Source organism: Lontra canadensis, unplaced genomic scaffold, assembly GCF_010015895.1.
Source record: "Lontra canadensis isolate GAN:19392208 unplaced genomic scaffold, GSC_riverotter_1.0 scaffold20, whole genome shotgun sequence".
NCBI classification, from domain to species: domain Eukaryota; kingdom Metazoa; phylum Chordata; class Mammalia; order Carnivora; family Mustelidae; genus Lontra; species Lontra canadensis.
Window position 1 is genome coordinate 2,945,586 of NW_022631014.1, and position 144,179 is coordinate 3,089,764.

General features: G+C 38.9%; 4 protein-coding genes across 12 annotated transcripts in view; 2 read left to right on the top strand and 2 right to left on the bottom strand.

The window, feature by feature from the left end:
• Positions 1–12,151: 12,151 nt before the first annotated feature.
• EFHB (EF-hand domain family member B) lies at positions 12,152–68,994 on the bottom strand. Of its 2 annotated transcripts, none has more exons than XM_032860935.1 (13): positions 68,964–68,994; positions 43,958–44,020; positions 43,350–43,493; positions 42,474–42,654; positions 40,108–40,218; positions 36,456–36,585; positions 30,939–31,022; positions 30,295–30,362; positions 26,614–26,768; positions 20,246–20,453; positions 17,210–17,419; positions 15,371–15,552; positions 12,152–12,472 (listed from the first exon to the last, which is right to left on the bottom strand). In XM_032860935.1, the coding sequence occupies exons 4-13, from the start codon at positions 42,535–42,537 to the stop codon at positions 12,299–12,301; spliced, it is 1,386 nt and encodes a 461-aa protein (XP_032716826.1). In that variant the 5' UTR covers positions 42,538–42,654; positions 43,350–43,493; positions 43,958–44,020; positions 68,964–68,994; the 3' UTR covers positions 12,152–12,298. The 2 variants fall into 2 exon arrangements, with proteins under 2 accessions (XP_032716826.1, XP_032716825.1); XM_032860934.1 differs by lacking the exon at positions 68,964–68,994 and adding an exon at positions 63,112–64,079.
• Positions 68,995–69,191: 197 nt separating this feature from the next.
• RAB5A (RAB5A, member RAS oncogene family) lies at positions 69,192–99,223 on the top strand. The gene is made up of 6 exons (XM_032860936.1): positions 69,192–69,559; positions 72,767–73,022; positions 91,864–92,015; positions 92,318–92,440; positions 95,143–95,236; positions 97,780–99,223. The coding sequence occupies exons 2-6, from the start codon at positions 72,860–72,862 to the stop codon at positions 97,893–97,895; spliced, it is 648 nt and encodes a 215-aa protein (XP_032716827.1). The 5' UTR covers positions 69,192–69,559; positions 72,767–72,859; the 3' UTR covers positions 97,896–99,223.
• Positions 99,224–99,300: 77 nt separating this feature from the next.
• On the bottom strand, positions 99,301–118,921 carry PP2D1 (protein phosphatase 2C like domain containing 1). Of its 2 annotated transcripts, XM_032860938.1 has the most exons (3): positions 118,813–118,921; positions 112,122–113,185; positions 99,301–100,231 (listed from the first exon to the last, which is right to left on the bottom strand). In XM_032860938.1, the coding sequence occupies exons 1-3, from the start codon at positions 118,839–118,841 to the stop codon at positions 99,435–99,437; spliced, it is 1,890 nt and encodes a 629-aa protein (XP_032716829.1). In that variant the 5' UTR covers positions 118,842–118,921; the 3' UTR covers positions 99,301–99,434. The 2 variants fall into 2 exon arrangements, with proteins under 2 accessions (XP_032716829.1, XP_032716828.1); XM_032860937.1 differs by lacking the exon at positions 118,813–118,921 and having other exon boundaries at positions 112,122–113,229.
• Positions 118,922–136,732: 17,811 nt separating this feature from the next.
• KAT2B (lysine acetyltransferase 2B) overlaps positions 136,733–144,179 on the top strand; it is a 101,915-nt gene continuing 94,468 nt past the window's right edge. For 3 of the 7 annotated variants that reach the window (XR_004383082.1, XM_032860941.1, XM_032860942.1), the window contains exon 1: positions 136,734–137,113. Coding sequence is in view for 6 of the 7 variants with exons in the window: in XM_032860941.1 (XP_032716832.1) it covers positions 136,811–137,113 (303 nt within the window). In the remaining variant the exon portion in view is untranslated. Of the gene's footprint in view, positions 137,114–144,179 lie in introns of all 7 variants that reach the window. The other 4 variants (XM_032860945.1, XM_032860943.1, XM_032860939.1 and 1 more) reach the window with 4 other exon arrangements.

Below are 144,179 nucleotides of genomic sequence, written 5' to 3' on the forward strand. Positions count from 1 at the left end.
GTGGCTTCAGGTCTCACATTTAGGTCTGATCCTTTTTGAGTTTGTTTTTGTGTATGGTGTAAGAAAGTGCCCAGTTTCACTCTTTTCCATGTATCTTTCCAGTTTTTTCAATACCATTTGTCTTCTTCCTACTGTATATTCTTGCCTCCTTTGTCATAGATTAATTGACCACAAAAGCATGTGTTTATTTCTGGACTCTTTATTCTGTTCTATTATCTATGTGCCTATTTTTTTGCCAGTACCATACTGTTATGATTACTACAGTTTGGTAGTATATCTTGAAATCTAAGATTGTGATACCTCCAGCTTTGTCCATTTTTTTTTTCCCAGATTACTACTTTGGCTATCCAGGGTCTTTTGTGGTTCCATATGCATTTTAGGATTATTTGTTCTAGTTTTGTGAAAAATGTGGGTATTTTGATAGGGACTGTGTTAAATATGTAGATTGGTTTGGGTAGTATAGACATTTTAACAATATTTTCTTCTTCCAATCCATGAGCACAGAGCTATCCATTTGTTATTTCTTAAATATCTTTCAGCAATCTTTAACAGTTTACAAAGTACAGATCTTTCACTTCCTTGGCTAAGTTTATCCCTGGGTATTTTATTATTTTGTGGTACAATTGTAAGTGGGATTATTTTCTTAATTTTTCTTTCTGCTAATTCATTATTAGTGTATACAAATGCAACAGATTGCTGTACATTAATTTTATATCCTGTGACTCCACTGAATTCATTTATCAGTTCTAGTACTTTTTTGGTGGAGTCTTTAGGGTTTTCTATATATAATATCATGTTATCTGCAAATAGTCAAAGTTTTACTTCTTCCTTACCAATTTAGATATCTTTTATTTCCTTTTCTTATCTGATTGCTGTGGCTAGGACTTCCAGTACTATGTTGAATAAAAGTGGTGAGAATGGACATCCTTGTCTTATTCCTGATCTTAGAGGAAAATTTCTCAGTTTTTCACCATTATGATGTTAGCTCTATGTTTTTCATATATGACATTTATTACATTGAAGTATATAAACATAACCTATTCTGTTGAGAATTTTTATCATGAATGGATGTTGTACTTTGTCAAATGCTTTTTCTGCATATACTGTAATGATACCATTTTTATCCTTTCCCTTGTGCATGTGATGTGTCACATTGCTTGATTCACAAATATTGAACCACCCTTGCATCTCTGGAATAAATCTTACTTGATTGTAGTGAATAGTTGTTTTTTTTTAATGTATTGTTGGATTTGGTTTGCCAATTTTTTTAAATATTTTATTTATTTATTTAACAGAGAGCGAGAGAGAGAGAGAGAGAGAGAGATCACAAGCAGGCAGAGAGAAAGGCAGAGAGAGAGGGAAAAGCAGGCTCCCCGCTGAGCAGAGACACCCCCCCCCAATGTGGGGCTGGATCCCAGGACCCTGAGATCATGACCTGAGCCGAAGGCAGAGGTTTAACCCACTGAGCCACCCAGGTGTCCCAGTTTGCCAATACTTTGTTGAGGATTTTTGCATCTGTGTTCATCAGAGATATTGGCCTGTAATTCTCTTTTTTTGTAGTGTCTTTATCTGGTTTTGGCATCAGGGTAATGCTGGCCTCTTGGAATGAATTTGGAAACTTTTCTCCCTCCTCTATTTTTTGGAATAGTTTAAGAATAGGTATTAATTCTTCTTTAAATGCTTGGCAGAATTTGCCTATGAAGCCATCTGGTCCTAGACTTTTATTTTGGGGGAATATTTTTATTACTGATTCAATTTCAATGTTAATAATTGGCCTACTCAAATTTTCAGTGTCTTCCTGATTCATTTTTGAGTTATATGTTTCCAGGAATTTATCCATTTATCCTAGGTTGTCTAATTATTGGCATACAATTTTTCATAATATTCTCTTATGAGCCTTTGTATTTCTGTGGTGTCAGTTGTTATTTCTCCTCTTTCATTTCTATTTTATTTGAATCCTCTCTTCTTTTTCTGATGAGTCTGGCTAAAGGCTTATCAATTTTGTTGATCTTTTAAAGAACCACCTCCTAATTTCATTGATTTTTCTATTGTTTTCTTTAGTCCGTATGTCATTATTTCTGCTCTAACCTTTATTATTTCCTTCCCTCTACTGGCTTTAGGCTTTGCTTGTTGTTCTTTTTCTAGCTTCTTTAGGTATAAGGTTAGGTTATTTGAGATGTTTCTTACTTCTTGAGGTAGGCCTGTATTGCTGTGTACTTCTCTCTTAGAACTGCTTTTGGTGCATCTCAAAGATTTTGGATTGTTGTGTTCTTATTTTCATTTGTCTACATTTATTTTTTTATTTCCTCTTTGATTTCATGGTTGACCCATTCATGGTTTAGAAGCATGTTATTTAACCTCCATATATTTGTGTTCTTTCCAGATTTTTTAAAAAATATTTTATTTATTTATTTGACAGAGAGAGATAAGGAGAGAGGGAAAATAAGCACAGAGGAGCTGGAGAGGAAGAAGCAGGTTCCTCACTGAGCAGGGAGCCTGATGTGGGGCTCTATCCCAGGATGCCAGGATCATGACCCAAGCCAAAGACAGACACGCAATGACTGAGCCAACCAGGTGCCCCTTTTTCCACATTTTTTATTGTGGTCAATTTCTGGTTTCATATCATTGTGTTTGGAAAAGATGCATAACACAATTTCAATATTTTTCAATTTGTTGAGGTTTGTTTTGTGGCCTAACATGTGATCCATTCTAGAGAATGTTCCAAGTGCATTAAAAAAAAAAATGTGTATTCTGCTGTTTTGGGATATATATATAAGGTCCATCTGGCCCAATATGTCATTCAAAGCCAGTATTTCCTTGTTGACTTTTCTGTCTGGATGAACTGTCCATTGATGTAAGTGAGGTGTTAAAGACCCCTACTATTATTGTTTTACTGTCAATTTGTTCCTTTTTGTCTGTTAACAGTGGCCCTATGTATTTAAGTAATCCCATATTAGGTATATAAATATTTACAATTGTTATATCCCCTTCCTGGATTGTTCTCTTTATCATTACCCTTCTTTGTCTCTTGTTACAGGCTTTGGGTTTGTTGTTTTTTTAATTTTTATTTAAATTCCAGTTAATTAACATACAGTGTAACATTAGTTTTGGGTGTACAATTAAGTGATTCAACACTTACATACAACACCCAGTGCCCATCATCACAAGTGCACACCTTAATCCCCATCATCCATTTAACACATACTCACATACTCTCACCCACCTCCCCTCTGGTAACCATCAGTTTGTTCTCTATAGTCAAGAGTCTGTTGTCTGTTTCTCAGTTTGCCTCTCCCTTTTTCTTTCCCTATGATCCTTTGTTTTGTTTCTTAAATCCACGTATAGTGAAATCATATGGTATTGTCTTTCTCTGGCTGACTTATTTCACTTAGCATAGTATGCCCTAGCTCCATCTATGTTGTTCCAAATGAGACGATGTCACTCATTTTTATGGCCGAGTAATTTACTTCTTCTTTATTGATTCATGAATCAGTAGACACATGGGGTCTCTCCATAATTTGACTATTGTTGATAATCCTGCTATAAACTTTGGGGTGCATTCATCCCTTCAAATTAGTATTTTTGTATTCTTTGGGTAAGTACCTAGTAGTGCAATAGCTGAATTGTAGGGTAGTTCTATTTTTAACTTTTTGAGGAACATACATACTGTTTGCCCGAGTGCCTGCACCAGTTTGCATTGCCACCAACAGTGTAAGAGGAACCCCTTTCTCCACATCCTCGCCAACACCTACTGTTTCTTGTGTTGTTGATTTTCTAACATTCTGACAAGTATGAGGTAATATTTAATTTTAGTTTGGATGTGTATTTCCCTGATGATGAGTGATGTTGAACATCTTTTCATGTGTCTTGTCGGCTGTCTATATACCTTCTTTAGAAAAACATCTATTCGTGTCTTCTGCCCATTTTTTAATTGGATTATTAATTTTCTGGGTGTTGAGTTTTATAAGTTCTTTATATGTTTTGGATACTAACACTTTTTCAAATATGTCTTTGTAAATACCTCCTCCCTTTCCATAGGTTGCATTTTTGTTTTGTTGATTGTTTCCTTCACTGTGCAGAAGCTTTTTTCTTGAAAAAGTCACAATACTTTGTTTTTGCTTTCATTTCCCTTGCCCCTTGTGACATGTCTCATAAGAAGTTGCTACAACTGAGGTCAAAGAGTTTATCACCTGTGTTCTCCTCTAAAATATTGATAGTTAGGATGCCTGGGTGGCTCAGTGGATTAAGCCTCTGCCTTTGGCTCATGTCGTCATCTCAGGGTTCTGGGATCCAGCCCTGCATTGGACTCTCTGCTAAGCAGGGAGAATGCTCCGCCCTCCTCGCCTGCATCTCTGCCAACTTGTGATCTCTGTCATATAAATAAATAAACTCTAATAAATAAATAAATAAATAAATAAATAAAAGTTTGATGGTTTCTTGTCTCACTTTTAGGTTTTTAGTTCATTTTGAATTTATTTTTGTATACAGTGTAAGAAAATGGTCCAGTTTCATTCTTTTGCATGTTGCTGTCCAGTTTTCACAACATGTAAGCTTTGTTTTTAAGTCTGTTTTGTCTGATAGGAGTATTATTAGCCCAGCTTTCTTTTCACTTCCATTTATATGGCAAATGTTTTTCCATCTCTACACTTTCAATCTGCATGTGTCTTTAGGTCGGAAATGAATCATCATACAGATGGGTCTTGCTTTTTAATCCATGCAGTCACCCTATGTCTTTTGATTTGGGCAGTTAGTCAACTACATTTAGAGTAATTATTCCTAAGTATATACTTATTGTCATTTTGTTACTTGTTTTACAGTTGTTTTGTAGTCCTTTCTTCTTTCCTCTTCCCTTCTGGTTTGATGGCTTTAGTGATATGCTTGGATTCTTTCTTTTTATTTTTTGCACATCTATTACATGTTTTTGATTTGTGGTTATCATTAGGGTCATATATAACATTTTATACATATAGCAGTCTGTATTGATTGTCATTTAAGTTTCAACCCACTAAAAGCGCTAAATTTTTACCCCCAGCACCATGTTTTATGTATATGATATCATATTTTATAACCTTTTATTTCTGTGAACCCCTTGACTGATTTATGTATAATTGACTTTACTATTTTTGTGCTATAAAACACTGGTTTTATAAGTGATTAATCTACTTTTATTATGTTTGTATTCATCTGTAAAATTTTTTCCATTCATAATTGCTTGCTTCTGATTATAGCCCTTTCTTTCTATTCAAAAAAAATTCCTTTAACATTTCTTGTAAGACTGATGTATTGGTCATGAATTCCTTTAACTTTCATCTGGAAAACTCTTTATCTCTTCTTCTATTCTGAATGATCAACTCGCTGGGTGAAGTGTTCTTGGTTGGAGGTTTTTTTTCTTTCAGCACTTTGAATATATCATAGTACTCTCTTCTGTCGTGCAAAGTTTCTGCTGAAAATCAGCTGATATTCTTCTTGGGGTTCCCCTGTATTTAAACATTTTCTCTTGCTGCTCTTAAAATTCTCTTTATTACTACTTTTTCCCCTTTTACTATGTGTCTTGGTGTAGACCTCCTTGGGTTGATTTTGCTGGGGGCTTTCTCTGCCTCCTGGATCTGGATTTCTGTTTCCTTCCCCAGATTCAGGAAGTTGTCAGTTGTTGTTTCTCTAAATAAATTTTCTACCACGTATTCTCTCTTTTCTCTTCTGATATCCTTATAATGTGAATGTTATTACACTTGACTGTGTTGCTGAGTTCCCTTAACCTATTCTCATTTTTTATAATTATTCTTTTTCTTCTTGCTATTCAGCTTGGTTGCCTTCCATTATCCTGTCTTCCAGCGAGCTGGTCCATCCTTCCGCCTTCTCTAAACAACTATTGATTTCCTCCAGTGTATTTTTAATTTCAGTTACTAAGTTCTTCAGCTCTGACTGATTCTTTTTAATATTTTCTCTTTGTTGAAGGTCCTACTGAGGTCCTCCACTCTTTTCTCAATCACAGGATCTTTATGACCATTGCTTTAAATCCTTTATGGGGCATATTATCCTCCCCTCACTTAGCTCTTTTAATATGCTTTTGTTCTGTTCTTCCATTTGGGACACATTCCTGTATCTCATTTTGTCTAACTTCCTGTGTTTTTATGTATTAGTAATGTCAGTTATGTCCTCTAATCTTGAAACTAGTGACCTTATGAGGAAGATGTCCCATGATATTCTATACATAACAATGTTCCCTGTTCAACAGAACCAGGAGCTGCAGGGGTGTGTCCTATGTGGGTTGTATGTGCCCTACAATTGTGTCTAAACTACATTTGCCTTCAGTACAGTCAGTTGCAATGGCCCACTTTGCCTGTTGGGGGCAAGGTTCAGTTCCTATGCTGTTAAGAGACTAGTTTGGGCTTGTCATGGACTTATAGTTGGATGGTGTCCTCAGTCAAATCAGATGGGCTGCTTTCAGCCCATTTGCTGGGGCCGTAGTCACAATGAACTGCAGGGCACTCTGTGTTGTTCCTGGAGCAGCTTTCAATGGTGGGCAGGACATGCAGACAAATCAGATGCCTTCCCGCAGTCCATCTGTTGGGGCTGCAGTAGCACCACCCAGCAGGATGCTATTCCTGCCTGTCCCCTGAGAAGCCTTTGTTGGTGGGTGGTGTCAGCATCCAGGGTATATGCCTGCCCCCAGTCCATCTGCCTGGGCTGCAGTGACCCCAAACTGCAGAGCATCTCCCTGTGCTGCTCCCTGAGATGTTTTTATTGGTGGGTGAGGCCTGCAGTCAGACCACATGTCTGCCCCTAAACCATCTACTGGGGCTGCAGACCTGCGGATCGGCAGGGCACTCTCTGCACTGCTAGGTATAAAGCTCAGCTGCTGTGGTTGCAGTTGAACTGGTGTCTGTGCTTATCATCCCCTCTCCCCAGGGCAGGAGTCGCTTTGCAGTGGTGATGGTCCCTGCTTGCAAGATTATGTCCCAAGCCACTTTGGAGGGACTCCTGATGAGTAGGGCAGGTTGGATGGTGTGGATCCACAGGAGAACACAGGGGTGCACAGTGTTACCAAGATAGGTAGTGTTTGCCAGCTTCCCACATGTATTCAACTCTCTAGGCTGAGGAGTGGGGAAGGAAATAGCATCCACCAGCTCTTCTGTTAATGGAGAAGTCTCCCAAAGATCCCTGACCCTCCAGCACATATTTTGAGATTAGCATATAAATCCTCTTAACAAACAAACAAACAAAAACTTCTACCTACATCCAGGTGCTTTTCAAACTGTGCTTCTATTCTTATCTCACTGTGTGTGTAGGCAGGGAAGGAGGTGGTGTTTGTTTTGCAGTCTCTTAAGGGTGAGGACTGTTTCTTATTGCCTTTTGGCTCTCCCAGAGGCAAGCCTGCTGATTTTTAAAATACCTGGAGTTAAGCCCCACTGGTTTTCAAAACCAAATATGGGGATTAGTCTTCTCAGTGAAGGTCCCTCATGTCATGTGCCTATTTTGCCTGGTATGGGGTATTGGGGTCTCTTCTTTCTCTGTGCTTGTGATATCCCTCCCATTTGCGGTTAGTCTCCCTGGGAGTTTGGTTGCCAACTGTCTCTGCCCCTCCTACCCTGTTTGATATGGCCTCCTCTCTATGATTAACTATGGAAAGTTTGTTCTACCACTCTTCAGATCATTTTCTGATGTTGTTACGAGGTGTGTCTGTGGAACTGAGACGAGGTAAGCCTAGCCTCCTACTCTGCCATCTTCCCAGAAGTCTTTTTTGAAAGATTTATTTATTTATTTATTTGACAGGGAGGGAGAGAGAGAGAGAATGATCACAGTAGGCAGAGCGGCATGAGGGGCGGCAGGGTGGGGGGCGGGGAGCAGACTCCCTGCTGAGCAGAGAGCCTGATACGGGGCTCAATCCCAGGACCCTGAGATCATGACCTGAGCCAAAGGCAGAGGCTTAACCTACTGAGCCACCCAGGCACCCCTTCCCAGCAATCTTTAAAGGCTTCTTCTTGAGGCCCCTGGATTGCTTAGTTAGTTATGCATCTGACTTTTGATTTTGGCTCAGGTCATGATCTCAGGGTGTGAGATCAAACCCCACTTTGGGCTCATGCTAGACATGGGGTCTGCTTAAGATTCTCTCTCTCCCTCTCTCTCTCTGCCCCTCTTCAGGAGCTATAAACAAACAAACAATCAAATAAGGGCTGCTTCTTTAGTGACAGTGTTTATACAGCAAACAGGAAATGTTGGTCTTCACAAAAGATAAACTGGAAAGTTTCTAACTGCTCAGAAATTAGGAAAGACAACCTTTATAAAGCAACAAGGTGATCTTGGTGATATCATAAGCCATGGAGGTATTCCCAGCCAGACATCTGGCAAGTCAACCCCAGCCAGCAGGCCTGGAATAGGCAGAGGCAGCCTCAGAGTACAGCCTGCTACAACCTCATTGTACATTTCAGTTACAACACTAAATGTACTTGTGAGTGGCAGTGGCCTCGGCTGATAATGGATTGCCAGAGCCCAGTAAGAAGCAAGTCAGTCAAGGATTCAATTCTAGGGGCTCCAGGGTGACTCAGTCTTTAAACATCTGCCTTTGGCTCAGGTCATGATCCCAGGACTCTGGGATTGAGCCCCATATCCGGCTCCCTGCTCTGCAGGAAGCTTGTTTCTCCCTCTCCCACACCCCCTGCTTGTGTTTCCTCTCTCACTGTGTCTCTCTCTGTCAAATAAATAAAATCTTTAAAAAAAAAAAAGATTCAGTTCTAGAAAAGAGAATCTTTCCATGTACATAAACCCTTTGGACATTAAGTAGTGAAACTGAATCTGTAATTCAATTCAATTCAGACACTTTTATAGTGAGGCTTTGGCTTTTTTTTTTTTTTTTAAGTAGGCTCCATACCCCACTTTGATCTCACGACCCTGAGATCAAGACCTAAACTGAGATCAAGAGAGATGCTTAACCTACTGAGCAACCCAGGCACCCTCTGAGTCTCTAGCTTTTAAATAAGGCTTGCCCAGCTAGACATCACTAGGTCCATCACCCCAATGCTACCTTGCATTCAAGGCAGGTAGCAAATTATCAATCAGCTTAACTTGGATTCACGTGGCTCAAGGATCAGTTCAACCATCTGCCCCACTTTGACTTTGATGATTTTTTTAAAGGTTTTATTTACTTATTTATTTGACAGAGAGAGATCACAAGTAGGCAGAGAGGCAGGAAGAGAGAGAGAGAGAGGAGGAAGCAGGCTCCCTGCTGAGCAGAGAGCCCGATGCGGGACCCGATCCCAGGACCCTAGGATCATGACCTGAGCTGAAGGCAGAGGCTTTAACCCACTGAGCCACCCAGGTGCCCCATTGACTCTGATGATTTAATTCATCAGGGGAAAAAAACCTTCATAGAATGTAGTTTTCTGAATCCTAAGCAACTCCAACCCAAGGAGCAATGGAAACAGTCTTGGGCACAAGATTGCAGGAACCCACTCACAAGAGAATATTGACAATAGGCTGTGATATAACATCTACATTACCTCTCGTCCCTAGAGGCTTGGATTACATCATGTGTGACGAAGCTTAAATATAGAAGAATTGTTTCAGATGAGTGGAAACTAAAGAGACATGACAACTAAATGCAACATGTGATCATTGATTAGACCCAAGCTAGACCAAAAAATATATATATATTTTTGCTGTAAAAAGCATTAGCATCACAAAGAATTTGGGGAGAAATTTGAATATGGTCTACAGATTAGAAAATAATGTCATAGTAATGATAATTTCCTGATTTTGAAAATTGCACTATATTTGGATAGTAGACTACATTTGTTTTCAGGAAAGACATTCCAAAGTACCTGGAAGTACAGTGTGAAGTGTAGATGTGTGGGTAGGAGGATGGATGGGATGGATGGATGGATGGATGGATGGAGGAATGGGCAGAGTTGAAGAAAACAGGGCTGGGCAGTAGTTATAGCAAGAAAAGACAGGTTTTCTTCAGAACTGTTGCAACAGGGGAATAGAGACCTCAGTGAAGAACTGGGTCCAATTCTAAACATAACAAGGAAAAGTGGGTAGTTATAGCCAAGAAGCAGGTTGGGGGAAGTCAGTGCATGGAAAATTATTAAGAGAAGACGTAAGGGTAGGAGTAATTCTTGCAAAATAGACTTAAGAATTTTTGCTAAAGACAGACCAAGGTTTTATACATCAAAGATGGGGGATGAGGAATTTGATCAGACATAAAGGTAGGGAGGGTAATCAGATATCAAGAGTAGGAAGATTCACTCTGGATTTCATAGGATTCTTACTAAAACTGAGCAATGCAGGGGCCCTGGGTAGCTCAGTCAGTTAAGTGTCTACCTTCAGCTCAGTTCATGATCCTGGGGTCCTGGGATCAAATCCTGCATTGGGCTCCCTGCTCAGCAGGAAGCCTGCTTCTCCTTCAGCCCCTCTCCCTGCTTGAGCTCAATCTCTCTCTTTCTCTGACAAATAAATAAATAAATCTTAAAAAAAAAAAACTGAGCAATGCAGGCTCAGTAAGGACAAAAACAGAAAGATGGATAGGTAGATAGATAGACGGATGGATAGAGATGTGTTTGTAAATGTTTAATACCTGGCTCTTCAGAAGGGAAAAAATCCATGATCCATAGCATTTGTTTGTTTCCTTAGTGTAAATACTCGCACCATAGGCAATTTCAAACTATCAGTGTGGAGTCACTGGATGCAGCAGAGGGAAGAAATACTCACAATTGACTATAGTGAACCATTAACAGCAGTTCTAGCACACCACTGCCTGATGCTTTGTACCAATTTTGCAAATCTACTCTAAGTCTGAAATTATTTCAAAGTTAACAATTTTTAATATAAGTTACCTATATAATAAATGAATTATAAAATTACTTTTTCTAGACATTGGGTAAAGCATTTTTTTAAACCTTAGGTCTCTCTCTCTCTCTAAGTAATGGTAGGCCATATTTTAACCATAATATCTAAGTTAAACAGTAATTTTTCATACCAGTACACAACGAACCACAAAGTTCAAGGTCTATCACAGAGAAACATTGATAGAATACATGCTAATCAAGTTATATAACTAATCAAGCAAGCTTCATTGGTGGCTTCAACCCACACCTGGAGCCTCTGATGGTAGTAGAAAGAACACATACACTGAGGTCACACCCTCCCACCAAAGGGCCAAGGCACGAGGGAGGGAATGAGTCAACACAATTTGCCACTGATAATTTCTAAAGCTACCTGTGATGGTGGGTCAGCTGTGCCCTCTTTTAGGACAATATTTTTTTTGGCCATAGAAAATAGATTTTTTTTAAGTTTTTATTTAAATTCCAGTGGGTGAAATCTTGATTTCAGGTGTACAATTTAGTGATTCTACACTTACATACAACACCCAGCACCCATCACCACAAGTGCACGCCTTAATCGCCATCACCTATTTAACCCATTCCCCCTCCTACCTCCCCTCTGGTAACCCTCGGTTTGTTCTCTATAGTTGAGTCTGTTTCTTGATTTGCTTCTCATTTTTTCTCCCTATGCTTGCTTGTTTTGTTTCTTAAATTCCACATATGAGTGAAATCATATGGTATTTGTCTATCTCTGACTGACTTATTTCTCTTAGCATAATACTCTCTAGCTCCATCCACATTGCTGCAAATGGGAAGATTCCATTCTTTTTTATTCATAATATATGAATACACACACACATATCTCACATCTTCTTTATGCATTCATCAGTTGATGGACACCTGTGCTATTCCCATAGTTTAGCTATTGTTGTTAATGCTGCTATAAATGGCCATAGGGAGATAGCAAAACTAATGGCTATTATGTCATTTATGGAACTCCACGTTTTGTTCTCTAGCTCCTGCTTTCTGTATGTGCTTCTTTTCCTCAGACACTAACAGAGATGGAAAGCTTACTAAACTTATTATTAAGCTTATTACGTTCTGTTATAGTGGCACCTAAAGAGAAAAAGAACAAAAGGTTGAAAGCAAAATTTTGTCAACCTGGTATCACAAACTAGACTTTGAAATTCAGTCAACCAACTAAATGCATAGACTTCTTAAGTATTCTAAGCATTACCTTACCTTTGGTAAGGTAAAAGGTTAACTCTAAGTGCTTGTCAAGTTCTTGGTGTTTTATAGAATATAAAATAAATCTTAAAATCCAAAATCAAATTTATTAGCAATAAACACAGACACAGGAGTCCTACTACAGTGATTGCTGAATTCTAACATAATATCTAAAACCAGAATGGACTGAACATTTTTGATGAATTCGGATTTAACAATTCTTTTGTTTAAATGAATGAACTCCAAAAATATCACATGGTTGTTTTACACTTGACCCGGTCTGCATGTTGTATCTCATCCAGAACATTTCTGATGGTCTCAACACAAACTTCTCCTCTGTGATGTTTTTTTGATGCAAGATTCCATACATTTTCAAATTCTTCATCAGAAAGCTTGACACCAATATTACATAATATCTCTGCAATCTAGAAAAAAAATGGTCAGACTAAGATTTGTGTTTTTAAATTTGTTTTTTTTTTTAAGATTTTATTTAGTTATTTATTTATTTATTTGACAGAGAGAGAGCACAAACAGGCAGAGAGGCAGGCAGAGGCAGAGAGAGAAGCAGGCTCCCCACTGAGCAAGGAGCCCGATGCGAGGCTTGATCCCAGGACCCTGAGATCATGACCCGAGCCGAAGGCAGTGGCTTAACCCATTGAGCCACCCAGGTGCCCCTTTAAATTTGTATTTTAAAAATATCTTTATAACATCTAATACTATGGATATTTATCCCCCCCAAATTGTGCACCCACACGTGTGTGTACATGTGTGCCTGTTATATATAATAATAATCAACTATCAAAAATCCCAGTATTTTCAATTCAGGAATCATTTTGTTAATATGAAGATGAGAATATTCACCTATACTAGCCCATATACAAAATTGCTTCCAACTCTTTGTTTTTGGTTGAAAGAAGACTTGCTGGATCTGAGTTCTATCTCACTTCTTATCACTAGGAACTTGTATATGTCATGTCAACCCCTTGAAAATTAGTTTCTCTTCTCTAAAATATGATCATTTATAAAATGTCTCTGGCCTGTTATAAACCTTATAGTTGTAGGTGTGCAAATGTCAGAAAGATAGAGTATGCATGAATAACTGAGCAAACTAAAATTTGAGCATATTGAAAACCAGCAAATTTTGGTTATTAGTAATTTTTCTGCAATGATAATTATTATGGGAAAACATATTTCTTACATCCCAGGGAAAATTTAAGAAAGGAAAGATAAGAACCAGCAGTGGAAAGAAATGTTAGAATGAGTAGAGGAAATAAAATGTGTGGGGGAAAAAATGAAACTAAATTTATCTTTTTAAGATTTTTTTCCATTTATTTATTTGAGTGAGAGAGTGAGAGAACACATGAGCGAGGGGAGGGGCAGGGAGCCTGATGCAGTGGGTGGGGGCTCTATCCCACGACCCCAGGATCATGACCTGAGCCCAAGGCAGACACTTAACTGACTAAGCCATGCAGGTGCCCCAAAACTAAATTTAAAAGAGGAAAAATATTTACTTTGAGGCATACAGAAAAAAAGCCAGGAGGGAAATGCAAAGAAAGGTTAGTGAATAGGAAAGCCAAAGAAATAAAAGTGCTACAGAATACATCTATTAAACAAAATCTTAACAAAATTAAAAGATCCCCTAGAAATGATGTGTCCTCATGGGAAATTAACAGTATAATCAAATACATTTGAAATTCAGAAAAGCAGAGCTGCCAGCAACTGCAGTTGTACAACAAAAACAGCTCAGTGCCCAAGTGCAGAGCTGTGATTTTCCCCTATCCAGGGGTAGGTAAGGACTGTCCTGACAGAGCAAATTCCAGAAAGAGCCCAAGTCAGTCTTGAGCATCCCAGACCTCCACCTCCATTTCCTTTCCTGCTCCTCAGGAGGCATCCCTCCCCTAGTTCCCTATTCCATCACAGTGCACTGATTTGCTATTATTTTCCAGAAGTCCATCCACTCTCAAGTTAGCATTACTACTCAACCACTCATTTGGATTTTCTTTTTTCCTAGAAGTGTGAATTAAAGGACTTCCTAGTTAAAAGAATTTTAGGTATCATGCAACAAGCATGATTTTTGTTTCTTTTGGCAACTATTTCATAGGCCCTTTAGAGTAATCAAGGGAAGTGAAACACTTTGGGAGTGTCCCTTCTTTGACCCCTGAGTGGACTTTGAGTTCCTTCATTGGGAACACCCAGCAGGCATCTCCTCTGAGTTTCTCCTCCCTTCTTCCTTCTGTCCCCTACCTCAGTGGGAATTAAAAGTTGGAATGAATGTATTATAATTAGGGTAGTAGTTAGTAAGTTTTCAAGCCATCAATCCTTCATCTGAAGTGCCAGAAGGTACCATATTACTATTTCTGTCTCCTCAACCCTTCCTAGTTCTGAATATGAAAATTCTGAAGAAGCAGTTGCACCCTAGATTGCACCCTGCTTTTTATGAGTGCAGACCAAGGCAGGTTGGCCAAGCATTGCTATTAATCTTTGGCCCTTAGAACCTCAGTGGCTATTCTGACCTAGCCGGTTGTTTCTGTTTTATGACCCATGTAGGAAGAAAATCACCTACAATATGAGGACCATGTTTTCTAACAAACAAAAACCAGATACATGGGTTGACAAATGGTGTGGCAACAGGACAGAATAAATAAATCAGTGCTTTCACAGATAATCTAAGACAGAAGATAGCCACGGTACATAAAGAGGGTGCAGAGTTGCCCTTCTCATACTTACTCCTTGGTTTTGGAGATACAAAACCATAAGATACTTACACAAGGAAGGGACCGATCTCTTTTGCTTTTTCTCAACTAAGAATAGTGTTGAGTTCCTCAGGAAAATGTTTTCCTTTTTAAGCGTAGGTCATAGTAGATATATAATGTGAATGTAATGTTTCCTATGATAGAAGAAAAACTGCTCCAAGAATCGTATGAAAACATCAACCAAAACAACCAAACTGAACATTATCCTCAAGAATTCTGTATTTGGGGGCACCTGGGTGGCTCAGTGGGTTAATGCCTCTGCCTTCGGCTCAGGTCGTGATTCCAGGGTCCTGGGATCGAGCCCCACATCGGGCTCTCTGCTCGGTGGGGAGCCTGCTTCCCTTCCTCTCTCTTTGCCTATTTGTAATCTCTGTCTGTCAAATAAATAAATAAAATCTTAAAAAAAAAAAAGAATCCTGTATTTGAGGATCCTGATGACTTTTGTAATGTCAAAGCTCACATTTTAAACAGTCTAAAATTAAACAGTTGTCGATAAATAAACATTTTCATCTTTGTGTGTTTGTGTGAAGCTGACATTTCTTCCAAATCTTTTGAAATAATATGCTGTACCTCTTTTTTTGATCTGGTCTTGAAGAAGTCTCTTTCAAACACTCCTTTCTGGCCAAAGATGGTAGGATGTAGTAAGGAATAGGCATTGCCCTCTTCGCCATAATTAGTTCTATCACTGACACGACGAATTCGGGGGGCAGGAATATCAGACCGAATGGTTGGAACACCATAGATGGGATAACCTAAGACACCAATGATAAAGGGAAAAAACCATTCTAAAACTGAACTGTACAATATAGTAGTCACCAGCCACATGTAGCAATTGAGTACATACTTGAAATGGGGCTAGTCCAAACCGAGATGTGATGTAAGTATAAAATACACACTGAATTTCAAAGACTTAGTACCCCCCCAAAAAGTGGCATATTTAATCATTTTATATTGATTAATTGTTGAAAAATATTTGGAAGATCTATATACTATACATAAAGTATATATACTATTAAAATTTATTTCACCTATTTCTTTTGCTTAATGTAGCTACTAAAAATTTTTAAATACATAGAACTCCAATTATATTTCTATTGGACAACACTATTCTAAAGGGAGTAGCAAGATCTCATTATACTAGAACATATATAGCATGTCTATAAAATCCAGTTAAGAAAAATGCATAAAACTTTAATCATGTCCTTAGTCTAAGGAAGTGATCTTAGCCAACATAAAATAGTCTCTAACTAACCAAGAGTCATCATGCTCAATAATAAGATATGAGTTGGGATGCCTGGGTGACTCAGTCAGTTAAGCCACTGCCTTTGGATCAGGTCATGATCCCAGGGTCCTGGGACTGAGTAACACATCTGGCTCCTTGCTCAGTGGGAAGCCTACTTCTCTCTCTGCCTCTGCCTGCCACTCTGCCTGCCACTCTGCCTGCGTTTGTTCTCTCTTTCTCTCTCTGACAAATAAATAAATAAACAAATAATAAGATATGAGGTGTTATGAGTTGAACTATATTCTCCCCAGATTTATATGTTAAAATTCTAATCACCAGTACCTCCAAATGTGACTTTATTTAAAAATAGAGCGATTGCAGGATGCCTGGCTGGCTCAGTTGGTAGATCTTGGGAGTATAAATTAGAGCCCCATGTTGGGTGTAGAAATTACTCAAAAGAAAAAGAGTCATTGCCTTTGTAATTAATTAAGATGAAGTCACACTGGAATAGAGTAGGTCTCTAATCCAATGTGACTGGGAGTCCCTATAAAAGGGGCCATTTGGACCCAGGCTTTCACACAACAGAACACCATGTGAAGTTGAAGGCAGAAATCAGGGTGATGCAGCAAAAGCAAAGGGACACCAAAGATTGCCAGCAACACACCAGAATCTAGGTGAGGAGCCCCGATCAGATTCTCCCTCACAGCCCCATAAGGAACCAACCCTACCAATACCCTGGCCTCAGACTTCCATCTCCCAGAACCATAGATGATAAATTTCTGTTCAGGTTTGTGGTACTTGTTATGGCAGCCCTAGCAAACTAACAGATGGAGAATGAAGATAAGAGAATTGTTTTGCAAAAGCTCTTCAAATGTTTGAAGGTAATCTGCGTATAGCTAAGAATCACATGGCTTATGAATCTTCTAACACTTGCGTAGTCTGTGTAACATTCAATGTTAAGGGAATCATCTTACTCGGACCATTATTAACAATAGTTCCATTCAGCCTGCATTTATTGAGACGAGACCTCCTGGATGGTTCAAACACAGAACTGAATGAAAGGTCCTAGGCTTTGAGAAACAGCCTAGTGAAGGTAGCAGCTGGGGGCAATACAGGGACAGACAAAGGATACTTCTATGTTTGCTGATCGTACTTCGAAAACTCAGCAAATAATGTGACATACTCACAAGTAGAAGGAAGAGCCCCTACAACCGCATTGATCTCAGAAGAAGTTGTCTTATAGTGACTAGAAACTTTATCACTTGGCCTCACAAGTGTCCGGAGAGTCTTTTCTGAGCAACCTGGTTCCTTTAAGACAATATCTTCTGGCTTTATCAGGAGAATTGGTTCAGATTCTTCAACATTAGTCTCATGATTTGCACAAGCTGGTTTTCTACCTTTAAGCAAAGAGTTGAGGGTGGGGGGCAAATTACAGGAAGAAATCACTATTGGGTGCTTGCTGCTCTGCAACAAAATCAGCTTTCCTGGTTAGTTTCTCCTTACTGGTAGAGACTGAGACTGAGCTGGTGGTCACTGATGCCAGCACGCCACTGTGGAAAAGCAAGGGCAGGCCAATGTCATACACCAGGAAATATGAACTTGGCCTGTTTCTTCTCACCACTCCACCCACTTTAGTCTAGAATAAAGCTTTTACATCTAAGAGACCAGATGAAAAAATGAAACCTATTTTTCCCTTTAAAAAAAAATTAAAGTTTATTTTTATATTTAACTTGAACTACAGGATTACCAGAGTTGCTTCCAGAGTTGTGCCCCAAGGAGAGACTGGAGAAGACACATGTGGAGTTGTAAATTCCACACATACCTGATGGTGACGGGGAGCCCCACGTAGTGCAATATTTGGCAAGGCAATGAGAACATAGCGTGAGCTCAGGAACCGATTATATAAATAACCTTCTTCACATCGGTGTATAAAAGAAAACCCTGAGGTAAAACTCAAATTGTAAGACTCTGTCCTTTTGAAGATCTGCTTTGTTGAGTCATTCTGAAATTTAGGAGTAAATTCCTGGCACACCTTTTTCACAGAGCTGGGAGCTACACCGCTATCACTAGAGGGCGCTCTGGTCTTTCAATCTGTTGACCAACGCTCGGGGTTTGGGGAAAGCCCAAGCAAGGGTTACAAAGGCAAATTGGTGCCCCAGTATCCGGTTGGGGTGGGAACTGTGGCAAACCAGAAAAGACATGCCTATCTAAAATCTGGAGCCCCCATTCAGCTCCTGGCAATCTGCCATGAACACATGCAGGCGTTGTGTTCCAAAACCTCTAATCTCCTCCCTGCGCTCCACAAAAAGCAGAAATCTGGACCAGTATGAGAAACAGTGTCTCGGAAAACTGTTTGAAAGCCACTGCATTAGCATACTTACCCCTTTTGGGGCGCCTGGGTGGTTCAGTGGGATAAAGCCTCTGCCTTTGGCTCAGGTCATGATCCCGGGGGTCCTGGGATCGAGCTATCTGCTTGGCAGGGAGCCTGCTTCCCCCTCTCTCCCTCTGCCTGTCTCTCTGCCTACTTGTGATCTCTGTCTGTCAAATAGGTGAATAAAATCTTTAAAGAAAGAAAGAAAGAAAGAAAGAGAGAAAGAAAGAAAGAGAGAAAGAAAGAAGAAGAAAGAATACTACCCTTTCCTCTGAAAGTCAACAGTAAGTGGAATTGGATATGAGAAAATTCCTGGCAAAACTTTCCTGAGCCCCTAACTGAACCACTGGCCACTGTCTTAGAAGATGGAAAATCTCAAGGACTCCATTGAAAGTGACTGATGAAGTCAGAACCCAAACACTAGGAACAATTTGAAAAATGATCTGGTTTGAAAACAGGCTTCTACTTTCCCCCACTACTCGAAGAGTTGTGCCAAGAAGAAAAAACTCTATCACCCTTTTGTATTTCTGAAAGGACTAGGGTAGAATTGTTTTCTATAAAATCTTCATTAGGCAAACAAAATCCCCCACTGTCCTAGCTGCTCGAACAGAAAGGCCATCTCAGAAACTGATAAGGGCTCCCATCATAAATAAGGCCCCAAATTTGGTTTTGGCCTTACAGAAAGGCATGACCCAGGAATAAAAGTAAAAACAGTAATAACTTCACTTTTTAGAGGAGAATATTCCAGAGGAGATAGAAATGTAAACAATCTTTTTAAAAAGTTAATCCTCTCTAATAATCAAAATTTGAACATTAAAGTGAACAAAGTGTCATAATAATAACTAAATTACAAGAATGTTTGGAATAATACTCAGTGGTAGCAAAGTTAGAATAAAACCTCACAGATATGGCTGATAAAATTGCAAATTGGTACAATCATTTAGAAAAGCAAAATGAAAATATAGTTACTTTTGGGACAATAATAACATTCATAAGAAATTAGATATAATTAGAAACAAAGATTTTTGAGAGATGATAATCATTATAGCGTTACTGATATTACTTTTAAAATATCTGGAAATAACCTAAATTTCAAAGAGTGAGGAAATAGCTTAGTAATTCATCTTACATCTGCATGAGGGAACTGAAAATGAAGTTCATAAAAAAGTTTACCATAAAATTATTTCTTAATTCCATAGAAATTTGAAAACTAAATTTTAAAAAGCCAAATAAAAATGGTACATTCACTGTGATTTTATATATAGAGAGTACCTCTATGTGTGTATGTATACACACACACACACACACACACACACACACAGAGAGTTAGTGATGCAGGAAGTCAATGTGGAAGCAGGAAAATATTTGAATAAAGGTAAAGATTGCTTTTCTTTCTCTTACAAAATGCAAAAGAATAAATTTTCCTAGTCAAATCTTATATTACTATTGAGTTTTCCTGGGGGAGGGGAGCTAATTACTCTAAGACAATGGTTTTTCAAACAGCTTTCTGAGGAACTATCTTTCATATTTTGGATTTTGGTGTAAACTGTTTTGCTTATAATTTTTTTTTTTAAGAGGTTACTGCATGGTTCCAAATTCAAAGACATAAAACACATAGATTAAAATGTGAGTCTTGCTGCCACCCTGTCCACTAGTTACCTGGTTCCCCTTAAACATCATCAAATTCTTTCCTGTCCTTCCACAAATATTCTATGCATAAACAAGCAAATATGTATCTATGTGCATAGTTTTTAAAATATAAAATATTAAAGTTGACAAGAGTCAAGCTCCTAGAAAACTGAAAATATAAAAGCCCATGTAAGAATTCAGCAAACTTTCAAAAATTAAATACCTTTAATAATGACCCTCTCTTCATGCTCTTTAAGAGGCATTCTATCTTTCCAGTTAAGAAAATTTGCAAATTCTAGGTAGTTAATCTGCCCATCATTATCCACATCACAGTAGTCAAAGAGCTGGTCCAGGAGCTTCTCATCTAAGTGTAAGCTGACCTGTTCACAAGCCTCCCGAAGCTCGGCTTTATCTATCACCCCATCTCCATTCTGTTAGACACAAAACAGAAAAAGATGAAGCAAGCATTGTCTTTAAGAGCAGAGTATGCAACATCTATTATCTCATTTAAGAAAAAAAGAAAGAGATCACATAAATTCAAAGAATTTGTCTTATTTTTTACATAAGAGCAGTCAAATATTAAGCGAGATCCTCATTGTGTAAACCTGATATGCACACAGTAATTTGAACCCTGGTTGAAGCAGGATGTGACACAGAACCTTTGTTCATTCTACTTTAACATTTTTTTCTTTAAATCATGCTGTTTACACTGTGGCAGGGCAGGTGTAACCATGATTTGTGCTTGACATTTCATTTAACCAACATTGTGAACTCTTGATAGTTTTCTACATTTTCCCATGCTTTCAAAGTTTTTAACACCTCTGGTGTTCCAACTGAGCACTAAATGGTCCTCCATTCTTTTGTCTGGTAATGAGGAGAAATTGGGGAAGTAGTTATAGGCCAAACACAGGGAGGTAGATTCGAAGACCATTGCATGTTTGTTGTCAACTCTTCTGTGGGCAAGAGGGACATGCTAGCAATCTGGCCACAGTGTAACAATTAGCACTAAAATTCATCCTGGTATGGGGAGCAGGGGAAGTTCCACCTTCTTCCAGACAACAGTTAAAGACAGGAGCACCTACACTAAGTGAAAAAGGAGGGAAATTTATGAAGGCTTTGGGCAGGAGCTAGTTGGTTCACTTGGGAGATAAAAAGGTAGTCTATGTCCAAACCACTCTGAACACTCCCAATCTCATCTGATCTTGGGAGCTTAGCAGGGTCAGGCCTGGTTAGCACTTGGATGGGAGACAAAGGGGCCAAACACATAATGCTTGCTGTTTTAAGATTGTATTGATTTATTTGAGAAAGAGAGAGAGCGCACAGCAGCAGAGAGGGGCAGAGAGAGAAACAGGCTTCCTGCTCAGCAGAGTCATGCTCCATCCCAAGACCCAAGATCATGACCTGAACTGAAGGCAAACACCTAACAGACTGAGCCACCCCGGTGCCCCACATGACGCTTGTTAAGAAAGAATGGCAAGACCTGAGGTGTCTTACTCCTCAGCCCGTCCTGGAGTCTATCAAACCTAAACCCACTTGGAGATGATAGTGAAAGATCTGAGTATTTTTGCAGTGGGTCCCAGCTACTATTTTTTTTTTTAAGATTTTATTTATTTATTTGACAGATCACAAGTAGGCAGAGAGGCAGAGAGAGAGGAGGAAGCAGGTTCTCCACGGAGCAGAGAGCCCGATGCGGGGCTCGATCCCAGGACCCTGGGATCATGACCTGAGCTGAAGGCAGAGGCTTTAACCCAGGGAGCCACCCAGGAACCCCCCGGCTGCTATTAAGGGAGCTCTGGCCTTCTCAGAGAAGTTTCTGAGACAAACTTCCAAGAGAAAAGATAAGTGACTCATTGACTAGTGTTCAGCTCTTATGCTCAGGATTAGTTTTAAAATGCTTATGAAGGTGATCCCTGGAGAATGAGCAACTCACCCAACAAATTCTAGATAAATTCCTGCAGTCAGATCCGTAGGCCTGGAAAACATCCCTGATGCTTATATTGAAACAGAATGAGAATTTTAAACATATTATCTTGACAAAGGGTTGCAAAGGCCTTGGACTATAGACTCCTTTATGAAAACTTCTGCTACAAGCCCAAGTCAACCAAAAATGCAAACTCCATAGCCCTAGCTGAAAAGCTACATGGGATATGGCAGTTGAATCAAGAAGTCCTCAAAACTGTAATAGATGGTACCAACAATGATGGCTTCATTGCCCAATATAGCAATTTGTATGGATTGAAAACATGATAAGGGTCTATTCTCTGCTCATTCTCAGATAGAAATCAAGCTTCTGACTGAACTTAAACCATCCATATTACCACCTTTGCTGCCTGGATCCACTGTTGTACCAGACATGGTAACACACTAATCATTACAAAGTAAATCACACTATGTTTTGGAGGCAAAGGCTACCACACCACATGCCATACTTGTGACTCCTGACAAAAGTTGGCCAGTTTGTCTCATGGGGGGAGGACACATCCACATAAGACATTGCCTCCATGCTCCTGGCATACTGACTACATGGAACCTTTGTCCCCTTTCAAAGCTATTGGTGGTGCATCATACTGATGACACATTTTCAATCTATGGAATTGCTATCCCAGTTTTATCAGCCAACTCCAAGCATAAGCGTATGGCCCATGAAATTAATCTAACTCATGTGTTTTGCTTTCTGGACCATTCTCCGCCTGACAATGATGTGTCTTACAGCCAAAGTGTTACTCAACAATGAGCTGTCAGTCAAGGTATTCAATGAACTTTTCCTACACCCAGCCATCCACAGACACCTGATAGGACTGAGCTTTAGAAAAAACTTTTCAAAAATTGTCTATCTTCCTCACCAGCTTCTGGCTCACACAACCAGTTTTATCACTGAATATACCTGTCTCCAAAAAGGAATAATCTTATCTCAGCTCCTTCCTGGATAATGATTAGAATAAAAGGAATTGATCCTCAACTCTCTAGGCAACTAATCTTTGACAAAGCAGGAAAGAATGTCCGAGGGAAAAAAGACAGTCTCTTGAACAAATGGTGTTGGGAAAACTGGACAGCCACATGCAGAAGAATGAAACTGGACCATTTCCTTACACCATACACAAAAATACTCAAAATGAATGAAAGACCTAAATGTGAGACAGGAACCCATCAAAATCCTAGAGGAGAACACAGGCAACAACTTCTGTGACCTCAGCCATAGCAAGTTCTTGCTAGACACATCTCCAAAAGCAAGTGAAACAAAGGCAAAAATGAACTATTAGGACTTCATCAAGACAAAAAGCTTTTGCACAGCAAAGGAAACAGTTAACAAAACCCAAAGACAACCAACAGAATGGGAAAAGATATTTGCAAATGCCTTATCAGATAAAGGGCTAGTATCTAAAATCTATAAAGAACTTGTCAAACTCAATACCCAAACAACAAATAATCCAATCCAGAAATGGACAGAAGACATCAACAACAATTGCTCCAAAGAAAACATCCAAAAAACACATGAAAAATGCTCCACATCACTTGGCATCAGGGAAATGCAAATCAAAATTACAATGAAGTACCTCCTCACACTAGTCAGAATGGCTAAAATTAACAAGTCAGGAAACAACAGATGTTGGCAAGTATGTGGAGAAGAGGGAACCCTCTTACACTGTTGATGAGAATGCAAGCTGGTGCAGCCACTCTGGAAAACAGTATGGAGATTCCTCAAAAAGTCAAAAATATAGCTACCACCTGATCCAGCAATTGCACTACTGGGTATTTATGTCAAAGATACAAAGGTAGTATCCAAAGGGGCACTTGCACCCGAATGTTTATAGCAGCAATGTCCACATTAGTCAAACTATGGAAAGAGCCTAGATGTCCATCAACAGATGAATGGACAAAGAAGATGTGGTATAGATATACACAGTGGAATACCACTCAGGCATCAAAAAATGACATCTTGCCATTTGCAATGACATGAATGGAACTAGAGGGTGTTAGGCTAACAGAAATCAGCCAATCAGAGAAAGACAATTATCATAGGGTTTTACTCTTATGTAGAATTTGAGAAACAAGACAGGATCATAGGGGAAGAGAGGAAAAATAAAACAAGATGATAACAGAGAGGGAGACAAACCATAAGAGACTTTTAATCCTAGGAAACAAAGTGAAGGTTACTGGAGGGGAGGGGGGTGGAGGATGTGGTAACTGGGTGATGGAAAAAAATAAAAAAGATATTAAAATTTTCAAAAAAATAATAAAAGGAATTGAAATAATATACTTATTTTGAAAATTTGGGACCCTACTGTGACCACTTGGTGACATGATGAGTCTTTTTATTTCCTCTCTAGATTTTAAATTTCCTAAGTGGAAAGACTGCACATTATCTGGAATAATGTTTGATGTACACTGAGTGTTCAATAAATAGCAGAATTAATCCTCTAAGCCAAGAAGATTCATTTAGGAAATCATGGCTTACTTGTTCTGTTTTTTCTTGTGTTTTTCATTAAAGTAAATCTGGGCATTCAATAATAAAAGATTCAAATAATCAAAAATTATCCTACAGCTGTACTAGAAGACCCACATCTTATTACCCTCTCAGAAAAAAGGAAAAAGAAAAAGCTCCTAGAGGACACTGAGCACTGCATTGTGCATATTAAAAGTTAACTATTTAAAAGGTATATCAACATTAAATAATTCTCAGTAATTTCTTCCCTGCTTAATTTAATTTTATCATAAAGAAAATGCCTGGTGGTTCACTAAGATAATCAACAGCTATTAAGATGATCGTCTTGCCTATAATTACATTTAAAGTGAAGAATTTTTAAAAAGCAGAGCACTATGTATTGTGGTATGTTCTCTGATTCATATCACAGCTATCTAAATTTATCCCGCTATCATCTATCCTCTTTGTAAGATACTTGTATTTATGTAAAGCTTAAAATGTACTTATTTGAGCTTACATATTTTAATTCTGAAGATTCATTTTTAAATTACCTGTAAATAGCAATTGGTCTCTATTAAAAACCAGAGAAACTGTTGAATACTTACATTTTCTTTAAACACAACTTTGTGAGACATATAGTGAGTGACTGATTGGTTTTTGTCCCTACATAATTGGTACAAACCTAAATGAGATATTTAACCCACTTTTTATTCATCAGTACAATACATGCACACAGGCCTCTAATCTAAAAACAAATAAAATGAATGGATTAAACTGAATAAGCCAATGAGTAATCAAGATTATTTTAAGATAAAAAATGTGAAGTATGACTTTTCTAAAATTGTGCTCAACATTGGAAGGGGGATACAAATATTATCTTTTCTTTTTGAAATAAAATAAAATTATTCTACTTTTTTTCCCCTTCTCATATCAAGATTATGATGCACTGCATTATTGCAGGTTTATTTATGAGCTTTTATTTGTTTAAATTAGACTCATTCTAAAGTAGTTTCAGGCTGCCTAGAAAAATAAGTACCATTAAACAGAGCCTCAAAATTGAGGAAATTGAGGACAAAGAGAAAATCAAGATGAAATAAAATAAGAAGCACACAAAATGTGTGCTGTTAAGATCATGTTCACAAACTAGATGTGTTTTGTTGAATTGGCTCTGAGCTTCCTGGTGGCCAAGTCAAAAAAGTCCTCACAATCAGTACAAAATTCATGCTGCTTATGAGGTAAAAACAAACCAGATACATAAATGAAGCATACTTATTTCCTTTAGGAAGACTGGGTTTCTTAATAAAGAGGATAAATGTGACAAAAATAAACAACACCATGGGCATAGAAACAAAATTGTGTGATGTTTCACAAGAGGTTTATACAATAGTGTACCTTACCATAGCTAAAGGCAGTGCAGCTTTGTGAAAGCAAATCTGTGATGGCCTAAAATGGTGTGAGGTAATTATGCAGGCCCAGATTGATCTGACTTTATGAAAGGACACAATTTAGAGTATGTTGAAAATGGAATCATCTTACACTCTCAAAACTGAAACTACATCCTGCTCCCCCTGGGGAGAAGCATTCCAAGCTGGACTTGGATGCAGACTGTCAGCACTACGTGTACATATTCAGCTTTAGGTATAGACGGCCTAGACCCAGGAGTCTTCCCTGAGGATCTATGATGCCTGCCCCTGCCCCACCACCACCCTCTTGCCCCCAGCACACCACAGTTCATTCTGCCACGGTGGTTCTCAAGTTGTATCAGAACGGCCTGCAGAGCTTGTTAAAACACAATTGCTAGGCCCCAACCTGGAGTTCCCAATTCAGTAGGTGGGCCTTAGAATGGACATTTCTAACAGGTTCCCAAGTAACCCTGGTGATGATAAAAGGACCACACTTTGGCAACCACTGATCTACTCCAGGGGTCAGCAAACTTTTACTGTCAAGGGCCAAAAGGCAATATTTTAGGTTTAGCAGGCCATTCAGTCTCTGCATTTGTAGTGCAAAAGCAGCCATAGAAAATACTTAAAACAAATTGTCATGTAAAACTATTTACAAAGACAGGTGGTGGGCTGGATTTGACTCTCTCCAGCCACAGTCTGCTGACCCCTGATCTACACCAACCTGCCAGGATCTATAAGTCCAAAAAACTCCATTCAAATACTGGCCTTATCATAGTGCCTGAAGGCTGCCAGCAAAGTGTCAAAGTTTTGGTAGTTAAATTTCTTCAAGTGATGTCGCACAGCTGCAATCAGGGCTCTCTGTCTATCCTTGCCTCGAAGATATTCACCCGGAAGTCTGTTATGGATGAGATCACCAGCTCCTATTAAAGGGGGGAGGGGGGGAGGAGGGAGTCTTTTATCTCAATTTAAAGTCTGTTAATATTATTCCCATCCTAAAAAAGAGAGATCTGGCAAAGTCTGTGAATGAAAAAAAAAAAAACCTCATGCCTAAATCTGACATTATTATGCAGCATGACAGAAAACCCTTATGTATAAAAAAGTACATAAAGTAATTGATAAGACTTAATACTTCTGTTTTATGTGACTTCTCTGCTCAGTGAAAAAGTTCTAACAAAATGAATTTGGGCTGGGGTGTAGGGGGAGTGGAAAATCATCAGTCCTATTTGACTATCTTTCCTAGGACTTTAAGCCCTTGTCTCTACCTCTTTGCAGACATTTGCCTACAATGCTGAGGATCTGAAAGCTAGGACAGAGTCCATGTGGGGGCAACCCTATATGCCTTGAAGTTGACTAAACCTCTGGGATCCCTTGCAAAAATTGAACTCAAATACCCAATTCCCTCTAATATGAATTTCCAGTCTGCCTCCAGTATGCCTATCAAGCTCGCATTTCTCAGCCCTGCTTCCTGAGAACCACCACCTGCACACCAACCCTCACCCACAATTCTATTAACTGAGTCCCGACCCACAACCCCTCCGTTATCTGGAAGTAATAAACTCTCCAATCCACCTGCTACATCCCTCCAGGCCTGGCCCTTGTTTCCATTTATCATTGATGACTTAGGGGAACTTCCCCAGATTATGACACAAAGAAAGTACAAACATAGACACTGCTTGTAAGCATTCCTTGCCACTCCCTTTTGGGAAACATTCCTTGGATGTTAATGGTGACAGCGATCAGACTAGAGTTGACCATGTTGCTTCAGATGTTATGGCTTGGTAGATGTCACAAGAAGGAACCTTTTGCCTCAGTTCATTTTCTCCTGGCCTATACTCCTCCCTTCCTACTTTCTTGGGGCAGGATTATGTTGGCAGTTGGCTATGATATTCTAGATGGAATAATTTAAATCACTACATTTGTTGCAGTTTACGGCAACTAATATTTATACCTACTCTGTGTACGACCCTGTATTAGGCTCTGTCAAGAGTCTCTTTCAATAGATACCCGCTGCACCTCTAAGATTCTTACTTATTATAAAATCAGGAGCTAATCTCACATATTCTGATAAAAGTCACATTTTTACAGGTAGATAGGGGTGAGAAGCCCTCAAGAATGCTGGTTCCAGAAGCTGGGCAAGTGCCTCAGACCAAAACATCTGAAATGGAATCAGCTACCGTCAGATCATCCTGAAGTGGGCCAAACGCAAGCAAGGCTCTGTGAGAGGAAATCAAGACAGTGAGACCGATTTTTGACAAATAAGCATGGCTTCCTCTCCTCCTCCACATTCCTGCTTCTGATATAAACACTGTGGGTGGCTCTTGTGTATAATGGAGATCTTCCTTCTTCCACAAGATGGCTCTTGGTTGAGTTTTTATCTTCAGCGGCCTTCCCTCTCTATTAACATGCAAAAATAACCATCTGATTGGTTGTTTTTTCAACTCCACCTGGTTTTCCCACCATAATCCCACTAGGTGTAACTTCTGTTGAGTGAAATGTATACTGATATCTTCTTCTGGCTCTGCCCTGAAAGAATATGTTTGAAGCTCCTGTCATATTACTTGTAATTTTTCGAGTCATCTCTCTCTAGATAAAATCAAGAGCACAAGTGCTGGTCCTGGGAGACCTATGACCTAGCTACCACACCATGGCTGTCAGAAAAGCCAAGCAAGTTCTTTAATTGTACTCTGCCTGCAACCAATTCCCATTCAGCAGCACTGTCCACCGGTCCTGGAATTTCCTGTTACTTGCCTCTGCTCTGGTGCATCCTAGCAGCAGGCCACAGCCCTTGCACTCTTCCTGGAGGTTTCTTAACATAACCAATAACTCCAGGCCTTAGAGATGAGACATTCCTTGTACTGCTGCCTTTATTTCCATAAGTAAGTGTAAAGGAGAAATTGAGGCCCAGTTAAGAAATCAAGATGTTTCTAGAAGCAGCAGCTTTCTGCAGAATAAATGCTATCAGGTTTGTTGTTGTTTTTTTTTTTTTAAATGCTACCAGTTGACCCCAATGACAGTCACAAAAGGGGAGAACCGCAGTTAATCTTCATCCATCCATAAACTCCAGGAAAAGTCCAAAGAGGCCTCAGAGTCCCCTTTCATAGTTAAACTATGCAGCACCAGTGCTGCTATTGATACTTATATATTTTTTAAAATTATTAATGTCAGTGTTCTTCCTTTTCATTCTGTAACACTTTCTCATTCCATTTGTAGGGATAACTTTGATCCATTATTGGGAAATTTGTCAATGTTGTCAAATTGTCAAAATGATAAACCATGTGTTGGATTCACCAATTCATGCCATAAATATTTGTGAAAAATGTACTGTGTGCTAGACCCTGAGGATCCAACAGACAGTAAGACAGAGCACCCACCAGCATGAAGCCTCCCTCAAGTAAGCAGTATTTACCACGATGACCTATTTATTTTTTTAGGCCAGTTGATGGATTTCCTAAATCGTCTCTTAACCACTCTTACCGGTAAGACAGCCTCTACGATGAACAGGCATACATCAAACATGTAACAGTTCATCTGAAGACAGAACTGAAATACAGTCTCCTAATTAATGCAATTAGTGATAGTCTAAAATACTGTTTCATAAGCTCAATAAATATATATTTTGTCAGTGAGTGGGCTTCAGCTAAAACATTTTCAGTAGCCATTCTTAAACCTTAGCGTACACAAGAGCCTACTGGATCAGAATGTCTGGGCACAGCTATCAGGAGCCTGCATATTTAATAAATTCCCTGGATGATTTGAATGCAGGTGGACTACAGACTATGTTTTGAAAACCACTGGTACACAACCCAATCCTGATAAGCTTTAGCATAGTCTTCCCTTTGGATGTCTACCATATAGATTGCTTAGAAATAAAGACAAAATCCTGGCAAGTTTCTTCTGCCAATTTATAGCTTAACTGATTGATTGGCTGGTCGGAAGGGAGTGGTTCTTAATTCTGTGATCAAAGAGTACAATGGTTTCTCCAACTTGCATGTGCTTAGAATTAATCCGGGAACATCGTCAAATGCAGTTTCAGTTTCAGGAGGTCTGGCGTGGAGCCTGAGATTCTGTAATGCTAAGAAACTTACAGGGGACACCAACACGGCCAGTCTGCAGACCATGTTCTGAGTAACAAGGGCCTTTTTGAATTCATCAAAAAGCTGCCTCAAATCACCTTGGCTTATTTAATACAAGCCATATTTATTTTCTAAATAAAGTTCTGAGCCTTGACTACACTTTAGGTATTCATTCACAAAAGCTTTAAACTGTACCTATTTCAAACACGATATGAACATTTTTTTCTTTTTTGTGCTACAAACTGTTCATTGATGTTAATGTAACATTTGAAGCCTTTAAAATTAGAAGTTTGAAGGAAGGAGATGGTGAATTCAACCACATAACTTTGTGAGGATGTTATTGTTTTTTTAAGGAGAAAGTTTGTATATTTACCATACTCCTCAGCACGGAGACAAGCTCCAAACGTGTGGTCTGGGGGAACATTCATTGTTTCTGCAATGCTATCAAAGAAAACAAATCCTTTAGTTAAAATACTCACCACATGGCATCTCTGGAATTTAAAATATGCTTGCCATATGTTTTTAATAGCCTGTATTTCTCCTGTAACCAAACTATGAAGATCAAACAGAAGTTCTCCTGCCCATCTTCTGTCTAATCTTCCACTGCACAGGCAATACTTAAACACCTTCCCTGGCTTTCCAAAAGCCCCGATTTAAAAAGAAAATTAAGAACGAAACTCAAAGCAGAATATGGAAATAGAGACAGATAAGAAGACAAACAGAGACAGGGAAGAGAGAGAGAAAAAATGTAACATGGTAATTTAAATTTCTAACACCCCAGAAATAAAGCTTTAGATAAAATTCTCTTGCCCTCCTTCTCTGAATGCCCTCTTCATCTCAGAGGACTCAGCACCTTCCTAGAACCCCAGGCCCTAGAGAAGCTAAGAGAGTTCCCTGATGAACACAAAGGGATGACTTTCTTACTTAATGGATAGAACTTAATAAAAAACAAACCAACCTTTACCCCAAGAGTACTTCATCCAAAGACATTATCAATTTAAACAATTATTAACTTACGGGTCTAAAACTCTTCCAAGTTTATGCTGAAACTTTTCTTTGAAATCATCAACTCTTTTGGATACAATCTTAGCTCCTTTTTTCCTATAAAATTAGAAAACTGTCAAGCATTTCAATTACAAGGATTCCTGGCAGCCAAATACATATATACAATGAGGAATACCCAGCTGTCGTTTTTTTTTTTTCTTCTTATTATTATTTTATTTATTTATTTATTTATTTACTTTACTTTAGAGAGAGAGAGAGCACCAGTAGGGAGTGGAGGGGGCAGAAAGAGGGAGAGAATCTTGGGCAGACTCCATATCCAGCATGGAGACCCACATGGGGCTTGAACTCAAGACCCTGAGATCCCAACCTGAGCTGAAATCAAGAGTTGGACAGTTAACCAACTGAGCCACCCAGGTGCCCCTTGGAATACCATAGTATCATTTGGGCCATCAAAACATACACATAATTTCAAGAAAAGTTATATGCTAAAAAAAAAAAAAAGCTGTATACGTTCATTCTTCTATCACTTATATTCTATTATAAAGATAAGTTTACAATTGAATAAAACATTTGGTCTAAAGAATAAGACAAGCAGATTTAAAAATTTTTCAGTAAACAGGGGTGCCTGGGTGGCTCGGTTGGTTAAGCTAAGCGACGGCCTTCAGCTCAGGTCATATCCTGGAGTCCCGGGATAGAGTTCCGCATCAGGCTCCCTGCTTGGTGGGATGTCTGCTTCTCCCTCTGACCCTCCTTCTTCTCATGCTCTCTCTCTCTCTCTCTTTCTCTCTCTCAAATAAGTAAAATCTTAAAAAAAAACTTAAAATTTTTCAGTAAACAAAACCAAGGTGTTAGCCTCATCATCAAAAATGCAACTACTAAAATTTCTAGAAGAAAATTAAGCACCAAATAAGTAAATAACAGAAGGATATAAACAGATAATTCACATCTAGTAAGCAAACATATGGAGACTAATAAATCTTTAATAAAATAATAAGAAAGTGGTACTTTGAACACCGTACATAAGCAAATAGAGACAGACAGACAGAAAGAGAGAATACCCAACACTGATTGACACAGCGTATGATAAAACACTTGGTAGATTGCTTGTGCAAATTGCTATAATCCTTTTGGAAATAATTTGGTAATATGATTCAAAAAGCATAAAAATGGTCATTCCCTTTTATCTATGTCTGGGAACCAGTCCTAGGAAGATAATCCACACAATAATTTAAAATGTGGGAAAGTTATAGATATAAAAATGATTGTAGCCTCACTGACTACAAAGGAAAAAAAAAGAAGATAAATGTTTGATCATGGAGGGCAATTATGTCACATTAATAAGAATACACTTCACATGCATTTTAAATGTTAGTTATTAAGAATACACAACAATATAAAATTATTTTATGTTAAGTGAAAAAGCAGGATATAAAATAGGATTGTGCTCTGATTAAAGCTATTCAAACATTTACACAGGAAGCCACACTAGAAAGAAACACATTAAAAAGATAATGGTTGAATTTTGGTGACAAGATTATGGGTGATTTTATTTTGCCAATTTTCTGTAACATAATTTCATTACTTTTATCAATGTGATTAAATGAACAAGGTTTCTTTTGAGAACTGGAAAATTACAACACTACTATTTAATAACATTAAAATTAATAAACTCTCTATTGTTTTGTTAAGACTAAAAACAATGAACATTTAATTCTTAAACTCCATTTGCTTTTAAAACTATTTCCTCTACTATAGAAATACCGAGCTGAATAAATTTCCGGAGAAGAGTGACACTCTGTGGAGAAACAAAAGATGAAATACAAAGTAATTCATCTCTTCTGTCTTCATTTACTTCCCATGAGTTCAAAAAAGGGAAAAAAGAACAATATGGTATAGTTGCAATAAATCAATGGCAGTTTAAGGGCCATAATTTGAACAAATAAAGTTGATATTCTAAAATCCAGTTCCAAAGGCATAATTAAGAACATGCAGGGATGAAGCGGGGAAGGAATATAAGTCACAAAGCCTATTCCTTTTGCCCTAAAATTGCCTGGATTATGTTTCTGGGAGAAGTAGGACGTATCTGCAAGCAGTCATCTATGTCGAAATATCCATAACTGCAACATCATTGCACAGCCTCACAGCGTTCATTAAACAACTTGAAATAAAGGACTCCATGTGAATTATTTCAATCACACACACACTCACCTATCACCTGAAGATTCTGATTTATCAAACCAAAGGTTGTAGGAAGAGTACAGATAGAGGTAGCTTTACAGAGGAAATATGTCCCTTAAAAGTTGAGTGTAAACCAAGTTTACATAAAAATATAAAATTGAGATAACTTAAAATGTAAACATACTTAAGGGTGAATTAGTGAGTTCTTTTTTAAAGTTTTATTTATTTATTTGAGAGAGACAGAGTGGGAGGGACAGGGACAGAGGGAGAGGGAAAGAGAGAGAGAGAATCTCAAGCAGGTTTCACACTGAGTGTGGAGCCCAGAGCCTAGAGCCTGTTGCAGGGCTCAATCCCATGACCCTGAGGTCATGACCTGATCTCACAACCCTGAGATTATGACCTGGGCCAAAACCAAGAGTCAGACACTCAACACACTGAGCTACCCAGGGTGCCCCAGTGAGTTCTTTTTAAAATCCAGCAAACCAAAGCAATAAAGAATTATTGTTTTAGCAATAATTAAGTTTTGAAATATAAGAAGTGTGATCAAATAAAACATAGTTCCAGTAATAACGTTTCCTTGGGGATAGAAACAAGTTGGATGAAAATGAACCCTGAATATTACCTGCTTTTACAAATTCAGTGTATTTTTTTAATTTTGATATAATTGGCATATAACATTGCATTAGTTTCGGGTATTCTCAGTGTATTTTTCTATGACTATCCCACCAAAACATTGATAAATATGTCCTTGTTAATAATCTAACGGTTCTGCTCTTAAGATTTTCTTAAGGACCACATTATCAGGGCACCTGGGTGGCTCAGGTCCTGCATTGTGCTCCTGGGTGGCTCAGGTCCTGCATTGTACTCCCTGCTCAGGGGGAAGCCTGCTTCTCCCTCTGCCTGCCGCTCCCCCTGCTTGAGCTCTCTATCTCCCTCTCTTTCAAATAAATAAATAAAATCTATTTTAAAAAAAAAAGAACCATATTATTGTTAATGTGTTTATTTCAGGTCTTTTATAAATTGATAGCAGGTTTCTAAGTGGGATAAACCATATTTTGTTATCACCCACTAAGCATTAATTTCTATATTATATTTAATGATATTTATCAACAGTCCTTAAATATTTAAATAAATATTTAAATGACTTCTTCATTTTTCCTTTATATGTGGTTTAACTGCTTTAATATTAATCAGTTAACAAATATTTGTCGTATGGCCTCTTTTGTACTCCAAAGAAAACTATCTCATATGGGTTTAATAGAATATTATAAGAACTTACTTGGTGTTTGTGTTTTACCTTTATTGTTTTTGAATAATTCAAGTATTAGAAACTCATTTAATAAAAAAGTAGAAGAGGAATGGAAATCGATATTCTGTGATCACAGAATCCAGTGGCTATAAACCTGGTATAGTGGTTAGGGGCAGTCTCTGGAGCCACACTGCCTGGGTTTTATTCCTACCCCTAAGACTTCTTAGCTGCACACTATTGGGTAAATGATTTAACTTCTGTGGACCTCAGTTTCTTCATCTGTAAAATGGAAAGGATAAAAATTATAATGCACCTACCTCCCAGAGTTATTGGTAGGATTAATTCACTACTATGTAAAGCACTTAGCCCTCCGCATCTGTAACAGAGAGCTCCTATGACCGGGACCAGACAGACAAATGAGCCAGGAGTTTGGGTATCTGTGGGAATGCAGTCTTTACGTACATACTGAGACCCATGGAGTCTTGGATGGCCAGTGTCTCCTTTAAAGAGGGCAGAGGGCAAAACAAATCCACTCCCAGCACTGATGTGTAGAAGTGCAAGTGCAAGGTATAGGTTCCTGTGATTGCTGCAACAAATTCCCACAAACCAGTGACTTTAAACAACAAAAACCTTCTCCCACAACTCTGGAGGCCAAAAGTCAGAAGTCAAAATGTCAGCAAGGCTGTATTCTTTCCAAAGGCTCTAGGGGAGAGTCTATTCATTGCTCTTCCAACATTTGGAGGTTATTTGGCATTCTTTGACCTTTCTTGGGTTAAGATCATATCACTCCAGTCTCCTCCATGAACATCTCTATCACCTCTTCTCTATGTATTTTCCTCTTCTTTCTCAAATCTCCCTCCACCTTCCTTTATAAAACACTTATCACTGGATTTAGGGTCCCCACAGATAATCCAAAATGACCTCTTTATCTCAGGATTGTTAACTTAATTACACTTACAAAGACCCTTTTCATACATAAGGTAACATTCATAGGTTCTAGGAATTAGAATAAATATGTGTCTTTTTGGGGGGAGGGCACCATTCAAGTCACTACTTCAGTATTTCCAATCTTCTGATTTTTTAAGCACAGTAGGAAATAACGAATTTTTATTGCTAAACTCTCAATGCTTAAATATTGGCTTATATATACAATATAACACAGAAAATAAAAAATTAAGGAACTTCAATTTTCTAGGTAAGTAGTCATATATAGAATTAAGCCATAAAAGGTCACAGTTTGCAAGAGTTAAATCAGATACTCAGGTGCCCAAATAACTACTAAAAAAACTGAATGATAAATGACAGTACAATTGTATGTGATAAGATTGTCTTATAGAGATCAGAAAGCCGTGTCTTTAAGAAACATGAATGGGGTTGGGGTGCCTGGGTGGCACAGTGGACCAAGCATCTGACTCTTGGTTTTAGCTCAGGTTGTGATCTTGGGGTCGCGAGATATTGGGTTCATGAGATCAAGCCCCATGTTGAGCCCCACATTGGGTTCTGCGCTCAGCAGAGTCTGCCTGTGTTTCTCTTCCCCTCTCCCTCTGCCCACCCCTTCTAAAATAAATCTTTAAAAAAAGAAAAGAAAAGAAAAAAACATGAATAGGTTTGATTCCATAGATGAAAAACATACATCTATCTTCAGATCGCTATTTATAAAGGCATGAAGTAATTTAGAATGACATACATACACAGTATCATGGTTACCTCTGAAGAACTGGACATTTTGGAAGACATGCTACTATATATATTTTCCTATTAGTTTTATGTTTGAACCATGTCAATGTATTACACCCCTTAAAAAAATAAATTTAATCAACAACTCTTCTTTATTTTTTTTAAGATTTTATTCATTTATTTGACAGAGAGAGAGAGATCACAAGTAGGCAGGCAGGGAGGCAGGCAGAGAGAGGAGGAAGCATGCCCTCTGCAGAGCAGAGAGTCCGCTGCAAGGCTTGATCCCAGGACCCCGGGATCATGACCTGAGCCGAAGGCAGAGGCTTTAACCCACTGAGCCACCCAGGCACCCCAACAACTCTTCTTTAAAGTCCATGTGACATATATTTAGTACCTGTTTCAAGACCCAATATAATTAAACTTACATTTGTAGCTCATGGAGCCAATATAAAGTTTTTGCCATGGCTCTTCCATCATTAAAATGTGGTGTTGGAACCCCATACAAGTTAAACCTATGGAAACTTGATGGGTTATACTTTCGATTCTTTGCTTCTCCTGTGAACAAAAAGAGGAAGCAACACAAATAATCTTATCTTGCCAGAAGCACATTATGCTCTCATTGATGCTGAACATGAGAGTGGGAACTAAATGCAATTGTAACAGTGCCAGGATTGCACAGATTTGGCTACAGAGGACAAGCACCCTCCTATGTTAGCTGGGAGACTGGCAAGACAAGAGTTCCTGTGTTAATACTTGGTTAAGTAAGTCAAGAAATGATGTAGGAGAAAGACATATAAATAATGAAAAATTCAGGCCTCATTAATGTTACAGAAATCCTGAAGATCAGGGGAGGTACTGCAGTGCTTTGAGACCCCAGCTGTCCTTTCCACTCTGCTAAGATCTGAGAGGCTGTTGTTGTGTATTTGTTGTCACAGAGATTTGGTGAGATCATCAGAACATTGCAGCCCTCCCTTTTCATTATAATCACTTATCTCATATTAGGAATTGAAGCCTGAGAACCCAAAGGGAGGTCTTTATATTTAAGATCTAATACTGTACTTTTTTCAAGTCATGATGTAGTATTAGTTTTCTATTTTCTAGATAAGAAAAGTAAGACTAGGGGTGCCTGGGTAGCTCAGTCGTTGAGCGTCTGCCTTCGGCTCAGGTCATGATGCCAGGGTCCTGGGGTCAAGCCCAGCATGAGGCTCCCTGCTCAGCGGGGGGCCTGCTTCTCCCTCTCCTACTCTCCCTTCTTGTGTTTACTGTCTTGCTGTGTCTTTCTCTGTCAAATAATGAAATAAAATCTTAAAAAAAAAAGACTAAAACTAAAGATCAACTAAAAGTTTAAAGAAATGATGGAGATTCAGCCTCAATAGTAACTCAATGTAAATAAAAACAATAATGTGAAATCATAATTTGTCTCTCAGTTAAGTAAAAATAAAGAAGATGGGAAAGCTCACTATTAAGGAGGATGTGGAGAAATGCAAATTCTAATATACTATGGGTGTGAGGGCAAAGTGGGGCAAAGTGGGGCAGCTATTTGGGTGAATGGTTGACTCTAAGAGTAAATATTTCGAATGCTCATAAATCTAGGAATATATCCTTAAAAAATAGATCATATTCACAAAGATATATAGGCAAAGTTACTTGTAATACTGAAAAATATGGTATAGATAACTGACATGAAAATGCAACTAAGGTATTTCATTAAATAGGGGAAAAGGAAATAGAAAAAAGTATATGCAGTGGGGAACAAAACACACGTATATTCTCATATACAAACACACAAAGAAAGGCATCTATGAAAGTATCATCTGGGGGCACCTGGGTGGCTCAGTGGGTTAAAGCCTCTGACTTTAGCTCAGGTCATGATTCCAGGGTCCTAGGATCGAGCCCCACATCGGGGGTCTCTGCTCAGCGGGGAGCCTGCTTCCCTTCCTCTCTCTCTGCCTGCCTCTCTGCCTACTTGTGATCTCTGTCAAATAAATAAAATCTTAAAATAAAAAAAAAGTATTACCTGTGAAAGACTGGGAATTAAAGAAGATTTTCTTTGTATTTTAATTACTTGTAATGACTAAAGTTAAGTGTATTTAAAAGATGTTATATATTTATTGTTATTGAATGGTGCTCTTGACATAGTATTTTAAATAAAAAACATTTAATGTATAAGGCAGGTTCCCCAAAAGCATGGGGAATATCATCCCTCTTAAGTAAAGATAGATGGCTTATTGCATGCAGGTTAGAAAGATGTTCAATATATCAAATATAGTTATCTCTGGCTAATGGAATTTCAATGTTACATTTACTTTCTCTTTTTTTTTGAGATTTGTATGTATGTGTGTGTGTGTGTGTGTATTTGTTTTAATATTTATTTAAGTAAAGTAAACTCTACCCCCAATGTAGGGCTTGAACTCATGACTCCGAGATCAAGAGTCACATGCTCTTCCAACTGAGCCAACCAGACACCCCAAAGATTTGTTTTAAATAATTTCTACACCCAACATGGGGCTCAAACTTATATCCCCAAGATCAAGAGTTACAGGCTCTAACAGCTGAATCAGCCAGATGCCTGCCCCATTTTATCGAGATGTTTAAATTCTCTACAATTATTACATGTTTTATAATAAAAAATAAAGCTACTTTCATTAGGAGAAAAAACAAGGACAATATTAAAGAGATTGGATTCTGTGCCTTTTCAAGAGGCCAATGAGGCTTCCATAAAAACCAGCAAATGAAGGTAATGTCAGTCATTTGATAGTCTATTAGAGTTCTTTTAAAAATAAAAAAAAATCTATACTCATTTTCCTCCAACTGCTAAATGCATATAAGATATCTAATTACAGGTTGTCTACCTGTATTTTACAGGTTGTATTGAAAACAATTAAAAGTCATTGGATTTTATTGTGCAATACATACTAAACTTTTTCAAAAAATGATTAAGATATTTTCACAAGAGAGGGAGAGAGGAAAGGAGGAATAGGGGAGGGGAGGACTGAAAGGAGGAAAGGAAGAAAAGGAGGGAGACAGGGAAGTAGATGGGGTAACAGTGACTGGTGATGGAGTAAGGGGAAGCAGGAGCAGTGTGAATGGGAAAGCAAAGATAATCTCAAGACTGGATGTGTTCAAGTGTAGGGGAAGCAGGAAAGACTGGCCATGAAAAAAGAGAATGACAGATTCCAGACAGTAGAGCAATGGGCATAGGAAACAGCCCCAGCTATGAGCAGAATTAGGAGGAAGGGCACATAGAAGAACTATGGTTGGTGTGAGAGGATGGAGAAGGAGGAGAAAAAGTAAAGAATTAGAGAAAGAAAGGATGAGAGGGTCCTTGTGCTGCAGTAAAGGGCAAGTCTTGCTTCTAGCTAATGAGGATTGAGTTCATGAATCAATCACATACAATCCATTGGCTTTCTCAGGACATACATGAGTCTAATTCCCAATCTATTATATCAAGATTCCACTTAGCCTCAACATGTCAACAACTAAGTTGTATTTCATAGTAAACATCTAATGCCTTTTAGTTGTGCTATAGAACACTTCTAGTAATGAGCTGCATTAGACAAGATCACATAGTAGTAGTAGTAGTAGTAGTAGTAGTAGTAGTAGTAGTAGTAGTAATTGAGCCCCTACTATGTTCTAGGCACTACGGATGCATTTTGCAGGTACTCACCTAATCCTCACAATATTATTATCCCCATTTAAGAGATTAATGGACAAGCAAGTATTTGAAATTATTCTATCTGATTCAAAAAATTGTGTACTGACCATTACCCAATCTAAGTCCTTAGAGTAATCCTGACATTTGAATAAGAACAGTATTTTTTAAGCCTAAAACTAACATGTAACCTTTCTTAGATGTTTTTCCTTTTAATAATACATACATTTCTACATTTGATATACAAAATGTCTAAATATATGTGTTCCTAGTTATGAGGGTTTATGACCTTATGAATAAGTTACTATTTACTGATCACTTATTATATGCCAGGCATTACTTTATGCACATAATCTCTTTTATTCCTCTTCGCAAATCTGAGAGTCCTACATCCTCAGGTCTGTTTTACACAGGAAGACACTTACCCACATAATAATCATTGTGAGAAACAATATACAAATCATGTCCTTCCTTTCCTTCCTTAAATACTTCTTTGTAGGATTTTGGTGGATTCACCACATCTCTAGCAGGTGAGTCTGAAGGAAGAATTAATGAAATCAGTTTTAAGGTAGATTTTATCTATTTATAACATATTTAAATTGACCAGAACAAATGACAATGAGGTATGCCAATGACACAAACTACATGGGCATTCTGAGAGAACACAAATGAAGATTTAGCAAGAAAGACAGGACACCACCTGCATGTTACTGTCCTAGGGATCCCCACTTGACCTGGTCACTCCCTCGAATTCTAAAGAATATCCGAACTGTGTATTGGCTAACTATTTAGGTTATTCTGAGCTGTATTCCAAGCCTGGTTAAATTTTCTGATTCTGAGACGCTCAGGACGATTTTGATTTTAGTTTGCTCCAAACTTCCCAAAATGTTCTAAGCAAATTTGAATCACAGTCAGTTTCAGAAACACTGATGCCTTGTGGGAATAAATTTGGTGATAGCTGTAGATTGAAGCATATACCCCAAGTCTGTTTTGATTTGAGTATCCATCTTCAAAGTAGCCAAAAGTGCTAGGGAAAGCACTGGAATCAGGAAGAAATTCTTCCTACTGATCCCAAACCTAGAGCAATAAGTTATTTGTTTAATAGCTGCCTTCCCAAGACTGGTGGACCCTAGTTTTATATACTGTGAATTATTTTGTTTTTATTGTTTATGTAATGATTTTTAAATATAATTCCATTCATAATTTCATTCTTCTCTTTCAACCCAATAACATAGATTCAGAAGTTTTCTTTCTTTTGGACTTCTGCTAAGACTTGGGGTCTGTAAACAAATATTTAAGAATACTAGAAAGTGGGTCAACTCAAAATAATCCTGTAAAGCAGTATTTTTTGTCTAATATATGAACTATTACACCTATGAATAGACAGATAACACGTTTTGGAACATTCCTTCTATTATACATTTAAATGAGGTGCACCTTGACAGTACTTTCTTATTAAATGGTCCAATCCTAGATAGCAGTTATGATATAATTACTGTAATGCTGTAATGCCATGTCTACATATATACAATTTTAAAATCCTATTATAAAATAAAAAAGATACATCATCTGCTCTAAAATACATTTTTTAAAGTTTTGAACTTTAACTAATTTTAACTTTAGATCTTATATGATCAAGTTGTAGACTTTGAAGATTTTACATCCCGAGAGAGGCATAATTTATCTCCACAGTGGTGACACTATGTTAAAGAACATAATCTAATGGACCTTTTGGTGAAAAAAAATGTAAGATTCCTGAGGTAGAGCCTTAATGGGTGCAGAAAAACAAAGAGAACCAAATTTCTTTGCAGGATAAAGAAAAATGGAAGTTGAGGTCCCCTTTGGTAAGACCACTAGAGAGAGAGAGAGGAAGAGACATAAAAAAGAGAGGAGATAAATGTGAAACAGGTGGAAGGAAAAATGCCCAACAACATGGCAGAAGACTGGGGCTTCAGAAGAAACAATGGCCTGTGACCAATTCCATTATAAGTTGTTGTTCATTGAAAGATGCACTCTACTTCCTCTCATAATGAGAGTGAAGTTCTGCTCTACGAGCTGCCTGCATTTGGCATATGTGGGTAGACACTATGGATCTGCTCAGATGGAGAAAAGTACACAGCATTTGACAAACTTATTTGTTCTGTGGTCTGCTTCATAGAGTTAAGAGTTATGAACACGTCAGGGTTGCCGGGTGGCTTAGTTGGTTAAGCCGCTGCCTTCGGCTCAGGTCATGGGTCCAGGGTCCTGGGATCGAGTTCCACATTGGGCTCCTTGCTCGGCAGGAAGCCTGCTTCTCTCTCCGCCTCTGCCTGCCACTCTACCTGCTTGTGTGCTGGCTCTCTCTCTCCCTCTCTCTCTCTCTCATTCTCTGACAAATGAATAAATAAAAATCTTTAAAAAAAAAAAAGTTATGAACACATCAGAAACATTGGTGGAGATAAAACACATAAATACATGTCCAGGGAGAAGGGATTGAGGACTTCATAGCTGGCTCCAGTATCAACTTTCTTGAATCTCTCTCCCGTCTCTTTATACCATCTCTATTATACTCATTGCATCTGTTTCCAAAAGCTGAATTTTTGCTGCCTTGGTACACATCAACTCTAAGGATTCTGGATCTGAGAGTCATTTTCTTGCTATGAATCATCATTTACACCACCAGCAAGTGCCGCATCAACAAGATATTTAATCCCGTTTTCTAAGAAGACATTGATTTTCCTTTTTTCTTTTCTTTTTTTTTTTTTTTTTGGAAGACATTTCACCATCCAACTCCCCATCACTTTTTTACTACCTCTGATGACTGTTGTCCCAAATGTTGTATTGAGCACATCCAGGCCTTTAGGTAATCCCGGCATTTGATCATGAGATTTTCCTAGTGGTGCCCGTTGATTGCTAAAATATACTGATTCCTTTTTATCTTTAAGTTTCTGTTGAAATGTTGTTATAGGCTGTGGGTTGATCAATACCTTTGCCTAAAGAAATCATATAAAGCACAGATATAACAACAAAAAAAAAAGCAGAAAACTGAAACTAATCCATAGCTGGGGAGAAGAGGAAAGGGATTGTGGAAAAACATTTAATTATCCTTGCCTTTGCTAATCTCTTCAAATCAACTGTCAGCATTGGAGCTATGTAGCGAAACATGCCCTACATGAACTTCACTGAGGCCCTAAGGTTTATAAGAAGAATGCCCTGGTTATTTGATGCGGATTCTAGAAAAGCCGAAATGACAAGTACAAGAATCACTCCATTACCACAAGTGCTCTCCAGAGGTACAGATTGGGTCTTCAGAATCTAGACTGCGCAATTAACACAGGTAACAGTCAGCCCACTCCCCCAAATTCTCTACAAGCACTCCGCTGGGCCTCGAGGTTCTATCACCCAGCCTTCATCCTCTCCGTTCTCTAACAAAGCCTGACAGCATTTCTCTTTACCCTGAGAAAATGGAGTGCAACTTGGCTTGTATTATCTGAGGTGAAAATATGTAGATTGTCTCTACAATCTAATTTCTCTACAGTCTCTTGGTTGTTGCTGCTTGGATTTTTTTTCACTACTCAAAAGTAAGAGTGGGAAGGAAATTGGAACTGATGATTTCATTAATACCTCATTCATGCATTTTCACCTTAGTAAGTTAATAATGTACAGGGAATAAAGGAAAAGAAGTTACCGGTATTGAAATTTTAGATCTTATTCCATGTGTCAAATAAGGAGCAATTTGGGGATCCTTTGCTCTACCATAAAATACTCTTTCAGCTCCAGCAGGTGGATATCTATAGTTGAAAAATTTTTTTGCCTCAGGTGGAGTAATTAGCTATAGTGAGACAAGAAAATAGAATTAAGAACAGTTTTTAAAATATTAGGATTAACCTATCCCAATCAGTGAACACCATTGCATGAGTGTAATAAGTACATGGGGAACTACAGACCCATATAATGAAACTTCCTAAAATGTGTTTTATAGAAATGAATGTCATATTTCAAAAGTTATATCTAGAAAACGACCAAGAAGTACCCAGGTTAAAAAGCATACCATAAATGACTATTTTCTATAGAAATAAAAGGTATCTCCAGTGGTTTTTATACAGCTAAAAATTGTAAGCCTGGAGTTTTCACTTCCTTGAACAAAATCATTAGAAGTTCTCAAAATACAGTAAAGAATAAAAATTGACCACATTAAGTTTATACAGCTTTCTTAAGGAGCATTGAGAGTTAGTTGTCTTAAGAGACAAGAGACAAACCTAAGGGTTAACAAAAATGCCTATTGAAAATGCTCACCCTGGGAAGTTTTTCAGTCAAACAGGTTGCAACTCTGTCTCCAACAGGAATAACTTTTCCTGCCTAAGGGGAGAAACAAACAAACAAACAAACAAACAAGTAGTTGGTCATTGTCAGGAAAGAGGGGGAATATTTTGAAGAATGGCATTTATTTTGAATCTTGCCTATGCATCTAATGCTAGAAAGTTACTTTCAATGGTTTAACACAATTAAGAAAAAGATGCAATACAGCAAATCTAAAGTAATCCTGATTTATAATACAAACATTAAAGCTAAATATATATAAGTATACCTTTTTTACAGTGCTAGCTTTGTCAGTGATTCCATCCAGTTATGGGATCTCTGTGACATGCTGAGGGAGTCAACTTTCAGAAATAATGTTTATCAGTTGTATTATGTCATCAGTACAATGGGAGTATGGCTGTGTTCAAGCTAAATTCAAGATAAAATGTTAGGTACTTCTGAGTGTGTATGTGTGTGTGTGTGTGGTATGTTTGCATATGAGTTTATTTCCACCAACACCCTAACTTTTCACATAGGCAAATGTGTCACTTCTGGCCAAGCTCCTTCAGTGAATGGCTCCAATGCACTTGGTTTCCTTCACTTAATTGTTTTTTAGACTTCTTTTTTTTAAAGATTTTTATTTATTTATTTATTTATTCATCAGATATAGAGAGAGGAAGAGGGAGAAGCAGGCTCTCCGCAGAGCAGGGACCCCCAAAGTGGGACTCGATGCCAGGACCCTGGGACCATGACCTGAGCCAAAGGCAGCCACTTAACCCACTGAGCCACCCAGGCGCTCTCCTTCACTTAATTCTAACTCGGGTCTTATCTGTCCTTCCTTTGCCCAAGGCAAAGATTACAATTATTCCCAGCAATGCACTTTTTATCTATTTCTCCTTTGTCATTTCAAGGCAGCTGATCTTTACTTCTGGAAAGGATAAGTTTTGGGTTTTTTTAATTAACATATAATGTATTATTTCTTTTGGGGGTACAGGTCTGTGATTCAACAATCTTACACAATACACAGCACTCACCACAACACACCTTCCCCAATGTCCATGACCCAGCCACTCCACCCCATCATCCCCACCCCTCGAGCAATTCTAGTTTGTTTCCTAGGATTAAGAGTCTCTTGCGGTTTGTCTCCCTCTCTGGTTTCACCTTATTTTATTTTTTCCTCTCTTCCCCTTTGATCCTCTGCCTTGTTTCTTAAATTCCACAAATCAGTGAGATATATATAATTTTCTTTCTCTGATTTACTAAGCTAAGTAATTAGCTCAGCATAATACCCTCTAGTTCTATCCACATCATTGCAAATGGCAAGATGTCATTTTTTGATAGCTGAGTAGTATTCCCTTGTGTATATATACACCACATCTTCTTTATTCATTCATTGGTTGTTGGACATTTAGGCTTTTTCCATAGTTTGGCTACTGCGGACATTGCTGCTATAAACATTGGGGTGCAAGTGCCCCTTTGGATCACCACCTTTGTTTCTTTGGGGTAAATACTGAGTAGTGCAATTGCTGGGTCAGATGGTAGCTATATTTTCAACTTTTTGAGGAACTGTTTTCCGGAGTGGCTGCACCAGCTTGCATTCCCACCAACAGTTTAAGAAGTTTCCCCTTTCTCTCCTGTGTGTGTGTGTGTGTCATATATATACACATATATAATAATATATAATATATAACAGAATCTATAATGGAATATTACTCAGCCATCAAAAGAATGAAATCTTGCCATTTGCAACAATGTGGATGGAACTAGGGGGTATTACACTAAGTGAAATAAGTCAGAGAAGGACAAATACCATATGATTTCACTCATGTGGAATTTAAGAAACAAAACAAATGAACATGGGGAAGGGAAGAGAAAATAAGATGAAAATGGGGGGGAGCATAAGTGATGCTTCTGTAGGAAATAAAATGTAGGAAATAAACAGGATTGCTGAAGGGGAGGTGGGTCAGGGGAAGGAATAATTCAATGATGGGCATTAAGAAGGACACTTGATGCAATGAGCACTGGATGTTATATGCAACTGCTGAACAACTAAATTCTATTCCTTTTTTTAAAAAATTCTATTCCTGAGACTAATAATAAAGTATATGTTAACTAAATTGAATTTAAATAAAGAATTTTTAAATACCCTGATAGCTAAACCAAAAAATAAATAAATAAATAAAATAGGTTGCCTGGGTGACTCAGTTGGTTAAGCGTCTGCCTTTGGCTCAGGTCATGATCTCAGGGTCCTGGGATCAAGTCCAGTATTGGGCTCCCTGTTCCACAGGGAGTCGGCTTCTCCCTCTTCCCCTCCTCCCACTCATTCTCTCAAATAAATAAAATAAAATAAAATAAAATAAAGTCTTCAAATAAATAAAATTTGAAAATTAAAAACTAAGGGAAAAAAAACTTCCCATAATGAGTATTTTGGGTCTTCGGAGGAGCATGGAGAAATCAGGATGGAAAAAAGCAGAGAGATTAACAGTTGGGTGGATGGATGAATGTGTATTTATTTATTTTAACAGATATATTAAATAAATGGATGGCTAGATGAAAATATAGACACATGAGGTGTCTGCATATGTCCAACTCTTGGTTTTGGTTCAGGTGGTGATCTCAGGGTCATGAGATCCAGCCCCATATTGGGCTCTGTACTCAGCTCAGAGTCTGCTTAAGATTCTTTCTCCCTCTCTGTTTGCTCCTCCCCCACCCTGAATATGCTCTCTCTTTCCCTCTAAAATAAATAAACCTTTTTTAAAAACTGTATAGGGACACCTGGGTGGCTCAGCCGGTTAAACACCTGCCTTTGGCTCTGATCATGATCCCAGGGTCCTGGGATCACAGTGGAATCCTTGCTCAATGGAGAGCCTGCTTCTGCCTCTGCCTGCTATTCTCCCTGCTTGTGCTTGCTCTCTCTGACAATTAAATAAAATCTTAAAAAAAAAAAAAACCCTATATAAAGAGACACATGGATATAGATGGGATTGTGGAAGGTTTTTATTATGTTAAGTGTTGAGTGCAGAATTCCTCTTAGGGGAAGAACCATCGGTTTAAGAGAGTATCTAGATAACATCTCCGGGTATAAAAGAGGAAGCTCACAGACATGACTAGACAGAGAATTTAACTGCTTTGCTAAAAAGTAGGTAAAAATATGAACTATTGGGGTGCCTGGGTGGCTCAGTGGGTTAAAGCCTCTGCCTTTGGCTCAGGTCATGATCCCAGGGTCCTGGGATCGAGCCCCACATGGGGCTCTCTGCTCAGTGGGGAGCCTGCTTCCTCCTCTCTCTCTCTGCCTGTCTCTGCCTACTTGTGATCTCTCTCTGTCAAATAAATAAATAAAATCTTAAAAAAAATGAACTATTGATGGGCTAGACTAAGGAACGAAGGGGTAAAGGAAATAATAAATAAGACCGAGGAGAAGGTGGGAGGAAGAAAAGATCTTGAAGCTAGTGAGAGGCCAGGAGGCATAAGACAAGAAATCAGCCAATGAGAAGGAGTCCAACTTTAATGCCAAATCTTAAGTAAATTTTACTCATAAACTACACTATGTGAAAAAAAAACTTGCATAAAAAAGGATAAGGACTGTGTTGTAAATTGGGTTAAAGCAGAGTACAGAAAAGGGAAGAGATATACAAGTGATTTTTTAATTCAGCTAAAAATTGTAAGAAATCTCAGAAATCTCATGAAACATAAAGTCTCTCCCGCTATACCTGTTATGGGAGCTCCAGCCATTCTTTTAAATATTCAATGGAAAGATGGCCTCATTAGGCTGAAGAACATGGGGATACTCAGGCAGCTATTTATGTGAGTGATAGAGAGATAGAAAGAAGGATGGATTGATGGATGGATCAATCAGTCTGTGGCCTGTTGGGTAATTCTACTTGGCTGTCACTGGCTTCCCTTCCAAATGTTTGACAGTAGATAATCTTGGTTTTCATCATTGTAAACATTTTTTGGACAGAAATGCCCTTAGAATTCCTCACAGACTTGCCCACATGAAAGCAATTTGACTACAAATCAGCAGGACATCAGATGTCCTTACGCCATTTGACTGGAGACACAAAAATGGAAGCCATTATGTCTGATTTCTATCTAGAGTGTCATAATAGGTCTGACAACTCTCCCTCAGCCCACCTCAGTCATGGATCTTTTTTGATTTCAGTTGTTCTCAAAGGCCTATTCACCAATTTGAGGTATGAAGGGTAGCAGAATAAAGATTATTGTGAGCTGATTATTCTAAGAAACAGCAGATGAGAAAGAAGTGCTGAAAACAAGAGTAGAAGTTACCCTTTCATAAGGGATATTTACATTTTACAAAGGAAATTATTTGTAAAGGTATCTCCCTCTCTGTACCAGGAAGAAAAGAATGACTCTAAGTCTCCAGTCCTTTCAATGGCGAAGGCTGACTTAAATCTGCAAAACAAATTTTACCCTTGTTTACCAGCATTCTCCTGGCAACTCCCCAAAACTTGACTTCTCTTTGCCCCAACATCTTTCTTTTGTCTTTAACTTAAGATGGTATTTAAGGAGGTGGCTTGGGCCATCTCGGGGAGTTAGTCAGTCTTTCTGGGTATATTCCATGTATTCATGAGGTATATATATTTTAAAACTTCTGTTTGTTTTACTCTTGCTAATCTGTCTTTTATAACATTCAATTGATATACTATTATAGAATCATTTAAAATGATGTATATAAATAATTTTGAATGGTATAAAAATGTTCATGACAAAATGGGAATTAAAACAAAGATGTAAATTTGCATGATACAAATACACAGAATCACACCTCTATATGCAGCAGTAGGTACAGAATAAATAGACAAAAATTGCCAGTTGTGATTCTGCTTGAGAGGTGAGATTACAAGTGACTTATTTTGGTTGTACTATTCTCAATATTTTATTACTATGTATTGCTCTTTTATAAAGCAAAAGAAAACAATAAAATTACCAAAAAGTCTATAACCAACATCAACTAGAAGAAAAACAGCAGCAAGAGCACTAGAAACTAAAAATGATAATCAAGTACATCCAGACCCAAGACAGAATTTAGGAGCAGCTTTAATGGTCACCTTAAGTTTTACTTCCTGAACTCTAAAAGGTGGCTTAGAGTGATCCTAAGGACCTCCCTACCCTGAGAAGAAAAATTATCTTCCTGGAGACTTTTTGTAGCCACAGGGGGTATCAGAATCCAGCCAAGAAATGTAACCAAACAGTAAGTGTAACCCTACCCACCAACAAGCCAAAAAACACACTCTCTCATACTGTGAACTCCTAGCAAGGACCTCTTGCACTGCCAGGGATGAGTAGAGCTCCTTTGCACTGTGTTTCCCAAACTTTAATCCCATGAGCACTTATATTTAATGGATATATATATATATATTTTTAACTCTGCTGGCAAAAACTTGAGAAATGCTGGATTAGTAATGTACATTTAAATCTCGAAAGGAAGGATCATTTAGTGATTTTCCACTAATTTGACCTTGGAGGTTTTATTTATCTGTGACACGAAACTAACCTTGCATGCAAAGTCATATAGGAAACCCCAGCTGGAGTTTCATTTTTCTCAGTGTTTCTACTATTGACCTCATTTATAAAAATAAAAGTCATATTTTCCAAGGTTGGTAAACAAAGAAAAATCTCCATATAGGCAAGACAATGGGTTTTCAGTCACATAAATCTTGTCCTCTTTCTCTTAAAGATTTCTTCCAGTTACTATATCTCGACCACAGATTGATTTTAGAGAAAGAGGTGCTGCACCCTTAACTCTTGGGTTCAAACTTACATTAATGCCGCACAATATAACTATCCAAGGCCAGCCTGGAATAAATACTTTAACAATTACTGGTAGATTTTTCTAAGGGGAGAGAGAGAGAGGTAGATAAAGTCTCAAACCAAAGGAAGATAAAAGAAACTGTTTTACAAGAAGTATTTATCTACATCTTTGGGGTTCCTGCAGAAAGGACTCCCCACCTGAATTATCACTTACCTCCATATAGTATTGTTTTCGCACCTATCACCCACAAGGATAAGCCCATGCACCCCCAAGTTCAAGTCAAACATTTATACATAATACAGATACAGAGAGGATGACATCTGGTTCAAAAGCACTAGAAAAATGAAAGCCTGTTATTATTTTCTTTTTCTTTCCTTTCTTTCTTTCATTCTTTCTTTTTCTCTTTCTTTCTTTCTTTCAAAATTAACTTTTGTCTAAGTAATACATGTTCTTTGCTCAAAAATCAAAGGGTTGTAATAAAAAATGGCATTTCTCTCCTCCATTTGTACCTAGTTCTACTTTCTAGGGCCAGCTGTCTTCTATACTTTCAGCCATTTCTTCTGATACTTATCTTCATTTTTCTAAACCCTTATACTGTTATATATTGATTACTTTCAGATAATCAAAAAAATCAGATTAATTTCAGATAACTGCTATCCTTTTATGGTAGAAAAGGTTGTAGCTCTCTTCCACCACCATTACTTCCCTTCTCTCATCCTTAATATGGGTACATTATACTTTTTAATAAAGCCAACGGTGTTTATATTATCATAACTGTTCACTCTTGAACCAAGAAGGTATATTATATATATTATATTATATCAGGTTATATTATTTTTTCCTAGTCATAGCCTTTGCATTTGTTTTGTTAACATGTCTATTTCTAAATTTTTCCAAATGCTCCAACTGATCTGTCAAATTTCCAGAGTACTTTTGTTTGTTTGTTTTTTAATAAACTCCTATAACCCTTCCTCCTTCTGGTTTAATCTTAGCTGGCTGCTTTTAGGTCTGGAGCACAGCTCTTGTCCTGGGAATTTTTCTTTTGCCATTCTTCAGAGCTAAATTGCCCATTCCCTAAAACCCAACTATTACTCTTTTGGGTGTATACCCCCATTTCACTGAAGTAATTTCTTTAGTCATTTCCCAAGAAAGAATGCATGAAAAATCAACTTCTGATTCCATCTGTAAAAAACAAAACAAAACAAAACAAAAAAAAATGGGCTCAAAATGGAGCCACTTCTGTTTAGCCCCATGTCAGCAAACTAGGACTTGATATCTAACCTAATTGCAGTCTCAGCCAGTCCCAGGAATGGAATTTTAAATCATTCACTCTGGAATTTCCTGAACAACATTATTAAGGTCATCTGCTTGATAGACCCCACCCTTTCCCAAAGAAAGGTGACCTTGCCAGTAATAATCTTTTCTCTTTATTAATGACTTCCTTGTCCCCACCCCCTTCTGCTTATAAAAACCTTCCATTTTGTACAGCTCCTCGGAGCTCTTTTCCACTTACTAAAGGGGATGCTGATTGGTTCATGACCTGTTGCAAAAAGCCCATTAGATCTTCCAATTTATTCAGTTGAATTTTTTAACAGATTCCTGAAAATATCTGTATTCTATCCTTATGTTTGGTTAATAGTCTGGCTAGGTATAAAACACAAAGTAGCAAATAATTTTCTCAATTTTGAAGGCATTACCCAATGTCCCTTAAGAGGTGGTGTGGGGGGCACCTGATGACTCAGTTAATTAAGTATCGCCTTCAGCTCAGGTTCAGGTCATGATCCCAGGGTCTTGAGATCCAGGCCCATATCAGGCTCTCTGCTCAGCATGGAGCCTTCTTCTCCCCCTCCCTCTGCCTGTTGCTCCGCCAGCTTGTCAAATAACTAAAATCTTTAAAAAAAAAAAAAAAAAAAGGTGGTCTGGGACACCAAGTGGGCTCATTTAGTATAGCATGCAACTCTTGATCTTGGGATTCTGAGTTTAAGGCCTACAGTGGGCTGGGTGAAGACATTACTTGGAATTTAAAAAAAAAAAAAAAAAAAAAAAGAGGTGGTCTTGCTGTTTAGAAGTCTAATGCAGTTCTGGGACCTTGGGTGGCTCAGTCAGTTAAGTAGCTGCCTTCGGCTCAGGTCATGATCCCGGGATCCTGGGATCAAGTCCCACATCAAGCTTCTTGTTTGGCAGGGAGCCTGCTTCTCTCTCTCCCTCTGCCTGCCACTCTGCCTGCTTATGCTCTCTCTGTGTCAAATAAATAAAATCTTAAAAAAAAAAAAAAGCAGACATTAAAAAACACAAAGTCTAATGCAGTTCTGAATTTTGTTCCATTGTGTGTGACTTTTTTTTTCCATGTTTAAGTATTTAGAATCATCTCTGTATCCCCAGTTTTCAGAAATTTTGTAACAATGATGCATGCTATGGGTTCACTTCCCTTCATTTGGAATTAACTCCTTGTAATCTTAATTTGTATCCTAAATTCAAAGAAATTTTGCTGTATTTCCTTGATAACTTTCTCTACTTCATTTTATCTATTCTCTCTTTCTATACATTCTCTTTGTTATTGTTGTTTTTAAAGATTTATTTATTTGACAAAGAGAGAGACAGCAAGAAAGGGAACATAAGCGGGGGAGTGGGAGAGTGAGAAACAGGTTTCCCCGCCAAGCAGGGAGCCGACGACGTAGGGCCCAATCCCAGGACCCTGGGATCATGACCTGAGCCTAAGGCAGACGCCCAACAACTGAGCCACCCAGGCACCCCTCCTTCTGGACCTACTTTTAATCAAATGTATCTGAATATTTCTAATCTTCGTCTTAATGTCTGGGAAATGCCTTTTTTTTAATCCTCCTGATTTCATTGAATTTTTAGTTAGACTATATTTAGTTCTGAAAAGTTCTGTCCTTTTTTTTTTTTAAAGATTTTATTTAAAGTTCTGTCCTTTTAAAAGTTGCCATCTCATTGTATGGATGCAACATCCTTTATCTCTCAAGTAATCTCTTTTGTTTACATTTTCTTCTGTTCCCTCTGTGTTTGTGTGTTTCCTGTTACCTTGTTTTGGCCCCTTGCTTTCAAGCTGAAGTCTGATCATTATATTAAAAAGTTAACCACTACAAAGATGATTAGTAGCTCTATCTGTGTTGCAGGATTTGTTGAGTCTTGGGTTTTCCTATAAGGTGATCAGATGATGAGGCAGCCTTTATTTTGGTGGAATCCCCAGTATCATTTTTTTCCCTCTAGAATATTCAGAACTTCCAGAGAATAGTAATAATGGTAATAATAGCTGATAATTACAGACCACATAGCAATGTGCTGGACATTGTTCTACGTGTTTTATATGTATTTGTTTGCATGTATATTTTATATGTATTAATTCATTTGGTACTCAATGATTTCCACAAAGTAGGTGTGCAAATGAGGCACAGAGAGGCTGAGTGGCAGAATTATACTACTTAATATACTGGCAGATACTTGAACCAAAGCAGGCTGGCTTTCAAATCTCTCCTCTTACTCATGATCCTCCATTGCCTCTATGCACTGCCTACTGGTGAGAGGGCTGGCTTTCCTCCTCACTGTTGGCCCTCCTGGGGCCCACTGGGAGAAGAAGCTAGGGAAACCGCATTACAGAAAGTACACTTTGACTTATTAATGTCCCATTTGGGGGTGCTTGGGTGGCTCAGTGGGTTAAGCCTCTGCCTTTGGCTCTGGTCATGATCCCAGTGTCCTGGGATCTAGCCCCGCATCGGGCTCTCTGCTCAGCAAGGAGCCTGCTCCCCTCCCCCACAGCGCCCCCTGCCACCTGCCTCTCTGCCTTCTTGTGATCTGTCATAAATAAATAAAATCTTTAAGAAATAATATCCCATTTTCAGCATGGACCTATACCCCTGACTTCCCTTGGCCTTGGCATCTTTGACATTAAAAACTGTTTTGAGAAAATAAATCCACAGATTTGTTGGAAGGGAGGGAATCAGATTTGGTGTGGAGAGGTAGGGAGTCAGGACAGCACAGAATGGAAAAGTGGACCTAGAAACCAAACTGTGCTGAATATGAACATTCAACTAATCTTGACTTTCAGATCCAAGCTTTACTACACTTTCTTCTAAGGCCTGAGCTTCTCAGGGATTATTCCAGGCAAACTAGGTCATACATGGTGGAAATTACCACCTGATTTCCCTCAAATTTCATTTTCTTCCGTGCTACAAAATCAGTTGTCATATATCCATTGCCTCTTTTCTAAAGTTTATTGAAATTTCTTTTTTCTTCATATTTTATTTATTTGTCAGAGAGAGAGAGAGAAATCGCACACACAAGGAGGGGCAGAGGGAGAAGGAGAAGCAGACTCCCTGCTGAGTAGGGAGCCCAACATGGGACTCGATCCCAGGACCCTGGGATCATGACTGAGTCATGATCTGAGTCAAAGGCAGCTGCTTAACCAACTCTGCCACCCAGGTATCCCTAAAGTTGACTGGAATTTCTTAACTGTTGTCTCTCTTCTCTATTTTACTTTTTCTTATGGTTTATTATCTTAAAAAAAAAAAACTATTACAGGCATCAAAAATCAAAAAATTAGCACTGATATAACATTAGTATCTAATTTACAGACACCATTCAAATATCACCAGTTGCTCCAATATTGTCCTTTATAACAAAAGGAACAAACCCAAGAGTACAGTGTGATTGTTTGGTTCCTCTGAGCAGCAGATACCATGGTTAGGCATATAAGAGATTTATTAGGGAAAACACCTATGAAAGATAACAGGGGAGGAGTGAGTAGGGAGAACTTTCAGACTATGATACCCCTGAAAGGAGAGAGAGAAGGAAGTGTTAAGAAGGAAGAGCATGAAGGGCACCTGAGTGGCTCAGCTGGCTGAGTGACCAACTCTTGATTTTTGCTCAGGGTCTTGGGATCAAGCCCCGAGTCTGGCCCAGTGGTCTTCTTAGGATTCTCTTTCTCTCCCTCTCCCTCCATTTCTCTCCAAGCTCACACACTCATGTGTGTGCACGCTCTCTCTCTCTCAAATAAATAAATATTAAAGGAGGAGGAGGAGGAAGAAGAACTTCAGACTACCTCACAGTTCTGAGAAAATTTTGGCCAGCCCAATGAGTGGTTTCTGAGACTAAGTTTCCCATTAAAGAAATCCGTCCAGTCCTAGGATCCCTGTCATGTTCAATCACTGGGAGCATCAGTGTAGCAATAGCTTCATGGGGGCAGCAGGAAGAAGCTATCAGTTGGCCATGCTCCCCACAGCAGGTCCTCGTGAAGGGACGTAGGAGCCAGGCACCTCCATAGCCACCACACCTGCATAGCATTTAGTTGCCATGTCTCTTTTGTCTCCATCAGTTAGGAACAGTTCCTAATGTTTCCTTGTCCTTCACTACCCTGACATTTTTTGAGGACAGGCCAATTTTTTATAAAATGTCCCTCAGTTTAGGTTATTAGTGTTTTTTTATGATTAAAGTTATACATTTTTGTCTTGGATATCACAGAAACATTGCTGTATTCTTCTGTCAGGGAGGACACACTGTTAATCTGTCCTATTACTGATAATGTTAACTTTCGTTACTAAATGAAGGTGATGCCTGCTAGGTTTCTCTTCTATAAAGTTATGTTTCCTTTGTAATTAATAATTATTCATGTAAATATCTAGTTCCTCACCAAACTTACACCTACTATTTAATATCCATTAATGATTCTTGCCTAAATCATCACAACTATGAGATAATTGCCAAATGGTGACGTTCTAACATTCCATCCACTTTTATTAATTGGCATTATACTACAAGGAAGCTTTCTTTTCTTGCTATTTATTCAATCATTCATGTATTTACATGTGTCTAGGCTCATGGATATCTATTTAACTCAATGGCAATTTTATTCAATGTCCTAAATATAACAGTTTGGTCTACTTAGAGCTCTTTCAAGCTTATTTCTGTGCCCTTTTAACACATTTGAATTATTCTTTGAGAATTTTCTTAGTTTTTGGCTCTTAAAGTGTTCCAAGATCATATTGTAGTGCACCAACCCCAGAGTCAGCCATTCCTCCAGAGTCCTGATTCCTTTTAATACAGAATGGTATTAAAAAAATCAAGATCTGGGGATGCCTGGGTGGCTCAGTTGGTTAAGTGGCTGCCTTCGGCTCAGGTCATGATCCCAGGGTCCTGGGATCGAGTCCCACATCGGGCTCCTTGCTTGGCAGGGAGCCTACTTCTCCCTCTGCCTCTGCCTGCCTCTCTGTCTGCCTGTGCTCGCTCGCTCTCTCTCCCTCTGTCTCTGACAAATAAATAAATAAAATCTTTAAAAAAAAAAATCAAGATCTGGTTTTGGTGTGTTCATTGCTACCAGAAAAACATTGCTTCTAGGTCCTCTTAGAGGACAGAAGTAAAAAATGTATGTGTATATACACTCCCCACATACTAGCATCTTTATCAATTTTATAATATTCTATTTTGTTAAATACATGTAGATACATAGATATGGCTTTGGACATGGACACATACCACGAGGTTCTACCAATACATCCAAATACAATCCAATACACAGGATTCCTTTTATCCTTCTCCTTTTCATATTAGGGTAACTTTTTTCTCAGTGAGAAACCTGGCTCCTATTGTCCTCAGTATACCCACTTATTTTCTCAGTCTTCTGTATGTAACCAAATTCCCAACTGCACTGACCAACTCCTCGCTCAGCCACCCCCTTTCTCAGTTCCTAATCACACCAGTCCAGCCTCATTTGGCCACCTCCCCAGTCAGTCCCCATTATTACAGCTTTCAGTGACCATCTCATGTGATTGGTTCCCAAGATTCAGGTCAACTCAGGAAGATTGATACAAGACATTTTTAACTACTGAAGACCCACTGACCCATAATCATCACACCACCTTCCTCTTACCAAACTCAGTGTGGGCTAGCATAATGTCCCATCTCTCCCACTGGGCCTTGGTCAAGATCACTCTGTTTTACCCAGAGATAACCCTAATTCTGAATTTCTTAGAGAAAAAGTTAGGAGTGATAACATTAATTTCTTTCTGCTCAGAAGGCCCTGAACCTATATGCAAATGAAACCACCCATTTCTCAGATTTCTACAGACATTGGTTCTTTGCAAATTCTGACAAAATGAATATTTTCTGCAAATAGCTATGAGGTACTCTTAGTGAATAGGAAAAATAAGGCACCCCCATCACATGACATTTATATTATAAAATCATTTGTCAATCTCAGGTCCATAGACTCTAAGTTCCTTGAAAGCAGGCATTTTTGTAGCTATAATGCCTAAATACTGTCAAGTCATTGTAGACAATATAGGTTTTTTAACCTTTATTTGAACCTCTCCTTCCTTTTTCCACTTTGTACCTCAGGGCTCAATACTGTTTACCAAGGCACTTTGTAAGATTCAGTTCTGTCTAATAACTCAATGTTTCTGTCATAGTCAGTGCATTAATGGTGATCAAGGGACAGTCTCAGGATGTCTTGGAGAAATAACCATTTAGAGATTTTGATCTCTACCAGAGTGCTAAGAGCCAAGAGCCCTTTTATGAGCTGCATAGAGAGGAACTCTCTTTATCAGAACCTTTTTAGTTCTTGAAGGACACTCTAAAAATCTCTCCGCAGGCCACCATTTCTTGGAAACTTTTCCTGAATACAGGTCCTTGTACTATACCAATGACTGTTTTACTAGCAGGACTAGAAGGCTTAATGGGGGTCTCATAAATCCATCAGAGCAGACCTTCACATACAGCTCAACACCAACTTTGGGCAGCAACTTCAACAGGATGAGTGTCCTTCCCATGAGATATGTCTGTTCCCCTTCCCTCAACACCAGAAAGGCCTCTGACTAAGATGAGCTCCCCAATTCCCTGAATACACCTTAATGCAAAGCAATTGTCCTCAAGGATTTTTAGTGGGTTCTTCACAATAGGAATTTCCATCTGAACACTCCTCACAGTAATGTGCTTGAAACTGGGTTTTGAACTCATCCATATGCACTTCCTTCCTTCGTTAAGACTGTATGAACTCAGGGTCACCAAACAGATAACCATCTCGTCCCTTGGTGAGGATGTTGAGGGATCGCCTGTCCTGCCCCTTTCAGCTATGTGAATTCTACCAAGCCTACCAAGAAATAGGTAGTATACATAATGGATAAACAGTTACAGGCATTATGTGAGGGTAATAAGATTCTGGGTGTTTTCATTCCTGTTTTCTAAAATATTGTTATTTTTGTTTTATAGTAAAAATGGATATTTAAATATTAAAATTATTATTTCTAGTCCACACTAATCTTGACTTCTCTTGACTTGTACCCTAATTTCATTTCCTCCTGTTTATCTAGAAGGCTTCCCAAATCCTTTTACCAGCATTACTCTCACACCAAACTCAAAGAAATATGGTACAAAAAGAAAACTACTGTACAATCTTACATGGGATCATAGATGCAAAAATGCTAGCAAAATAAGAGCAAATCAAATCCTGGAATATGTTAGAATAATAATATATTAAAACCAGGTAGGACTTAGCTCAAAAATATGAAGATGGTTTGCTATTAGAAAATTAATGGTTTTAATGTAGAAAACACATATTTCAGCAAATGTGGGGAAAAGTTCTTCAAGGTTCAAACTCCATTCCTAACTTTTAAACATTTTTAGCAAACTGGGAATGAATATAGGTATCCTTAATTTGCTATATCAGAAATCTCCAGCAAAAATAATACTTGACATTGAAACATAAAAATCATTCCCATTAAAATTTGAAAAGAGACCTCACTTTCAATATTGCATTATTGGTCATAAGCAATGCAATGAGATGGGAAATAGAGATAGGAGGTGTACATACTGAAGAAGGAAAGAAAGTATCGATATGATTGCCTACCTAGGAAATCCAAAAGAAATAATTGTTAGGTAGGACGCAAGAAATAATTGTTAGGTAGGACGCAAATAAGAGGTTTGAAAACTATCAGCAGAAGGGAGGAGGGGAAGGGACAAAAGCGGGAAAGGAATGTGTTTTGTTTTGCAGAGCCAACAGTTCCAGCCAAGGAGATGCTTAACTAGGTGTTTCGCCAGCTAGCCCCTTGCTAGGTGTGTCCTGCATGGTAACACCTTGAGCCAGTTTGAGCTGAACTGGATGGAGGTGAGGACCTGTGCAGAAACCCCCTCTGAGTTGTCCTAAGGATACCTTTAGTTCATTATAATACTAAGTTCCCTTCCTACGAGCAGAGTTTCTGTCATTTTTTGAACATACAATGTATGCACTAGCACGTTTACATGCGAGGCATGTGCAATTAAACCAAAAGTGCATATGCAAATTCCCTGTCCCCACTCCCAATACACTGAATAAAAGCTTCCTATACTAACCCCATAGGGAGACAGTGCTTTGAGAGCTATTTCCCTGTCTTCTTTCTTGTAACAATAAAAAGTTCTTTGCTTTCCAATATTTCCTTGCGTTGTGCTCAACTTGATGTAGCCCAAGCAGCAAACCCCTTGAGTTCACTTCATAATGAGAAGCAATTAAGACAAACAGGAGTTGACCAAGATGACCAGATACAAGAATAACAATGAAAACAAACATATGGAACAATTTTCAGTCTCATCACAAATCCAATAAATGTGAATTAAAACAATGCCTTACAAATCATTATTAATTTTTAAAATTCAGTGGTACAATCTTTTAGAAAGGCATTTGGCAACAGTAACTAGAAAAATATCCATCCTTTGGCTTCTGCTGAAACTCTATCCTAAGGAAATATTCCAAGACATATAAAAAGATATATACATAAAGATGTTCACAGGCTATTTTTATAGAAAAATCTGGAAAAAATCTAATGTCCAACACGAGAGTAAAGTAGCTTAAAAATCATATATTAGCTTAAAGAAATACTGTTTTTTAGCATTAAAAGATCTTTTAAGGTCTCTGTATTAACACTGAAGCTGTATTAAATGATAATTATTGAAAAACCAAGAAAAACAATTTGTATGTTTGGCATAACAACTACCTAAAAACACATTTGCAAAAAAGTGTCACAAGAAATGTAGTATAGTCAAGAATTCAGACTCTTGAGTCTGAAGTTGTGACTTCAAATCCTGGGAATACCACTTCCTAGCTATATGACATTCGCCAAATTATCTAATTTGCCTCAGTTTCCACATCTGTAAAATGGAATTTAATAATAGCAGCTGTCTCATAGTTTCGTTATGACAGCCAAAGAATTTATACCTGGCAAAGCTCCATGAGTAGTGATGTTGATATGGTAAACTGCTAATAAACATTCATGTGAATGCCGCAGAATGGTAGGCATTGTGTGAGGGTAATAAGATTCTGGGTGTTTTCATTCCTGTTTTCTAAAATATTGTTATTTTTGTTTTATAGTAAAAATGGATATTTAAATATTAAAATTATTATTTCTAGTCCACACTAATCTTGACTTCTCTTGACTTGTACCCTAATTTCATTTCCTCCTGTTTATCTAGGATCTGGTTCCACCCATTATTTCCTTTGTATTAACTTAAACTTCTCTACTGATTCACTAAATAAATAAATAAATTCCTAAGTGGAGTCTTTACTCCCTTCTTTTCACTGTCACACTTCTTAAGGAAAAAACAAAATTCACAATAATTTTCTCTAATTTGAATTTCCTGTTCACTCTTCAGTATATTGGAATCTGAATTCTCTCTCCATTATGCCATTCTACCAACGTTGCTAATTTCCTTAATGTCCAAAGCTAATTAATCTGTATCCTCTTTACCCTATCACAGGTGTTTTAATACTGCTAGTCACTTTCTCCTTGAAACTGTCTACCCTGTCCTATCACACATAGAAAGAAGGATGTGAGAGGAAGAGGAAGCACAGGTTTAGAATTGCCTCTGTTGGAAACCAGAAGCTGGTATCTGCCCATGTGTGAGATCAGGTCTGAAGCCATAGACTGTGGAACCAATCCAGAAAGAAGAAGCAGGCGTGGTCAGGTGAAAGAGTGTGGCTGGGGAAATCCAATAAGGGAACCAGAAAGCAAAGTGGGTCAAAGACAAAAGAACACTCTGAGTCCCAAGGGGAACAAAAAGTCTGCAGATATAGAAAAAATTCTGCAGAATCCCTCTGACCACTTTCAGCAGAATTGCATTGTCAAATCTCAGTGTGTGGAGTCTTTTATTCTCAGAATACCTCAAGGATGCTTCTTTTTTTTTTTTTTTTAAAGACTTTATTTGACAGAGAATGAGAGAAGGAGAGAGAGCACAAGTGGGGGGAGCAGCAGAGGGAGAGGGGAAGCAGGCTCCCTGCTCAGCAGATCGATGCGGGACTCGATCCCAGGATCCTGAGGTCATGACCTGAGCCGAAGGCAGAGGCTTAACCCACTGAGCCACCCAGGTGTCCCAAGGATGCTTCTTTTATGTTCCTCAATACCACCCTCTTGGACTCACTTTTTTCTTCTGTTCGTTCTCCAATTTAATCATCCTGCCTTCTTTCATCATATATTTACTAAATGACCACTATATGCCAGGCATTATGATATGCCATGAAGCTGCACAATAAATAAGGTAAAGACCCACTCCTCAAAAGCTCACCTAATTGACAATTCTTTCTTTGACCACTGCATAAATGTGTTTCCCAAGGTTCTTGCCTAGATTCTTCTCCTATCCTACCCATGGCTCCAACTGTCTCACATTACCAACCATAACCTTGGATTCTTCATCTGATATCTTGCAGATATTTCAAATTCAGGATGGCCAACACCAGATATTCATTTGCCACCAAACCAGAAGAGATCATTATCAAACTAGAAATCCCTAAGTCATCCATCAGCTTTCCTAGCTTTCCTTTCTTTCACCACATAGAAGAACAACCGGAAGGCAATTCTTTTTTTTTTTTTTTCTTTTTAAGAACTTTATTTATTTATTTTATTTTATTTTATTTTTAAAGTTTTTTTTTTTCCTCTTCCTCCTTTTCTCCTCCTCCTCCTTCTTTTCCTTCTTCTTCTTCTTCTATAGGCTCCACAGCAATCACAGAGCCCAACACAGGGCTTAAACACACAACCCTGAGATGGACGATTGAACTGAGATCAGGAGTTGGAGGTTTAATCAACTGAACCACCCAGATGTCCCTGGATGGCAATTTTTAACAATATCATCTACAAAGGCTTCAAAATTGCACTTTCCTCTCTATCCTAACTCTACATAAATTTTCATCCATAATTACTTTGATAAAGCCTTCTAACGTTTTCCTGTCATCCAATATTACCCCATTCAAGTCCACCATTACTGCTGATATCAAAATTATCTTTCCAAAAGGCAGATTTTATCCACCATTGCTTCTGTTTCCATTGTTCTGGATGTTTAGATTTCTTCCACATATTCCGTTTTCATCTGTATCTCTTAACACCATGCTGGATAAAAAGAGTTGCTTATAATTCTCAGATACAAGAAACTTTGGTCATGTTCTCTGCCTTTCTTTGCCAAAAGTGCTCAAATCTTTTTTTCCATCCAACAAGTTAGTTCAAATGAGCGCAAATTTTTTTTTTTAAGATTTTATTTATTTATTTGACAGAGGAAGAGAGATCACAAATACACAGAGCAGCAGGCAGAGAGAGGTGGGGGAAGCAGGCTCCCCGCTGAGCAGAGAACCCGATGCGGGGCTCAATCCCAGGACCCTGAGATCATGACCTGAGCCAAAAGCAGAGGCTTAACCCACTGAGCCACTCAGGTGCCCTGAGCTCAAATATTTCTAAATTAGCTCATATTACTTGCTCTGCAAAGCCTTCCCATCTCCTTCAAACAGAGTTGCCCAATCTTTCCACTGAGCTCTGCGCTTAGAGTATTATATCTACTAAGGAAGAATCAAATTTGTTTTCTACTCATTTGGAAACCTATATAACATTTGTTCAGTTATCAGTCTCTAACATTAGAATGAGTGTCTAAACCGAGAGTGTATGGATAATGTGGTTTTTGTTGTATATTTTCTTGTATCCAGCAAAATGGCTACTACCATCACTAGTCTTTGCTGGAAGAATAAATAATCACAGAATATATAATCAATGGGGGAATTTTTTTTCTTTCATTATATGACTATTAGGATACAACATGTATCTTGGTGAAAGGGTTGAGGAAATGCAGATTAATCAATAAAATGAAGGTCAAAGGAGAAAGGCAGGAGAAGTCAGGAGGAACCATCGGTACGGTACACACAGAAAACAAAGCTGACATCTAGGAAGGGAGGCAAAAAATGAGAAAATATCAGACAAAGTGAAAGCTTGAAAGAATCCAATGGAACAAGGAATTATCAGCAGCTCAGCGAAATCTTTGCAATTTGACTCCGTGAATCCAAACACGTCTCATCAGTTTATCATCTTGATAAAGACATGGATATACAGAGTTCTTAGGGAAAGTACTAGAAAAAAACACTTACAGTTGGCCAGCAAGGCATCCGATCAAAGAATTTCCCAGAGTATATGGGTCTGATGCGATATGGAGGTTCTATTCCTGGCTCAGTGTTTTCAGCCTCCTTTCTCTCTTCAGGTTGTTGGGCAAACTGGCTCTCAGAAGGTTCTATCACCAAGCCTATTTGGGGCCCTGGCTCTTCTAGTTTGGGTAGACCAGTGTCCACCTCCACAGGAGGCTTCATCTCTGCACTGGGCTTGATCACCACACAGGTCTCTTTTCCCAGTTCCTGTCTAGGTTCTATATCCAAAGTAGGCTGCTTCCCCAGTGAAGCCCTTACCCCTCCATAGGAACCAGCCACAGAACCTCTCCTGCTCCCTAGAGCCTGTGGACTTTCGCATACCATGCCCAAGTGAGGCTGTATGATCCTTCCAGAACACCCTGCCAGAAGACAGTCATTTTCTAAGCCCATTCTTCCTGGTAACATACTTAGAGATTTTGTTTCCTGGGAGGCTGAGACCCCATAGACTCCTAAATTACTCTTCTCCGGGAGGGTCCTAGAAAGATTCTGTATTTTTACTTTCATTTCAAGCTCCTTGCTCAATGGAGATTTTGTTTCTGGTGATGCTATCCTCTCCTCAAATTTATTACTATCCAGGAGGCTCTCCCTACATGAGAAATCTTCTTTTCCTAATCCCACTCTGAACCCTAACTCCGTGGGAGATTTTGTTCCCATGAGGACCCCCCTCTCTCCTGAGTCATCCTTTCCTTTGTCCGTGAGACCAACCTCCATACTCTGGGGACATTTCCTCTCGGACACCCTCATTCCTCCAGCTGCACTCATCTCTAAGGGGAAAGCTGCACCTGGCTCAATGTAAGTTCCTAAGCCCTTGGGGTGCCCCAACCCTTTAGGTAACCCCTCTCTCACGAAAGAACACATCTCCACTCGGACTCCCTGCCCACAGCTTCCTGCCTACCAATTTACACCTAGAGGAGTTCACAGACGAGCGGCAGATGAAGGTCTGTTTACTGGGTTACCTAGGAAACAGGGGCGTGGCTTGGCGCGCAATTGTTTCATCAGGCTGGTCCCTACCCATATCTCCCACTCTGTCTCGGTCTGTTTCTCTCCCTCTCCTTTCTCTCCCTCTCTCCCTCTCTTCTCTTTTCTTCCTCCTTCCTTACTAGATCTGGGGGGCAAGAAAACTTGAAGGATATGGTCTTGGGCACTAGAGAAAATGCTCACCAACTTCTCTACCGTTTTGCAAGCAACTCACTCTCCCTAGGACGGGTTTAGCCACGGGCTGCCTCCTGGCCATTTGCCTATTAATTTTACTGGCGAACAGAGAATAAGTAGCCATTTTTCTAGTGGTGACCATTAATTTTAGGTCCTTCGTTATGCAAGAACATGCATACTGCATGTAGTTCTTTTAGCCTAAAGAACTACCTTGAATTCTGTTATTATATTTGGTAGCTGCAGTACAGAAACAAAGTCTTTGAGAACATTTACACTTTAATAACCAGGCTTTAAATAACATTTAAATAAAGTTTGAGATGCATACTGACTTTAAAATACTGTGGCAAACTCAAATTCGTTTTAAGCACGGGTTTTTTTGTTTGTTTGTTTTTTGGGTTTGTTGGTTTTTTTTTTTTTTAATATCTTATCTATTTGAGAGAGAGTGTGTGTGAGAAAAGGGTGAGGGACAGAGGGAGAAGCAGACTCCCTGCTGGGTAGGAAGCCCTATGCAGGGACCCATCCCAGGACTTTGGGATCCTGACCTGAGGCAGAGGCTTAACAGCCTGAGCCACCCAGGCACCCCAGCATGGGATTTTCTTTAAATTGTCAGGTTTTACATTTATTTATTTACGTATTCTCTTCACCCAGGGTGGGGCTTGAGCTCACGACCCCAAAGTCGAGTAGCATACTCTTCAGACTGAGCCAGCCAGGCAGCCCCCTTTGTCAATGAAAGTCTATTTGGTGAATATTTGTAATGTTCTACACATACATGGGAAATACAGCACCTAGCTTGGAATCAGAACAGAATTTATAGGATTCCAGTCTTTTAGAAACTATGAAGGACTTGTAAAATTTAAAATTTAAAAAAATGCATAGGGGATATTATTTCACATTTGAAAACATTTGTATACTGTAATTTTCAGATAATTAATATAAATATTCTTCTCCCCTTAAGCATCTTAAATGATTTGATAGCATATAAATGAAGGCATGTCTATGTATAAGCATTCATTCAATTCTTTCATTTTACAAATAACTATTAAGTACTTACTTTGTGTCAGTGCTAGGAATATTGTGAAATACAAGCCAATCCCTATCTCTTGGAACTTACTTTCTAGTGGGGATGGATAACTATCAAGTAAACCAATAAATAGGATCATTTCACATACTGACAAGTGTAGTGAAGAAAATACTTTCCTATAAAGGGATGCTGCTTTAGAATTTGTGGGCTTAGAAGTTATTTGAACTGAGGCTTGCTTTAAGCCCTGCTTTTTAAACATGAATAACTCAAGTTCCCACAGTCTTTTTCTTATTGCCTTGCCACTATGCTTGCAATTCCTTCAGTTAGAATTACCTTCAGGTTTGTCTCAGATAGTCCCAGTTAAAAGAACATTACCAGTCATTACCATCTTTGATTCATTCTTCAACTACACAATGGTGGAAACATTTCCCGGAAGAGAAGGTAGAAGATACAGATACGTAAGAGTGCTGGGGATGATAGATGCAAAGTACTAGGAATTTGTGTGTGGGTATTTAGAGATTTGAGAGCACAGGAAGCACTGAGGGCTGTGTTCAAGTCTGTAATTTCATTTAAGGCCCATCCACTTTGTAGCTTCCTTAACAAATTATATCAATAAATAGGATTCCACATTTGACACTAAAAATATACAATTATCTGTTATCCTCAGTTACCTGGGGGTGAGAAAAAAAACACAAGCATATTATGAGTGGCAGCACCAAGAGCAAAGATGTACTGTGGCATATCAGTCTCTCCAAAATTGCCAGTGGAACTTAGAAGTGCTAGCCACGGGAGCAGCCCTCTTCAAGGCAAACATTATGACTAAACTATAAAATACTGTGAAATGTATTTATGAAGGGGGTAAATTAAAAGACAAAATTGGTAGAAAAAATAAATGAGGAAGCATTATCCTAGAACAATGAAATGGGGTGTTCCTAACAAGTTATAAATTACACTATCCATGTGTTATTTGTGAGGACTTCCTCAGTCAAATGCTCATCATTTTAAATGCAATTAAGTTCACAAATATTTTGAGGTCCCTATTGTCAAAGATCCTTTGTGAGGAATTGAAATGATGGATAAATTGTTGTCTTGGTCCTTAAGAACTTTAAAATGCTAATAAGATTTTATTTATTTGTTTGTTTGTTTGTTTATTTATTTATTTATTGGAAGAGAGCAGAGAAGGAGGGAGAGACAGAATTTTAAGCAGGCTCCACGCCCAGTGAGTCAGGAGGCCTACTCAGGGCCTACTCCCCCAATGAGTTTTAGATTCCCCAATGGGAATAAAAATGTGAGGAGAAAAGTCTAGGCACTATAAAATAAAGCAGATAGATATTAGAACCATCATAGAGAGTAAAGCAAAGTATTGAAACTATTGGAAAAAGATAAATCCAGTAGAAGTACAGTTGACCCTTGAACAACACAGTTTTGAACTGGGCAAGTTCATTTATATGTGGATTTTTTCAATATATCAGAAGATTTTTTGGAGATCTGCAAAATTTTGAAAAAAAAACTTGCAAATGATATTGCCCAGAAATACCAAAAATAATAATAATAATAATGAGGAAGTTAGGTATTATTGTAAGAGTAGAATATGTAATAAATATAACTTATAAAATATTTTATTGGTAAGGCTTCCAGTCAACTGTAAGCTACTAGTACTTAATTTGGTGGGGGGGGCATCAAACATTACATGCAGATGTTCAACTGTGTGGGGAGTTGGTTCCCCTAACACTTGCATTGTTCAAGGTTCAACTATATTCTCAGATGTGATCAAGAGCATTTGGTTTCTTGGCAAAAGTGAAACGGGCAGTGATGAACATTAATGGTGTTCTGGGAGGGAGAGAACAAAGTGATTAAATATGCCAAGATGAGAACACACAGGCAATATTCTGGGAACACTGGGTATACTGGTATGATTAGGGTACAAAGCAAGAGTTTGGGGAGAGGGAAACTATAGAAATAGAATGACAGAAATGTGGGTTGGGCCTAGAAAAGAACTTTGGACTCTATTTTGCAAGTGAGTTATCATTGAACATTTTTGAGGAGAGTTACTGGCTGAAATGCAAAAAATGATTGAAAAGATGGGACTATGCATTAATTCAGTTTATATGAATACTACCATAATGCTAGGATTAGATCACAGGTGTTGGGATTAGATCGCAGATTCGGGGATTAGAGAAATTTGGGTATTAGAATGGACAATGGTTTATGAAGGAAAGTGGGAAGAGGGAAGATGATTTTCCCCTTTCAAGTCCAGGTGACTGGAAGTCTGTTAATACCAGTCAACTAAGCAGGAGATCTGGGCTGGAATAGGTTTGTTTTGGGATATAGTGTTAACATGCCACAACTGATGTGACATAGCCTATTTCCTGATTCTTCCTTGGATTGTCCAAGAGGTACTAACATGACTAACACATTACACTGGAACAAGCTCTTGAGGATAAAGTGCCACAGATACCATTTAGGTATGACACATTATGCTCTTCTGGTTAGTAACTGGGGAGTTGATCTAGAAGACTGGCTGTTCAAGGGTTGAAATCATCTTTGTTGCATAATGTTGACAGAGAATCCCCAGGATACCTTACCCTAAGTATACATCCTAGACAATGTTGATGTTCTCAAAACAGGGCTATACATACAAAACCGTAAAGTAGCCCTTATCCTGAAAGAAAGTCAATTTAACATTCTACCAAATTACAAAACGAATTATTTTGTTTTGTTTCAGATACCTGGCCGGAAACTACTGTATGAAATTTAACCAAAGAGTGTGTTATGTAGATCTGCAGCGGAGGATAATGTTTTGAGGTTCGGGTTTTTTTTTTGTTTTGTTTTGTTTTTTTTACTGGAATCCTGCGTAAGAACTCAGGACCCAGCTTGCATATTAGAATACAATTTCACTAGCAGTGGTGATTTTGTACAAGTTACACCATCTCTTTGCTTCAAATTCTTTACCTTTAAAACAGGCACGCCTCACTCATTAATTACACAACCATGACTAGAGACTCCCAGCTGCCAGGCACTGTGACACACAGTGTTGAGGACCACTTTGGGGAGCTAATACTCTAATGTAGGAAGGCAATTAGTCTCAGATATTCATTTGAGTGAGGCCTTGTAGTGTAAAAGTAAAATAGGATAACTCGCAAAGGAAAATCCTTAATAAAAGCAAGCTATTATTTTAAGATTTTCTCCCCCCCACCACAAACAGGTAAACTGAATAAAAGCAATAAAAGCTTATTATTTTAAGATTTTCTCGCCTAGAGACTTTTGGTATGGGGACGTTCTAATCCTCTCTTCGCAGGAGTAAATACCTTTACGACCCAGGCTTCCCCTCAGGACACGTTCGGAGGGCTGGGGAGGCTCTCTCAGACTAGAAAAGTCCTCCCCCAAAAGCCCCCTAACCCGTGTTACCACAGCTGGGGTGCTGTAGGGTAGGGTTAATTGGGACTGTGAGCTCACATTCACAAAAGGAATTTCTCCGCCCCACATGGGCAGGGAGCAACAATCCCCTGTTCTCGAGCTTGCCCAAAATCAAGGCCATAAAAGAATTCCCCCACCCCCTACCGCCAGGAGCCCAGGACCGCCACCCAGATGACAATGGCGCCTGCAAGGGCGGGGTCGCGCTTGCCTGGGACGTGGGATGGAGGAAGCAGGCTGGCTCGCCCCTGGTTGAACGCAGAGGTCACATGACATGCCCCAGCTGGCCCCGCAGACCAGCCTCAGCTGAGAGGGCTTTGAGAAGGGGCGGGGGAGCGGACGGAGAGGTGGGGGGGGGGGGGGGTTGGCTACCGCGGAAGTGACGAACGGGCGTAGCTTGCTACGTGCAGCGACGTGGCGGCGAGGCCGGCGCCGGGCGGCGGAAGTGGCTCCCGCGCTGGGACTTGAGTGTTTGTGTTTTGGTTCGCGGCGGAGCCGGCGGCTAGCCTGAGGGGAGGAGGCAGAGGAGGGAGGAGGAGGAAGAATTAGTCGGAACTCGAGCGCCGGCGGCGGTGAAGGAGGAGAAAGGAAAGAGGAAGGCGGAGCGGAGAGAGGCGGAGACGGAGCCGGACGGGGGCGGCACCACGGCACGATCCCCGCACGGTCCAGTCTGAGGGGAGCGGCCTGAGGAGGAGACGCGCCGCCACCGTCTAAGCCACCGCCACAGCTTCAGCGTCTTCTCGGGCTACGCCTGGGACTTGCTGCCGGGAGGCTTCAGCCCCGCGGTTCCGCGTGCTGCGGTCTCAGGTAACCAAACCTTCCCTCCCTTGCCAAGAGCCAGCCGGGACCCCAGGTTATGCGCTGTTCTCAGTCTGTCCGCGGCCCTGCCGGCACTGTGTCTCCCGCCCATTCTTCTTCACCTGGCCCCAGTGCCCTGGACCAGAGCTGTCGAGCTGGGCATCTCGTCCTGCCGGCCCTGGTGATTCATTCCTCAAAGAGCTCTGGGGATCGGGATTTGCGGACTGACTGAGGGAGCGACGGGTGTCACCCTCTTCCCTTCTCAAGATGGCGCCGTGAAAGAGTGCTGGAGGCCGCGGTTCCGTCTGGCCCCTGTCCTGGCAGCCCTGGAGGGGGTGGTCCCAGCCGAAGCCAGGCCAGGGTGGGGGAAGCAGGATGGGAAAGATGGCCAGGGGGCCTGGCGGGTCCTGCTTGTTCGGGCCATCCGGAGTTTGGTATCAGTTACTCAGGTGCTCTCCAAGGAGGAACTGGGGCCTACAGCAGGTGTGAATTTGGGGAGCTCCGCCTACCTTTGACTTCCAAAGACCGGTAATGGAGGGAGGAGGAGGCTCATCAACATAGTCTGCCTGGGGGCTGTCTCATCTGTGAAAGGTGATGAACCGCAACTTTAAAGAACTCAAGACAACTAGGCCGCTGAGCACGCACAGTGGGTAGAGAGAGACCTTAGGAGACCTGTCCCGCTGTTCTCTTCCCTTAGAAGCTGGTTACCCTCTCGAGACTTTTAACTTTTAGACGCTATGAACGTCATAATTCACAAATTTTGGTTTTTGTCAGTGTCATAACCAGTTAGAAAAAAAAAAACCACGTGTACAGCACTATGATAATTCAGGAGGGCTCAGAAACTTTATTTTTAATGTAAAATTGGGATAATATGAGTTCATAGGGTTGCTGTAAGCAAAATTCATGGACTAGTGGTTGGCACATAAGTGTGCGGCAAATGTTAGCTGCTGTTGTTAATACTATTTTCATTAAAGAACACCTAGAGTCCTTTATAGACTACCACTTCATTTTCAAAAGATTTAAAAAGCATTTTATGCAAAATTTTTGTTTTGCAAAACAAAACAGTAGTGAATACAAGTGAATGCGCGTGATTTTTAACCTTAATGTTAGGCTACCTGTATCTTTTATAGTTACATTTATTTTCTGCTAGAGAGTGTTGGAGGGAGTTATAGTCCAATAGCTTTAACCCTTAGAAGGCAAAGCTAAAATCATATTTTTTTATGGGAATGTCTTTTTTCCTGAAATTTTGGACCATGGAAATTCGGAGCATGTTGTCCTTGACAAGTATTTGAATTTGCTGTTTTGGAGGTAGTGAAACAATTGGGAAGTGTTTCTGTTGGTATTGAGGTATCTGACGGTGTGTTGGTACGTGTTCATTCTGTGTGATGTTCTGTTGATATTTGGTCATTATTTCATCAGAGGGCCACTTTAATTGCCAATTTTCAGTCCCTTTTATGTGTTGGCCCCTGTATTGGATGGATAGATAGGTAGATTGATTGATTCTGTCATCTAATTCTCCAGTAGATATGTAACTTAGGTATTATGGAAATGGAGACTTTGGTATAGCCAGCCAGGATTAGATCCCAAATCTGGTATGTTTTTTAGTGGGGGTGGGGGATTGGGGTTGTCAATGTGAGGATCGGAGCATTTTTAAAAATTTTTTTATCTTTTTTTAAAGATTTTATTTATTTATTTGACAGAGAGAGTGAACAACAAGAGAGGGAACCCAAGCAGGGCGAGTGGGAGAGGGAGAAGCAGACTTCCTGCTGAACAACCAGCCCGATGCGGGGGCTCGATTCCAGGACCCTGGGATCATGATCTGATCCCAGGAGCCTGGGATCGTGACCTGAGAAGAAGGCAGCAGCTTAATGGCTGAGCCACCCAGGCTCCCCGGAGCATTTTTTATTACAGAAAAATTTTTAAATGTACAGAAATAGGGAGAAGAGTAAAGTGAACCCATCGCCAGTTTAAATTATTTTGTGGCCAGTCATGTTTTATTTACATCCCTACTGTTTGGAAGCAACTCAGACATATCATTTCAAGTGTGAATAGTTTGGTATGCATTACTAAAAGGACTCTGCAAAACTGCCATTTAGGTAAGTCAGTGGTGATTTTGTTGTCTCCAACGTAAGATCGGTTGGATATTTATTAATGAATTCATTGTCCAAAGGGATTTTTATCTAAACTCATTTCATGGGGAAGGCAAATTTCTTACATGAGGTACCTAAATGAAATATAACAGTTATTTTAAGGAGGGAATCATCAGGTTTAAGGAGCACATGATCAGATTATAGCTCAATATGGGAGGAAACCATTGTGATTTGTGAGTAGATTGGAATAATGTTCCCTTATTCCTTTGAGATTGAAAATTAGCATTAGATGATAAGAGAAGTTGCCATTTAGGCTAGGTTTTTCTAGATGTGTTAAATAGAAAATAGTGACATATTTAATTGTTAGGCTCAAACTACAGAATAACGTAACAAAGTAAGACACTAATAAGATTACCACATAGAGGACCTCTGTTAACACTTCCATGTATAATGTACTTGAGCACATGAAACAATTTTAAGTCTTTTAGCCACTGGACACACAAACCTGAGAGCCTTATAATACTTGTTGCTCCAATTTACCATTAGTTAAACAAAAAAAAAATGTATAATTTTACAGGGGTCTTCCCGTAATAATAGCCAACATTTATTGAGCTCTTAACTGTGTTCTAGGATCTTTTGTAAGAACTTTCCATTTACGAACTTCATTTTCCCTAAAACTATTCTAGTCCAACTAGTCTGGTTCCAGAACCTAAACTCTTGAATCATCTCTCAGGTTGACTGAGTTTGAAACACAGCTCTTTCATGGCTTTGTCACAACTCTGTCACAGTAACTGTGTGACCTCAATCAAGTTACTGAACCTCTCTGTGCCTGTTTCCTCATTTTTAAGGGTTGTAGTATCTATAGGATTGTTGAGTGACTATGTTAAGTACTTAAGTACTTGGCACAAAGTTAAGTCTTTAATAAAGATTAGCTATAGAATTTTTTTAAAATTCTGAAAATTACAGTAGGATTTTAGGCTTAAATCTCATACGAATTTAAATGACATTCAATGTCATGTCGATGTTAAGATTATCATGCGATAATATGGTACAGGCAAAATTTGCTGAAGTGATTAACATTAGATTGTTTTGTTTCCTGATTTGTGTATTTAATTTTTCTTTACAGGTTTCTCTACATCTAGAAAGAAAAAAATTGACACCTTGCATCCTGGAAGTTCATTTAAGAGACTGAAATTAGGGACTTCTTTCAAATTTGGACATGGCTAATCGAGGAGCAACAAGACCCAACGGGCCAAATACTGGAAATAAAATATGCCAGTTCAAACTAGTACTTCTGGGAGAGTCTGCTGTTGGGAAATCAAGCCTAGTGCTTCGTTTTGTGAAGGGCCAATTTCATGAATTTCAAGAGAGTACCATAGGGGGTGAGATTTTCTTTTTTCCCTTCATTTAATTAAATTATACATTGGCAAAAATTTTGCGGTTCTAGTTGTTTGATGATGAATACCTAAATAGGTTGCATAGTGAAGAAAACTGTTCAGCAGACTTTAGGCTTTAAAACTTATGCTGATTTTTGTTTAGATAGTATCTTCCAACATTTTGATTTCCTGGTTATCCCCAAGATGGTTGTGTATAAGCTGGAATACAGATGCAAGCATGAAGAGAGTCAATATCCCAAGTATTTAGATTTGATCTGATACCTGTTCCTTGATAGTGATTAGAGGCTTCTTCAAATTAATACATGTTTTAGCGCTTTAGAATGAGTAAGAAAATAGTAAAAGTAAATAATAAAAGTTAACCTTAAAATTCTAATTCTAAATAACTGGACTATTTGTAAATTACACTGATTAGTAAAATTAATTAAATTTTATTAAACTTGTTTAAGAATGCTCCTAGGGTGAAGGAAGAGAAAAAGTCAGTGATCAACGAAGAGGGACAAAAAAGGGAAATGGGACCTGGAGAGAAAGATGAAAGAAAGGTTAAGAGGTAGAGTGCACTGAATACAGTGGTTGTGGTAGAGCTGAAATGAGGGGAAGGTAAGAGGCAGGAGAAAGGTAACAGCCAATAGTGCAGTGTTATGGATAGAAGACAGGAAATTTGATAAATTGAATTTAATCAAATTCACTATATAGCAGTGGGGCAAAACAACCTTTTCCCTTTTTTTTTTTTTTTAAGATTTTATTTATTTGATAGAGCGTGAGAGTGAGAGGATGAGGGGGGAAAGCAGACTTCCTGCAGAGCTGGGAGCCTGATGCGGGACTCAATCCCAGGACTCCAGGATCATAACCCGAGCTGAAGGCAGTGGCTTAACCAACTGAGTCAGCCAGGCACCCCCGGTACAGCCTTTTCCAAGCGTCCTGTTTCATCTGTCAAATGAAGCTTTTGAATTGGGTAATACCAGAGGAAACACAGTTTTAAGATCACAATATTTTGCTAGGGGTATATAATTAAGCAGTACTATATTTTTAAGGGTATACATAATATATTTTAATGTCATACATATGAAAAGTCAAACTTTTGAAATACTTAAGACCGATACTGACACATAGCAACTTCAGATCTTTCAGAAGTGTAACTTTCTGTCTTGCATTTAGTGTATGTTCTCAAGTACACTTGAGGATCTTGTTCATAGTTCAGACCCTTCCAATAAAATAGTTTATAAAACTATACTACCTCCTGGTCTTTCCCTGTATACAGGAAGTATCCTACATAGGTGATATTTCCACTTCAGTAGACTCAGAGAAGTGTCGTGGTGATTGTCAGTCTCTTGTTTGTACATCCATCAAGTTACACAGTGTTACATGTTTTAGTTAGTTGTATTTTTTTTTTCAAGATTGATTTATTGAGAGAGAGAGTGTGTGTGTACACAGTGGTGGGAGTGAGTAGGGGCAGAGGGAGAAGGATAGAATCCTCAAGCAAACTCCCTGCTGAGTATGGAGCCTATTATGGGACCCATTAGAGGGCTCAGTCCCAGGACCCTGAGATCATGACCTGAGCTGCAATCGAGTCTACCCAGGTGCCCCTAGTGTTTTGTGTTTTTATAATGAGCATGAAAAATGTAGTCCATGGTATGGAGCTTTTGAGTTAGAAATCTAATGAATAATAATAATGAATAATATACATAATATACATTCTTGTGGTTTCTTTGTTAATAGATTTATGTATATTTATGTATATACCTACATATATACGTATATATGTAGGTATATACATACATATATATACACACACATATACATTTATGTATGTGTAGTCACACAGACACACACATCTGGTTTAGTAATGAAATATCAAGGTAATAACACTTCTCAAGTGGTTGTCAGTGGCAGCATTTCCCAAAGTACATATGAGTTTGAGGCTATAAATACATGGGCCAGATAGAATTGATAAATGCCACCCTCCCCCTTTTCACAGTACATACCAAAATAACAAAAACACTGAAGAGCTATAGTAAAGAACTTAATTCCTGGGAAACTGCAGGAGCCTCAGAAGCTTAAGACTAGAATCTTTTTTTTTTTTTTTTTTTGGTATTATGATCATCCAAATGTGTTTTTTCCTAATTGACATTTCAAGCAGGACGTTTACAAGAAAAATTTAATCCTGTATCAATGTCATAAGTACACATATTTTCTGATATGTGTGTATGCGTATATATAGTCTGCATTTCCGTTGAATACAAATTAGATTATTTACATTTCAGTAATGAGTTTTTCAGGGTTTTTGTTCCTACATGTAAAGCTTCCTTCATATTTTCTACTTGTACAGATCAAATCTTGCTTTTAAAACCAACTCTATAAGGAATTTATATCCAAATTTCTGTGTCAGTGGTTGTTGGACACTTTCTAACTACCTTGACTACATGGTAATATCTTTAGGAGGTATGAACTGCCGTTACAATTATAGCTGTGAGCACTGGTGTTTGGTTTGGTTTTGAGACATTACTGACCTAAAACATTGTGTAAGATGAAGGTGTAAGACAGTGATTTAATGTTTTATAGTGAGTGCTGTTCTTTTATGCTGTTTGCTAACGGCTGTTCACCCTTAGGAACTATAGTAGTAGTCTATTTAAGGATTTCAAGGTTTGAGACCTTTAATGATGAATACCACACGTCTGTAACTTTTAAGAAATAAGTGTTTTTGTTTTGGCTGATGTGTGATAAGACTTAGCTAACAAATGAACCTGGCCAGGTGTTTTGCATTTTATCTATGCTTTATTTTTTGATTGTTTATATTTGGTAATAGTCATGGTCTGAAGAGCTCAATTAAAATTTTCTTCTGATTGTGTTTTACAGTGGGGCTCATATGCTATACTCTTTAATTGGGTGTATTCTAGAACCTTACATTCATCAAGAATATCAGGGTAGTTTATGTGATTCTTCCTTAACATGGAAGTTTAATTTAAGAATCCATGTTGTCTCACAATTTCACATACAATTGCCCCTTGATCCTGTAACACTCACAATGAGGTTAGGTCATTAGGTGATGGGTTTAGCACTTTGGGGAGTTCTAGCTGATTTATAGGGCTTTAAAGTCTGCATCACATTTTTTGTTCTTATTAAGACAAGCCCAGAAGGTTGGCAAGGAATATTAAGGCTCAGGTGGTTGTCCTCCTTCCTACTCTCTCATCTGAAGGCTTAGTATTGCCTCAGTTAATATTTGTTGGATAGGGCTGGCCATCTTTCACTTAACACCTTGAGTAGTTAAAGACTACAGATTTCAAGTGAGTTACTCTTGTCAAAAAAAAGAACCAGAATTTGTTTTTAAACACATTTAAGTATTATTTACAAACAAGTAGATAGATCTTCGGTGTAAGAGCAGCATAAGGGTATGCAGTGAAATAAGACGTAGTCATTCAACTCTTTTTTTCTTTTGAAAGATAAATGTTTTACACCACAGTTTAATTTTATAGGCAGTGTCATCAGAGGAATAGAGGACGCATGGTTTAGGTTATAGAACTATACATGAGAACATTAACAGCATTCTCTTTGCAGGTACTGTAATTTTTGAACTTTGGTTTAGAGCAGTGGTTCTCAGAATGTTCCCTGTTCCAGGAGTATCTGCATTACCTGAGAATTTGTTAAAAGTGCAAATTCCTATATCCTATATTGAATCAAAATCCTGAAGTGGAACCAGTGATCTTACATTTTAACAGGTCTTTCAGGTGATTTGATATGTGCTGAAGTTTGAGAACAACTGTTTTTATGTTCTGAGTAGTCAATACTACTTTTACACTGAGGTTCTTGGAATAATTGCTTTCCTTTTTTTTTTTTTTTTTGAACTGTAGTTTGGGTAGGATTTCTAAAAATAAGTTGTTTATCCAACTGCTCCAGTTTGAAGATACAAAGTATTTTGTCCCGTTACATCATATATTATTTGTATCTGTTTGTATGGAAACCCTTTCCCACAAATCTGTTAACCTCTTGGGCCCTTCAGGAGAATATGGCCCCTTCTCTGTCCCATCTAGGTTGCTCTCCCTTGTCTCTCCTAAGGAACTTAGAGTATCTGTAGTTTTCAGTTATCTGTACCAATGCTGCTCCCCCTTAGTATCACAAGGACTGATTATACCCTAAGTTAGAGAAACAAGTGCCTTTTTAATTGTAGTTCCAGTACATGGCACATACTTTTAGGCAGCTCATACTCAGCTTTATTTTACTCTTACAGAAAAGAAAATAATGGTACTTAACTTGAAAAGGTTTCGGTGAGGATTAAATGAAAGTACATATAAATTTCTTGGCTACTGTGCCTAGCATAGAGTAAAATGCTTATTAAATGTTAGCTGCTACCACTACCATCACCACCATTACTTTTTGCTGAGTCATTTTTGTCACTGTTCTGTTGTCAAAACATGACATTTATTTTGGGAATCATAACTATTCCATGTAGTGCATAGTGTTTGATTTAGGATTTGACAATGTTAAAAAAAAAAAAAACTTTATGTTTAGATTTTCTTTTATTGGAAGAAAAACCTTCTGATTAAAAATTATAGGAACAGTCGCTTCTCAGCCTTTTGGCTAAGATCAAGTGTAAAAATTATAGGAACGGGCGCCTCGGTGGCTTAGTCGTTAAGCGTCTGCCTTCAGTTCAGGTCATGATCTCAGGGTCCTGGGATAAGTCCCGCATCGGGCTCCCTGCTCCACAGGAAGCCTGCTTCTCCCTCTCTCACTTTGGCCTGCTTGTGTTCCCCTCTCTTGCTGTGCCTCTTTCTGTCAAATAAATAAATTCCTTTAAAAAATATATATATAGGAACAAACAAGAGTTTTTTAAGAGGTTTTTATTTGTCAGAGAGCATGTGAGCACAAGCGGGGAACTAACTGCAATCAGAGGGAGAAGCCTCCCTGCTGAGCAAGAAGTCCAATGTGGGCCTCGATCCCAGAACCCTGGAATCATGACCTGAGCCGAAGGCAGATGCTTAACCCAAGATTTTAAAAACCTTATAAGCAAATACTTGCATTAAATTTGAGCCTTCCAAAAATGAAGTTTTTGCAGATTCATTCAAGTAGATAGTATGAGCATTTACAACTAAGTTTCTTAAAATTCTGCATGGTAAATTCTTAACAAATTTTCCCCCTCCATTTATTGGTTTTCACAAAAGTGGTTAGTCATGTATATTACACTAAATGCAGGCCACCCACATGAACTAAGTTATTTGTGGAAATTTTCTCAGAGGGAGAAATTGCACTGTTAAATAGAATACTAAATGTATTCGGATATTAAACTTACTTCCTAAACTGGGAAAGAAAACCTAGCCAGAAAATTTGAATCTGAGTAAGTCATGTTCTTCCTATAGTAGTAGTAAGCTTTCTGTTGCCCTTCACTTGTTTGCCCTCAGAAAAACCCATCTGTTTATAGATGATCCCCAGTTCACAGTGGTTCTACTTAAAGATTTTTCAACTTCATGATGGTATGAAAACAATACAGACAATAGAAACTATACTTTGAATTTTGATTATCTTCCAGGCTGGCAATATTCAATATAATACTCTTGTGATGCTTGGCAGTAGCAGGGAGTCCTAACTCCCAGTCAGCCACGTGATCACAGGGTAAATAACTGAAAGAACCATTCTGTACCGGTAACAGCCATTTCATTTTTCATATTTAGTACAGTATTCAAAAAATTACATGAGATATTCAATACTGTGTTATAAAATGGTCTTTGTGTTAGATGATTTTGCCCAACTATAAGTTAACATAAGTGTTCTGAGCACATGTTAACTAAGGTAGGTTAGGTGTATTTTTTACTTTTACCATATTTTCAACTTGACGATGGGTTTATTGGGAATAACCCCATCATGAGTCCAGGAAGACCTGTACTATAATCTGTGCATTTATTACCTTTATCTTTTTTCATCCACACATTGCTCTCAATTAAAAATGCTTTTTTTTTTTTTTTTTTAAGAGCATGTACAAGTAGGGGGGTGGTGCAGAGGGAAAAGAAGAGAGAATCTTAATCTTAAGCATGGAGCCCTATGTGGGACTTGATCTCACAACCCTAAAGTCATTACCTGAGCAGAAAGCAAGAGTTGGATGCCACCCAGGCGCACCTCAATTTAAAAAACTTTTCAGAAAGAACAAAAAACCTAGAGATAGACCATTAGCATATGGTCTTCGATTGGTGAGGAAAACAGTGAAGTGTTCGTTGTTCTTTCTAACACAGTGAGAATTAAAATTGTCAAAGTTAATCATTGGTTTCAAGTGGAAGAATATCCTCATGCATGATAGTGTTCACTTTTAGAAAGTGTGTATTCAGTCAGTATTTGAGGTAAGTTGTATTACTCTGAGAAGTTGGTAGAGATTTGCTACTTTATATCAGTTTGTACCAGTTATGCCCTAAAAAATGAATTTTTAATAGTCTAAACATCGTTATTCTCCAGTATCCTAGTTTAAAGTGTTACACGTGACTACTAAATATTGCTGTCAGTTAGGAGTCTGTAAGCTTGTTTCTAATTCTGGTACCCTTCTATGAGCACTTATCTGAGACTTTGTAAAATGAGAAGGTTGAACTAAATAAGGATCCTTCTAGAGCTAACTTTCTAAAGTTTTTGTCCCATCTTACTTAATTCATTTATTGTCCTCTGATGCTGCTGAAGTGCTCAAAGCTGTTTGGTAGGATTTTTGCCAGTTAGTTCTAACTATAGTGAACAGCCTCTATTGATTGACTAATTTGCTGCTTTTATTCTGTCACGTACTGGGAAGTAAGATTGTGAAACTCTTTAAAATTCATTTACTCAATGAATTTACCAAGCTCCTAACACTGTGCTAAGTACTAGAAGTTAAAGATGCCCTTATGGTTTGGGATGGGAGACAGATTGAGTACACATAAGGAATGAAAAATAGTATTACATACCACTATTTATTTATTTGTTTATTTATTTTAAAGAATTTATTTATTTGACACACAGAGACAGCAAGAGAGGGAATACAAGCAGGGGGAATGGGAGAGGGAGGAGCAGGCATCCCACTGAGCAGGGAAGCCTGATGTGGGGCTAGATCCCAGGACCCTGGGATCATGACCTGAGCCAAACAAAGGCAGAGCTTTAAGACTGAGCCACCCAGGCTCCCCACATACAACTATGTAAATTATGCCTAAATTTCCAGTTGGCCTTCCTGTTTTATTTATTACATATATTCCAAAAGAGTACATATATGTATACATAAGGAAGTGTATTGTCAGTTACATACTGGAAAAATCTGTAAGTTTTCAAAAGCTTTGATGCTTGGACTTTATGACATGTATTTTGGCTGCATTCAGTCTATTTTTGCTACCTTTCTGTTGTTGACTCTGTTCTGAACATTTAAGGTTTGTGGATAATTGACCTTTTGTAGACACCAGGGACCCATAAATGATACTTGTTCTGGATAATGATTGGGTGTGGTGGGGTGAGAACCTTTTTTAAAATTTGCTTTTAATAGAAAAAGAATTCTGACTTGATAAAAATAAACAGGAAGTTTTGTTGAAAAATGTTTCTTTTTCCCCTTTTGTGTCTTACACCATAATAATCTAATGTTATATGCAATTTTGTGGTGCACACTGAATTTATTATAGGATGACATAATTTGGAGTCATCATAGAGCTTTTTATGACAGGCCTCTTAGTGGAGGAGGATAAGAATGTGTAAATGTGAGAAAAGCAATAGGAATAATTCCAGAAGTTTTGGAATTTTGATCATTGGCTATCTTGATACAAATACGAATTCTAGCAAATTATTAAATTCCTCAAGATAAGAGAGAGTGTGCTACTGAATTCACATACTGGATTTTGGAAATAAGGAATTATGCTTCATGTTTTACTACTTTTATACAACAGAATATTTTGAAGTAAGTGTTGATGAACAGCATTCACCCTCTTTCCAGGGTAATATAGATGTGGAAGAATAAGTAGAAGCAGGATGAGGGACCACTTATTCCTGGTTTCCATCGTTGAAGATAGCAGGTGCTTTTGGACTCAGAAGAGGATAATCTGTTGATATGGAACTCAAGTCTCTGTATAATAATTGGACACCTTTAGCATTTTTCAGTGTTTTTACAAGTTTCATGTGGACCTTACCATGGCTATATGATAATACACTGAAAATTCTCCCTTCTGTATTCTCCTACCCTACTCAGTTCTTTTCCCCAGAGACAATGTAACTTCGTTGTATGTCCTTGGGAGGTTACTGTTACTTTAAATCTATATAGTCTCTATCCTGTGGAATTTGAAACATCAGGGCCACTGTACTGTATCCTATTTTTTACTCTAATACTGTCCTAGTTATTTATTGCTCAGAAAAAAATGACCACAAAACTTAATGATTTAGAGCAATACCATTTTCTCATGGTTCTGGGAGTTGAGTGGGCTTTGTAGGTGGTTTTCTGATCTCTCATGGGTTGCTGTTGGTGCTGGGGCTAGAATCAGCTCAGCAGCTGCTGGCTGTTGGTTGGGGCCTCAGCTAGAACACCTACATGTGGTCCTTGCCACCTGGCTTGGGTTTCCTCATAGCATGATCGCTGGGTTCAAGAATGACTGTCCCAAAAAGTACCAGGTGAAGCTGGGTGACCTATCATGACCTAGCCCAAGAAGTCACATAGATAGCATCAATTATGTTCTAGTCACAGGCTCACACAGATTCAAAAGAGTGTAGGTGTCATGTAAGAAGAATGTGGTGTAGGAAATGTTGTTGAAGCCATCTTGGAAAACACAATCTGTCAAAGATCTATCCATATCATTTTAGGAAGGGCATTTCATTTATCTTGGCTGTAACAGTATCTCATTGCATGAATCATATCAATGTTTAAATCATATCAATATTTAAATCGGTTCTTTAGTTTTTGATTTGCCCATTGTTTTATATTTTTGGCTGTTAACAGTAAGTGCAGTAAATAATTCATAGTCCTTTCTCATATATCCCAAGTATTTCTATTATATAAATTTCTAGAAGTTGATTGCCTTTGTTTGTCAAAGGTTACATACATTTGTAATTCTGGTAAAATTTTCCAGACAGCCTTCAACAACAGTGTACAGAATGTCTGTTACTCTATTTTACTATCTCAAGGGACTTGTAGATTTTACTATTCTGCATTTTTTATTGTACTTTTTCCCATAATATGAGCGAGATCAAGAATCTTAAATTTTTAGAGTCCATTGTGTGTCCTTTCTCTGTTAACTATAGCTCCATGATAGTCTGAATTCATTTGTAATAGTCATGCTATTATATACCATTTCATTTATTAATGGTAATTTCTCAATATCTCTGTGTTATATTCGTATTTATTTTAGTAACTGGTAATTTCACATTCTTTAACTGTACTCATACTGTTGGACATTTAATGTTTGTATTTTTGTTTGCTGTTTCAGAAAATCATCTAATAGTGGCTATTTTCTGGGAATTTTTTTCCTCTCTGGACTTATTTCTGTAAGATTTCTGGATGTGGTTACTGAACCAAAAGTAATTTTATCAAATGATGGTGGGATCAAAAGGATTTCAGTCTTCTCATTACTTTTTTCCTCCCTTGGAAATACTTCAGTTTTTTAAGGCATTGCTTGGCTTACATAATTGTATTCTGGGATTGCATGTTCCTGTAACAGTTGCTCTTGAGAGTTAAAGTCTTCCTTGTCTCTTCTCCCTTCTCTCTCGCTCACTCGCTCTTTTTTTTTTTTTTTTTTAAGATTTTATCTATTTGACAGAAGGAGCACGAGTAGGGGGAGCAGCAGGCCCCCAGTGGGTGGGTAGAGAGCCTGACATGGGGCTCAATCCCAGGACCCTGAGACCACATGACCTGAATTAAAGGCAGACACTCAACCAACTGAGCCACCCGGGCATCCCTTTTGTCCCTTCTTTAACTTGTCCTTTTCCATTCCTGTGTTCTAAAATTCTCCTATATTAGCACTTTTAAGCTGACTTAGTGGATGGGTTTATTGCTAAGTATTAGTCATTTTCACAGCCGGTGATCCTTTAAAGATCTGGGCAGTTCTGTTTAGGAAGCATTAAGTGCTAGGTTCTTGAACCCAGTTGAGGTATATCACTAAAGAGAAGGGTGGGGAGTGGGGTACAAGCTTTCCCCCTTTTCAAATAAGTATTTTCATTTCTTTAGGTAAATACCCAGAGGTGGGGTTACTGAATTCTGTGTTAACTGTTTTCAGTATTTGTAATTTTTCTTTAATGTTTAATGTTTTCTGTAGTGTCTGTACCAGTTTACATTCCCACCAACAGTGCACTAGGAAGGCAGCTATGCTCACCACTATACCACCAACGCTGCACGACCAACAGTGCACTAGGATTGCCCTTTCCCCACATCCTCGCCAACATTTGTTACTGTTTCTTAACTAGCCATTCAGACTGTGTGAGGTGATATTTCATTGTGGTTTTGAATTGCATTTCCTTGATGATGAGTGATGTCCAGCATCTTTTCATGTGTCCTTTAGCCATCTGTATGTCTTCTAAACATATTTAGGTCCTCTGTCCATTTTTTAATCAGATTATTTGGGGGTTGAGTTGTAGGAGTTCTTCATGTATTTTGGATATTAACCTCTCATTGAATATATCATTTGCAAATATTTGCTCACATTCAGTAGGTTGCCTTTTCATTTTGTTGATGATTTCCTCTGCAGTACAAAAGCTTTTTTGTTTGATGTAGTCTGAATTGTTTATTTTTGCTTCCTCTAGAGTTTTTAACTGACTTGTCTACACTAATTTCCAGCAGTTTGTTGATTACAGTTCAGGTTTTCCTCAGCCTTCTGATCTGAAATGTGTCCTTACCATATCCACTTTTCTAATTTTGGGAGCAGTAGATTGCCCTATGACCTCACTTTTCTTACAGATGTAAGAAGAGTTGTTGGTTTTTCAGTTTGTTCATCTTCTTGCATGTTAGGATAGGGTGGTGACTTCTAAGCTCCATACATGCAGAATCAGAAATCAGAAGTCATCTTTTCCTTGAATTTTATGGGAATTTAATAAAGTATTATTTAAACTATTTAATAAAATATCTATTGTCCACAGATAAAATGTCTCATAAAAAAAATAGTCTCTCATATTCACACATATCCTGTAAAGCTAAGGTAATTTTATTAACTTTTTCTCTGTTCTTTGGAGAGCATTTGTCTGATACTATTTAATAACTTCTTTTATTTATTTATTTATTTATTTATTTATTTGACAGACAGATCAAAAGTAGGCAGAGAGGCAGGAAGAGAGAGAGGAAGGGAAGCAGGGTCCCTGCTGAGCAGAGAGCCAGATGCGGGGCTTGATCCCAGGACCTGTGCCTAAGGCAGAGGCCTTAACCCACTGAGCCACCCAGGTACTCCTAATAACTTCTAACAGCCTCTCCCATTTCTCTCATTTCTTTGCCTTGCCTCTTCGTAATGAAATCATTCTGCTTCCAATTTATTATTTGATGCATCATTGTCATGTAAATCCAGTCTATTGAGTAAAGATTTTAAAAGGTTTGGTCCCTTGGTGGGGCAAGCACAGGCTCTTAGTCTTAAGATTCAGATCCTGGTTTTATCAGTTCATTTTAGGGTATTCAGGTTTGGGGCACAAACTTAGTATTAATTAAACTCAATTAAGACTAATTTTTTTTAAATGTGCATTAGTTTAGTATCAGAAATACTAGTGTAATGTTTGACAGGTGAGGTGTAACTACTTTATGTCCTGGTTAGTGGATTCCCTTAGGATAGTCAGGCATCCTTTAATATTTTCCAAGGTTGCAGTTCATTTGGCAACATCTAAGTTACCTTTAGATGTTGCTAAATGATTTCTGTTGTAAAGTATGCATAATATAAAAATTTACAGTTTAAACATAATTTTAAGTGTACAGTTCTGTGGCATTAAGTACATTAACTTTGTATAGCCATCAACACTCCCTATCTTCAGAACTTTTTCTTCTTCCCCCAACTGAAACTCTGTTTATTAAACAATAACCATTCTTCCCCACTTCTGTCCATAGCAAATACCATTTCTACTTTCCATCTATGAATTTCACTGCTCTAGGAATCTCCTGTAAGGGAAATTATACAGTATTTATCTGTAATTGGCTTATTTCACTTAGCATGTCATCAAGGTTCATCCATGTTCTCATGTGTCAGGATTTCCTTTTTAAGGCAAAATAATGATCTGTCACATGTGTAATACCACAATTTGCTTATCTTTCGTTGATACTTCATTTTGGATTCTTGGGTTTCTTCCACCTCCTGGCTCTTCTAATGCTGCTGTGAACATTCTTTTGGGCGTATATCAGAAGTGTAATTGCTGCGTCATATGGTGATTCTGTTTGATATTTTTCAAGAAACTCTATCATTTTCCCTCGCAGTACACTATTTTATATTCCCATCTGTGCACAAGGGTTCCAGTTTCTCCATATCCTTGCCAACTCTTGATTTCTGTTGTTTGTGTTAATAGCTGTCCTAATGGGTGTGAAGTGGTATCTCATTGTGGAATTTTCATTTTTCTCCTGATAGTGATATTAAGCATCTTTGCTTCTTGCTCATTTGTATATCTTCTTTGGACAAAAGTCTGTTAAATTTCTTTGCTTATTTTTAATTGTGTTGTGTGGATGTTTCATGTTGCTGAATTGTAGGATTTTTTTTAATATATTCTAGATATTAATCTCTTACCAGATGCTCATTGATAATTTTAAGAAATGAATCCTATGCAATTAGTATTTATCACCCTTCTCTTTCTCACATTAATTGAACTGTAACTCTTTCCTGAATACATGGTTTTGCTGCCATAGTCAACTTGGGTATTCTTCACTATGCACATATGATTTTAATGGGAAGTAAAAATGGGCAGTTTTTTATTTTGTCTGCTGTCAGCTCTAGAATATCCATATTTTCTGCTCTCTCTATAATTTTATATGAAGTCAGTGCTCATCTTAGAAAATCCATTGTATTAGATTACTGCTATGGATATTTCCCAAAGCCAGTTTCTACCCTGACAATTTTGGTACCTGGTTCTTGATGCTACTTGGTCAATTCCTGCCATCCTTTTCCCTGATTGGTTATTCATCTTGAAGTTCGGTCCAGATCCAGTGAACTCAGTTATTAAATTCCTTGTCTCTAAAAACCTTTGTTTCTCCTGTAAATCACTTCCAAACAGTCTCTCTAATTTGGATTTTATGATCTGCTTCTGAGAAACTGAACCAAGGCCCTGCTCTTCTCTGGCAATTACAGTCTTACCTTTCAGTTTTAAAAGGCCACAAATCTACTGCTTCTCAAAGTACTACATACGGGAGAACATTCAATCATGATCCTACTATGAGGACACTACTGGTTTTTTAATTTCTTCTGTGCTTTTCTTTCTTTTTTTTTTTTTTAAAGATTTCATTTATTTATTTGATAAAGATCACAAGTAGGCAGAGAGGCAGGCAGAGAGAGAGGGGGAAGCAAGCTCCCTGCTGAGCAGAGAGCCTGATGTGGGGCTCCAATCCCAGGACCCTGGGATCATGACCTGAGCTGAAGGCAGAGGCTCTAACCCACTGAGCCACCCAGGTGCCCCTTTCTGTGCTTTTCTGGTCATGATTTTACGTAGATGTACCATATCTCTATCAGGAAATTATATATTTTTTAATTTAATTATTTTTTTTCTTTTTTATTTCTTGGCCATTAAACAGTTCATTTTATAACCATTTTTTTTATTTAATTGCTACTTAATATACCTACCAAGACACTGGTATCTTTTTATTTATACACTTAGGTTGCTTCTACTTGTTAAATACAAAAATTCTTTAAGCATAAAGATTTGTTCTCCCTACTCTCCTGCTCCCCGTACCATCTTTTGGAGATTCCATGAGAGGTTAGATTAACAAGTATGAGCATTTTTATAGTTTTGCTACATGTTGGCAAAATTGTTTTTAAAACTACACAGTGTCACTAGCAATATGTTTGTGCCACACTTTTTTTTTCCTTTTTGCTAAGATAGGAGGTAAAAAATGGCCTTTTTTTTTTTTTAAGATTTTATTTTTATTTATTTGACAGACACATCACAAGTAGGCAGAGAGGTAGGCGGGGGTGGGAGAGGAAGCAGGCTCCCTGCTGAAAGAGAGCCCGATGTGGGGCTCCATCCCAGGATCCTGGGACCATGACCTGAGCCAAAAGCAGAGGCTTTAACCCACTGAGCCACCCAGGCACCCCATAAAAAACAGCCTTTTTCTTTTCAACTTTTTGCTTTAGGGATGATTTTCTGTATTACTAGTGATGTTGACTTTTTATGTTCTATTCCTGTTGCAAATTTTCTTTACACTTTTATCCTTGATGCTTTTGTAGTTTTTCTTAAGATTTATATGAGCTTTCTATATATTAAAATTTAATCTCTTAGTATCCACTGTAGAAATTTTCCTAAAATGTCTTCACTCCTGTGTTTGGAGTAATGATACATGTTGCAAACAAAGTCTCAATTTTTTTATGTAATCAAACTGATAGCCTCATAGGATAGTCAGTTCTAAGAAGGTATTCTTATGAAATTCGAAAAGTTGGGGTGGTATTGGTTCCTTGATTTTTCTCTTTTAAGCCCTTCTATTTACTTCTTGTAGACTCATTTTAGTTGTTAGGTTAAACTTTTTTTCTTAGTTGTTAACATTTTGTATATTTTTTTCTCTGGTCCAGTATATTGCAGTGTCTCTTCCTTACTCATTATTTATGAAGGTCTTACCCATTACAGGCCTTTGGTATTTGCAGATTTAACATTTACAGTTTCAGCTATTACCAGCTGACTACAAGGTCTATGATTCGCTAATTTGTAGTTTTGCTGAAACTGAAATGTTACTTGCTTGCTGCCAGCCTTTCCATCAGGAACTGATCATGTAGCTCAAAGAGGGAGCCTATTAGACAGGCCAGCACCCGCATCTCAACGCAGCTTTGTTTTTCTCTACTTGTCGTCGCGTACACAGTAACTCTCAAAGTGATAAAAGCTGTTTCTTTGTGAAATATGGGCCCGAAAAGAAAACCAACTGCTAGTGCTGGTGATGAAGTGAAGAGAAAATGAAGAGGTCTAAGAAAGTGGTGGTTCTTAGCCAGAAAATAGACGTTTTGGATAAATTAAAGTGGTTGTGCAGATTCAGGTAAGTTTGTGGTGGTTAATGTTAAAACAGTATTGATGTAGTAGTTTATATTTTGAGTGTCAGAATTTATTTTTATAACCTTATAAATGACTAGCAGTATAATTTTAGAAGCATTGAATTTGAAGATGTCAGCTATACTGCACTGACTTTTATGGGGGAAGTATTTGAAAACTTGAGATCTTTAAGGAATCATAATGGTCTTGCAGTATATAGCATCAGTAATAATACTGGATTATCCCACAACAGACAATATTTCTGTTCTTGTGGCCCTACAGCACTTTTAATTGTTTTAATGTGTTTTTAATGTACCCTAAGACCCATTCCCCTGGCCGCTAAATACTGGTCCTTTTCTCCTCCTCCAACCTTATGCTCTGTTTATCATACCATATGAACAAAACTATGGTATTACCAAGTTAAAAAAGATCTTGATGGTATTTTGTTTGAGATTGTGTTAGTTATATAATGACTTGAGTAGCGGCCTTTGGAAATGTCATTTTTTTTTCCCATTTGGAAACTGTCTATTCAAATGTTATCTAAGATACCCCCCAAATAATGCCACATATCTTTTGTGAACTTCATTTAGTGAATGTTTTGAATAGTTTTATGACCTGGGATTTTTATTAGATGTTGCATATGAAGAATAGCTAACAATAATTTCTCAAGAAACTCCCAGTCTAGAAGAAAAAGATTATATAAATCAGTGATTACAAAAACTGTGAAAATATTCATTGCACAGAGGTGGTAGCTATAAAATAGGGTGTGATAAAGAATGCTAAGAGTTGAGTGAATTGATTATTCTTGTTCTTTGTTACTATGATTGGGATTCATCCTCCCAGCATAACACTGAAAACCTGGTTATTGCAGTGTGTTTTAAGGATGTTGACTTTAATCTATTCTGGTCAATTTAAAGAACTCATTATCTGCACTTTTTTAGCTGATGCCTTTGCATTTTCTAGTCAGTCTTGCCTCTTACAAGTAATAATGTCTTTTCAAAAATCTGTCCAAGGGGGCGCCTGGGTGGCTCGGTGGGTTGGGCCGCTGCCTTCGGCTCAGGTCATGATCTCAGAGTCCTGGGATCGAGCCCCGCATCGGGATCTCTGCTCAGCAGGGAGCCTGCTTCCTCCTCTCTCTATGCCTGCCTCTCTGCCTGCTTGTGATCTCTCTGTCAAATAAATAAATAAAATCTTAAAAAAAAAAAAAATCTGTCTAAGGATATTTGAAATAATGAAAAATAATGCTGATAGTGGACAGTCTTACTTGTTTCTAGATTTAGACTGCTTAAGAGCTGTACTATTATCAAAATGCTAATTTCAGGCTTACAGATAGAAATGAATACTTGATAAACTTTAAGGAAGATTCCTACATGTATATTAGGAATAGATATTGCCTCAGATGCTTTTTTGTAATTGATTTAAATACATGAGTTTTCTTTTTTAGCCTGTTGGTGTGATAGCTTTGTGTTTCTGAAACTTGGTCATAGCTGTTGTTCTTTTAATGTATTTGTGGAAATTTCTTTGCCTGTATTTTGCTTGTCATTTTTGTATATACATTTATAAAAAAGACTGGTAACCTTTTGTGATATCTTTTGTGTTTGAGAATCAGATTATATTTCCTTTGAGGCAGTATAACTAGTAGTTATGTTTCTGAACCTAAGGTTGATTTATGTAAGTGTAAATGAATGGTTTTACTAGTGTATTTTGTGGTCATAGAAAACAAAGTCTGAATGCAAATTGTAATCCAGTTTGTTTTTTTTTCTAAAGGTGCATCAAACTGTACTTAAGAAATGGCTTATTTTGTGACCCATTTTTTTCCTTCTTTTCATTTTATGGAAGAAGTACTGTTTTTAGAGGTTTAATTTAAAGGATTTAAGAATTTTTTTTTTACTCTGCAGGAGAACCTTTCATGACTGAAAAAGTGACATAGTCCTTTTTTGGAATTATTTACCATAAATACAGGATTTAAGAAAATGGTATTTCTTAACTTTGTATGTTAAAAAGTTCAATGAATTCAAATACATTTTAATTATGTCTAGCCACTTCTGAGAATTCACAGAGCTATTAATTAGAATCTGCTTAAAATAAAGACATTTCCAATTAAGATGTTTGCAAAACTGAGGTTATATTTGCTAATATAAAGCCAACAACCATGGTGATAAAAATACTGTGGAAAATAAATGTTATATTTAATGTAAAAGATACCTAATTAGGGTGTCCGGGTGACTCAGTTGGTTAAGCAACTGCCTTTAGCTCAGGTCAGAATCCCAGAGTCTCAGGATCAAGTCCAGCATCGTCCTCCCAGCTACACAGGGAGTCTGCTTCTCCCTCTGGCCTTCTCCCCTTTCATTCTCTCTCTTCACTGGCTGTCTCTCAAATAAATAAAATCTTAAAAAAAAAAAATTAATTAGACTTGGCTTATTCAGCAGTTTTGATATTAACTAGTGAATCGCTTATGAAATATTGACATCACTAGATAAACTATAGTTTACAGAAATGGATCATAATTCTCTTGCATGATAGGACAGAGTTTCAGGAAAACAAAATTTATAGCTTTAATTCCATGCCAGGTTGGGAGAATGAGTTGAACATCACACTCTTGAACTAAAGTAAAAAGTAAAAGTAAAAAGGAGGGGCATACTAACATGATGAATGATAGAGCAGCAGAGGGTTAACTACCAAAGTTAATGAAGGAAAAGAACTAAGGTGTCAGTGTGCTGTTAAAAATAGCTACATGTTGTAGGTCTTGTTCCCAAGTATCTTTTAGTGCAGCTAGCAACACTTAGAAACTTAGTCTAACAGTTGGTATTTTAAAGTTCAGGTCTGTTGATTAAATTGATGGATTTTCATTTTTTGTAAATATCCATTACATTGTTTTTCCTGATGTTTATTTTTAGAACTAAGAGGATCATAATGGACATTTTACTTCATACTATTTTCAACAAGCAGTTCAGAGAATAAGTGATACCATAATTTGCAAGATTGGACAACAACTTCTTAACCCTAAAAGCAAAAATATCACTATAAAGTAATACTTTCTTGGGGTGTCAGGCTGGCTGAGTCGGTAGAGCTTGTGCCTTTTGATCTTGGGTTTGTTAAAATCTGAGAAAAGAACTAATGAAAAAGCACAAATGCAAAAAAATCTGTACAAGGATTGAAACAGCTAGGAGATAATAACAGTGTATTTAACACATTAAGTCTAGATTGAGATTATAGCAATTATAAAAAAGTGTTTTGAGGGGAAAATATTATAACAAAAAATATTTAGTGTTACAGGCATGGGACTAAATTCCCAGAGTATGCCAATAACTACTAGGAGAATGGAGCAGGGGTGTTGTGTTGACAGTGTAGATGATAGTTATATAGGTATGCCAATCCTTCCTCTGTGTGTCCTCCCCCCTCCATGCAGTTTTTCAAGAATATATGTATATATTTTTTTAATTGTTTTTAATTAAAATTTTTTAAGTTTACAATGTGTAAAACAATTTAAGAAATGTTTATTAAACTTATTTACTATTAAAATAACTTTTCAGAATGTAGAAAAATCTTTGAATCTGGGATTTTACTATGAAAGTCTTACGTAAGCATATATGTGTATCAAACTTTGAGGCCCAGATCTTGCAAGTATCTAAAGCCACTATTAACTGTGCTATGCAGTATATCATGTTTCCAGGTGTTCTCTATATTATGAAAATATTAGGGTAAGAACGATAAACTTATTCCAGACATTTTCTTCTTTCAGCTGCTTTTCTAACCCAGACTGTGTGTCTTGATGACACAACAGTAAAGTTCGAAATATGGGATACAGCTGGTCAAGAACGATACCATAGCCTAGCACCAATGTACTACAGAGGAGCACAAGCAGCCATAGTTGTATATGATATCACAAACGAGGTAAGTAGAAATGTATCCAACAATGAGAATAGTTTAAAAATACATTTTTGGTATTCAGAATTTTGATTCAAGATTTTTTAAAATCTTTTTTTTTTGATACCCAGTCATGACATTTCTGCCAAAGCTTTTATGAGTTAGAAGAGCTGATTTTTAAGAAAAGAGAGATTAAAGTGTCACAAATATAATAGTCCTAAGAATTTCTTTCCAAGAGTCACATTGAAGAGTCTTCAAAGCCTTGTGTTACAGAAGCTTCCTAACCATTTTTTAAGCATGTGCCAAATAGCTGTTTCTCTGTTTCTCAGGAGTCCTTTGCCAGAGCCAAAAACTGGGTTAAAGAACTTCAGAGGCAAGCCAGTCCTAACATTGTAATAGCTTTATCAGGAAACAAGGCTGACCTTGCAAATAAAAGAGCTGTCGATTTCCAGGTATGTTTGAAAGCACATGTGTATTGTAAATTTTTCTTCTGTGTCCACATATGAATTACATTTATAATTTTAAAACCATGCAAATAATAGAAAACTTTTTAAAGCAAATGTAGATCTACTATATGTAATGTAATGCTTCTCATGATAAATCTGAATTTTTAGATGTCCTGACACATTGTAATATATAAATTGGTTCAAAGATTTTGTTGACCAGGGTTCCTGGGTGGTTTGGTCGGTTAAGCATCTGACTCTTGATTTTGGATCAGGTCATGATCTCACTGTCATGAGCCCTACATCAGGCTCTGCGCTGGGTGTAGAGCCTGCTTGAGACTCTCCCTCTCTCCCCCTCCCTACGTCTCTTAAATTAAAAAATTTTGTTGATCTAAACAATTACAAAAGAAGTAATTGTTGACAAATAATGCAGAAATATATAAAGCAAAAGGTGATCACCTCTTACCTAATCCCTCCACCCCCACACATACCTTGGTATCTTTCCTAACCTTTTTTATTTACCTGCCAGTATTTATTTCAGCACACATAAACATACCAACATACACACATGCATACAGCTTACACTTGTGTGTTTTGTTGTTGTTGTTTTTGTTTTGTTTTTTTTTAGATTTTATTTATTTGACAGAGACAGTGAGAGAGGGAACATAAACAGGGAGAGTGGGGGAGGGAGAGGCAGGCTTCCCACTGAGGAGGGAGCCTGTCACGAGGCTCGGTCCCAGGACCCTGGGATCATGACCTGAGCCACCAGGTGCCCCTCACTTACATGGTTCTTAAAAGGGCCTTCAAAAGGGTGCCTGGGTGGCTCAGTTGCCTAAGCCTCTGCCTTCAGATCTGGTCATGATCTCAGGGTCCTGGGACTGAGGCCCACGTTAGGCTCCCTGCTCTGCAGGGAACCTCTCTCTTCTCTCTCTCTCTTTCTCTCTCTCTCCCTCTCCCCCTGTGCCCTTCTCCCCTGCTCATGCTCTCAACTGTCCCTCAAAATGAATTAAAAAAAAAAAAAAATTCAATAAACCAACAAAAAAGATCCTTCAATAACAAAGGCTAAAAAAATTCCATTTTATATGTTATTTACTATAGCTAACTAAGAATGGTCCCTGCTACAAGATAAAGTACAATTAAAAACAAATGTCTCTGGGGCGCCTGGGTGGCTCAGTGGGTTAAAGCCTCTGCCTTCGGCTCAGGTCATGATCCCAGAGTCCTAGGATCAAGCCCCGCGTCTGGCTCACTGCTCAGCAGGGAGCCTGCTTCCTCCTTTCTCTCTCTCTGCCTGCCTCTCTGCCTACTTGTGATCTCTGTCTGTTAAATAAATAAATCTTTTTTTAAAAAATAAATAAATAAATAATAAAAAAATAAAAACAAATGTCTCTAGTTAGACATTTTTAAACTTTCTCTTTTCTCTTCCCCTTCAGCTTCTTTGTCAGAAAAGTTTGTTGTGGTCATTTTATTTTATCTTACTTTATTTTTTTTAAAGATTTTATTTATTTATTTGACAGAGAAACAGAGATCACAAGTAGGCAGAGAGGCAGGCGGGGTTGAGGGGAGCAGGCTTCACGCTGAGCAGAGAGCCCGATGTAGGGCTCGATCCCAGGACCCAGATATCATGACCTGAGCCGAAGGCAGCGGCTTAACCCAGTGAGCCTCCCAGGCTCCCTGTTGTGGTCATTTTATATATATAATATGAGTGATGGGAAAATTGTCTTTGATGATGGCTATGATGGAGTACATGGGCTGAGAAAGGGAACTAATATTTCTTGGCACCAGTAGGTAGTAAGCCGAGCATGTTGCACATGTGATTTTATTTAATTCTGGTTACAATCGTGTGAGGTATAATACCTATTCCTTCTAAGATGGTTACATCATAGAGGGGGAGATAGAACAGTTAAGTTATAGTCAGAAGTGGCCTTCTCACATAACAGTTCAAAGGAAACTCATCTTTTTCATTAAATGGGAAAGGTAATTGGTTGCTGTTCACAACAACTTGAGGATCAAGGCAATAATACGTGTAAATTGTAAAGCATGACAAAAATATGGAGTAGTAATATTTTTAAAGGAATGATTTATGACGTATTCAAAATTAAAGTCTAGTTAGCCATTTAGTGATTGAGGCCAGTATTAGATATTTGGATTCCCTTTGATTTCATTGCAAATGATAAGCATAAATAAAATGTGCCATAGAGATTGGAGAAAAAAAATTTTTTAATATTTATTTATTTATTTGACAGACAGAGATCATAAGTAGGCAAAGAGGCAGGCAGAGAGAGAGAGGGGGAAGCAGGCTCCCCGCCAAGCAGAGAGCCCGATGCGGGACTCGATCCCAGGACCCTGGGACCATGACCTGAGCCAGAGGCAGAGGCTTTAACCTACTGAGCCAACCAGGCGCCCCCAGGAGATTGAAGAAAATTTTAATTTTCCACCCTCTGGAACTTAACCCTTTGAAATCAAATTTGATGTGAGACCAGAAGAATCAGTATGGGATAGTGCAAGAAGTTAAGGCAAAAGAAATTTGAAAAGGTACATACAGGAGTTCCCTTACCTCTCTTACCTTTAATTAGTAACAGTTGCTTGTTACATAGTTGCTGATTATAGGTAATCAAGTTGGAGTAGTAATAAAAAAGCTTCTTACTCTTTAACAAAAATAAGTCAGGTACGTGCAAAGGATGTGTATCATTTTTTTGTTGTTCTGTAAACAGGAAGCACAGTCCTATGCAGATGACAACAGTTTATTATTCATGGAGACGTCAGCCAAAACATCAATGAATGTAAATGAAATATTCATGGCAATAGGTAAGTTTTTTTCCAAGCAGTAGATATAAGCAAGTTACATTGTGGCATACTTGGTTTAACTGTCTTCTTTTTAAAAACTCTTGATTGGGACACCTGGATGGCTCAGTTGGTTAAGTATCTGCCTTTGGCTTAGGTCATGATCCCAGGGTTCTGGGATTGATCAAGTCCTGCATCGGGAAATTGTCTACATTGGTGGCTCTTGCATTTTATTATCTATGCACTATTCATGCACCAAGCACTCTTCTCATTCCAAAACATTTTTATTAACAGGGGTGCCCACAGACTTAATGCCCAAGAAAGAAATATTCCTTTTATTGAAGTCATGCAAATTAACCAAGTAACAACTGATTCAGAGGCTGAATTGCTACAAATACTATCAGAATATCTTCCACTAAGTGAGAGAAATTAATGGTAGCCCATTTAGGCTCAATAGGAAAAAAACTTAACTGTTGTACAGTAAAATATTTTACTGAAAAGCTCAGGCTCGAAGTTTATTAGGGAAATAATTGTGAAGGATTGTGTGACATTACGCTCTTTTTATAAATAGAACATAAGATTACACCTAGAAATCACATCTGAAAAGCTAGTAACAGAAGTCAAGAAAATAATAGGTCCATCAAATCAGGCTAAACTTTTAAACTTTTCTAATGGTATTAAGACACCACCAGATGGGCTGGCTTGCTTGTTTTTTTTATTTTTAAGTAATCTGCGCCCAGTGTGGGACTTGAACTCATGACCCCAAGTTCAAGAGTCACATGTTACACTGAGCCAGTCAGGCACCCCCTTTTGGACTTTATTTAATTTGTACTTTTTATTCAGATGTGCTAATATATTTTTCCAGTCACAAAGTAACCTATGTATTAGAACTTCGTTATTTTCCTAAAATTACAGTGTTTCTTTCCTTTAAAGAAATACCAAGCATTAAATTGAATTGTGGCCTTTCTATTTCGTTTACCAGATTAGTAACTTAGATCACACAGTGCACTCGTTATTTTCACTCTTGATGACTTCCTATAGGGAGTAGCTTTTTAGTGGGAGAAAGTCTACAATAAATTTATCATCTGCTTTCAATGTGGTAAGATTTTGCACATGGCTTTCATTGTACGTCTTCATGAACTTGATCTGGGATTTTTTTAGCTTCTTAAAATCCTAATTTAGGGGCAAATTGGTAAACTCCAGTTTCCATATACCAAACAAATATTATCACCTTTACTATAGTAATACAATAAGTAATAATAAGATGTGAGACAAAAGACTGCTTCTGAGACCTCTGAGTTATGTTTTATTTTATCTTCTCACAGTAAAAGTTTACCAGTAGAAGCTTAAAAGTTTCTCATTCTACTTTATTTCCTTCAACCTTGTAATTTCAGATCTAATTACAGAAAGCTCATTGAAAATTAAGGTAAAGGGAGAAATCTCAGTTCAAAATCTAAGAGTATTAATTATAATAAAGTTTATAAATGCTAGTTTACTCTTTGTCCCTACAAGCCTTTGTTTGAAAATATATTTCACTAGAAATTTGCCATTTTATTACCATTTACCCTACCATCCCTAGCACCGTTTCTAGAGAATTAGCCCAAGGTGAAGGCTTTTCTTCCAAAATTTCCATTGATTCTTAAGATGATTAATGTTGATGTGAAATATTAAAACAAATAAAAGATCCAAAATGCAACTGAGCGTTTAGATACTGAAGTAGAGCATGTTCAACTTTTGGGTAAACTGAGCCATGGCTAAGGTAAAGCTAGAATTCAACCGTAGTAGTCTCTGCCCAGGGTTGATAAGACCAGTATTTTTAGTCACCTTTATAATTGGTACTCCTAGAGATAGTTAATATTCAGTGAGTGCAGCACATGAAGAATCTTTGGGATTCAAGCAGACTACATCTAACAGGTATGTTTTTAAATCAGTGGGATCCAGGCTCCAGAGAACAGCCATTAGCTATATAGAGCTTAGCAGAGCTAAAACTATAACTGCTTGTTGAGGACTTTATCCAGACATGGCAAGCCAGGATCATGCAACCCAGAATTGGGAAAGTTTTTTGAGTTAGACCATTTAGAATCAAGTCTGCTTAGAGTAGGCAGAGCTACTGGTAAAAAAGTATTTATGTAGCAGTCCAGAGACCATTGATATAAGCTAAGATTCTTTATAAACATTGACTGGCCATCATCTTTATTGACTTAGATTTTTTAAACAATAGAGATATTAATGATTATGAAATAAAGTACTACTATTCTGGTATACTAACTGAATATAAAAAATTAAATATAGCTCTAGTCAACTTAAGTTTTAATTGTATGTCTCTAACTGTTCCTCATCTTACCCTTCCCTCCTCAACCCACTAACCTCACTAAGGACTGACCAAAGAATAATATTTGGTAATATCTAGTAGATACTTAATAAACACTTCAAAAGAATGAGCAAATAGCTCTGTGATAGTTTGGGTTAACCCAGCGGGGGGGAAAAAAAAGGTTATAAGTAAGCAGATGAAAGTAATTCGAACATGAATATTCTAATTGTGTGTATTTTAATAATTTATCTCTCAGCTAAAAAGTTGCCAAAGAATGAACCACAGAATCCAGGAGCAAATTCTGCAAGAGGAAGAGGAGTAGACCTTACTGAACCCACACAGCCAACCAGGAGTCAGTGTTGTAGTAACTAAACCTCCAGTTTGAACTTGCTGGAATTTTCTTCTGCTTCCTAAATGTTAATGACAGTGGAATTGGAGCATTTAACCAGCCCAGTATGACTTCCAAAAAGAAGAGACTTATGATAGAGTCAAGTTTCTAATACAGAATTATTTTAAGTGTTTTGAACTTAATTTTTAATAACATGCATGTGACCCTCTGACTAATGTTTCAGAAGTAGAAGGGGGGAATGAGAGGTGTGTGTGTACGCTTGTTTCCTTGGACGGTTAGGGAATCATTTCTCATCACCAGGGATAGAGTCAAAGGATGATGTAAATCCACAGTTAACCAGCCACTTCTATGTAAAAGATTTGGAACTTATTAATTTGGGCTTTTCAAAAATAGTCTTTTTTTAGAAGGAGGTTCTAAAAATATTTATGCTTAGCTACAGTATTCAGGCAACTGGTAATTTCTTAGTATGCATATTTAAAATGTACATTCCACATTTTGACAAATTAACCACAAGAAAACAGTCCCACATCTTCAGGGGGAAAAACATGAACATTAGTGGTATCTAAAGTATAGCCAGTCCTGATATTTTTAGTGGGATTAAAAAAAAGTCAAATGTAACCTCATCTTGTTTTAAGAATATGAAAACTGATAAATGCATCTTAATGGATAGTGTTCCCTTCAAACATGTGAGCTCTTCAACAGAAATGGAACAAACCAGGTGTCTGTGATTTCTGTTTAATCACTGCTGGCCATTACATAGGTTTTATTGTTTGGGGGAAGGGAGGGAGCTTTTGTTCCCTTTGGACATAATATAGTCAATGCACTAACAATTATGTACATTCAAACTTGATTATTTTAAATTTGATCTTCAGCTGTACTGTAAATAGGGTACTGCACTGTAGTCTCCATATATGTTTATTACTTTCCTGTAATATTTAAGAATTACTTAAAAGTATACAAAATGTACAGTTACTAAAACAGCTAATTTTTCCTTTTCTCTCCCTTTGAAAGGAAGGGGCTTCTGTTGTTCCTACATGGCTTAGAACCATAATAAACAATGTACCAGTAATTTGTAACATAAGTATTGCAGTATGTTAGTAACAATCTTGCAGGCTTGTTTTCCAAAGTTCATTTTATTTTGATCAGTTCAGTATATTGCACTAATTGTTTTAGATATTTTCATTATATGAAATCTACCATGTGTCAGAGATGATTTAATCTATTTAAGTGTTGAACTGCTAGCAGAACTTGTACATTTACAGTAATTCAGAATTAGTAAGGAAAACAGTTCACCAGTGTTTAGTTTTATATTGAGGTGCTCAGGTTGGAATAAAGTGGTATAAAAAAGCAAGTACTTGTTTTTCTCTTTTTTGGCATGGAACAGTGAATAAATATATATATATATATATATATATATATATATGGTATTATGTAACCTAAAATATGCTTTTATAGTTTCTTTAATACATTCTTAAAAATTATTTATGTGGTATTGAAGTATTCTAATATCTGGTTCTTTGAAGAATTGTCTTTACATTTTTATACTCTTGATAATTGGAACCTTATCTTTTGTCAGTCAGAAACTGATACTCAGTTCCCTTGAGAAGTATTACCATGACTGTAATGTTGTCTCTGGAGCCAGCCACTAAAGCTGCACTTACAAGTTCATGGCTGATATACTTGGCTGCACCTTCATAGAAACTTTCAGTGCGTGATTCTTTTTCACTTGAATTTTTGGACACATCATCTACACTGGTTGGTCCATTGATTTCTTTCTCACTGTAAAGATGATTACTCATTTCTGGTGGAAATGTCTGTTCATTTTTAGGGTTAGAACATGTTGAATCAAACAAATCTTCCTTTGAATTTATAGTTGATACACATTCTGTAGATTCAGGTTTATACTGAAACAATATATGGATATTACTTTCTGATACAGAATTGCTTGGTTCATAGATTAGGAAAGGCTCTTTGGATGGTAAAGATTGATTTTTTGTGTTAGAATAATAGGCTTCTTTATATACTTGAAATATTGTCATTGCCAGTGCAGTGACTTCCTTTGTATCCAAAACTTCCCAGAGTCCATTAGTAGCTAAGATAAGGAATTGGCATAAGTCATCAATAGGGACAGAGATAGTTTGAGGTGCTGGTATAATAGATTTTTTCAGTTTGAGATTTCCATGAAATCCAAGTCCTCGTGTGGTTTTTATTTGCCCTTCTAGGAGCCCATATGGTTCATTTGAACTGATCATTGCTCCATTCTGAAGTAGTCGTCTTCTTTCGGTTATGTTTCGCGTAGTGTGTTCTTTGGTTATACAAAAGCCTCTTCCATTTCTGCATAAGATTGCTTGTACATTACCTAGAAGATTATGAGAAAAAAATTGATCTTAGAAATTTAACAGCCAATTGTATCAAAATATGCTGTTAATTTTATTCTGTGTTTCAGTGCATAAGTAGAAAGGCCATTTTAAAATATTTTTTACGTAACGTGAAATACTGATAATATTAGGTGACATGGTAATCAGCATTTGGAACTGAGAGGCCAGTTTATCCCTCATTTTTAAGTAACTTAGTGTTTAAAATACTGCACTTAATATTAAAATAACTAAAACTACAAATACAAAATAACCATTAATTTTTTTATGAAACAACTTCTGAATATTTTATAGAGCCAAGAGTTGAACTTTTTTATGATCAACATATATTCTACAGAGTAGACATTTTTTAAATGTTTAAATAAATGCCTTTTAATTAAAAACACAAGCATTGATTTTTTTTTTAAAAAGTGGAGTTTGATAGTTTTGTACCTGATAAAACTTTAAATTAAGCACATTATAGGTGTGGGCGATGAAGAAAATTATAATGCCACTGTTAATGTCAGTCTTACTAGTTTCATGTTGTGTGGTTAAAAAGAAATTAAGTCAATTAGCCCTGTAAAGAAAAAAAATGTATTATTAATGTATTACATGGATAATAGCTAGCCAACATTAAATTAAACCCTTTGAAAACTGAAGTCTTAAAAGTTGATTGTAGTTTATCATGGTTCAGATGAACTTGTGATGTGTGCTTCATTGAAATCATAAGAAAATCTAAACATAATCTGAACAGATTAAGGGATGGTTGTACTACTAAAACTTCCTTTGGTTTATTAAAAAAAAGATTTAGTTTTTTAAGAAAATTTTCCCCAAGTTTTCAGGAACATGATTGTATATTCAAGCATAAGCAAGTTTTTCTTGATATGGAATCATTGTTTATAAGAGGGCATATAAATTATTCTGAGATGGAGTTAATGACTTTTGAATATTACAGTACCTTTGAGAATTAAAATCCCTGGGATCATGCAAAATTTACATTAGAATATCTGGTTTCAAGCATGGTACTGTACCTGGAATCTGAATTTTGTTGCTACAGGGATTCAGTTCTAATCCTGTTTTTGAGGTAAAGAAATTGAGATTTCAGAAGGCTAAAGTCTACCCAACTATAGTATGGTTGGACCTAAAGAGTTAAGTTGATGAAGCATCAGTGTCAGACATAGGCTGAGCCTGTTGGCTCATTTACGTAATGGGAATTAGAAAGATAATGTATGTTTTTATTTTTTTAATTTTTAAAAAAATTTTATTTATTTGTCAGAGAGCTCGCAAGCAGGGGAAGCAGCAGGCAGGGGGAGAAACAGGCTCCCTACTGAGCAAGAAACCTGATGTGGGACTCTATCCCAGGACCATGGGATAATGACCCCAGCTGAAGGCAGATGCTTAACCAACTGAGCCGCCCAGGCATCCCTGGAAAATATTTTTAAAACCAGAGAACTGTGTAAGTGATCCTAAAAACTACATGACTTCTTTTACTTTTCTGTAGTTTGGTTATTATTTTGTATTAACTTGTCTTTTCTGCTGGTCATTTTTCTTAAACTCTGCAGAAGATAAATTGGTAAAATAATTCTTGACTTTTGCTGAGTTGTAAATTATTACTGTACCAGCAAAACAGCATGGATTAGTAATGAACATGCCACCTGGGTAATCAGATGTTCTGTTAGGAGGACATATGATTCAGTACCTCTTTTAAATTAGAAAATTTCTGTTATGTGTGTACATACACCAGAAATAGTTGCAATCATAGCTCTGAAAACACAGGGGACATTATTTGGCTCAGAATATTTAAATCCACTGATTTCCTAAATGTTTTATTTGCATGCGGCAATTCAAAGACCACTCAGCAAAAGAAAAAGTATTGTTCTTCTGTTGTATGATTTGAAAATAATTTAGTACAATTATGTTGTTACAATGAAAAGTGGTAAACTGGTATTTTTATTTTAGTTGCCTCTGCAGAAATTGGTAAGCATAACCTTATGCACTATCTGCCTTTTTTTTTTTTCTTTTTTTTTTTCTTTTTCTTTTTCCATTTCCCAATTGCTCATTAGATGTAGGAAATATCAGTTCGGCTTATTTTACTGTTGTGAACATCCCTTGGACTGAGTACAATAGAACTTCCGAGAATAAGGGTCATTTAAATCCTGGTCGCTCTTTTCACTCTACCATTTACTTGCTGTCTGGCTTTGAGTTAGTTGACAGTTTGTTCATCCTGGTGTAAATGGAAATAGTGCCTTCTGAATAATTCACATCCTTTCCTATGTGAATGGTGCATGAAGAAGAACGTGAGGAAGAGGTGCTTACTATACTCAACTATTCATGTATAGTCCAAGAAGTAGAGGGTAAATAAGATTCAAGCCTTGGAGGAGTACTGTTGGGACAAACAAGAAGGAAAATTGTATGTGCGGAGTTAATAATTTTTTCTTGTTGCCTGAGCCTACGTTGCATATGCTATCAGCTGCAAGTGGAATTGTTGAAAGCAGATGACTACATTAAACTGAAAGTTAAGGTAGACTAATGAACAAAAAGTCCCAAGGAAGAGGGGAAATTGGAGGAAGATAAATTTAAAGCCTGGCTTGTTTTTTTTTTTTTTTTTTTTTTTTGTCAAGAGAGAGTGAGCACAGGCAGAGTGGCAGGCAGAGGGAGAAGCAGGCTCCCCACTGAGGCATTCGATCCAGGATCATGACTTGAGCCGAAGGCAGCCGCTTAACCAAGTGAGCCACCCAGGCTTCCCAAAGACTGACTTTAAAGAAAGTTTCCTATAACATCTCTGGAGGGAATGAGAATAGACAGTGAGCTGATCTGAAGACTCTTATACAAAAGTTTCTGTGAATCTGGGCATAAATACTTCAAATTCCTAGACAAAGTTACCAGCTTCAGCAGTTTGGAGAGATTGTGCCCTTCAGAAAATATCAACAAAAGTGGAACAGGATTACTGTAAGAGGGACATTAATTCTATGGGGATTAGAAAAACTGCTTTGAGATGATACTCAACCCTTTTCAAGATTGTATGTGTAGTCAGGCAAAGTATTCCTTATACAGAGAACAATGATATGACTGCCTCCTGCAATTAATTGCTGGGTTATCTTCAACTTGTGAAAATGAAGAGTACTCCTGTAAACTTTGGAGTGACCTTAGAATCATGAATTCTAGATCTGAATGGGCAAGATCAAGATTTTTATTATTTTTTTCAGATAAAGCCACTCACTATTAAAGATAATAGGAAAATTTTAAGAAAACTGGAGGAAAATGGAAGAAAATGTATATGTGGTGGAAGAAAAAGAAACATAATCTAGGATGCAGGAGTACCCAGAAATAAAAAGTTAGCTTGGTTTGGAAGAAACAGCATGGAGAATTGGAAACACTTGGGAGTCTGACACACTTGGTTGGGCTTTAATTCCAACTTTATGTCTGTGTGACCTTCATTTAGTCACTTTTATTTCCCTGAGTTGAGTTTTCTACCTGCAGTGTTACTTTTTCATTGTTACTGTGAAGATTTAAGAAGGTGATTTTAATAAGTTGAAACTTGATAAAGGTTTTGTTTGTTTGTTTTTTCCTTTGGGTCCCATGAAGGGGAAAGCAGGAGAAGAGAGGCAATCCAAAAAAGATTGAGATGAAGCTATAAATATTTGATTTCAGACACATTTACAAAAAAAAACCTTTAAATTCTTATGAAGTAGATTAATGGGTTTAAAGTAGTAAGGAGCAATAACTTAGAGCTTGGGAAATGAAATAGTTATTGGGGAAAGAAAAAGCAATTGAGAAGGAGCATGCACAAACAGGAAATTCAAACTGAGGTGTACCTAAATTGGAAGCATAATGAAATTATGTGAATGAAGTCAGGGAAACAACTTATATCCAGTTTTTCTGCAAGACTAATTTTGGCAAGAAACGCTGAATTTGTACGCATGGGCACCAGGTTTATGACTCTACTGATGATCAGTATGAGAGCCTTGCTGATGGGGAGCCAGTTTTCATCGATTATTTAAAAGATCCCTTTGTTCATTTTGTAAGCTGTATGAGCATGAAATTCAAATTTGCTATTGTACATCTAGAGCCTAACAATATATGAGTTCACCACCAACATAACCCAAAAAGAGAGAGGGAAGGTAAAGCATATAAAAAAGTCAGTGTTATTTAAGAATATGGTTTCTTTTCCTGAATAGAGTAAGGTGATTCTGGAATTGAATTATGTTTTAAAGATTTTATTTAATTTGTCAGAGAGGGAGAGAGCACAAGCAGGGCGAGTGGCAGGCAGAGGGAGAAGCAGGCTCCCTGCTGAGCAAGGAGCCCAATGTGGGAGTCTATCCCAACACCTGAATTAGGTTTTAAAGAAAAAGGATGGGACTGGAAATAATTATCAGAAATTACTTTTGTTTTCTAGTGCTCTAGTTTTCTGTCCAATGAGCTCATTCTAGATCCAGAGACCAGTCATAGCTTTCCCAATACTTTTCTACTATTCACAATTCCTTAATTGCTGACCACCTCAAGCTCCTGTCTTTCTCTTCTCAAGGTTACCAAGTGATTGCTTTAATACAGCCCCAAGATAAGGATACACATGTTTTAAATATGTAAGAAGAATGAAGCTCACCAATTATGTAAGGTTGCATCACTAGTACAAAAGTAGTTTCTGGGGCCTCACTGAATGGAGTTATTAAGAACAGATATGCACTGGGGCACCTGGGTGGCTCAGACTCTTGGTTTCCATTCAGGTCATGATCTCAGGGTCATGAGATAGAGACCCACATCAGGCTCCACACTCAGCACAGAGTCTGCTTGAGATTCTCGCTTTCCCCCACCTTCCTCCAATGCCCCCTCCTCCCACTCTCTTGTGATCGGCCTCTCTCTAAAATAAAGTCTTAAAAAAGAAAGAAAAGAAAAGAACCCCGAGGGGCACCTGGGTGGCTCAGTCATTAAGCGTCTGCCTTTGGCTCAGGTCATGACCCAAGGTCCTGGGGTCAAGCCCCACATCAGGCTACCTGCTTGGCAGGAAACCTGCTTCTCCCTCTCCCACTGGCCCTGCTTGTGTTCCTTCTCTCTCTGTGTCTCTCATTGTCAAATAAATAAAAATAAAATATTTTTTAAAACCCCAAATATGTACAAACTAGACAGAAACTGAATAGATAAAGTAAACCATTCACATACCAGTGCCCATTTACCATCCCAGAAATCCTAGGGCGCCTGGGTGGCTCAGTGGGTTAAAGCCTCTGCCTTTGGCTCAGGTCTCGGTCTTGGGATCGAGCCCCACGTTGGGCTCTCTGCTCAGCGGGGATCCTCCTTCCTCCTCTCCCTCTGCTTGCCTGTCTGCCTGCCTCTCTGCCTACTTGTGATCTCTGTCAAATAAATAAAAATCTTAAAAAAAAAAAAAAAAAGAATTGTCTTAAGAAATCCGTTCTGCCTGTGCTCTATAAATGAAACAACAAAGCCTGGATGACAGTGCATGTCTTCAGTTTATTGACTATTTTAAGCCCACTATTGAGACCTACTGCTCAGGGGAAAAAAAAAAAAAATTCAAAATATTACTGCTCATTGACAATGCAACTGGTCACGCAAGAGCTCTGGTGATGTACAACATCATTAGTATTTTCATGCCTGCTAACACAACATCCATCCTGCAGCCCATGGGTCAAGGAGTCAAATTTTGACTTTCAAGTCATTAAATACTTCTATGAAGTTATAGCTACCATAGATTATTATTCCTCTGATGGATCTGGGGAGAGTAAGTTCAAACCTAGAAGGGATTCACCATTCTAGATGCCATTAAGAACATTAATGATTCATGGGCAGAGGTCAAAATATCAACATTAATAGGAGTTTGGAAGTTGATTCCAGCCTTCATGGATGACTTGGAGGGGTTTGAGACCAGTGCCGTCAGTCACTGCAGATGTGGTAGAAAGTCAAGACAACTAGTATTAGAAGTGGAGCCTGCAGCTGGGACTGTGTAACTGCAGTCTCATGATCAAACTAAATGGATGACAAGTTGCTTCTTACGGATGAGCAAAGGAAGTGCTCTCTTGATATGGAATCTGATCTACTCCTGGTGAAGATGCTGTGAAGATCACTGAAAGGACGACAAAGGATTTAGAATATCACATGAACTCAGTTGATAAAGCAGTGGCTGGGTTTGAGAGGATTGACTCCAATTCTGAAAGAAGTTCTACTGTGGGTAAAATATTAACGGTGTCACGTGCTACAGAGACATCACTCATGAAAGGAAAACCAATGGATGTGGCAAACTTTATTATCTTATTTTAAGAAATTGCCATAGCTACCCAAAACCTCAGCAACCATTACCCCAATCGGCCAGCAGTCATCAACATCAAGGCAAGACCCTCCACTTGCCAAAAGGTAACAACTCACTATTGAGACCTGATGATTTTTTAGCAATAAAATACTTTTTGTTAGTGTGTGCACATTGCGTTTTTAGACATAATGTATTTCACACAATAGACTACAATACAATGTGATCATAACTTACAGGCACTGGGAAACAAAAAATTCATCCAACTTGTTTATTGCAGTATTTGCTTTATTGTGGTAGTCTGGAACCAAACTTCCGATACCTCCTAGGTATGCTTGTATAAAAAGAGACAAGTTCATATATATATATATATATATACCTATGAACAAAAAAGTCTGAGTGGGAAGAAATAAAGTTATGCTGTTGTAAGGATTTTATATGTAAAGTGGTATATATCATTTGACAGTAGACTCTGAAAGGTTAAAGATGTACACTATAAACTTAAAAAATTATATAACAAAGAGTTACAGCTAACAACCTAACAAATGAGATAAATAGGAATAAAGAAATCAATTCAAAATAAGGTAGTAAAATAATAATATACAACTGTGTTAACAACAAAGAAAAGAATAAAGTTGGACCCCTACCACATGACATATACAGAATTCATTCAAAATGGATAATAGACCAGAATGTAAGAGATAAAACTATAAATCTCTTAGAACAAAATACTGGTATAAGTTTCTGTGGCCTTGGTTTAGGCAATGGTTTCACAGACATCAAAACTACAAATATCAAAACAAAAAAAGTTGATAAATTGGATTTCATCAAAATTAAAGTTTTTGCTTCAGAAGATAATTAAGTATTAATTAATTATCAGAATTAATTATAATTAATTAATTATTAAGTATTAAAGTATTTCCTAACCATACAACTGGTAAGGGACTTGTATTCAGAATATAAAAAAGAATCTTGCAACTCAATAGACAAGTAACCCGATTTAAAAATGGACAAAAGATTTAAGTAGACATTTCTCAAAGGAAGATATTCAAATGACTAGTAAGCACATAAAGAGATAGTCGACATCATGAGTCAACAGAAAAGTGCAAATCAATACCACTTCATACCCACTAAGGTGGCTAGAATTAGAAAAACAGCATTGGGATAATGTGTAAAAATTAAAACCCTCATAGGTTACTGGCAGGACAGTGAAATGGTACAGCCTTTTGGAAAATAGTTTGGCAGTTCCTCAAATGGTTTAGTGTAGAATTACCTTAGGACCCAGCAATCCCACTCCTGGGTATATACCCAAGGGAGTGAAAACATGTCCACACAAAAACTTATGTACAATGTCCATGCCTGCATTCTTCATAATAGCCAAAAATTAGAAACAACTCAGATGTTTTTCAGCTGAATAAATGGATAAGCAACATATAGCATAATTATACAGTGAAATATTACCCAGCAACAAAAAGAAGTATTCATGCATGTTACAACATAGATGAACCTTCAAAACATGCGAAGTGAAAGAAGACAGTCACAAAAGGGCCCAAATTCTATGATTACATTTATTGGAAGTGCCCAGAATACAGAAATGTATAGAGACAGAATGTAGATTTGTGGCTGCTTGGACTTGGAGAAATGGCAGGTTAGAGAGCTGATTTCTAAAGGGTACTGGGTGTCTTTTTAAGTGGACAAAAATGTTCTAGAATTGAGTATGGGGATGGTTGCACACATCTGGGACCGCACAATTTACATGGGTGAATTGTGTGCTTTGTGAGTTATATCTCAATAAAGCTATTAAAAATAAAAACACTGGGGGAGACAAAGGGATCAGATAAGAATCCCTTATGTTTATAAGGAACTAGTGTGGTTAATTAGAAATGTAAAATTTATGGTTTATTTAATGTTAGGGGAAAAGTATAATTATGTATTCTGTATAAATATATTTGTTAGTGTTTTGATTCTATGAGGATTAATTGAAATAAAATAGAGCACCAAGAGAAATTATAAAATAATGAAATATAATGGGAAGCACTAAGAATAAAAAAGTCAAGAATGTCAGTTTGGAAATATTTTTTCCCACATGCATGAATTCAACTTTTATTCAGTGGCTTCATTACTGCACTCATGTTTCATTTGAGGTTTTTGTTTTGTTTTATTTAATTCCTGAGTTGGGATGACCCTGGTATTTTACAAATTTAAATAAATTTGTACAGGAAATACAGAAAAATACAGGAAAGGTAAATTCCCATGCTATAATTATAGGTCTTGTTATATAAAATACAACACATGCTCTTGATAAATTTCTGTGAAAATTCACTTTTTGTAACTGATTTAAATCATTTTCTTTCAGGAGCAATCACGACCTCCTTTTCACAAGTTGCAACTTTTCCTTACATATTTGTTTCTATTAAAATAAAGGATGCCTAAATGAAAACAGTTTAACACAATTATGTAAGCCTGAAAATTAGATCCAACAAATGTCTGACCTGGAGATTAGAACCAGCCAAAGAGCAGTGATCCTGGAAGGAGTGAATCATAGGAAATTAGACATTTAATGATAGTGTCTATTCACTGTCTCATAATTCTTCCTTCAATTTTATAAGAACCCTGATGTATTATGGCATTTTCTTTTTTTAAAGATTTTATTTATTTGACAGAGAGAGACACACAGAGAGAGGGAACACAAGTAGGAGGAGTGGGAGAGGAAGAAGCAGTCTCCCCACTGAGCAGGGACCTGACGTGGGGCTTGATCCCAGGACCTTGGGATCATGACCTGAGCTGAGGGCAGACGCTTAACAACTAAGCCACCCAGGCGCTCCTATAATGACATGTTCTAATGGAGGTCCCATGTCCAAGAATATGGGTCAGTTCCCAGAGTGGTGTAAAATCTGAAAACTGTGCATGAAGTATACCTGCTTTGAAGCCATCTGGAGCATCAGCATAAAGTCTGAGAAATGACAAAATTCTGAGGAAACTGGCATTGGACTTGGCTTCTTTTTATTGCTTTTCTGGAGTACTCATCTTGGGCTCAGAACCAGAGCTTGATCAGAAACAGGCTTACACCCAGGGACCTGGACATTGTGGTAGTCTTTGTGATTATCTGGTTTTGGTTCAGAACCATCTCAGACACATCCCACTTGCTGGGGGCCAGCCTCCTCCGGTTGTGGAAGCAATTCCCGTCAGATGCAGCATGACATCGTGGGCTTGATTTCCAGCTCCAATACCTACTACCTCCGAGACCCTGAACAAATTATCTCACCTCTCTGAGCTTCCAATTTCTCATCTGGAAAAGTGGGGTAACAACACTTAGATATAAGGGGGGAGGTGGGAGATAGAACAGATGTTTAAGGGTCCAAACTTGTAGCAAGTAGTAAATCCTGGAGATCTAAAGCACAGTATAGGAAATACCGAGAATACTGTGTTATAATCACCAAACTTGCTGAGACGAGAATTTAATTGTTTCAACCACCAAAAAGAAATTATAATTATGTAACATGATAGAAGTGCTAATTATTACCCAAACGGCAATCATATTACAATATATAAATATCATATAAATATACTTTAAACTTGTACCATGTTATATGTCAATACTGTTATTGACATGTTATAACCATGTTATAACATTTATGTTATAACCATTGACATATACCACGTTATATGTCAATAAACAATACTTAGAAGGTATGAGGATATCTTTAGACACCAGGGTTCTCATAAGACTAAATGAAAACTTGGGCTATACTCCCTATTCAATAAGTGGACACTACTATTAATAATAACTCTAAGGCAGGGGCATCTGGGTGGCTCAGTTCGTTGAGCATCTGCCTTTGGCTGAGGTCCTGATGCCAGGATCCTGGAATCCAGCCCTGTTTCTGGCTCTGTGCTCAGCAGGGAGTCTGCTTCTCTCTCTCCCTCTCTCTCAGTGCTCTCTCTCGCTCACTCTCAAATAAATAAAAAAATCTTAAAAAAAATAATAACAATAACTCTAGGGATGCTTGGATGGCTCATTCAGTTACGCATTTGCCTTCAGCTCAGGTCATGATCACAGGGTTCTGGAATCAAGTCCCGTATTGGGCTCCTTGCTTAGTGAGGAACCTGCTTCTGCCTCTGTCTGCCACTCCCCCTGCTTGTGCTCTCTCTCACAAATAAATAAAATCTTTAAAAATAAAATAAAATAATAAATAAACTGTCCTTGTTTATCAAGCACCTGGGTGGCTAAGTCAGTTAAGCATCTGCCTTCAGTTTAGGTCATGATCCCAGAGTCCAGGGATCGGGTCCCACATCAGGATCCCTGCTCAGCTGGGAATCTGCTTCTCCCTCTGTCCTTAACCCTGCACATGCTCTCTCTTGCTCTCTCAAATAAGTAAATAAAATCTTTTAAAAAAATAATAACAATTCTATACAGGGGCACCTTACTGGCTCAGTCAGTAGACCATGAGATTTCTTTTTTTTTTTTTTTAAAGATTTTTTTATTTGACAGAGTGAGATCACAAGTAGGCAGAGAGGCAGGCAAAGAGAGAGGAGGAAGCAGGCTCCCTGCCAAGTAGAGAACTCAATGCGGGACTCGATCCCAGGACCCTGAGATCATGACCTGAGCCGAAGGCAGAGGCTTAACCCACTGAGACACCCAGGCGCCCAACCATGAGATTTCTTGATCTCAGGGTCGTGAGTTTGAGCCCCACAATGGGGGTAGGGTTTACTTAAAAATAATAATAATTCTGTTGATGAGAGGGGTAGTGGAAACCTGACTAAGCATCTCATGGAACTCAGCTTAACTTTGCTAAAAATGTTTTACATATGGGCTTTTCCATTTTGGCAACCTCCTAAGGTAGAACTTTAGCCCTAAAAGGATTTCTTCTTGAAATACAATTTTAAAAACACAGCCAAATGTTTGGAGAAAATATATGCTTATAAACTTGAGGCACAAACTATTGTTTTCTCTAAAATTAAATTGATACTACTTTCCCCAATGAGCACAAGTGACCTATTCCAAATGTGTTATCAGAATAACTGACCAGTTTAAACAACCAGACTTGTAACAATCCTCAAAAAACTTTCCATTCTCCTGAGAAAGGGAAGTATGGGAAATGTTTTATGTTTCATTCAGATCTAAGCAAATGTCATATGTTTGCTTTGCCTTTATCTACAGCTATATTGGTACCCCATTTAGAAAATGTAATGTTTTGGTCAAATTATTACATATATGTTCCTTCTTGGGGAAAAAAAAATTACAATTATTTTTGTGCCTGCAATCTGCATCTAAACTGTGGTTCTTGGATGCCTGGGTGGCTCAGTGGGTTAAAGGCTCTGCCTTTGGCTCAGGTCATGATCCCCGGGTCTTGGGATTGAGCCCTGCATTGGGCTCTCTGCTCAGTGGGGAGCCTGCTTCCTCCTCTCTCTCTCTCTCTGCCTGCCTCTGTCTTCTTGTGATCTCTCTCTCCATGTCAAATAAATAAATAAAATCTTAAAAAAAAATAAACTGTGGTTCTTGATCATTTATTAGTCAATGGAATTTCAAGGGATTAATAAGTCACTAAATCATAGGTCGCTAAATAGCTCAGAAGCAAGAGGAGTTTTGCTTCCAGGGATAAAAAATAACTGTAAGGTGTAATGAGACTACTCCATGTACATACCAGTGTTTGCAATATGGAGTACTCCAGACATCATTTGTGGCATCATCTGGGAAGGGAAACTCTTTGCCAAGTCATCAGCTTTATTGATTTTCCAGTTCTTCTCAGTATAGGGTTGTTTAATATTGCCTTCCATTATACAAGTAACTGCAGAACAGCCACTCCATCGAACCCTGGACACTTCATTCCTTCCGAGACGTAAAAGCCTGTCCATTCTCCAAAACGCTTTCGCAAAGGCTTTGTGTATGTTCTCATACTCACATTTCACCTTTTTTCTCTTTTTCTTTATGGAGGAAAAAAGTTCTTCTATAGCTATGTATTCTTCCCTAAATACCGTGTTAAAGGATTTGATTACATTTTGCTCTTCAGGAGTCATTTGGTAGGAAGGATCAAATCTGGAAAGTTGATGGAGAATTAAAACTGGGAGTTCCATTGAAGTCAAGCCTGCTGCTGAGGCGCCATGATGTCCATCAAACAAACCGAAAAAACACACATCAGGTTTATTGCCAAAGTTATTCACCACAGTGAATTTATCATTCATGTCAGCTTTCCATGTAGAATTTCTGTCTTCACAAATAGCTACACCTTTAATCAATCCATGACAGACTGCTTGAGAAAATATGGAACTCCTGTGAACGTTATCAATGATCTTATAGTATGCTGGTATTTGTTTCTTCCAAAGTAGCTCAGAAGCATTATTAATGCTCTGGAGGATTTTTTCAGTGAATATAGAAAATGACAATAGTTTAGTGATCATAAACTGTCTCTGAATGGAAACCAGTGGAAGCGCTGGTTTCTTTGTACTCATCCATTGAAACCCCAGGGTGGCCAGAGCCACATGTTGCTTTTTATGGAGGAAAACATCAGGTAGATCAATTTCACGTTTGCATATGGAACAGGGAAATGTCATCAGTTGGTCACGCTGCTGTTCATGGTCTTCAGAGTCTCCTGACAGTCTGTCCTCCTTCTTCCTTCTAGAACACCTTCTTCTCAATGAAAGTGAGATGTCACTTTCTGATTCAAATGTTGATTTTCCCTCATTCCATTCCCTTGATTTCCAAAACACTCTGCAAACAGGACAAAAGATATTGACATGCCAGGAATAACACATTGAAAGCTTTTTTCTTTTTTAGGTTTATTTATGTATCATAGAATTGGAGAGAGTGAACACCTGGCAGGGGCAGAGGGAGACAGTCTTCCAGCAGATTCCCCGCTGAGCACAGAGCCCCACTCTGGGCTTGATCTCTTGATCCATGAGATCATGACCTGAGCCCTGTTCCCAAGTGGATAGTCAGGCACTTAACCCACTGAGCCACCATGTGCCCCAACACATTGAAAGTCCTTGCAAGCAGACCCTTTTCTTTGCAATTTGTTTTAGGTTCTCAAAACTCTATGCGGGCCTACTATTGAATATTCTGATGCATCTTTCTATCGTTCCTTAAAAAAAAAAAAAACGCACAAAATTACTCAAAAAATTGGTGATTGAACTTTGTATGCCTGAATAAAATTAGGCAAAGTCTATACGAAGTCAACTAGAAATCTAAGAACAAATACTCAAAGAAATCAGCACAAGATTGTATCCCAGGCATGTGAAGGTTTATGCTTGAAAACTAGGTATTTGAATTAAAATTTCAGCATAATTATTTTGGTACTCCATTTTATCTTGCTGAAAATACTCTTTTTTTCCCCTACTTAAAGGGTTCACAGGAAAATGAATAGGAGGAGTGCCTGGGGGGCTCAGTTGGTTAAGCATCCAAATTTTCCAGCTTTGGTCATGATCTCAGGATGGTGGGATTGAGCCCTGCATGAGGCTCTGCACACAGCGCCCTGTCGGCTTGAGATTCTCTCCCTCTGCCTGCCTCTCGGCCCCTCCCCCTGCTGGTGTACTTTCTCTAAAATAAATAAAATCTTTATTTTTTAAAAGATTGTATTTATTTATTTGACAGAGAGATCACAAGTAGGCAGACAGGCAGGCAGGCAGAGAGAGGGGGAAGCAGGCTCCGTGCTGAGCAGAGAGCCCCATGAGGGACTCGATCCCAGGACCCTGAGATCATGACCTGAACAGAAGGCAGAGGCTTAACCCACTGAGCCACCCAGGGGCCCCTAGTTAGTGGCTTAAAATGTTTATGACATGTGACATGTTAACTTCAACTCAACTTCATGTAAGTTATATTTAACTTCAACTCAACTCACAGAAGTTGTATTTGATCTTAGTACATTGAATGTGTTAGATACGCCTACAACAATAAGAATGTCTGAGGCCTGTAGGGATTTGGAATATTCCAAGCATAGTAACAGGTATTCAAGAATGCTTATAGTTGTTAAAATAAGAAATGAATACATTTAGTCCTGATGACAAAATAGTATCTCTGAGCATAAAAGTAATGTATAATCATTTTTAAGTTCAAGACAGAAAGACACAAACTAGAAATGAAAGAGCTTTCACCTTTTTTCTCCAGTCTCACCCCCACCTCCCAAATCCCAGTCTTGGCTAGTGGCCTGTTATCTATCTTTTCAAATATGTATATATAAGATATACTATAATATATTAATAATATATGTGTCATTTTTTATAAATATAATTATATCAATAATATATATTATATATGTTCTATATAATTATATCACTTATATAATGTGTTATTATATTAAATATAATAATTAAATATATAATAATACATTAATAGTATTAACATAACTTACATAAATATACTTGCCTATAAAATATATGTCATCTTTTCTGAAATGTAAATTTTGTAGACCATCCTAAAATCTGCCATTATTACTCAATACTAAGTCATGGTCTCATACTGAAAGTTTGAATATGGACAGACAAAACAATATACTATGAACAATGTAGAGTTTGGATTTTAAAAAAAGAACCGTCTTAAAAAAAAAAAAGCCTGTCGTCACTTAGAAATTATAAGGCCTTAGCCAAGTTATTAAGCTTCTCTGAACATCTGCTTTCTTATCTGTAAATGAACACGATTATTTATAGCATCAAATGAGATAAATGGTGAAGCAATTGGTAATAGGGGACGCTCAAAAACTGCCTGCACCTTCTACCCTAAGCAAAAAGGGACACTTAGGACTGAACCAAATTAAAACATCTCACTGACATGAACACATGAAATTGTAATGCTTAGGGGAAAATATATATAAAACTAATTTTAATGGGGCACCTGGGTGGCTCAGTGGGTTAAAGCCTCTGCCTTCAGCTCAGGTCATGATCCCAGGGTCCTGGGATAGAGCCCCACATCAGGTTCTCTGCTCAGCCTGCTCCCCACCCCCCATCAAATAAATAAATAAAATCTTAAAAAAAAAATCAATAAGTCAATGGGAATTTTTTTTTTAAGTGATCTTTACACCCAATATGGGACTTGAACTTACAACCTTGAGATCAAGAGTTGCTTTACTGACTGAGCCAGTCAGGTGCCCTGGGTGAGGATTTTTTTAATAGCAGTACCTGAATCTGAGTGTTTCAGAATTGTGTTATATGTATTTATTAATATGTTGTGGTAAACTGTATATATCATTGCCTTACTACAATGATTAATCACTTTAACAAATAATAATAAACTGGACACATAAAACAGAACACAATTTAGGGGCACCTGACTGGCTCAGTTGGAGGAGCCTGGGACTCTTGATCTTGGAGTTCTGAGTTCATGCCCCACTTAAACCACTGAGCCACCCAAGCACCCCTATTTACAAATTTCTACCTCATAAATGCTTCTGAAGATATTAGCATATTAGTAGGCCTTCTTGGCTTTGCCTCAACAACAAATTTTTGTGTGTTTTTTTTAAACAGAAAAAAATCAAAACTACACAAAAATAGAAGAGTATAATGAGCCCCCATATGCCCACCACCAGCTTCAACCATTATCAATATTTTTCCATTCTTGTGTCAACTTTGTCTTATTTCATTCTATTATCTTTATGGGACTATTTAAAAGCAAAAACCAAAATTATATCAATTTCACTGATAGACACTTCAGTCTCAAAAACAAATTTGATCAGCCTCCATTCACTCCTTTTTTTTTTTTTTAAGATTTTATTTATTTATTTGACAGAGATCACAAGTAGGCAGAGAGGCAGGCAGAGAGAGAGGAGGAAGCAGGCACCCCGCTGAGCAGAGAGCTCACCATGGGGCTCGATCCCACCTGGGATCATGATGTGAGCCGAAGGCAGAGGCTTTAACCCACTGAGCCACCCAGGCACCCGCTCCATTCACTTCTTCAACACCTATGCCAGGCCACCTACAGTGAGCACATGTTGCTAAAGACGCGCAGACAGGTAAGGCTTGAAGCTTTGAGGGGAGGAGTCTGCAGAGACATTCATGTGCTCATGCAAAGAATTAAACAGGTCAGATGAAGTCCAGGACAGTGCCCACCCAGGGACCTAACCCCTCATCTAGCTACGAGTGGCATCACGACACCTGAGAAGCCTACCCAGAAAAACTCACAGTGGAGAGAGATCAACAGGGGGGTCCAAGGCAAATTCAAGGGAATGACCAGTTAGCAGGAGCAAGGAGGAAGAGGACCCAGGGAAGGAACTGGACAGGCAAGCAGAGAAGTATGGGGAGAAATGAGTACTGGCAAAGCTATTGAGCTCTTTTGGCTAAAACATATTATAAATATTTTTATTTGCTATTATTTGGTAATGTTCATGTAAAGGTTGCAGTTTTCCTGAGGCTTGATGAACTGTTTGGACAATCTATAAGGCACCTACTACTGTCATTTGACTTAGAGTCAAACCTTTACACCAGAAGTTTATTTTCTTGTATATGGGGAATAGCCATAATACAGTTTTCTCTCACAGGAAGCTATGCTTAGAGTGTAATGTGTCTTTCATTCAGTCAACAAATACTTGAGTGTCTGCAATATGCTAAGTACTGTTTTATTTGCTGGGGATGCAACAGTGAACAAAACAGGCATGGTCTCTGATGAAGCTTATATTCTGATACAAAGGCAATACATAAAGGAAACATGTATATGTGTAATACCAGATGGGGGTAAGTACTAACATGAAAAACAGAGGGGCACCTGGGTGGCTCAGTTGGGTTAAGCCTCTGCCTTCGGCTCAGGTCAAGATCTCAGGGTCTGGGATCAAGGCCTGCATCAGGCTCTCAGCTCAGCGGGGAGCCTGCTTCCCCCTCTCTCTGCCTGCCTCTCTGCCTACTTGTGATCTCTCTCTCTGTCAAATAAATAAATGAAAATCTTAAAAATAGAAAGATAGAAAGAAAAACAAAGCAGAATAAGAGTATAGAGAGGGATGGAAGCCCTCTTTTGTATAAGGTAGTCAGAAGAATATATCATTTCCTCATGTACTTAGTCTAACAGGAAGCCAAGATTTCATTTGATAACTAAGAAAGTGGAGGAAAAAGAACACTGCAGATAAAATTGTTTATTGACTTACAGATGGCAACACATGAAAAGATGCTCAACGTTAGGGAATGCAAATCAAAACCACAATGAGATAGATATCACCTCGCACCTGTCAGAATGGCTAAAATAAAAAACACAAGAAACAGCAGGTGTTGGCGAGGATGAGGAGAAACAGGAACCCTTGTTCCTGTCGGTGGGAATGCAAACTGGTGTGGGCACTGTGGAAAACAGTATGGAGGACATTATTTACAATAGCCAAATTACAAAAGCAGCCCAAATGTCCATTGATAGAGAAGTGAATAAATAAGTAATATCCATATACAGATATAGATATTACTTATAAGTACTATATACTTATAGATATTACTTATATTACTTATAACCATATATATGGATATTACACACACACACACATATATATGTATATATATGTATATAAAACTTGGGATATTGGGATATTACTCAGCCATAGAAAATGAAATCTCGCCATTTGTATGAACATAGATGGATCTGGAGAGTATAATGGTAAGTGAAGTGAGTCAGAGAAAGATAAACACCACATGATTTCATTCACATGTGGAATTTAACAAAACAAATGAACAAAGGAAAAAAAGAAACAAACCAAAAAACAGACTCTTAAGTATAGAGAATAAATCGACAGTTACCTGAGGGGCGGTGAGGTAAACAGGTGGGACCTTTCACAGAGTCCCACCTCCTAGACTCACCATGGGATCCTACTCGTCTGTCTGTGGCCTTGATCATTTACATTGGGATCTGATTTACTGATTTAGGGAATCTGCCAAATAGTTTTCAGCCCTCTGCCCAGGAGGGTTATCAAGTGTATTCAGCCTGAGCGACCCCTGAGTGTTCCGGTTTCTCACAATTGTGTTTTCTTTCTCATCAAACTTGGATACAAACAAGCAAAAAAAAAAGGGGGGGGTTTAAGAGCACATTTATCATGATGAGCTCTGAGTACTATACAGAACTGCTGAATCACTGGGGGGCCTGGTGCAGTCAGTTAAGCTTCTGACTCTTAATATCAGTTCAGGTCATGATGTCAGGGTTGGGAAGTCAAGCCCCGGGGTCAGGTGGAGTCTGCTGGAGATTCTGACTCTTCCTCTGCCCCTCCCCCTGCTCATGTTCCCTCTCTCTCTCAAATAAATAAATAAATCTTTACAAAAAAAACCTGTTGAATCACTATCTTGTACACCTGAAACGAATGTAATACTATATGTTAATTACACTTGAGTTTTTTTTTTTAAATGTTCATTGACTGCATTTGTCATCCAATAGAAATGAAAATTTACCTGAAAGCACTATTAATTTCCTTGCTCATTTGGAATTGTTACCTCCCTTGGCCTTCTCTTTATCACCTTTCCCCAGTCTCTGTTCCTTCAACTTGGATAGTAATGGTGATGGCTGTGATGGAGGTGGTTATGATGGTGGTCGTGGTGGGGGTTGTCCCACAGAAGTGATGGGAGACCTCTGCACGTGGAATGTTCACGACATCACCTGGAACCTCAGTCAGAACTCTCTTTATGATTCTGAAGGACTATGAAGGAGGAAGGGCAGAAACTGTATTCAGTAACAAACCTGTGCTTGAAATTTCAAAAAGAAGAATCATTCATTAAATATACTGTCTTATGCCTGCATACTAGGATTAAAAAATAAGAGGAGGGCCTATCTGGTTGAGTTTTTTTCTTATAAGTATGGCACTTTCAAAATACTGATTCCAGAAGGCTACGCTTAATGTATATACCAGTTCTCTTCTCAGTCGGTGGAGGTAAGGTATCTCAGGCCATCCCTCCAGGAGGCTGCCTCCTACCTGCCCTGCAGGGTCTGCCCACTCCATCTCGCTGCCCTAAGTCATTACCTGACTCATAGACCTTGTTTGAACTTTTTGTTTCTTGAGATTGTCTTCACTCCCAGCCAATACCTTTAGTTCCTAGGCTTATAATCCAAAACTGCATTCCACCCTCTCACCCCAGGATGGATTCAAACTAAAGTTCTAGAGCAATTTGTTTGCATATTGAAGAAATTTAAACAAGACAACGGATTACTAGACATTTCCGTGGGGATGTATTACAGTCAACTCAAAGTTAACATATCCAAAATGGAACTCACTACATTTCCTCCAGAATCTCCTAGCATTACCTTGATTAAGCTGGAAACTGTTTCACAGAATCCTCTTCCCTGTGTGGTTCCAGGTTAGAGTTGGCCAAGAAAGGAATTTGGAGGCACCATATCTGAATGCCATCATGGTTCAGTGAGATGACCAGTAGATGTAGAGATGCCTGGCAGGTTCCAGCTTGTCCTGGCTCCTTCCACTTCGCCTCCAGCTCTTCCTCTTGACGGAAGGCCCTGTTGACATCTCTCCCTTTCCATCTCCTCCTCCCCGTTTGTGCTCTCTCCCTCTCCCCCTCTCAAATGAATAAATAAATCTCTAAAAAGAATAAATTATACTTGAACAATAAATACAGATTGATTAATTGATTGATCTGGGGCTCTAGACTGACTCACTCTGTGGAACATGCAACTCCTGATCTCGAGGTTGTGAGTTTGAGCCCCACCTTGGGTATAGAGACTACTTAAAAATAAAATCTTTAAAAAAATCAATTTAAAAGAAAAAAGTCATAAAACTTGTACTTGTTCTTATTATAGTGGAAAACGTAAGCAAGTAAGTGGATTCTCAAGTGGAAATGTTCTTTTCTTCCTTCCTCAGTCCATCATCCAAAGAGAGACCCCCTGGACAACAGGGATCTTTCCAACATGGGTCAAAAAACAATTTGATTGTATGTTATATATTCTCATGTTACAGAGACACTGTTCTATAATTTCCTTTTTTTCACTTAGTAGTAGTATTGTTGACACTGTTTCATGTCAGTTCATATAGATCTACCTCATTCTTTTTTAATAGCTAAATAATATTCTAATGTACGATTGTACAAAAAGTTGTTTAATGTTTCCTCTATTGATGGACACTTAGTCTGGTGAAAGCATGTGACTTTACAAACAATGCTGCAACAAGCAGGGCCTGGGTGGCTCAGTTGGTTAAGCATCTGTCTTTGGCTTGGGTCATGATCCCAGGGTTCTGGGATCAAGCCCAACACCCAGGTCCTGCTCAGCAGGTAGTCTGCTTGTTTCCTGACCTCCCACCCCTCCTCCATGCTCCTGTGTTCTCTCTCTCAAATAAACAAATAAAATCTCTAAAACACTAAACAAAAAACAATGCTGCAACAAAAAAATCCTGTACATATACCCATTTGATAAATTCCTAGGAGTAAAATTCCTCTATCAATGACAAAGTGCATTTTGCATTTTTCAAATTTATTTAACCACCCTTTATTGAAGATACACTGTGTATCAGACACTGTTTTTAGCCTGAGGATACCATTTGAAGAAAAGGAATTTCTTTCCACAAGGAACAAATATTCCAAATTTTGCCAAATAGCCACCTATACATTTTATACCAATTTACACCATTTTTGAGAGTTTCCTTTCCTCTGCCCTGATTAATAATGGACATAAAAAAAGAAAAGTAGGAGTTTACTGGTATTTATTTTCATTTTAAATTAAGAGGAAGGTTGGCACTTTTACAAATATTGGGCACTAAACTTTCTCTCTCTGAAACTGATGATTGAGATACTTTTCTCCCTACTGTGTTGTTATCCTTTTTCTTAATTGATTAGAAACCTATCTTCTATAATAGTAAATTTTCACGTATGTATTACTTTTCTGTGTTGTTTATTTTTTCTTAATAAAATATAAAATTTTTCTGAAAACAATAAACATACTTTTAAATATATAAATATCCAACACAGTATAGAAGAAGAACAAAGTTGGAGGACCGACACTATCCAACATCGAGACTTACACAAAAGCTACAGTAACCAAGACAATGTGATATTGGTGAAAGAACAAAGAGATCAATGGAACAGAGCAGAGAGCCCAGACATAAACCTACACAGATATAATCAACTGATCTTTAACAATGGACAAAAGGCAATTCAATGGAGAAAGCATAATCTTTTCAACAATGGTTCTGGAAAAACTGGACATCCTCATGAAAAAAAAAAAAAAAATAGACACAGGGGCACCTGGGTGGCTCAGTGGGTTAAGCCTCTGCCTTCGGCTCAGATCATGATCTCAGGGTCCTGGGATCGAGCCCTGTAGCAGGCTCTCTGCTCAGCAGAGAGCCTGCTTTCCCCCTCTATCTGCCTGCTGCTCTGCCTACTTGTGCTCTCTCTCTCTGTCAAATAAATAAATAAAATGTTTTTTTTTTTTAAATCTAGAGACAGACCTAACACTTTTCACAAAATTAACTCAAAATGTTTCAAACACCTAAATTTAAAACAGAAAACAACTTTCTCAAATAAATAAATAAAACCTTTTAAAACAGAAAACTCTAAAACTCCTAAAAGATTAACACAGAAGAAAATCTAGTAATCTTGGGTTTGGATGACTTTTTATATATGAAAATCTCGATCCATGGGAAAAAAAAATTGGTAAGCTGAACTTCATTGAAATTAAAAACTACTCCGCAAAATACACTAACAGAATGGAAAGACAAACCACAATTTGGGAGAAAATATTTGTAAAACACATATTTGACAAATGTCTGGTATTCAAAAGATGAAAAGAACTCCTAAAACCCCACAATAAAACAAACAAACAACTGGATTTAAAAATGGGCATAAGATCTGAACAGGCACTTCACCAAAGAAAATAGAAAGAAAATATACAGATGGCAAATACAGATGGAAAATAAGATAAACATAAGAAATGATGCTTAATATTGTATGTCATTAGAGAATCACAAATGAAAACAACAAACTATCACTACTTACTAGAATGGCTAAAGTCCAGAGACCGGTGACACCAAATGAAGGAGAAGATGATGAGCAGCAGGACCTCTCGTCTCTTGCCAGTGGGAATTTAAAATGGGACAGTCACTTTGGAACCCAGTTCAGCAGTTTCTTGCAAAATTAAACATATGTGTACTGTTACTATACGATAGAGCACTTACACTCTGAGGTATTTACTCAAATGAGTTGAAAACTTACAGAAAACCACAGAAATCCGCAGAAAACCAGCACAAGAATGTTTACAGCAACTTTATCCATAATGGCCAAACCTTGGAAGCCACCAAGAAGTCTTTCAGTGGGTGAAGGGATAAATAAACTGTGGTACATCCCTACAATGGAATAGTGTTCAGTGATGCAAAGAAATGAGCTATCAGGCCAGGAAAAGACATGGATGAATCTTTAAAGCATATCACTAAGGCAAAGAAGCCAATCTAAAAAGGCTGCATATCCTATGACTCTAGCTACATGACAGTCTAGGAAAGGCAAAAACTATGGAGATAATAAAAGGATCAATGGTTGCCAGGAACTGGGAAAAGAAAGGGATGAATGGGTGGAGTACAGGGGCTTTTTAGAGCAATAAAACTACTCTGAATGATAATATAATGGTGGACACAAGTTATTATATATTTGCCAAAACTTATATAATGTACAATACAAAGAATGAATCTGAATGTAAACTATGGGTTTGGTTCATAATGTATCTATATTAGCTCACCAATTGCAACAAACGTATCACACTAATCCAAGATGTTAATACTATCAAGGGAAGAAGGGAGTTAGGGTGTATATGGGAAATCTGCACTTTTTGTTCAAGTTTTCTGTAATCCTAAAAATACTCAAAAATAAGTTTACTAATTAAATAATGTATGCGTATAAGTAGAAACACTCTAGGAAAATATCTTTCTGTAAAGGTATCCAATAATTTTGTTTTCCTAATTCATGTCTAAAGCAAATGAAAAGGTTGTAGGAAATTAGAAGATAGACTATCTTGGGAAGGCTAACCATACAAGAGGATACTCCTTTTCCTATTAGATGGCTATATGAATTATTTCATTTTATCTACTGAACACCTACAGGAGTAGGCACCAGACAAAAAGCTCAATGGCAGTTGTCTTTTCTTGAGAAGGTCAATATCATGAAGAAGACAGACACACAGGTGCAGTACTGTAACACCAGTACAACAATATCAGTGCAGGGACTATTTCTAATCATTTCATCACATTGCCTTACATCCATATGATGCTGTAAACAGACACTATTTTTTTTAAGATTTTATTTATTTATTCGACAGACAGAGATCACAAGTAGGCAGAGAGGCAGGCAAAGAGAAAGGAAGGGAAACAGGGTCCCCGCTGAGCAGAGAGCCTGATGCGGGGCTCGATCCCAGAACTCTGGGATCATGATCTGAGCCGAAGGCAGAGGCTTTAACCCACTGAGCCACCCAGGCGCCCCTAACAGACACTATTAACCCATTATACAGGCAAAGACACTAAGCTCGGGAAGATGAGTTAACTTGCTTAGGGTAAGAGGCAGAGTTGACGATCAGGCTCAAGCGTGTTGACCAGCAAAATCCACGACTTTTCTATCACACCAGGGAGAGGACAGAGGTAAAGTCAATTCGCTTTGGAAGAAGCAGTGATTCATGTTGCTTCAGGAAGTTGGATTCTGGTTTGAAACTTTTGAAGTTCAAATACATTCACAAGACTTTTGTCTCAGACTCACTCTTCTTGCCTTTTCCCCACTGGAGCCAATTCTTCCGTTTGTCATTCTCCCAGCTAAAGGTCCATCAGCTACATGTGGCTCAACAGGAAGAACAGACTAGAAAATGCAGAAAGCCAAGCTCTCTAGTGGGCTGACCTGGTTCAGCTTAAACTGTCTAATTCAGGTTTCCTATATGTTCCACAACTGTGCTTGTACAAGTTGAGGCAGCAGGCACCAGCCTGCGTGGAAGAGTTACAGTTAATAGTCTTTTAGGAGCTATCTCTTTGGATATCACAGAGATCCTGGTACAGCTCATTACTGTTTGAGGGTTTCTGGGCTTGCTGCAGAGAAAATGGAGTGGGTGGTTGACTGAAGTTTTTATAAATACCCCAGTATTTATTTAATGGTAGAAACACACAGAGAGAGCACACAGAGCATTGGAGGAAAGAACACAGCTTAGCTCCATTCATCCTCTGGGCCCAGGACCAAGCACTTCCGGTCTGTTCTGAGGATCTCCCTTTGGAGCCAGCTGCAGCCCTGTGTCTGGGGAAGTCACCTGCCTGGCTGCTGGAGGAGGAAGGAAGGAAGGAACATGGAACAATGAAGCCCTTGTTAAAAGCCAAGTTTTTGTTGTTGTTGTTTGGTTTTGTATTTTAAGTTTATTTTCTAATCATGTCACTCCTCAGCTGAAAACCTTTCAGTAGCTAGTCACTGCTTCTAGGATAAAGGTCAAAAACCCAATACAGCAGGCAGGGCTCTCTACAGCCTGATCTTCAGCCTCACCTCTCCCCACTTTCCTTTTCTTGAAAGTTCCTCAAACATGTCCACTCTCTGCCCACCTCAAGCCTATACATACTATTCCCTCCACCTGGAATGCTTTTCCCTCCACTGTCTCTAATTCTAGCTCATTCTTCATCTTTCAGCTAAAACATTACTTCTATGAGGAGAACTTCAACATCATCAGAAGGATGTTTCCAGAGGCCTCAAAGCAAGTCTCCATCCAGGGTGCCTGGGTGGCTCAGTTGGTTAAGCGTCTGCCTTTGGTTCAGGTGGTGATCCCAGGGTCCTGGGATCAAGCCCCACATTGGGCTCACTGCCAAGCAGGGAGCCTGCTTCCCCCTCTTCTTTTGCTGTTACCCTCTGCTTGTGCTCTCTAGTTCTGACAAATAAATAAATCTTAAAAAAAAAAAAAATCAATCCTCCATCCTGTCAAACACATTTTCAATTCCTTATACTTTATTAGAGTTTCTAATGATGTCTCTGTGTGATTAATTAATGTCTCTCTCTCCATTTCTGCCTTGCTTGCCATTTTAACCCCAGAGCCAATGCATAGACTTATAGTCGATGTGTCTGCCATGTAAGGAGAGTTCCACAAGTATTTGTTAAATAAATGAACAAATAAGTGTTTGAGCACTTAAATATTCAGTTTTTAAATAAAGGGAGTAAAAAAGATCCTGATTATTTTCCCTCTTTCTCATTTCTTAGCTGTGCCTTAGTTTGAAGATACATTCCCCAGAAGTTGGCCAATGACAGGACTAAGAGAAAGGAGAATGTAGTATCAGGAGCTCTTGGACTCTGCTGCTGAGAACTTGGCCACCAAGCAGTCTTACCCTCCATGCCTGTTGTCCAATACAGTAGCCACTAGCCATGCGTCCTGTTTAAATTCAAACTAGTTAAGGGGCACCTGGCTTGCTCAGTTGGTAAGGCACGGGTCTCTTAATCTCAGGGTCAAGATTTCAAGCCCTACGTTGGGTGTGGAGCCTCTTAAAATAGAAGAAATATACTAAACTAGTTAATACTAAATACAATTAAAATTTTCAAATTAAACATTCATCTATCTCACCAGGTACATTTCACATATCCATGGTCAGTAGCTACCATATTGGACTGTGCCAATGAAGAACATTTCCATTATCAAAGAAAGTTCTACTAAACAGAGCACAGGATTCTCAGCAGGTCGAAAGAAGAAAGTTTACTCTCCTTTCTGCTTTCAGATCAGGAGGTGAGAGAGAAGCCCTGCAGCCATTACGATTATTGTCTCGATTACGTGTAATTTCTAGGTGCTGCAATTGAAGGGTCTTCATCTCTAAGCGGGATCCCTAAGTGCTCTCCATTAGGGTTGTTATAAAGATTAAGTGAGAACACGTGTTCGGGCCTTTAGTTCTCAATCAATGGTAGCTGTGCTTGTTACTGGCCAAAAGTTAACATTGTTAAGAACAGGAGAGACTCTGGTGCTGATTGTATAGCTTCTTTAAGGCCCAAGTTCTTCATCCCTACAATGGGGATAGTATCTTGAACATTCTGGTAAGGATTAGTTAGGATGTTTTCCACAAAAGGCTTAGCACAGTGCCTAGGATACAGTAAGTACCCCCAAACTGTTAGCTGTTCTTGTTTTATTATTGTCAAGTGCTAGAGCAAATTTTAATTTCTCATGAATTGCCTCAACATTGGATTCCAGCTCTAAAACATTCCAGATGTGGGGCACCTGGGTGGCTCAGTTGGTTAAGCAGCCAACTCTCGATTGCAGTCAGGTCATGATCTCAGGGTCCCAGGATCTACTTCCAAGGCTGGTCAGACTCCTCACTCAGCAAGGAGTCTGCTTGAGATTCTCTCCCTCTGCATACCTCCCCTCACTCACTCTCTCTCAAATAAATAGATAAATCCTAAAAAATAAATAAATAAAACATTCCAGGTATGTTTCTGATGTGCTGATGTGGCCAGTAGTTAACTTCCTTAAACTTACATTTTGTTTTGAATGAGGGCCAGCAGCCCAGCCTGTAAATCAAAATGCTGATAAAAGTCAGTTAAATTCCCTGTTGTCGTACCCACATTTCCGAGATGTCCCTGACTTCTCACTGGGCCAAGAGGTGCCTGACATAGTCATATGTCAGAATTCTACTGAAAGTATTGGTCATCTTAAATGATTGAACTTTTATCTAATTTTTCTATTTGGCTACAGCTAGATTCCTCTAATGTCTCCTGTCAGTTCTGCTGTTTTCTCCCAAATTCTAGACTTGTTTCCATAAGGCAGCCAAATTTCTAACAGGATGTGTATGTTTGTATTCATGGGAGAAAAGGGAAGAAAAGAGAGAAGGAAACGATTTTTAATCTGATGTCAAGTTAAAAGCAAGAGAAGGAAGATGGGGTGATAGAGGGGGGTCCCTAATATTTATTGAATATGCACAATTTGCCAAACAAATTATTTTTATTTTTCATGGACTTCCTTTTTTCTTCTTTTTAATTTAATTTTATTTTTTAAAGATTTATTTATTTATTGTAGAGAGGGCATGTGTTGTGGGGACAGGGAGCAGAAGAGGGAGAGGGAGAGTAATCCTCAAGCAGACTCCCCACTGAGCATAAAGCCTGATATAGGGCTTGATCTCAGGACCCTGAGATCATGACTGGAGCTGAAATCAAGTGCGTCGACTGCTTAACTGACTGAGCAACCGAGGCATCCCTCTTCTTTTTAATTTTTTAATTCAAAGTAATACAGGTACATAGTCAAAATGTAATTGTATGTAAAGTGTACATATTTCAAATGTATTTTCTTCCAAAAATGTGAATGATGGTAAATGTAAAAAAAGAAATTAAAATAATTTGTCACATTTTAAAAAAGGCTTTCTTCTAAAATAGTCAAAATGACCTATCAAACTAAAAGGCATAATCAAGTTACAGTCAATCTCTATCAAATTTCTAGTCAAAGATATTAAAAGAAGTTGCTTGTTTTATTAGCTTTTCAGAAAGTTCCGTTGTCTTAATTTTATAAAACTGTTCAGTGTTCACATTTAATATTCACCTATTTGCCAATGAAAAAAAATTTGTCATGCTTCCCATATGTAATGTTTAGATCTATATACATACACATTTAAGGGTAAAAAATTGTCTATTACAAAATGTTCCTCAGACACTGCAACGTTAGTGAGCGCTTGCACTAATTTATGAAGATCTTCAGAAGCATGAATTGGAGCCCCAGAAAAAGCAAGACAACGGCTGCTTGGCCCTCTCGGAAACAATACTTTGTAGGCAAGAATCTTTTGCATTCATGCTAAGAAGGAGGATTCAACAAGTTAATCTGTCTTTTTTCTTACCTAAGCATCCCTGCCATTCTGATCCTCCCTGCACTTCCAAACTATGCTCTCTCATACTCAAAACTTCTCAATACTCTGATCCAGGTGCCTTCTGTTCTGAGGACCTAGGACAAGGAAGGCAAGGAAGTGTGTCTCCTTAGAGCATAATACGGTTCAGTAAAAAGATGAACGTCTAGGTTTACAGGGTTGTCCTGTCTAGAGCTCATACCAAGTGACAAGTGACAGAGATTCCCCTCTGCCACTCTGTTTTTGAGTGTTTATGACATGAGAGATGCTATAAACTATAAACTCAGAGTAGGCCTTTTGCCCAAGGCCAAGGGCAATGCTGCTTTAAAAACTAGAGAACAGAGGGGCGTCTGGGTGGTTAAGCGTCTGCCTTCATCACCGTGCTCCGGGGGGAGCCTGCGTCTCCCTCTGCTTGCTCCTCCCTCTGCTTGGGCTCTCTCGCTCTCTCTCTAAGACTCAAAGAACACTTAGAAGAATATCCTCATGAACTAACTGGGTTAGGCAAAGAGTTTTTACGTGGAACACAAAAGAAGAAAATACTAATAAATCAGACCAATATAAGTCTCTCTTTATCAAGGATAGTATTAAGAGAGTGAGAGATCAGGTGCCTGGGTGGCTCAGCGGGTTAAAGCCTCTGCTCAGGTCATGATCCCAGGGTTCTGGGATCGAGCCACGCATCAGGCTCTCTGCTCAGTGGGGACCCTGCTTCTCTGCCTGCCTCTCTGCCTACTTGTGATCTCTGTCTGTCAAATAAATAAATAAAATCTTAAAAAAAAAAGAGTGAGAGATCAAGCCTCAGACTAAAAGAAGATATTTTCAACATAAATATCCACCAAAGGCTTCAAATCAGAAATATACATTAAAAATCTACTAAATCATAAAAAAGACAAACTAATTTTTAAGTGGGTAAAAGACTGAACAGGCATTTATTTCACAAAAGAGGAAATCCAAAATGTCAATAAGCAAAGGAAAATGTGCTCAACATTATTATGAATGTTGAAAACGCTAATTAAAGCCACAAGGACTGAAACAAATAATAATTTTATGTTAATCATAAAAATAAAAAAACACAAGAAGATACCATTCTACAACCACCAAAATGGTGAAAATGAAAGAGACTGATGAGGAGCACCTGGGTGGCCCAGTCGTTGAGTGTCTGCCTTCGGCTGGGATCGTGATCCCAGGGTCCTGGGACCGAGACCCATGTCAGACTCCCTGCTCAGCAGGGAGCCTGCTTCTTCCTCTCCTACTCTTCCTGCCTGTGTTCCCTCTCTCACTATGTCTCTGTCAAATAAATAAAAATCTAAAAAAAAAATAATAATGAAGAGAGACTGATGATACCGAAGTTTGGTGAGTATGCGCAGCACTGTCATTTTCATACACTGCAGGGAGCATAAACTGATACAGCCACTTTGGAAAACTGGCAACATGTATTAAAGCTCAATGTACACTTTCCCTATGATCCAGAAACCATACTCCTAGGTATAAGAGAAATGAGTGTATACGAGCACAAAAAAGCATGGTAAGATTATATAAGGGAACCTGGGTGGCTCAGCTGGTTGAAGGTCTGACTCGGTTTTAGCTCAGGTCATGATCTCAAGGTTGTGGGATTGAGACCCATGCCGGGCTCTCCGCTCAGTGCAGAGTTTGCTTCAGATTCTTTCTCCCTCTCCCTCTGGCCCTCCCCTGCTCTCATGCTCCTCTCTCCCTCTAAAATGAATAAAATCTCTAAAAAACAAAAAACAAAAAACAAAAAGAATGTTCATAGCAACTTTATTCATAGTAAAGAATTGGAAATGTTTATCAGTAGGAGAAAGGATAAGCTATAGTATATTCAAATAATGGAATACTATGCAACAGTAAAAAGAAGTGAAATATGGTTACATGGAACAACATGATGATGTCATAAATATAACTGTATTCAAGGAGCCTTAACAACCAGAGTCCATGCTATATGATTATAGTCATATGAAGTTCAAGAATAGGCAAGACTAATCTATGATGATAAAGCCAGAATAATGACTGCCTTAGGGTACTGACTAGAAAGGGGCAAAAGAGAGGCTTTTCGGGTGTTGGGAGTGTTCTGTATCTCAATCTGGATGGTGAGTGGCCAAGTATATGCATATAAAAAATTTCGCTGAGTGGGAACATTGCAATTAATACACTTAATAGATGTTATATCTTAGGGATGCCTGGGTGGCTCAGTCGTTGGGCGTCTGCCTTCAGTTCAGGTTATGATCCCAGGGTCCTGGGATGGAGCCGTGCATTGGGCTCCCTGCTTGGCGGGAAGCCTGCTTCTCCCTCTCTCACCCCCCCTGCTTGTGTTCCTGCTCTCACTATCTCTCTCTGTCATGTAAATAAATAAGTAAAATCTTTAAAAAAAAAGATTTTTTTTTAAAGTCTACTAAAAAAATTAGAATAAATATCCCAGCAACTGTTTTCACCAACTGAAACAAATATGAAGAGGCTTTTTGGCTTTATTTTAAAAAAGCCCATTACCACACTAACTTAGGTCTTTCATAAGGTGAAGGGGTGGAATGTGAACTTTCTGAAAGTGAGGGGATAACTCTATTCAGATACGGAAAATTGTTACAGAAAATTTAGGTCATACCAAAGTTTGGTTCTTTGAGAATTTGACTTTTTTTTTAATAGCCTCAACCATAGGGCTCAAACTCACAAACCTGAGATCAAGAGTTGCATGCTCTACTGACTGAGTTGGGTATACCCCCCAAATTTGATTTTTTAAATATAGTTTCCAAGTTATTCAAAGAGATAGATACTCACATATTGCCCTAAAAAAGCAGTCAGCCACTGAGCCTGAATTCAGTAGAAAGACGTCTTCATTTCTTTTATTTACTTTGTACCTTTGTTGTAAATGGTAGAAAGGCTGAAAAACAAACATATGTGTTAAAATTTAAGACAAAAACAATGACAATGGGGAAAGACCTCTATAAGGGCAATGCTTGACCAAACACTTTTAGGCCTATTCACATTAAATATTGAAAGTTGTTATTAGGAACAATTAAAAATAAAAATGAGTAAGTTGGCACTAATGGTATTTGGGGCATGGCTAAGACTCATTGTAGAAACGAGGATTTGATTGCATAAGTGCTTGAAAACTAGGCAAAAATAATTTGTCTCCGAACCCTAGGAATCATTTTATAATTGTTTTCCAGTAATTTTTCCTTAGAAGGAAAAATTTTATTTTGGAGATTATTAGAACAAATGTCTACTAATTACAGCCACTCTTTCCAGGGGGACATTGCCCCAAGGTGTCCCTCACATGACTTTATTTTACAGTCATCATCAAGCTGTTATCTCTAAAACAGGTGGCTGTGTCAGAAAGGATGCCAGACACTGGCCTTCACTCTGGGCCTAAGGTGCTCAGATACCACTTGACCCAGACTCAGCCCGTGGAGACTAGGCCCTCCATGGGGACAGTTTCAATCTTCCTGTGCCTTCACAATTATTGGTGCTTTACAGAAGCCGTGTTGGCTTGGTAGGAAAGAATATGGCAAAAAGGTCCTGGGGGTTGCAGTAATAATAGATGGTCACAAAATTTGCCTTTCTCGGATGAGAAGTTCTGTCTGAGTGAGTCACACTAGATGCGCAGAGACCAGCCGTGCTGTCTGGGGAAGGGCGTCAGGCAGTATAGCCAATGGGAAAGCCCCATGGCCCGTGGCAGGAAAAGAGCTTACTGAGCTGGGGGGCGTGTGCCAATCGCTGGGGAGAAGGGCTTAGGAGAGGTTGGGCTTTGCCAATCACACGGTGGAACTGAGACTGTATTTTATTTTTTAAAATATTTTATTTATTTATTTGTCACAGGGGAGAGAGAGAGAGAGAGAACAAGCAGGGGGACCTGCCGACAGAGAAAGAAGTAGGCTCCCCGCTGAGCAGGGAGCCCCATGCGGGACTCAATCCCAGAACGCTGGGATCCTGAGCAGAAGGCGATGCTTAACCGACTGAGCCACCCAGGTATCCCCAAGACTGTATTTTTTAAAAGTTGTGCAAAGCCATTAAAGGGTTTCAGGCAGGGAATTGTGGGATCAGGTTTGTACTTAACAGTTTTAAAACTCCGTCCTTTGAAGAGGGGATTGTGATAGAGCCAGGGTAAAAGCGGAAAGACCAGTTAGGAAGTTGTTATTAGTAGTCTGGGCAAGAGATGATAGCCATGAAGAGAAATATGAATAGATGGAACATAGAGTTTATAGGTAGAAACGACTACCAGTCTTACTAAGAACTTTGAGGAACTAGGGATTTAAAAAATGAGAAAAATCAGTTTTATTTTTATTTATTTATTTTTAAAAGATTTTAGTTATTTTAGAGTGAGAGATTGAGAAAGAGAGAGCTCGAGCAGGGGGGGTGGGGCAGAAGGAGAGGGAAAAGCAAGCTCCCTGCTGAGCAGGGAGCCTGGTGCAGACTCCATCCCAGGACACTGGAATCATAACCTGAGCCAAAGGCAGACACTTAACCAACTGAGCCACCCAGGCATCCCAAGAAAAATCAGTTTCATTTTCAAGGATGCCCAGTGAAAGATAAATACATTTAAGAGTTTGCTATGTATCTTTCTGACTGTTGCTCTTGCTTTTACATTTTTACATGTCCTTATTGAACATATACAAAACTGGGCTTACCTGTCAGTGTGCCTGTTTTTAATATGAGTGGTATTATACTGTACAAGGTTCATTCAACAATACTTCTTGGAGATCTAGCTATGCTATTATATTTGTATAAAGGTCATTCTTTTAACAGGAACATAATAATATTCTATAGTATTAATATGCCAGAAGTAAACTCCAGTGGTCAGACTGCCCCCTACAATTCCTACTCCCCAAGCCCTTCATTTTCTAATTGGGCTTCCTTACCTAACTAAATTGTATTAACTTCAATAAAGAGGTAAACTGAGGCAAGCTCAAATTACCAGAAATTGAATTTTTTGGGAATAGCAAAAAAATTGCCATTCAGGAAACACATGCTGTAGCAAATTAGAGGTGAATCCATTGAGGGCTTGGGGTGGGCTGTATTTATGGGCAAGAAGGAAGTGCAGCCAGAGTCCAAGCAGCTTGAAGATGGAAAGTTCATCGGCTTGAAGATGGGAAGAGATTCTCAGTGCATGTTCATTGGTCTGGAGATAAGGCTTTGTCTTTTATAAATCAGGCATTTACAGGAAATCATCCTCAGTTCTTAAGTTCTGCTCTTTCGAGGATGCGTGTGTGAGATTCTCCACTGCATATCCTCCAGTTCCATTTTATTTTACTTATTTATTTTATTAAGTAAAGTGTATCCCTAACGTGGGTGGGCCTCAAACTCACAACCTGGAGATCAAGTCTCATACTCTACCAATTGAGCCTGCCAGGCGCCCCCCTCTGGTTCCATTTTAGATTGAAAGCCTTTCACAGTGTTAAATACTTTATAAACCAAAACATTGCCTTTTATTTTCTTGGTAGTCATTTTGTAAAAGGGCCCTGCACACAGGAACTTACCAAATGCTCACAACAGCCTGATGACGAAGAGGCAACAAGCCTCCTGAATCCTTTGCCCTTGAAATGTCCCTTCCTGGTGTTCTTAACACAATTTGAATAGGCCTTGAAACTGTGGGCCTGCAACCTAAGGCGGTATGTCATCTGGGTGCTCTGAGCAGGGAAATAATGAAAAATAATGTTCAGTTGATGTCACAAGCCATTCACCATTCAGACAGTGATGGTTTTCAGGGTGGACTGAAATGAGTTTGTTTTCTTCTGCTTCGAAACATCCTGGAACAGTTGCCTGCCTCCTGAATTCTGAGGCTGGCTGCGCAGGGGTAAGGTGATGGGTGAGTTAATATTGAAGCTAGGGTTTTCCCCCAACATTTTATTATGGAAAATTTCAAACAAACAGAAAAGTTGAGAGAATTGCCCAGTGAACACTCCTACACTCACTACCTACATACAATTATTATTTTACGGATTACTTTATCACCTAATCCGTTCCATTCACAGATGCCTTGTCTTTTTTTTAATTTAAAAAAATATTTTTAATTTTTAAAAGATATTTATTTATTTGGGAGAGAGAGAGAGAGCGAGCATGTGAGTGTGAGGAGGGGGAGGGAGAGGAGGAGGGGCAGAATGAAAGGGAGAAGCAGACTCCCTGACTCCCTGCTGAGCAGGGAGCCCTATGTGGGGCTCCATCCCAAGACCCCCCAGGATCATGACCTGAGCCAAAGGCAGATGCTTCACAGACAGAGCCATCCAGGTGCCCCTAATTTTTTTTTTTTTTTTAAGAGAGAGTAGAAGTGGGGGAGGGGCAGAGGGAGAGGGAGAATTTTTAAAAAAATTTTTAAAGACTTATTTGTTTATTTTAGAAAGAGAGAGCACATGCAGCGGGAGGGGCAGGGGGAGAGGGAGAGAATCCCAAGCTGAGTGCACAGCTGGTTGCAGGGCTGGATCCCACCACCTGAGATCATGACCTGAGCCCAAATCAAGAGTCAGCCCGCTTAACTGACTGAACCATCCAGCTGCCCGAATTTACCTTTTTTTGATGCATCTTAAAGCAAGCTGCAGATACCATGATAGTGTACTGTACCCCTAAACTTTCAGCATGAACACCATGAACTGGAGTTTAGTATTACTAACTTTCAAAAAAAATATTTGAGGGAAATTCATATCCAGTAAAATGTGCAGATCTCAAGTGGACCATCCCACCAGTTTGACAAACACCTACATGTGGAACCCAAACCCCTATCAGTAGCTGCTACCATCATGATGTTAGACTTTGATCAGGGGATCACAGCCTTTAAGATTCCCATCCTGGTTTGGTGAGAATGGCTAATAATCTGTAAAACCTCAGTAGAGAGAGGAGTCCTAAATGAAGCATACCAATCTCTCAGGAGACTGTCCTGATGGAACCTGACCAGAGTCTGGACTTCAGGCGGGACTCAACTTGGGGGAGGCTATTTCGTTTTGTAGCTGTCTAATGTTGCTGTTTAGATACACAAACTTTTTATTTTTCATTTTAACACATCACTCTGCATTCAAAAGAACACAGAGAATCTGGGGGGAAAAAAAAAGAGAAAATTAACTGGAAAAATGGGACTGCAAGGGGCATGTTTCCAGGGAAAAGCACATTCCTTAAGGCATCTCTGGCTAAGAGCTGCATGGCATGCAAAGAATTTGATAATACGCACATTATGACCCATATCACACAAAAATTATGACTCATGTTACGAAAGCACAGCACTTGTGAAGGGTCCTGAGAAACAGCGCTGGGCTTTTAAAAACTGTTTTAGAAAGGCCGACCAGGAGTGCACAACTTTCAAAAAAAAAAACAAAAAACTGGAATGTGCACTCCACCTTACTAAACACCAACCCCCTCATTGTCGTCAACAATGAAAACGACAGTTTTCAACAATAGTTGAAAACGCTGAGTCGAGTTTTTTTGTTTTTTTGTGTTTTGTTTTTTTGTTTTTTTTTTTAAGTGTGAAGCCCAAATCAACACTCATTCTTTTGGATGCTGCTTAAATTTTTCATGGGTAATACAAATGCTAGCGATATCAATTTTGAAAACTATGGAACATTATATAAACGAAAAAAGCAAGGTTATAATCCCACCATGCAGAGATGAGCCCTATTAACAAACTTTTTGTATTCAAACTTTTCCCACTGCGAATAGTTTCCATTTTGATAGCTCATTTAGACAACCATTCTTTTTAACAACCAGTACTTTTAAACAAAAATTACAGAAAATATTAACAGTCCCTCTTTTTTTCCTCTAGCAGATGGGATCCAGAAATTGTTGAAGGAAGAAAGCGTTCTTAATTTAAAAAAATAAAAAAGTTGCACAGAAAAGTATTTAAAAAGAGAAATAGAAAACATTACGCCTTTATTTTGGTGAATTAGCAACAAAGAAAAGGATTAGCTTGGACGGGTTCTTTTCAAAAATATTTTTTTTCCTCTGGCTCCCGCTAGGGTGGAGGAAGTTGTCTCTGTTCGGAGAGGGTGGAATAGAGTGGAAGAACAAATAACTGGGAGGCTCTGCCTCTTTCGGGAGAGCGGGGGTCGGCTGCGGGCGGGGGGGGGGGGGGGGGGGGCGGGGAGGGGGGCGGGCAGCAGGGGCCTGGGCTCCAGCCCCCTACCCCCACCCTCACCCCCTCCCTCATCCTCACCCAGAGCTTGGCCTCGCCCCCTGGCGGGCGAGCGTTAGGTGCCGAGGCGCGGGGGTGGGGGGCACAAACCCCGCGGGCAGCGGGAAGGAGGCCGAGGGGGCCGCCCGGGCCCGACACACACCGAGAGGTCGGCACCCCCCGGCACCCCTAGTCCGCAGACCCCAGGAATATGTCCGCGGCCGGGGCGCGGAGTAGAGCCCCGGGGAGGAGAACCGGGGGAGGGCGTGTGCAGTGGCCGCGGCGGCAGCGGAGCCGCTAGTCCCCTCCCTCCTGGGGGAGCAGCTGCCGCCGCCGCCACCATCAGCGCGCGGGCCGCGGCCGGAGCGAGCCCGGCGAGCGGCGCGCGCGGGGGAGGGCGGGGGCGGGGAGGGGGGTGGGCGAAGGGGGCGGGAGGGCGTGGGGGGAGGGTCTCGCTCTCCCGGCGACCAGAACCCGAGAGGGAGACCCTGGCGGCGGCGGCGGCGGCGCCTGACACTCGGCGCCTCCTGCCGTGCTCCGGGGCGGCATGTCCGAGGCTGGCGGGGCCGGGCCGGGCGGCGGCGGGGCAGGGGCCGGGGCAGGGGCCGGGCTCGGGGCTCTGCCCCCGCAGCCCCCCGTGCCGCCGCCCGCGCCGCCGCAGGGCTCCCCGTGCGCCGCCGCCGCCGGGGGCTCGGGCGCCTGCGGACCGGCGACGGCAGTGGCGGCGGCGGGCACGGCCGAAGGACCAGGAGGCGGCGGCTCGGCCCGGATCGCGGTGAAGAAGGCGCAACTGCGCTCGGCTCCGCGGGCCAAGAAACTGGAGAAACTCGGAGTGTACTCCGCCTGCAAGGTACTCGCTCGCCGCTCCCCGGCCGCCCAGGGGGGCTAGGGCCCTGCCTGCGGGACCCCCGCCCCCTCCCCCTCCAGCCCCCGTCCCCGCCTCCCTCCTCCCGCCTGGGGCCGCTGCACCGCGGAAGTGCTGCTGTCGCCCGCGCCCAATTAGCTGCTTCTCGGACCAGAGCCCTGTTGGGTTGGACGGAGGGGATCGCGGAGATCGGGAGCCTTTCATTCTTGCCCCTCTGCGTCTGCGCTCCTAGGCTGCCCTGGGGCTTTGTTGCTCTGTAGGAGCTCGCCACAGGCACCTTTCAGAGAGTGGAGCAGCGCTAAGTGGAGAGCGCCCCAGAGCCAAGGAAACCTCTTTTGGGGTATCTGAGCGCCCCCTCTTTCCCCGTCCTCTCCGCGTGTCCCATTGGGAGGAGCTGAGTGGAAAGAGTGAGAATGAAATAGGCTTCAGGACTCCCAGCGCTTTGGGAGCTCGAAGGGGCGGAACGCGCGGGGAGGGAACATGGGCACAGCCCGAGGCGAGGGTCCAGGAGCTCCCGGCTCCCTGGGCTGAGGGCGGAGGCGCTGCTGCGCGCGGTGACAGCCCGGTCATTATTGTATTATTACTTGTTTAGTTAAAACGCTGTCCCAGCTGCTCGAGGTGTAAACAGGATTTGGCAAGGTGACAGCCCAGCGCGGCGGGCCCTACTGCTCAGTTTGAGGACACGCGTTTCTTGCCATCCCCTTTGCGTCCCAGCTCTCGGCCCCCCGTAGCTCCTCAGCTGCAGATCCAGATGTGGGCGCCGTGCTCCCAGGGTGAGAGGATTGCCCGAGGCCGCGGGGCAAGCTGGCCCTGCGCTGTCAGCAGCGGCTTTGTTTTGACAGGGTGACAGCTGAGGGGGGCGGGGACTTGGCCTTGTCAGCTCCTGCGGCCTGTGGCTGAGGCGGGGAAGAGACACACACTCACACACCTCCCATGTATATCTCCGGCCTGCTGCAAACAGGGTCAAGTTCCCAGATTCCAGATTCCCACAGCCAAGCTCCAGGGGCCACTTCTGAATTTTAATGTAAAGATTATTAATTCTGCTGGAACCTCTCTTCCCAATGAACCTGTTTTTAGTATTTACTGGAGCTTCTCAACCTCTGGAGAAGTCTGTGCTTACCCTTTTTCCCACACCATTCACATCCTCACCTATATGTTGAATGCCTACTGTGTACTTAACGCTATATTAATATTTAATAAATATTTGTTGGACAAATGTAGGATCTAGCTCTAGTGCTTTTCAAACTTTAAGGTGCATAGGAATCACCTGGGGAACTGTTAAAATTCTAATTCTGAATCCATAGGCCTGGGTGGGGGTCCGGTGAGATTCTGCATTTCTAATGAACTCTGAGCTGATGTGATGCTGGTCCAGTGACCACACTTCAAGGAGCAAGTCCCTAATGCAGACCCGGGCAATATATTATAATCCCTTTCGAATTTGATCAAGAAAGCAAACTTCCCTCCTCTGAGAGCAATACATGGTTGGTATTTATGGAGGACTGCAAAAAAGATAGAGGGGAGTATACTTCTAAGAAGGGTGATGGGCCAAGAGGTGGTTATAAAGGACATTAAGACTAATGGCAAGACCTGGAATGCAGTAGGCAGAAGGGAGAACTGTGCCCAGAAATGAAAATAAGCTCAGTTCCTTGGTGGACCTGATGTTCCACAGCTGGAATGGGCTCACATAGGAACTGTCAGTTCAGCTTTTCTGTCCTGGCTTTTTATTGCTTCCCATGATGAACACTTTCTTTCCCAGCTACCTGCTGTTGCCTTAATACCTGAAAACTTCCCTGAAGTTTTGGTTCCCCAAACCATGAGCCTGTGTTATGTGCTCTGCATTGGTATTTTTGGTCCTTTCAGATTTCCAGGAGTGAAATATTAGGCCCTTTTCTAACATTTGTGACTTGAGGGGTCCTGATTACATTAACAACCAAACTTTTAGGAAGGGAAAACTTCTCATCAAAGGCCTCTTTTACTGGTCCTGGGAGACTCTGGAAGTGTCTGTTTTCATTTGCTCATTCATTCACTAAATACTTAAAGGAGTCTCAACTAGGTGCCAGGCATTGTGCTGGATGCTGGGACTATGACCCCCAGAATGTGTCTTTCTGGAGCTACTGAGTGTGTGTATATGTGTGCGTGCATGTGGGCATGTGTGGGTTTGGGGCCTGGGGAGGTGGGCAGTGAACCATTTACAATGATGTGGAAAAAACCTGCTTTCTCAAGGTGGTGTTAGAACTCAGAGGAGAGCAGTTCTTGGGCTGGAGCATGGGTGGGGTAGGAATGGCTTCCTGGAGGAAGTGTCAGTGGGTGCTAAGGACTCTTGGCAGCACAGGGTAGGGTGACGCGAAGCTTCTTGAAGTGGAGAAACTGAAAGCACTTGTGAAAGCTTGGAGCTGGGCCAGAAGGAGCTAACACCGCCTTGGCAGAGGCCACCAGGTTGGGGGGCAATGTGTGTGGCCAAGAAGGCATTGTGGAATCCAGGAATTTTAACCTGGGGAGTGACATTCTCTCTGATTTGCCTCCCCCCCCCCCCCGCTTCTTTTTCTTTATTAAACTGCTTGGTTGGGTGTGAGAGGAGTGTGAGAGAGCAGATCTGTGGTTCTTTCTCAGCTTGTCTCTATCCTTCACCTAAGAAAGCCCCAAAAGGACAGATTCTTCTGCCTTTTGTCACTGATGGGCCCCTTGGCAAATTGGGGGGAGTTGAGAGGTGAGAGAATGAGGAGGGACCTGGAAAGAGATGAGTAGTTTACTGGGGGCTATTAAAAGAAAAACAGGTCCCAGACCTGATAAAAGATCTGGCCTTTAAACTTCACAAATGAAACAGAAGGAGGAGGGAGCTAGTTCACAGCTCTGGTGGTATGCCACACCCTGGAGAGGAAGAAAAAAAAAAAGAAAGAAAGAAACAAACAAACTTGTTTTGCAGGATCCAGGGTAGAGTTCTTTGAGCTATGTTCTGGCAAAGGTTGCTTCAGAGAGTCCCTTTGGTTCTGTGTGACCCAGTCAGAATAATCATTAAAAATGTATCTAACTATGTTATACCTCTGCTTGGGACCCTTCATTACCCTTTGCTGTGGTCCACAGTGCCCTGTATTGCCTGACCACTACGCCTGGCTCCTTTTCAGTCTTCGTGAGCGTGGTTCCCTTCTACCTCAGGGCCTTTGCACATACTGTTTACTGGGATTGAAAGCTCTTCTTGACTCACTTTCAAATTAACTCCCCACTCTTCCTGCACATGTAACATTCCTTGCATTTCCTTTACCTGACTGGCCAGCCCTCCCATTGTAAATTGTTTGGAACCCCCTTGTGCTTATTTTTCCTTCCTAGTGCTTTTATCACAATTTTTAAGTGTGTGATCATTTGGTATGTGTTTGTCTCTGAATGGATTCTAAGTGTTGCGGTTCTTGACTGGGTAAATGAACTAGAGAAGAGGAAATGATTAGTTCTTAAGGAGAGTAGTAGTGAAATTTTAGCCTGCTTCTTGACAATTGGATAGAGGGAATTCTTTAACATTGTACATTTCTAGGTATCTCACAGGGGTCCACCAGACTGGGTTTTTAGTGTTACAGAAAAAAACAAAGTAAATGTATGAGTAGGCCAAATCTCAGTCTCCTTGAATTTAAGTATAATTTATCTACTAAAAAACCCCACTGACTCTTCCTAATGAAACAGGCCATTTATACCTGAAAGGAAGTACTAGGGTATAGTAGCCAAGAGCATGTGCTTCTGTGTTTAGATTTCAGGATGTCCAGCAGTGTGACCTTGGACAGTAACTTTGCCTCAGCCTCCATTTCCTTGTGTGTAAAGTAGGAATAATACTACTGTCTCATTGCATAACAGGGAGGATTTAAACTGGGCTCATATGTATGAGGCATCCAGGTAAGCCCTTACAGCAGCCCAGAGTGGGGAATACACTGCTAATGTAGAAGTCAGGAAAGAACGTAGGATTTAGAGAATCTCAGATCTCAGCTCTGCCACTGTATGAGGCTGGGCACAAGTCATTCAGTTTTTCCCTGAGCCTTGATGACTTCCTCTGTAAAATGGAGACTATAACTTCAACCTTGAGGTTAAAAGAGAAAGGGTCCTCCAAAGTTCCTGGAACCTAAAAGTGTTGGATTGATGCTGGGTAAGTGGAATTGCTGCATTGTCTGTCAGTCCATGTCCACAGAGCATTGATGGAGAACCTTGTTGCTTTGATTCTGGGCTGATTGCCATACTTGGAGTGTGACACGGGCTATAAAATTAGGCTTCACTTAAAAAAAATAATGGTTTATAATCTAAAAGTAACACTGATTGTAGAATATGCAGAGGACAGAGGCAGAGAAAAATGACCTGCCTACCAGCCAGGAGCTGGTGAATGGGGCACTAGAGCAAGCCTTAAAACCGGGGAGAGCCCACAACACCGTTGTATTTGTCAGTCACTCCTCCAGAGAGCAAATTTCTTTTTCAACTGTCAAAATCTTGAGCAGTGGATCTTACCCAGAAGCTATTTTTACCCCCAACTCCCCAGGGGATATTTGGTGATGTCCGGGGGCATTTTTGGTCATTGTCAACGTGGGTGAGGGAGTGTTACTGGCGACTAGTGAATAGAGGCCCAGGATGTTACTAAGTATCCCACTCTGCACAGGCCACACTGCGCAACAGTTATCTGGCCCCAAGTGACAGTAGTGCTAGAGTTGAGAAACCCTGTTTTAGAGGAAAACTGTATTGACCCATAATACTGTGAATACATTTGCAGCATAGGAAAAAGTAATGCTTTTAAGGTTAATTTGCATAACACTTGAAACCTGAAAAATGTCACTTTGTGAATCATGGGGCATATTTCTAAAGAGCTTTACTGTGGTATAATTTATAGATCATAAAAGTCACCAGCTGTAAGTGTGCAGTCAGATGCTTTTGAGTTAAGGTACATAGTTATGTGTCCATCACTACAGTTTAGTCTTACAACTCTTCTGTCTCCCTAAAAACTTTCCTCTGCCCTGGGCACCTCTTTAAGGTGATACTTTGTATTAATTCACAGTTTGCAAGCATAAACCAAATTAAAAATATCTTTTTGGAGACTTGTAAGTATAATTACAGCAAAGCACAAAACAGGGAGGGGTGTAGATACAATATTGCTTTTTTTTTTTGTTTTTTTGTTTTGTTTTGGTTTTGGTTTTTAGATGCAATGTTTTTAAAAGAGTGGTCTTCAGCCACAAAAATCTATAGCATACATCTATTTCACGTGTGGTGACTTCTGGAAGAGGCTATGGTATCGTGGAGCCAGGCACACATAGGAAAAATATTTGGCAGGAGCAATACAAACAGCCCGAGAGAAAGATGACCAAATTTAATTGTTTCCCCATAAACTTTCAGGGAAGATGGAAATTCAAGCCTGCAAAGCCTTCAGATTGCGATTTGCAGCTTTATGTAACTGAGAAAGTAGTTTACAGGTCAAAAGAGAACAAAAATCTGCTGAGGAGTGTTTTGTTTTCCGAAGCATGTGCTTGCAAATAGCATTTGGTGATGCAGTGCTGGTGTGTTGTTTTTGATTTTGATTTTTTTGGGGGTGGATTATTTTGTCTTTTTTTTTTTTTTTTAACACTGAGCAGATCTAAACCTGATTACCCATCCACATAGGCAGGATTTAATTCTATTTCTGTCAGGTAAATCCACAGGTCTAACCTATTATAAGGGAGTATTGAGGGTAAAATACCCAGTTTCATGTGAGGTACCTTGGAACGAACAGAACATCTGCTTCTCGGATGAAAGATTTGGATGCTCTGTGCAGTGCCAATAAAACTCAGATTTCCAAGGCTCAGTGCTTTCTGATTTAGTTCGCTCCTCGCTCCAGCAGAGGAAGGTTGTTATTTAGGAATGGTTGTCAACCGTTTCTTACTCTTAATGGTTTCCTACTCCTAATCTGATTCAAACTCAAAATACCTGTGGCAGCACTGGAGGCGGGCTGACTGGCCAGCTACCGAAGCATACTGGGAGAATCCTCCTCCTTCTCCTTCTGTGCTGGGTGCCTTTGCGCAGCCACGGAACAGCCATGGGATTCAGTGTCCGGCAAGTGAGGTGGGAGTCGGGGCCCCGCCTCATCAACTTACTGTGATGATGGAGTGGGTTAGCAAATGGGAGAGTTCTAGGAAGACAGGTAGCCTACCTACGTCAGTTTTAGTTCGCTTTTGGAAACTTTCCACGGGTATCAGCTGTTTTGTTGATAGTGTTTTGCCACAGTGTTAGGTGCCTTGTATCATTTGATTCTTCTACCTGGGGCAAGAGGAAGGTAGGGAAGGTCATTTTACTAGCAGGGAACCAAGACCCAAAGAGGTTAAGCAGCTTCCTCAAGGGCTGTGGTTGCTCAGGGAAGAGCTGGGCCACGTAGTCGATTTTCTTTCCAGTGCATGATTATTGCATCCCCATTCCAAACTTGCACATGGGGTGAAGGGGATGGTCTTCTCAGTGGTTTACAAAGAGGATTTCGGTTCAGGCGTTCCATGGTTGTCATTTGACTTTTATTGTTAGTCCTATTGCGAGATATGTTCAAAGGCTTTTCTACTTCATTGAAACTGTGCAGGCCATAAAGCAGACAAAATAAGCGTTTTTTATTACGGGCCTAGGGCAGACAGATGCATGCCCTTGATTGTTTGAAAGCTGACAATCAAGAATGGTCACTGTGCTGGCCCATTAGAATTCCTCATTGAAGGAAGATGAAAGTGGTGGCTACTCAGGCTGTGGAAGGTGCTAGATGTGCCAGAGAGGTAGGGAATTGGCTGTCTTGGACTTCTAGAAGTCCCAAAACAGCTCCGTGGGAGACTGTACACACAGCACTGTTATAGCGCAATTTGGAGGAGTCATTTTTTATTTTATTATGCAGACAGTAACGTGCTCATATCATAAGCATATAGCTTGGTGAATTTTCACATAGGCACATGGCTATGCAGCTGCCACTCAGAGAAAGCTGTCGAGCATTTCCAGCACCTCTCAGGCCCCCTTGTGTCTCCTCTCACCTCTGGTAACCCTTATTCTTTATTATTAGAGATCACTTTTGCTTTTCTGAAATTTGACGTAA

What these genes read in the sequence shown, in the direction of transcription:
- RAB5A (XM_032860936.1), top strand. Translation starts at nt 72,860, where the DNA reads ATGGCTAATCGAGGAGCAACAAGACCCAACGGGCCAAATACTGGAAAT. An exon ending in AAAGAGCTGTCGATTTCCAG is followed by an intron (nt 92,441 to 95,142) that starts GTATGTTTGAAA and finishes TTCTGTAAACAG; the next exon opens with GAAGCACAGTCCTATGCAGA. An exon ending in TGAAATATTCATGGCAATAG is followed by an intron (nt 95,237 to 97,779) that starts GTAAGTTTTTTT and finishes TTTATCTCTCAG; the next exon opens with CTAAAAAGTTGCCAAAGAAT.
- PP2D1 (XM_032860937.1), bottom strand. Translation starts at nt 113,229, where the DNA reads ATGTGTTATTCCTGGCATGTCAATATCTTTTGTCCTGTTTGCAGAGTG. An exon ending in ACTCCATATTGCAAACACTG is followed by an intron (nt 100,232 to 112,121) that starts GTATGTACATGG and finishes ATAATCTTCTAG; the next exon opens with GTAATGTACAAGCAATCTTA.
- EFHB (XM_032860934.1), bottom strand. Translation starts at nt 64,023, where the DNA reads ATGTGTTCTTTCGTGAGAGAGGGGTTACCTAAAGGGTTGGGGCACCCC. An exon ending in TCTCCGTGCTGAGGAGTATG is followed by an intron (nt 26,769 to 30,294) that starts GTAAATATACAA and finishes CCCCTTTAATAG; the next exon opens with GAGCTGGTGATCTCATCCAT. An exon ending in AGGGGCTCTTCCTTCTACTT is followed by an intron (nt 15,553 to 17,209) that starts GTGAGTATGTCA and finishes TTGGTGTCTTAG; the next exon opens with GTTATCCCATCTATGGTGTT.